This window comes from Peromyscus californicus, unplaced genomic scaffold (assembly GCF_007827085.1).
Source record: "Peromyscus californicus insignis strain IS unplaced genomic scaffold, ASM782708v3 Scaffold_3__1_contigs__length_106647218, whole genome shotgun sequence".
Taxonomy (NCBI): Eukaryota; Metazoa; Chordata; class Mammalia; order Rodentia; family Cricetidae; genus Peromyscus; species Peromyscus californicus.
This window is the reverse complement of record NW_026294551.1, coordinates 22592424-22732432: the sequence shown is the minus strand read 5'-3', so window position 1 is coordinate 22732432 and position 140009 is coordinate 22592424. Positions and strand designations below refer to the sequence as shown.

At 50.9% G+C, this 140009-nt stretch overlaps 8 protein-coding genes across 14 annotated transcripts; all 8 read right to left on the bottom strand.

The window, feature by feature from the left end:
• Positions 1-1842: 1842 nt before the first annotated feature.
• Krt13 (keratin 13) lies at positions 1843-5717 on the bottom strand. Its single transcript, XM_052757070.1, has 8 exons — positions 5247-5717; positions 4203-4285; positions 3866-4022; positions 3533-3694; positions 3291-3416; positions 2978-3198; positions 2210-2235; positions 1843-1919 (listed from the first exon to the last, which is right to left on the bottom strand). The coding sequence occupies exons 1-8, from the start codon at positions 5715-5717 to the stop codon at positions 1843-1845; spliced, it is 1323 nt and encodes a 440-aa protein (XP_052613030.1).
• Positions 5718-16522: 10805 nt separating this feature from the next.
• Positions 16523-20429, bottom strand: Krt15 (keratin 15). Its single transcript, XM_052756674.1, is given in 9 exon segments — positions 16523-16635; positions 17110-17135; positions 17534-17754; positions 17933-18058; positions 18158-18319; positions 18718-18874; positions 18994-19076; positions 19939-20154; positions 20157-20429. Coding segments are annotated over 9 exon segments (1377 nt in total).
• Positions 20430-25774: 5345 nt separating this feature from the next.
• On the bottom strand, positions 25775-30344 carry Krt19 (keratin 19). Its single transcript, XM_052756675.1, is given in 8 exon segments — positions 25775-26058; positions 26185-26256; positions 26258-26311; positions 26423-26584; positions 26877-27033; positions 27249-27331; positions 29839-30186; positions 30188-30344. Coding segments are annotated over 8 exon segments (1212 nt in total). The 5' UTR covers positions 30269-30344; the 3' UTR covers positions 25775-25803.
• A 39563-nt stretch (positions 30345-69907) lies between these two features.
• Positions 69908-76168, bottom strand: Krt9 (keratin 9). Its single transcript, XM_052757071.1, has 8 exons — positions 75563-76168; positions 74285-74367; positions 73999-74155; positions 73582-73743; positions 72838-72963; positions 72503-72726; positions 71447-72156; positions 69908-70219 (listed from the first exon to the last, which is right to left on the bottom strand). The coding sequence occupies exons 1-8, from the start codon at positions 76166-76168 to the stop codon at positions 70200-70202; spliced, it is 2088 nt and encodes a 695-aa protein (XP_052613031.1). The 3' UTR covers positions 69908-70199.
• Positions 76169-86059: 9891 nt separating this feature from the next.
• LOC128121819 (keratin, type I cytoskeletal 14) lies at positions 86060-90303 on the bottom strand. Of its 2 annotated transcripts, none has more exons than XM_052756840.1 (8): positions 89751-90303; positions 88457-88539; positions 87789-87945; positions 87471-87632; positions 87254-87379; positions 86944-87164; positions 86788-86852; positions 86060-86267 (listed from the first exon to the last, which is right to left on the bottom strand). In XM_052756840.1, the coding sequence occupies exons 1-8, from the start codon at positions 90267-90269 to the stop codon at positions 86170-86172; spliced, it is 1431 nt and encodes a 476-aa protein (XP_052612800.1). In that variant the 5' UTR covers positions 90270-90303; the 3' UTR covers positions 86060-86169. The 2 variants fall into 2 exon arrangements, with proteins under 2 accessions (XP_052612800.1, XP_052612799.1); XM_052756839.1 differs by lacking the exon at positions 89751-90303 and adding an exon at positions 88805-88915.
• A 17651-nt stretch (positions 90304-107954) lies between these two features.
• LOC128121881 (keratin, type I cytoskeletal 16) lies at positions 107955-110743 on the bottom strand. Of its 5 annotated transcripts, none has more exons than XM_052756943.1 (9): positions 110446-110743; positions 110213-110415; positions 109666-109748; positions 109399-109555; positions 109151-109312; positions 108933-109058; positions 108419-108639; positions 108276-108325; positions 107955-108134 (listed from the first exon to the last, which is right to left on the bottom strand). In XM_052756943.1, the coding sequence occupies exons 1-9, from the start codon at positions 110741-110743 to the stop codon at positions 108040-108042; spliced, it is 1395 nt and encodes a 464-aa protein (XP_052612903.1). In that variant the 3' UTR covers positions 107955-108039. The 5 variants fall into 5 exon arrangements, with proteins under 5 accessions (XP_052612903.1, XP_052612904.1, XP_052612900.1 ...); XM_052756944.1 differs by having other exon boundaries at positions 108276-108322; positions 110455-110743; XM_052756940.1 differs by having other exon boundaries at positions 110213-110743.
• Positions 110744-117421: 6678 nt separating this feature from the next.
• On the bottom strand, positions 117422-122585 carry LOC128121840 (keratin, type I cytoskeletal 17). 2 transcript variants are annotated; one of them, XM_052756877.1, is made up of 9 exons: positions 122119-122193; positions 121967-122077; positions 120897-120979; positions 120370-120526; positions 119578-119739; positions 118901-119026; positions 118590-118810; positions 118480-118502; positions 117422-117674 (listed from the first exon to the last, which is right to left on the bottom strand). In XM_052756877.1, the coding sequence occupies exons 1-9, from the start codon at positions 122191-122193 to the stop codon at positions 117580-117582; spliced, it is 1053 nt and encodes a 350-aa protein (XP_052612837.1). In that variant the 3' UTR covers positions 117422-117579. The 2 variants fall into 2 exon arrangements, with proteins under 2 accessions (XP_052612837.1, XP_052612836.1); XM_052756876.1 differs by having other exon boundaries at positions 121967-122585.
• A 1858-nt stretch (positions 122586-124443) lies between these two features.
• LOC128121887 (keratin, type I cytoskeletal 42) lies at positions 124444-130936 on the bottom strand. Its single transcript, XM_052756952.1, has 8 exons — positions 130472-130936; positions 128394-128476; positions 128131-128287; positions 126870-127031; positions 126178-126303; positions 125716-125936; positions 124670-124719; positions 124444-124541 (listed from the first exon to the last, which is right to left on the bottom strand). Exons 1-8 carry the CDS (start codon positions 130934-130936, stop codon positions 124444-124446), a joined length of 1362 nt encoding a protein of 453 aa, XP_052612912.1.
• Between the last annotated feature and the right edge of the window lie 9073 nt (positions 130937-140009).

The window sequence follows — 140009 nt, the reverse complement described above, 5'->3', positions numbered from 1 at the left end:
TAGCTAGCCCAGGCCTGCCTGAGTGACTCCTGTGTGCCTAGGCCACCTGCATGTGGCCTGCAAGTGGGAAGAGTCTAAATTACACCAGGGTGGGGTGAGAAACTGCAGAGGAGAGACAGGAGAGTGGGGGAAAGACCAGAGGAAGGGGACAGGTGGCAAGGGTGCCAGAGACCCTCCAACCCTCTAGTTCTGTGACAAAATCCAAATGTCACCTTGGAGGCAGGTCCCCAGTTCATTCCTTCTTCTCTTCTTTCAACAAATACTAGATAAACCCTCTCCAAGATGAAAAGACACAGCCCTACCCCTAGGGCCATACTGTCAAAGTGAGGACAGGTGGGTACAATCCTGGGAGCCCCAGGGGCATGCCACACCATCTGTCTGTCATGGAGAAGGGTCATCCACCTCAATCTGAATTTTAAGAAAAAACTCATAGTCTTGAATAAAACAAAGATGTGCTCTGGAGAGCAAGAGGAAGAGGGTCAGACTGTAGAGGTCTCCTTCAGAACAAGAGCTCTCCAGGTGCCCAACTACATGGCTGCTTCACCAAGAGCATTTTGAGATAGCAGGACCTTGAGGTTCACCAGGGAGGTTCTTGTAGGAGCCAGGTTTGGAAAGAGGCGAGAAGAGGTCAGATCATCTGATCTGTGGGCCTACAAAGGATCCTGGCCTTTCCTTGGTGGCCATGGATATCTCCAGAGGCATCTCTAAGCTATAACACTTTACATTTCAATCCATCACCCCAGCTTGAGTGAAGGACAGAGTCAAATTGGAGGCAGGGAGGCCAGTGAGGATATTGTAGTAACATGTCCTGAAAGTTAGAACCAAGAAAGATATGAGAGCTAAAACACTGTCCATGAGAAGAACTTATGGAAGATGAGGAGAGAGAGAGAGAGAGAGAGAGAGACAGAGACAGAGACAGAGAGAGGGAGAGAGAGAGACCAAGATGATGCTGTCTTGGATTTCCAGGTCCCTGAGAGTGGAACAGGGATGAAACAGTCTAAGAGGGTGGACCTGTAGATCTGTAGCATTTGGAAAGGGATGCCCTGTGCACAATAAGACAGGTGAATCTGAAGCTGAAGAGGCAGATGTAGGGGTCATCAAACATGTGAGTAATTAGGCCCACAGACATGTCCAGGATGGTCCAAGGGGGGAGTAAAGAGCAGAGAGAAAACATGTGTGCAGTTAATTTGTGTAGAATAAGCACGGCCAGAGAAGGCTCTGACTTTAGGCCGGGTCTGCAGAGAAGCCGGGGAGAGCAGGGAGATCAGAGACTGGGCAGCCAGAGACCAGGGCAGGCTGAGGTGCTGAGTGAGTCATGGGCTAATCCACTGGGTGATTTAGAGTTGTAAGACCTTGGGGTGTGCCAAGGAAAACAGAAAACGAAGGGTTTCTCAGGCCAAAATGGAGTTATCAGCCTGGAAGGCAGCCATTTGGGGCTGGGATACCTGTTCTGGGCCTCCATTTCCCCAAGTCCCATCAGTGTCTAAGCTATGTGCTCAGTCCACCTGCACCCACCTCACCCACAACCCAAATCAGGCCTTGGCAGCGGCCACCCTCAGAAACCAGGCCAGAAACAAAAACATTTGCAGAAAAGCAGGAATCTTTATTGAATTATCTGTTCTTTTTAGTAGAGGCGATGAGAAACCAGAATAGGAAGAAAGAGCAGGGAAGGGAAGAGAAGGCCTCCAATCAGGAGAGAAGGGGGCGGGTCCATCCTCGGAGGTTGTCAGAGCCGTGGGTCCTTCGGACAAACGGAACTGGCTTCACATTCTGAGTCTTCTCATCCTACACCGTCAACTCTCCTGTGGCTGCTGAAGGCCAGGGAAGGGACTCCAGGCTGAATTAATACTTGCGGAAATCCAGGCGACCAGAAGTGGAGGGGGAGACGGAGGCGTTGGAGGAAGAAGCAGTGACATTTCCTGAGACGGAGAGAAGACCAAGATGCTCAGGCTGGAGAAAACCCGCCTCAGGCTGAGCCAAGACCCCAGGAAGGCTCACAAGCTCCTAAGTAGTCAAGGGTGTGTGGGTGGGGATTCTATTATTGTCCTCAATGGTCCAAGACAACCCCATGGCTCTGTGGGGCAGAGACATTTATGTAATTGTTTCCACCCAATTCCCTCCATCTTTGTACTTGGGAACCAGCACTGCCTCCCTCCCAGCCCACCACCTCCCAAGTTCAGCAATTCAAACCACTGAGCTGTCTCCTCACCTCCAGCGTTGCTGAAGCCGGTCATCCTGGAAGGGGGAGGGGGGAAACAGCCATGAGCAGAGGGCAAAAGAGGACAGGTGTTTCCTGGTCCTCAGATGTAGGGACTCTGTCACCTTCCAAGAACCTTGACTTGGAATCTTTCCCAACGTTGTCTCCAGCCCGGGACCTTCTTTCCCCGCAAGGTATCTACGAGGTATGCTTGCCTGTCTACCTGTCTTGCCAATTTGTCTGTGTGAAAGCCCTCAAAAGGAGATACTATTGGTCCCAAGATTTGGGGTATCTGGTTCACGAGTTCTCTGTTCCCCACCTTTCTCCTAAGCCCACAGGGATGGCTTAGTCTCTGCACATAGTATGAAAACAGTTCAATCAACACCTTCTCTCTCCTTGGTGCAAAAGCCAAGCAGGCACTCTGTCATGGAGCTATGTGGCCATCCCAAACCACTACCTTGATAGCTTTGTTTGGCTGAACCACAGCCCAACTAACAGCTGTCCTGGATTAAATGTTCCTTCCACATCCCTTTTCCGGTCTATCCACAAACAGAGACCCGAATTGGGATGTTCAAAGGTATTAACCCTGCTAGCCTGCCTCAGTTCCTCAGTCTACCTGGAGAGAGGAGGAGGGGCTCTGACCCCAGCTCTTTTGCCAGACTAAGCTCAAACAGAAGTTCTCCCCTCTCTGACAGGAGGCTGATCTCTAAGACCCTGTCTGCTCTGCCAGCCACTGTTCCTGTGACCACCTTCTCAAGACAGCAGGTACCAGGGACCTACTTGGCATCCTGGCCCTCGAGCAGGCTGCGGTAGGTGGCGATCTCCTGCTCCAGCCTTGTTTTGATGTCCAGCAGCATCTTGTATTCCTGGTTCTGACACTCCATCTCACTGCGGAGGTCACTCAGCTGGGTCTCGATGCTGCTGATGAGCCCCTGGATCTGCTGCAGTTGGAGGGCGTAGCGGCACTCTGTCTCAGCCAAGGTGCTTTCCAAGCCAGCTTTCTGATGGGGCGACAAGGAAGAAGTGATGGGGGGAGCCGGTCCAGAGGGAGACCTAGTAGTGGGGGACACAGGGCACAGGTAGCAGTGGGTACCATGCTCAGCTGGGACTGCAGCTCGATCTCCAGGCCCTGGAGTGTGCGCCTGAGCTCTGTGATCTCTGTCTTGCTGGTCTGGATCATGGCAGCACTGGAGGACACTTCCTTACTCAACTCTGCACTCTGAATGTCAAAGAGAGAGAAGGGGGTGGTGGGGCTTAGCAAGAAGTCCTGACCAAAAGCCGTGCCCCACCCCCCACTCAGCACCACCCAGCTAGGTGGGTTAGGTATTTCAGTACCTGCCTCTGGAACCATTCCTCAGCATCCCTCCGATTCTTCTCGGCCAGGGCTTCATACTGCTCCCTCATCTCAGCCAGCACACGGGTCAGATCAATGCCAGGGGTGGCATCCATCTCCACGTTGACCTGGCCTACTACCTGGTTGCTGAACTCCTTCATCTCCTGTGGGGTAGGAAAGGAAGGTGTGAGAGGCTCCTCCTCCTCCTTATCTCTGAGTGACAGCAGAAGGTTCTGGAAGAGTCTTCAGGACCCCACAGTGGGTGACAGTGTCAGCTTGCTGCAGAGGGCTCTCCTTGCTCACCAGAGGTAGCTCAGCCTGTCATCCCCTCTCACCTCCTCATGGTTCTTCTTCAGGTAGGCCAGCTCCTCATTCAGGCTCTCAATCTGCATCTCCAGGTCAGTCTTAGATAGAGTCAGCTCATCCAGCACCCTGCGCAGGCCATTGATGTCGGCCTCCACACTCTGGCGCAAGGCCAGCTCATTTTCGTACCTGAAATATTTTTAAGAATTAAAGCAAAGCATAAATAGTATTAGACACATCCCACCCCACACACTGAACTCCTCTACGACTCCAAGGCCTTTGCTCCTGAATATCCCGGTGTCCTCCACCAGATGCGCCCTCCTCTAATGGAAGAGTCTGCTGGGATAGACCTGAGGAAAACAGACTCACTTGAGCCTGAAGTCATCTGCAGCCAGCCTGGCGTTGTCGATCTCCAGGATGACCCTGTTGTTGTCTGTGGTGGCTTCCAGAATCTACAAAAAAACAGGTGGAACACTCTGGAGCTGTGCGTAGAAAGCAAAACTCAGCGTCTTAACTGTGCTTGAGTGGAGACAAAGAAAGCGCTCTGTGAAGCGAGAGAGAGGCAAGGCCAGCACCCTCTTCTTTTTCTTGACAATTCCTCATCAAGTCAGGGTGAGAGAGGCCAATGATAGACATTTCAGAGGAAACACCACTCAGGACATCTTCCAGTAGTCACATCTCAGAGCTGCTACCTGTCTAAACCACTGTCTCCAGAGCCTTCCTCTTAAAGCCAGAAGGGGTTCAATGTGACTCCAGATATGTTCTGGCCATGTCCCTGGAGCTGGCCTCCCAGACAAGCAAAGAGGAAACACATCCAGTTGAATCTCTTGCCCAGACATTTACAGTCTAAGCATGAAAGCCTGTCCTGCCTAACTGAGGCTTGATCCAGGCTGGCAGATTTCTGCTCTAACAAGTTGGTGTCAACGGTGTGACAGATGGGCATCACTGAGGGCTTCCAGGCCCTGTACCAGCCTGAGCCTCTGCCTCTACACCCAACTGAGTCATTCTCCACTGAGAATAAGTTTATACATGGTTCTTCCAAAATAAACAGTGAATGAAGATGCCTTTTCTCTGTTGGTTTTAGCCATTCACAGTGACTTTTTAAAAATGTCATGTTTCCAAATAACTCAGTAGGTTAGGTTATAGCAACTGAGTCACAAGTAACAGTTCAGGAAGCCATCAAAAAAAATTGGCAGGAGTAACGACACCAATAAACAAGAAGTATAAGAGGAAGCGTCTGGGTCACAGCATAAGAAAACTTCAATAGTAGGGACTCTTGGTAGTGCGGAGTTAGAATTTTCCCCTGCAAGAATATGAACTCCATCCATGCCTGGTCCTCTGCAATACTGCATGTGCTAGCTCTTGAGGCTCTGCCCTGTACTAAGAAAGCCTTCTTAGCATCAGAGGCCTCACCTTATTCCGGAGCTCCTCTATGGTCTTGTAGTAGGCACTGTAGTCCCGCTCTGGACTAGCTGGGCTCTGCTTCAGGTGCCAGTCACGGATCTTCACCTCCAGATCAGCATTGGCTGCCTCCAGAGCGCGTACCTTTTCCAGGTAGTTGGCTAAGCGGTCGTTGAGATTCTGCATGGTGATTTTCTCATTGCCAGAGATGAGGCCACCATCGCCACCTCCAAAGTCACCAAAGCCACCACCAAAACCCCCACAAAAACCTCCGCCATAGCTACCTCCAAAGCCACCCCCGAAACCACTACCAGCCCCTCCACCAAAGCCACAGCTCATGCCACCTCCGTAGCCTCCAGCTGACCCTCCGGTAACAAACCGGGAAGAACAGGTAGAGATTTTCCGGCCTCCTCCAAGCTGGCAAGAACCGGCCCCGAAACCACCGCCATAGCTGGTGGAGGAACTCTGAAAGCGACAGCTCATGGTGGGAGCTACAGTAAGAGCAGGAGCAGACAGGAGCTGAACTTGACCAAGGCCAAGGAGGACTGTTGTTCTTCCTCGCTGGGCATGCCTTTTATGCGCCTTCCACGGGGGTGGGACACCCTTTCTCCTCCCTTCCCCACCCTCTGACTGGATGCCAACTGTACCTCAGTTCCCACAAACCCAGTTACCTCTGCTCTCCAGGGTGGGTTGTGTCTTTGGGGGTGGCTTTTTTTTTTCCTTTTAATCCTTAACAAAAGGGATGATTCAGAGGGAGCAGTGTTCTGCTTGAGACTATCGTTTTGACAACCCCAAATTCTACTTCCCCTTTCCAGTTAGGAACCTCGGTCCCAGCCCTACCCAGTATTAGAATGGGGACTGAACTGCAATGATCTACCAGAAAGCCTCCTCAGGGGAAGGCCAGGCTACAAAGTGGCCCCATGCTGGGTGGAATCGCCTTAGCCCTCACAACCCTTCTTTCTGCCTCTAAAACATCTGGCTGGAATGTTCTGGAAACCCTTAGCACTTCATCTATGCCAATGCACCCAACATTTCTGATGACAAACTTTGTTGGTCTTGAAGAATAAACCACCTTGAACATGTTTAGCCTGAGAAAGAAATGGTTCCAGGGACTGGAGAGTTGGCTCCATGGCTAAGAATACTTGCTGTTTTGGGCAAGGGCCTGAGTTCAGTTCCCAACACCCGCATGAGAGCTCACAAATGTCTGTAATTCCAGTTCCAGGGGAATCTCATTCCTTCTTCTGGACTCTGTAGGCACCAGGAACACTCATGATACATGACATACATGCAATCAAACACTCATGCCCATGAGATAAAAATAAATAAATCTTGAAAGAAAGAGAGAGAGAGAGAGAGGAAGGAAGGAAGGAAGGAAGGAAGGAAGGAAGGAAGGAAGGAAGGAAGAAGGAAATGGTTCAAAAACAAAATACTAACAAGAGACCCTAGGGGACCCCAGAAAGCAAACACAGTTGAGAAAACTGAGGCATGGGAAGAGGAAGTAACCCCACTAATATGCTCAGAGCCTAAGTACTTTACACTCAATTTCTCTTTTTTTCCTTTAATTTTTCAGTTACATTTAATTATTTTGTGCACTGGGGGAACACATGTACTGCAGTATGCTGTGGAGGTCGGAGGACAACTGTCAGGAGTCAGCTCTCTCCTTCTACCGTGTGTGTCCCAGGAATGAAACTCTGCTGAGCATCTCACCAGCCCTGTGCTCGGTTTCACCCATCTTAGCAGCAGCCCCAGGAGGTAGCGTTTATAATATCCCCCACTTTATACCCAAAAAACTGAATGTTAGAATCAGAACTAAATCCCAAGGCTAGTTCTACCCTAAGACTCATTTTAGATCTATTTTTCACACAATAAAGTTTATAAAGCCTAAGTGTCTAATTGCTTGTCACTTATGCACACTCCTGTACAACCGCTATCCACAACTGAGTACTCGTAAACTCATGGTACCTTTCCTGAGAATCCACCTGCAGCCCACACCCCTAATAAAATCATTCTTCCAACATCTGTCACCAGAGATGAGTCCATAGGTTCTCCACCAGAGGCTACTTGACTCCCCAGAGGACACTTAACAATATCTAGAGTTGTTTGAGTTGTCACAAACCATTGGATGATGGTCCTGATGTGCAAAGGGTAGAGATAGGGGATGTCGCTAAATATCTTGCAATGCTCAGGAAAGCCTCCGCAGCAATGAATTACCATACCCCAAAGGTCTACAGGGTTGAGGTTCAAAAGCTCTGGGTCAGTCCAACACATTAGGTTAATAAGCCATTATTCTGATTGTCTTAGGTCACCTTCCAAATCTGCAAAGGTTCTTGAGTTCCTGAGCAGGGCCCTCTCTCATGATATCTGCTTTAGTTTGTAAGCATTTGACTGAGAGACGCATAGAAGGTCGTGTCTTGGGGCCTAGGGTTAGGTTCTCTTCTGAAGACCCCAGAGTGTGGCTAAGAAGCTTGGGGACTGCACAAAGACACTGGTAGAGGAGGCCTTGCTGGTCCCACTGGAAGAAAAGGTCTTGAAGGGCCCCTCTCAGAACCTGGGATAGGAAAGAAGTTTCCAGGGCTGAAAAGGAAGGACCCCAGCCTGGGCCCACAACCTTCCCACATCAATGGACCACAGCTACTGTGAATGGCCTCTCAGGATCAGGGTTCTGAGCCACAGGAGTATGAGGGCTTGGCAATACCAGGCAGGGGCTGAGGAGAGGTGGCACAGGAGTGAGACCATCCCAGAACTCCCTGTGCTGATTCAGCAACACTAGAAAAGAGAGCCCTGAGTCGAGACATTGTCACCTTCGTGTTCAGAGGAAAGGAAGTGGACCCATGTTCACCCAGAAGGCAGGTGGTCTTGCCAGAGCAAGACCCAGGGTGTACTGGGGTGTTCAAACACCACGATGAGTCCAGGATTTGGGCTGACCCCTGACCCTGCCCAGCCCTCCCATCCCAAGCTGATGGCTCAGCTCTCTCACTGGAAAGGCATGATTCAGCCCAAAGCAAGAGCCCTGGCTCTCTCAGTGAAGGATCAAAACTAACAAAAAGGTGATTAATGAAACCTGCCTGGCCCAAGGTGATGATGCCCCAATCCTCCTGGGTTGACAAGCAGGTTGGGGCCAACGCCTCTAAAGGTAACAATGTCACAGATCCTCCAAAGCCCTGGCAGAGCAAACATGGATGGCCATGACATGCCTCCCCTCACAGGGTCAGGGCACAGCCTCTCCCTCCCAGAAGGGACTCATGGTGTCTTGCTACAAGAATGCCCTCCACCTACACATTGCGACCCCCAGGGCCTGTGGGTACAAACCAGGACCTTCGAGGGGAAACTGAGCAGAGACTCATCTGGGTTCCCAGTCCCCATCTCAGCACTCACGAAAACTCGTGCTCGCTTGTCTGACAGTTTCTCCTTGGCTCTTGGACAAAACAACATGAAACTCCATCCTAAGGTCTCCAGCTGTTTCAAGAGGAGGAGAGAGAAAACCACGTGCATTCACACCCAAGCTTAACACTAATACGTTGTCATTTAGCCTCATGTTAGGAGAGGGTGATTGGTGTTTATTGTTTTATTTCTTTACTTTTGAGACAGAGTCTTATGTCTGTAGCCAAGGACCTTGAACTTCTGATGCTATGTGTCTACTTCCTGAGTACCAGGATCACAGGCATGATCCACCATACCAGATTTATTCCAGGCTAGCAATCAAAACCAGCAGTTCCCACATGCAAACCAAGCTCACCACCTACTCAGCTACATCCCCAGCTCAAGAGAGGAATTTTCAGACGAAGCAGATGAGGTTCAAGAAAGCAAATCACTGGCCCAAGGACACCTTGAAGCCAAATTTTGAATCTGGTTTCTGGTTCTGTCTATCCATACCCAGGGGTGGGGTGCTCAGGTCTTTGAATAGTTCATTCCAGAATAGTGTGATTTATAGAAAAATATGAACATTTAGGGAGTTTTGTCTTGGGTTCCTGGCACAGAATTAAAACCCTTAAATTTTGATCCATGGGGACACTGGGGACACCTTTTGTCCTCATACCTGGTCTCCAGTGTTAGCCATAGACAGTCTCCAATCTCTCAGCTTTTTCTGATAACAGGAGCATCATGGTAAATGGTGCTGGGTGGGCTCATGGAGGGGGGCTGGTCACCTGAATGACTTTCAGTCTTACCTGCCCAGCCCCCATCCTCCAGAAAGAGGAACGCAGCTGGAGGCTGTGTTCATTAATCATGCCTGTGTGATGAAATCTCCACTCAAATGCTAAAGTATGCAGTTCAGACAGCTCACAGTCGACGAACGAGACCATGCCTATGTGCCAGAAGGGTGATGTCCGTCAACTTGATGAGGACAATAATTCCTGTACTGGGGGCCCAGCTAAACCCTCATCTATGTGTTTCTTCACCCGACTGCTCATTTGGGGGCCTTTAGCAACCATCACAATGTTTTCCTGGATTCTGTGAGCTCCTCTACCAAAGAAGGGAGTCTTGGGGATCCATGACTTATAACCAGGTGTAACAAAAGTTGCAGTTAACCTGGGGAATGTGCTGCCTATAATTGTCATCTGAAACAGGGTTTATTCAGTCTTGTGGGCCTGAGCCAGAGCCTTTGGGGTCTGTACTAATTCCAGGGCTGGAGAGACGGCTCAGCCGTTAAAGGCTGGGTCACAGCCTTTGGGGTCTGTGTTAACTCCAGTTGATGTCAGAACTACACTGACTGGTGTGATTTCCAGAGGGCATCACAGAAACTCTTGTTGGGGGGAAAACCCCACACAGCAGGTCACATGCATGCTCTGAGTTAGTGAGATTAGAGGGAAGAAGGAAGTGAACCCCATGGGCATGCAAGGGCCTGAAGCACTAAAGCTAGTCTGAAGTGACTTGGGAATAGTGCGTGCCAAACAGGTATCTCTGAGGAAGGGAGGCTGTCCTCTAGGCCTGGATCAATGGTCTGGAGGGGTCTGCTCCTCAGTAGAGTCCCCTCCCTGGTGGGAGCCTTGGGACCCCTTGGGAGGTGGGTCAGCCATTCCCCACTCAGATTTCACTTAGGTCAAAGTACACACGAGATGTTGAGGGGCTTGGGAGACGACTCGGCAGGTAAAAGCACTTGCTGCCCAAGGCTAAGGACCTGATTTGGGATCATCAGGACTCATGTACAAGACAGACACATAAAGTTCTATTACCATAGTCCTCCTACAGGAAAATGGGACGTGGGGACAGAAGACTCCCAGGAGGCTTGTGGGCCAGCTGCACTGACAGCAGCAGTCACAATCAAAAGGTCCTGCGTTAAACAAAGTAGATAGTGGAGACCAACACCCAAAACTGCCCTCTGACCTCCGCACAGCACCTCCATTCACACACACGTGAATGCTCTCACACATGCGCACCCGCACACAATCAATAAAATAGATACTGTGTTGAACATTCTATCTGCATGATCTTATTTCAGAACAACTCTGCTCTGTATACCATACTCTTATTCCACTGGGGCAACTGAGGTACAGGGAGGCTAACTGCGTTGCCCAAATTCAAAATCTCGGTGGTCAGTTAGGATGTAGCTCTGCTGGTACCATGCTCGCCTAGCATGCATGAAGACCAGGATTTAATAGCCAGCAATGTATAAACCAGGCATGGAGGTGAATGCCTGCAATCTCAGTGCCCGGGAATTCAGAGTTCAGGGTTATCCTTGGCTACACAGTATACTTGAGATCAATCTGGAATATGTAAGAACCCATTTCAGTACAAACAGTCTTCTCCAGGGTCTGCATGTAAATCACTTGAAGTCTTTAAAGTATTCTTCACAATCGATTGGCAATAATAAGCACATTATTTTCCTGAATTCTGTGAGACTGGTAAGGAGGGAGTCATGGAACCCCACAATTTGTTACAAGTCGGGTAGAAGTTGTAGGCAGCCTGGAGACATGCTGCTTACAGTTGCTATCTGAATCAGGGTTCTGTCTTGTGGGACTGAACCCTAACCTGTGAGGTCTTTCCTTTTTCTTTTTTTTTTGTTTTTGTTTTTGTTTTTGTTTTGTTTTGTTTTGTTTTTTGTTTTTTCAAGACAAGGTTTCTCTGTGTAGTTTTGATGCCTGTCCTGGATCTCGCTCTGTAGACCAGGCTGGCCTCGAACTCACCAAGATCCGCCTGGCTCTGCCTCCCAAGCGCTGGGATTAAAGGCGTGCGCCACCACCGCTCTGCTGTGAGGTCTTTTCTAACTATGGCTGTGTCAGAATTGAGCTTATGTCAGATTTCCAGTAAACATCACAGAATTTCTTGTCATGTGATCTCAAAGAGGAGAGGGTCGTTGTTCGCTGCTTTATTATTTTATTTTTGAGACAGAGTGTTTTCATAGCTCAGGCTGCCCTCAAAAACTTCATGTAGTCCTGAATGACCTAAAATAAATTACATAGCCAAGGCTGACCTTGAACTTCTGATCCTTCTACCTCCACATCCTGAGTGCTAGGATTTCAAGTGAGTGTAATCACACCAAGTTTACTCTGTGCTGGGGATCAAACCCAGGGCTTCATGCATGCTAAACAAGCTCACTACCCACTGAGCTACATGTCCAGCCCGGGATTTTTTTTGTTTTGTTTTGTGTTTTTAAGACCTGCTTTTTCAGATGAAGCAGGTGAATTTCAGATAAGCAATTCATTTGCCCTAGGACACCTTGAATTCAAGTTTTGAATCTCAGCTCTTGCTCTGTTTACCATACTTAGTGGTGGGGTACTCAGGTTTCTGAGGGTCAGTTCTTATACCCCATTCAAGCACATATGTTGGCCTTTCCATGCTCAGCCATCACTAGTATCTACTAGGACAGTGGATGGTCCTGCTTCCCATGGTGGCCTATGACATTAATAGCTTGCAGTATCAGCCTTTCCAATGGCTTTGACTGATCTGAGTTCCTAAGCCCAGGGGTTTATGGGAGTACTCACTCAGTGAAGGATTGCAATAAGAACTGTCCCACCTAATACCCTCTTTTCACATTTAGGAAAACTGAGGCCTGGGATAGTAAGAAACAAGAAGAAATGCAAGCTTCTCATGAACCTCACAGTGAAACCATCTCTAAGTTGGTTTCAGCACGTCGTCTTTCCAAGTCTCTGGCCCTCAGCTATTAGCCTTCACCAAATTGCTAATGTGCAGAGCCTTCCCTGGCTTGCACCCAGTCCCCTGGCTTCTATTGCAGTGTCCTGCTTAGACGGGGTCTGTCTTCTCTCTCTTGAGAAGCAGACCTTCCTCCTGACAGTCAACCCAGGCCTTAAGGCAGCTCTCCCTCCTCACAGACACCTGCTTCTTACAGAACTACTCATAAATCACTTCAAACTAGCCTTGGTGCCTCAGGCCCTGGCACGTCCACAGTGCCTAATTCTAACACAGGCTTTATGTCAACACAGGCTTCCCAGGGACTCAGCAGGGTCAGCAAAGACTTTGGATGAGAGGAACCTGAGTTTCAAGCCTCCATTGGCCACCAGCTAGCTGTGTGACCTTAGGAAAGTTGCTCAACCTTCCAAGGCCTGAATGGCCACAACTGAAAAACAGGTATTAGATGAGTGAGCACATACGGCTTATCAAATGCCTGAGATGCAAAGGGCATGGAGCAAGGAGAGAATTTCGTGTGAGGAAATGCAAGCTCATTGTTAGATGGCCGGTCTGAAAATCCTCCTGGGCCTCCACCCTGCACTGACACACAGCTTCGCCTTCCTCCCTCTCTGGTCCCTGCATAGCACACATAGCAACCGAGCAGGTAGCAGGTGCCTCCTATATCACTTCCTCTACCCTATTTGAGGACACAATCCTTGGCCACCTCTCCGAACACGGCTCCTGGTGCAGAGAAGCCTGAGGAGCTGTTTCGGGGAGCCTTTGTCTGTGGGTGCAGGTGATAAGACAAGGCACACAGAAGCAGCATTCAAGGGGCTACCCCAGCTCCCAGTCTCAGGAGCAAAGCTGTCCTGCTGGACCTCTTTCCTCCCATTGCCCTTGCAGGTGACCACCACACTTCCAAGAGACCAGAGGCCATGCAGAGCCATGTATCAGGCAAGATCAGTGAAGGAGAACCAGCTCCATGTACAAGGTCAGCAAATGCTGATGCTCGACCCACACAGAGGGTTCTGCAGAAGGTCCAGTGCCTGGTTCTTCTCCCAGGTTCCAGGTCACCATGTCCAGCCATACTCTTCATTACACAGGTTGGAAAATTGAGGTCCAGAGAAGGAAAAAGACCAGCTTCAGTCCTCTGGGAGATTTGGCAGACGTATCTCATGCCTGCTCTGGGAAGGCCAACCTGAGCTGAAGACACACCCAAGGCCATAACCTCTCTCTGTAGGGATGGGAGGGGGATCATCTGCTGCCTGCTTCCTCGGGTTGGCTGGAACCTAAGCCTGACCTCAGCCCAGGACAGACAGAAGGTGTACCTCTTCTGCTCAGAAACTATTTAAGGGCTCATAGAACATGAGCCATTTCAGGGTACAGGCATCCCCAGGGACAAGGCAGGAGACAAGTTCCAAGAACATCTTGACAGCCCCACTGGGGATCCCAGGAAAGCAGAAATAGGTACTCCAGACCAGCATGGTGGCTCACACCTATAAACCCAATCGTCAGGAAGATCAGGAGTTCTAGGTCATCTCTCCTCTTCTCTCCCTCCTCTCTCTCACACACATGCATACACAATATTTTCACATTTATCTTATTATTTATTTGTGTGTGTATGTGAGCGAGGTTGTCCTCGGTGCACCAATGGAATTCAGAGGACAACCTATAGAGGTTGGCTCTCTCCTACCATGTGGATCCTGGAACTCAAACTTAGGTCATCGGTCTTGGCCGCAAGCCCCTTTTCCTCGCTGAGCCGCATCACCTGTCGGAGAGGCAGCTTCTCCTCCTCCCTAGACTCAAGGTCCAGCTGCAGGAGAAAGCTAGCAGATGGCACCCTCAGTCTGTACCCTCTCTTGCCTTAGTACTGCAGCTTCTGCAGAGGTGGTTGTTGCTTGCTTGCTTGTTTGTTTTGCAAACTGAAGGCAGAAAGATACGGCTTGGTTCAGAAGGTCTGAGGCCTCTCCTTAGGGGCCCGAAGGCCTGTGAGCAGAGCAGGAACAAGGCTACAAGCTTCTGCCACCTGGGCCAAAGGAGACTTGGTACGGAACCTGGTTGTTCTCAGGATGGGGGAAGGCATGGATTGCAGTGAATGTCTTAAATGTCCTTCCATGTGAGCGTAAGCCACGGCATGAGACAAAGGCCTTGCACCAGGACAGTCTTGCTGACAGTATTTCTTTATGACATTTAAACAGGCTGCCTGGAGGTCCCAGTGAACATGTGTCTTTAAAAAGATGTGTCTCAGCATCTGCTACCTCCTGTCATTGGGGGGGAAAGTGAGGATCTAGGATCAGAGGAACTTATCAGGACCCAGTATTCCCATTTCTGGCTTGTGACCTCATTCAAATTAACCTCACATTCCTGGGCCTCCATTTCCTTTTCTGCAACTGACCCAGTCCTTCACAGTGCTGTTGGGACACTTAATGAGATAGTATCATGGGAAGCCCTGCCCATGGCCAGCATGGTGTAGACACTCCTTAAATCCCATTTCCTTCCTTCAGCCTAAGGAAGTCTGGCCTCCCTGTGCTGTCTGGAGACACACTGTCCCTTCAGACTCCTCAGAAGAGCAAGCACTATCTCCGTCAAGGGTCTGTGGAGAAGGGGCTTTGCCCATGGACACAACGCCAACCCTCTCCAGGGGCATGGTGCTTCCCTTAAAGACCAGATAGAGCTTCCCCTAGCCTTCTCCTCCCAGCAGGACTGAAGGCTTCTCCCCCCCATCCCCAGCCCTCACCCAGACCTGACACAGCCCAGCTGAGCCACCCAGCTCTCTCCTCTCCCTCCTCTCATACTCTGTTCAAGGCAATGGGATCTGGGCTCGGAGGATGTAGCCCCGATCAGAGGCAATCAGCAGGGGTGTGTGTGTGTGTGTGTGTGTGTGTGTGTGTGTGTGTGTGTGTGTACACTGCTACTGTAATGGGCCCTGGGGGTGCTGGGAATTGGGGAGCAGGCACAGAAGTCTGGATCAAGAAAGGCAGCGAGGGCTAGAGTTGCTTTTGACCTTGAGAAAATCAAAGAGGGCTTCCTGGAGCCAGTGTCTTTCCCTCTAGGTGACTTATGTGCCCTTTGGAAGGAGATGTCTGCTTCGAAGGGACAAAGTATAGCTTTACAGAGGTACAGAGATGGACTTGGCTGGTCATCCTGAAGGCTAAACATGCCTAGCTAAACAGAAAGGGATGTTCAGTGTGTGAGGTCAGGACAGAAGCCAGGAACGGGGTCTGGCAAGAGGCTGTGAAAGGCCACGGCTTAGGATCCCAGAAGAAGACCTGGTTAATGAGTCATGTAAGTATGAGATGCAGTCCAGCCCTGATGCTTACTGCGCATCCACCAGGCTACCAAGCAAGCCCTTCACCTCTACAGCAGCAGGGTCCTCACCGCTAAGACAGGAAGGACAAGCTCTGACCACCCAGCATGGTGAGTATTGAATCAGACACGGGAATGAGTGTGCCTAGCACAGTGATAACCAAATACTCGTGTGCAGCCGTCACTTGAAAATAATTATTAAACACGTGCCCTATGCTCAAGGTGTCCCAAAGAACCCTAGGGAACCATCCCAGCCCCACTTCCACCCCTCCCTGTTCCCCCATCCCATGTGATGCAGAAAAGTGAGCCACCTTTTGGGGCCACAACACTCTGCACACTCAAGAATGAATGAATACACACTCAAGGCGGTGGTGGCGCGTGCCTTTAATCTCAGCACTCAGGAAGCAGAGGCGGGTGGATCTCTGTGAGTTCAAGGTCAGCCTGGACTACAGATTGAGTTCCGAGACAGCCAGAGCTACACAAAGAAACCCTGTCTTGAAAAAAAAAAAAAAAAGGATTATGTATGATCGTACAAGGAGAAGAAAACAAAACAGAGAGAGGTAAGTGTCAGAATGGTGACCTCCTCGGAACTGGATGCCACCAAGAAATGCTGAACACATGACCAAGGGGCATTTGTGAAAAGAAAAGTGATTCTTTATTGAGGGAACAGACAACCACGCAAAGGTCAGTTGCTTCACGCACCTCTACGCTCAAAAGGAAGCCGGGAAAGCTACAACAGGGAGAGCACGCAGAGCCCGGAACTGGAAAGCAGACAGACTCTCTCTTCATCAGGTCACTCTCTGAAAGCATGGACTGGAGTCTGCTTTTCCAACCTCTCTGGCCTGCACCTCTCTCAGCCCAGGGAGAGCAGGGGACATGGGGGGCGTGGCAAGGGTCTTTTCTCCTGCACCAGACACTTAGATGTCTCTCTTACGGGAAGAAACCACCTTTCCATCGACTGACTCCTCCACACTAATGTGGAAGTTGCTGCTGCTGCTGCTGCCGCCACCACCTCCACCTCCCAGGGAGGCTGCAGAAACAAAAAGCAAGCTTCAGCATGGGGGACTTCCGGAAGCAGGCTTAGACTCTGGGAAGATGGACAGCACCCCTGCAGAGAGCCACTGGCCAGTCCCTCTGGAGCTGCCAGGAGGTCTGATGAACTACTCGTCAGAGGTGAGAGCTGGTAATGTCAGGGATGCCCAGCAGTGAATGATACAGGGGATTTCAAGCTGTGCGTGAACAGGAGTTACAGTGAGTATCACGCCAGCATGAAGGTGAGATCAGGAAGGAAAGCCCTGATCAAAGCCTACTCAGCCTAGAATGTTCTTAGGAAACTTCTAATCTCAATTCCACCTAGAGTCCATGGGAAAGGGGTATATTCTGGAGCAGGAGTACCCTGACTTATTGGGACATCTGTCTCTTCCTCCTTCCTCCCCACTGTAAGTAGAATGGTGCCTCCAATACTCTGCTCCCCACCCCACCGAAGGGCTTTACCCTCTCTTACCTTCCCTGGCACCAATACCAGCCATCCTGAAAGAGAAGGGACAGTGGGCGTTAGCCAAGGAAGAAAGCTCCAATCTCCCTAAGGGAACCCCTGGTGGACACTGAGCGGTCCTCTCCAGCCCCCACACCACACATGACTTTTCTAAGGGCTAGGACATCCTGGTGGTCAGTCCCTCGGGTCTGCCATCCCAAACAGACAGAGCAGGAGCTGTGTCCTGTCCATCATTTACAGGAGAAGCACAGGTCCAGAGAATAGACGTGATACACCCAAAATAACAACCAAACACCAGAACAGACTCCAGACTCCTTAGGTCTCATTCTACTCAACAAAGCAGCTCTCGAGATACCCTGTTTCCCTGTTCTGATGGTCCCGGACACAAGCCCATCCGTCCCCTTCCTTTCTTTCCCTGCACCTGTACACCTACTTAGCATCCTGGCCCTCGAGCAGGTTGCGGTAGGTGGCGATCTCCTGCTCCAGCCGAGTCTTTATGTCCAGCAGCATGTTGTACTCCTGGTTCTGAGCCTCCATCTCACAGCGGAGCTCGCTCAGCTGGGTCTCCAGGCTGCTGATGAGCCCCTGGATCTGCTGCAGTTGTGTGGCATAGCGGCACTCCACCTCTGCCAGAGAGTTCTCCAGCCCAGCTTTCTGGTAAGGCAACAGATCCATAAACCCATCAGGCTAGAAGGCAACCCGCTGAAGATAGAGGGGTAGGGAGGATGAGATGGAGTGCCCGGAATGACCACTGTGTGGGATGGGGGTTGAGGCTTTACCAGCCATGGAAGATGGGTACATGTATCACCCAGGAGGGCCAGAGTGGCCGTACCATGCTGAGCTGGGACTGCAGCTCGATCTCCAGCCCCTGCATGGTGCGTCTCAGGTCTGTGATCTCTGTCTTGCTGGTCTGGATCATTTCTGTGTTGGAGGCCACCTCCTTGTTCAGCTCTTCAGTCTGCAAGTCACACATGAGAAACATGAGCCTCACAGGCCTCCTCAGAGGCCAGTGGAGTGGGGAGGTGGGGGAGAGCAGAGCTGAGGGAGTCACACCCACCTTACTGAAGAACCAAGCCTCTGCATCCCGACGGTTTCTCTCTGCAATGGCCTCATACTGTTCCCTCATCTCGGCCAGCACATGGGTCAGGTCCACCCCAGGTGCTGCATCCATCTCCACATTGACCTGGCCAGCCAGCTGACTGCTGAACTCCTTCATCTCCTACAAAGGGGGGGGGGGGACACCATTTAAAGACAAGGCTATAAAACAGACCTGACATCTGGAGTCTTGGGGGCTAACTGACTCTATCGCTAATTTACAATGTGACCTTAGCACATCACACCACCCTATCTCTGTTCCTCGTTGGATCACATGGACCCCTCAGCTCTGAGGAGCTCTCTTGCTCTGGGTCCTATGAAACAAGGACCTTGAGATAATAAACCCAAACCAATCCTGCAGTTCACACCTGACCTGGCCTTGGGTCCAGATTACCAGAGAATAGTGTCCCTTCTCATCCACGGGGCCCCTGGGGTGCATTTCTGAACCACTAAGCCCTCAGCGGACTGTGACAAAAGAAATACAATCCTGCCCTTCTGCCTCCCACCCTGCCCTGCGGTCACCTCCTCGTGATTCTTCTTCAGGTAGGCCAGCTCCTCATTCAAGTGCTCAATCTGCATCTCCAGGTCGGTCCTAGCCAGGGTCAGCTCATCCAGCACCCGGCGCAGTCCGTTGATGTCGGCCTCCACACTCTGGCGCAGGGCCAGCTCATTCTCATACCTGAGGAGTGGAAAGGAGCCCAAGTCAGAGAAGGTGAGGGGCCCAGGTTTCTGAGTCAGAGGGGAGGAAGGCTGGGTAGAGGGGGTGCTGTAGACAGCGGCGAAGCAGTGGGAACTCACTTGAGCCTGAAGTCATCCGCTGCCAGCCTGGCATTGTCAATCTCCAGGATGACACGTGAGTTGTCAATGTTGGCAGCCATTATCTGCAGGAGACAGAGAGCTGTATTTAAGGGCTGCTGTTTTATGTTCTATGCCCAGGTTCCCCTTTGCCGACCACTCCCCCAACTTCACTCCCTGTGTGCTTTCGTTGTGCTAACCCACTCTACCTTCCTGTGACACCTTCAAGGCATAGAAAACTAAGGGGACAGCATTGCCTGGGATTGCCTGTTGGACATGTCTAGCCAAGGCTGTGCTGCAGTGGATGCAGTCGGCTCTGGCAGGTAAGGACTCTCCAGAGACACACTAAACCAGCCTACTTGGGCACAGCTCACAGTGGCAGCCTCCTGCATGCCTTGACAGGGCCCTTTGTCTCCGAAACATTGCAGCCATTGGGAACTTGGACAGCCGCTAAGGAAAGCGTTTACAGCTAAGGAAAACAGATCTAGTTAGTAAAAGGGAAAGTGAGGGGGTGGCCCAGTCTGTATTGAGTTCCCTGGTCTCCTAAGATCCAACAACGATTTCAGCAATAAAGACATCCTTAAGGGCTGGCATTTAGGACTCAGGAGGCTGCGCCTGAACAGCACTCAGGTCAAAAAGTTAAAGCAATCATTTACAAAAATCCCTGCAACTTTGGTAGGGCAGGGAAAAGGAGTTGCTCTCTTTCGTTGCCCCCCATCTGCAACCCCATGTATCCAAATCAGATTCCCAAGACCACTCCCTCTCCCGGCACTGCCAAGTGGAACAGATGTGTTCCCACCTGTGCCTGGAAAGCAAGTGTATCCCAGCCTTGCTGAGGTTACACAGCAGTAAAGGACTTAGTCTCTTAGTCAGCAGTAATGCTGATGTTACAGATGTGTACGGGGCACCAGCCGCCTGTTTCCCTCTGTCTGACATGTAAGGACTTACTTTGTCCCGGATCTCTTCCATGGTCTTAAAGTAATGGCTATAGTCTCGCTCTGGACTGGCTGGGCTCTGCTTCTGGTACCAGTCTCGGATTTTCACCTCCAGCTCCGTGTTAGCCTGCTCCAGGGCACGAACTTTGTCCAGGTAGGAGGCCAGGCGGTCATTGAGGTTCTGCATGGTGATCTTCTCATTGCCAGAGAGGAGACCTCCATCGCCACCCCGCCAAAGTCACCAAAGCCACCGCCAAAACCCCCACTGAAGGCTCCACCAAAACCACCACCAGCACCACCACCAAAACCACAACTCATACCACTGCCATATCCCCCTCCTGCCCCCGAGGAGACAAACCTAGCAGAAGAAGCAGAGATACTTCGGCTCCCGCCTCCCCCGTAGAGACTCCCTCCACCAAAGCTGCCTCCACCAGCCCGGAGGGAACCCCCTCGGGTAGAGCCACCTCCAAAGGTGGAAGAAGTTTGCAAGAATGTGGTGGCCATGGTCAGGCAGCCTGTGCCTTCTTGTCCTTTTCAAGCAGGAGAGACTCCAGCAGGAGCTTCTGAGCTGGGCTGAAACCAGACTACAGTGCTGTCGACCCTAGCCTGGGACTCTTTATATACCCTTGGGAGGGGGTGGGGGCCTCGCCTCCTCCCCCTGAGTGGAGCCAACTCCTCTGCCTTCCAGACACGCACAGCTGCCTGCACACCTCCACGGGGCTCACTTGTGGGGAGTTTTTCTTTTTTTTTTTTTTTTTTTCCTTAATGCAACAAAAGAGATGATTCAGAGTTAATGGGGTTTTGCTCTAGGCCACAGTTTTAACACTTGGATTACAGGTTCATTTCTCACTCCAGGAAGAAGCAAACCCTGGCCATAGCACAGCTCCTAAGGGTTCTCTCATGCCCCATCCCGTTAGAGCAGCCAGGCCAGCCCTGCCCACCCCACCCCACCCCACTGCTAGCATGTGAGTCTCACTGAGGTCGACAGCTCCCTGCTCTAGCTCCCCGCTGTTTGTCCTATGGTTGCTCTGTCCTCCCTGCTCAGAGGCCCTGTGCGTGCATGAGCCTTCGAGACGTGGAAGTCCCTAGGAATGAGAACACAGGTGGCCACAGGGCAGGCTGAGGAAAGGATCTTGAGTCATGTTCCAACTGAGGTGACCAGAAGAGCCAGTACCTGTCCCCCTTTCCCATCCCTGATGCCTGGGAATGTTCTCTCCTCTCTCCATCCCCTCCACCACTCCAGAAGTCCCTCCTGCCTCTTCAGTCCTGCCCCCCCCCCCGACAGCCCCCCAGCTCATGGTCCTGGCTAGGTCACAAAAGCCCAGAAGGCTCAGGCTGACAGGAGTCTGATTGATAGCCCTGTCACCTGCCAACTGCACATGTCACTGAACCTTCGCTTGCTCCTAAGACGCGTTGGGGCAAACCTCTGCAGATAAGACTCGGGCAAGTTCCAGAAAGCCCCCGCCTTCTCCAGCAAGAGACATGTCCCTGCTTAGCAGGGCCAGATTAACCTCCATTTGCCTTGTCAACTGCTGCCAGCTGGGGAGGGGCTGAGTTAGAGGCTCTGCGTGCCTAAGTACTATGAGGGGGGGGGGGGCACTGGCAAGCAGGTGGAAAGCATCGGAGCTCAGCGCCCAAGGGATCAGTCCCATGTAATACTGAGGCCAAAAAGGACAGCCGCACATTCAGGAGGGTCCTCTGGCACCAGCTCGATAGTCAGATTTCTCTGAGCTGGTGGCACTTGGGCAGTGCCACCCACACTGGAGAGAGCCCAGGGAGGGCTCCTAATGGGGCTGCAACATGGGAAAGTGACTAGGTTTCTGGCATGCCTTGGACCTGTGTTTAAACCCCATTTCTATCAACGACTCCTGTGAATCTCCACACATATCGCTTTCTAAGGCTCAGCTTCTTTGTGGTATAGGACATTCACTTTTTAGGACATGCTGGGACTCAAGGTTTCCATCCTGACTCCCCATCATCCATCTGAGGTAAGTGATGGGTGCAGGTCTGGCATCTGAACCTCCTGAGAACCCGCCAGGGAAAACTCTGTCCTTGAACTGGGAGCATTCTCAGGCTCGGCAGCTCCAGCCAGCCATCAGATGACCGACCCTTCTTTCGGCTGTAACAGGATAATGCCCCATACTTTCATGATTGACAAAGTACCTTTGTATCCACAATCCCCTCTAATCCCATGACACAGAGTACAGCTGTGGCCCAAGGTTCAGAAGGAACGAGATTAAGACTCGAAGGGGTGACGCCGCTGTGAACACAGGTCGGCCCACCTGAAAAGGGGATTACCGGGGACTATGTCAGTCTTTGGACCCCGCCACCCCCACCCACCCACCCAAGCAAGATAAAGAGAACTTTCCTGTTATCTGAACCGGGTTGAAAGGAGAACGACAGGCCTCAGGGAGAGGGCTCCTCACCAGCTTCACCGTAAGCCAGGCATCCTGGGGCTGGCTCCAAACAGTGTAGTATTGTCTTATGGGTGGGAGGATATTGTCTTTTCCTTCCAAAGAAAAATAATCAAACCCAGATCAGTCAGAGCTCATTAAAACCTCTGCAGACATGGCGGCCCCAGCAATTAACACAGAGAACAATTAATCTTCCATCACCCCAGGGTGAGGGAGAACTGGACACCAGCCAGCTCCCCTCTGCACCCTAACTCTCCACTAGCAGCTCTTGGGGAGACTTTCCTTCCACTCGCTGATCCAGGCCAGGAGTGACACCTGCCTTCCTCTCTGTCCTAATTCAAAAGAAAGTTTCGAATCTCGGGGCTGGGGAGATGGTTCAGTCAATAGAGTAGTCCCTGCACAAGCATGAGGACCTGGGTCTGCATGCCCAGTACCCCCAGGCACAGTGCTAGAGGCTTATAGTCCCAGCACAGGGTGGGGGTGGGGTAAGGAGTAGATCACTGGGCTCACTGGCCAGCCGAGCTATTCTAACCCAATCAGTGAGCTCCTGGCTCAGAGAACAACCCTTTCTCAGAAACCAAGATGGAAAGAGACTGGAGAAGAATGCTGGCCTTCACGTGTTTACACGCATGAAAGGAAGGAAGGAAGGAAGGAAGGAAGGAAGGAAGGAAGGAAGGAAGGAAGGAAGGAAAGATGGAAGGCCCTGATCTCAGTCCAAACAGTTACTGTGAGCACATATCTGGGTGAGGTTTGGAAACATCTTCATCAACAGGCTGGATAGATATGTACCTGTTTCTGGCCTTTGCCCACGGTAGCCACACAGGTGTCTCTGGAACAGGCCCTCCCTCCTTGAGATGAGGCCATGCTGCCCATTGGGTCTATCTCAGGTATGACTTGGCCTCTCTGAGCCTGGATCATGGTTCAAAATGGATTGTCGGGAGCCAGCCCCAGCACCCACAGTGAGCACTCAGATGCATATGAGGAAGGAAGCTGCCTAAGCCTTAGCTCCCATATCATGGCTCCCCTGCCCCCTAGGTCGCGATGTTCCAGGGATAGAGCACACAGCCTCTGATCTCACGGTCCCACCTTTCCATTTTTCCCAAGTATATGGCTCTGGGTAATGATTTGGTCTCTTTCCAAACTTTAATCTATGTCAGGAAAATGAAAATAACTCCATACGTAGACATAACCGATGCATAGACAGAGCAAGGTGGCTGATGGGAAATGTGTCATAAACTGGAGTAGCCATGATGAGAGTCATGATGGAAAGACCCAGCTCTACGGTCAACCCCAGATCTCCCCATAAACAGATCCGAGGCTGAAACAGACAAAGCCTTTCCACCCCCGCGCACACACAAAGAAAGGCTTCATCCCACACCCCCAACCTGTGTCCTCCTGTGCTGGTGACCCAGTCACCTGCCACACCTGTGTGGGCCCACACCCCACCCCATAGTCACATTCCAGGGGCCCCTGGGGCAGAGGGAGGGTTTCTGCTGTGACAAGAGAGGCTTTCATAGGCAGGGACAAGGATCTCCAGGCAATCTGAGGCTGGGGGTGCGGCCTGGCCTCTGCCACCAGCTCCAAAACCTGAGAATTTAAGTGATGGAAGGAGATTGAAGGTGTTGTAAGGTAGAGGAGGAGGGCCACAGAGGTGGGGCAGAAAAGGCGCGAGCGGAGCTCTGGGACCACACTCTTATAATCAGCCTTATGATTTGGAGCAAGCTAAGTAAGGTACGGAGACCCACGGGGGAAGGAAGGAAATAGCGCCTTCTTCAGGGTTAGCAGGAATCACAGCACAGTGTGCTTCCTTAAAAGGCCTCAGATGGGATACTGAGTAAGACTAGGGTCCTTTACCTGTCCCCCTCCCCCACGGGCCCCTGCCAGCTGTCGTGAGAGCCAGCAGCCACGGCCTTGTTTTATGGGGGTCCCTTGTTTACCTTGAATTGGCCGCAGCTCTTGGCAGCTGAACTGTAAAGGACAGGGTCACCATACCTACCCCAGGGGCAGAGCTGAACCAGGAAGCTGCAATTTTGTTCCTTTGTGAGCTCAGGGCAGGCTCCAGACAAGCCAGGTTGGGGGCCATGTGGGAGATCTAGGTCCCCGCTGAGACTCATTCCAGGCTCTGGGCCCAGGTAGGAGCTGGTGGGTGTTAAGGGGCTTACGGCAGGGCTGCTGCGTAATGAATGTGTTGGTACCTGCACACCGGCATACATCAGCAAGGGACACCCCTCTCCAGCCTTGCTTTAAACAGCACATCAAAACCCCAAAGCCCTAGTATGTGTTCAGTAACGTGTCAGGACAAAACATCTCGGGAGATCCCTGTCCTGAGCCGTCGGTCACGTGGAACAAGGCTAGGAGAATGGTGTGAACTCCAAGAGACCACCTGGGTCACAGCGGCTTTGATGCTGTGGATAGCTGATTGCGTTGTATAGCTGTGTGCGGCTTCTCTGAACTCATTCCCTGCCGTATAACATGCAGCTCATCCTACCTCTGGGGTTGTTTCTGTTAATGGCACATAGTCGGTGTTCAATCTGCGTTCATACACACATCTCAATCCAAGGGAGTGCAGTGGGAAGAAAGGCAACTCTGCGCCTGTTTCAAAGCCCACTTTGAGGCTGCACAAGCATGAGGACCCGGGTTCGGATGCCCAGCGCCCTCATGAAAAGCTGGTGTGGGGCCACAAGACGATTTTTGTGGGTAAAGGCATGTGCCCACCGAGCCTGACAAACCTGAGTTAGGACCCTAGAACACGTGTGGGTGGGAGGGAGAGAACGGACTCCTAAACGGTGTCTTCTCACCTTCACTCCCACACAGTGGCGTGCTTGTGCATACACACCTAGGCACACTAAGTGAATAAATAAACATAAAAAAGAAAAATAGCCAGGCGTGGCATTGCACATCTGCAATCTCAACACGAGGGGGTGATGACAGAAGATACCTAATGTAAACCTCTGGCCTACACACACACACACACACACACACACACACACACACACACACATACACACACACACACACATACACACACACAACATACACATGCACACACACACACACACACACACACACACACACACACACACCTCACTCTTGCCATGTATTACAGCGGTTACATATGCAACCAACCACTGGACCTCTCTAAGCCCCACTTTACCTCCTTTCTTTACATGGAGACCAGATTGTTGTAAAGAATAAGGTAGATAAACGACCTGTACAAATGTACAAATGGGAACTGCCATCACTGTAGCAGTGTGCTCTCTTGTCCCCACTCTCTATCCTGAGACAGGGTAGATGTGGTTCAAATAAAACAAGGGGCTAAGACAATGACCCATCACTCCGTGGGCTGAAAAAAGCAAAGCACCCTTCTTCCCCTGGAGGACAGTTTTATTGGCAAGTCAAGGGAAGAGCTGGAGTAAATGTATCACCCCAGTCACGCCCCTCCCCAGGGGAGTCTCAGGATCTGCTCAGATGGCCTTGGGGGTGGGTAGGTTGTTGTAGTGGGCTTCCTGTCCCTCCAGCAGGCTGCGGTAAGTGGCGATCTCCTGCTCCAGCCTCGACTTGATGTCCATGAGCAGCTGATACTCCTGGTTCTGGCGCTCGGTGTCAGCACGCACATCGCTCAGCTGGGCTTCGATGCTGCTGATCACACCCTGGATCTGTGACAGCTGGGCTCCATAGCGGGCCTCTGTCTCTGCCAGCGTGCCTTCCAGCGCGGCTTTCTGAAGGGGAGGGATAGGGGACATGACTCAGCAGAGGCAGGTTCCTGAACACCAGCACAATCACCAGCCCAGCCACTCGAGATTGAAAGGGCACAAGTGTGCAGCCCTTGGGGTGGAGATACATACCATGCTGAGCTGGGACTGCAGCTCAATCTCAAGACCCTGGAGGGTACGCCGAAGGTCAGTGACTTCCGTCTTTGCTCATCTGGAGCTGTTCAGTGTGGCCAGCCACCTCCCTGTTCAGCTCCTCGGTCTGTAACAAGACAAGTCAAGGAGAAAATAAGCAACAAGGCATATCTTTGTGTGCGGGACTCAGGGCCTCTCTCCTCGCCACCCCCACAAGATACCATCATCCTCTGCATACCCGAGTGGTGAACCAGGCTTCAGCATCCTTCCGGTTCTTCTCAGCCATGACCTCATATTGACTTCTCATGTCACTCAGGATCTTGGCTAGGTCGATGCCTGGAGCAGAATCCACCTCCACGCTGACCTGGCCACCCACCTGGCTCCTCAGGGCACTAATTTCCTGCAAAGACACCACAGAAGTGGGCATGTCAAGACCTAAGCATGCTGGATCTGGACCAGGTCACTCCCCCAGGCCCTGAGCCAAAGAGGGCTTGTTTGGAGGAGCGGATCTAGGAGCCAGCACTGGAGGGCAGACGTGATGGTCACCATGCCCTGTTGGGGACTGTGAAAGGTATGGTCACAAGCCGGAGCCACACTGATGATGTAAGAAATGAGGTCGTGGTCAGTGAGCCCAAGATAATAATGTCTCTCAGTTCTGGGACACAGGAGACAGGAGGCCCAGCTTGACCTACCTCCTCATGGTTCTTCTTCAGGTAGGCCAGCTCCTCCTTCAGGCTCTCAATCTGCATCTCCAGGTCAGTCCTGCCCAGGGTCAGGTCATCCAGCACCCGGCGCAGGCCATTGATGTCGCCTTCCACACTCTGACGCAAGGCCTGCTCTGTCTCAAACCTTTCCAAGGAAATAGTTACAGTCAGGCTGGTGCTGGCTCTGTGTCTCTGCCAGCTTCCCCGGGGTTTTTAGGAGTCTGTGGGGGGGGTTTGCTTCCATACAGCTCAGGGTAAGGGCAGAGTCTAGGCCTCCACCGCATTGATCACGCTAACGGCCTGGGGTTGCTCCTAACCCCCTACCCCGGCTTCTGAAGCCCCCAAAGCAGGGATACTTACTTGGTTCGGAAGTCGTCTGCAGCCAGGCGGGCATTGTCAATCTGTAGGACAATCCTGGCGTTTTCAATGGTGGCACCAAGAATCTGGAAGGGAAGCAGCCAGCAGCTGACACCAGTTTGGCAAACGGGTGTGACCTATCGACTCTCTTCCCAGATAAATGAATGAATAATTCCCCACTCCCTAGATACTGCCCACCAGCCCCTTCTCTGGGCGGCTTCGGCATGGGTCCACTGCCCCCAGAGGGACACACTGCACAAGAGGTTGAGTGAAAGGAGTCAGGGCAAGAGGCACATCCAGAAGGACACGTCTAAGACTGTGCGGCCAAAACTGAGTGGTCTGAAAGGGGCCTATAAACCTGAAGCAGAGAAGCATTGAAAATCGCTTATCCTGCCGGGCTGTGGTGGCGCACACCTTTAATCCCAGCACTCGAGAGGCAGAGGCAGGCGGATCTCTGTGAGTTCGAGGCCAGCCTGGTCTACAGAGCGAGTTCCAGAACAGCCAGGGCTACACAGAGAAACCCTGTCTCGGACAAATCAAGAAGAAGAGGAAGAAAAAGAAGAAAAATCGTTTACCCCCTGTCTATATCCCGCACTCAAAGCACATTCTGCCTTCCAGGGGGGTGGGGAGGGGATATCTTTCACTGATCATCTACAATGTGCCAGGCACCTCGGGCACCTGACCCTTCACAGTCACTCAGTCTGACTCCCACGTCAGTACCCACCCCTGCACAGAGTTACATATCCTGAGTTTACCCCGTCTGAAGACTCTCTGGTCCGAGGAGTCCATTCAAATCATCCAGCTCACCACTGGTCTAAATACCTGGGCCCAGTGTTTAAAAGACTAGGACAGGACCACTCAGCGGCCTGTCCCCGGGGAGTCGTTGGCATAGTTTTGTTGCTGTTGTTGTTTCATGTTTTGGTTTGGTTTGGTTTGGTTTCCTCCGGTTTGACTTTTGCAGACAGAATCTCACTATGTAGCTCAGCTGGCATTAACCTCATCATCCTCCTGCCTCAGTTTCCCTACCTAATGCTGGGAATATAGGTGTCAGCCACCACACACAGCTACATAGATATTAGGGGGAGGGGGTTGAAGAAAACAGAGGAGAATATAAAGATCAGAGGAGACCATTCACAGCAGAGTGAGAATTGCTTCTAGACATGTCTGCTGTGGGTGTGTGGGAGGGCAAAGGGATAAGGCAGGAGAAAGAAGGTTCAAACTGTCTAGGATTCTAGCTAGCCATTACCGTGTTAAAAAGCACTACTCTCAAAAAGAATAAACAAAAAAAGAAAGTTTTAAAAAACAACCTAAAAAAAAAATCACTCCCTTCGCTGTTTGATTGGCACCTCTAGCGCCTATGCCCAACGCCATGCTGGGTTCACACAGCACTGGAAAAAGCTCTGGAGGAGTACATGTTGGGAGAACTAGTGGGGAGGGAGCTGTTAAATGCCTCCCAGGTCTCTGGTACATTTCGGCTCTTCCCTAGAAGGGAAGACCACACCCCATCCAACAGGCCTGTGGTTCAGACCTTCAGGTTTGCCTTCTCTGTACCTGGTACTCCAGGAGACAGGTCCACATAAGCAGGGGGGTCATCAGCTCTCCCTCCCTCTCATTGGCTAAAATAATTTTTTTTCTTTTCTCTTGTTTTTTCATGCTAGGGTTTTTTGTTTGTTTGGGGCTTTTGCGGGGCGGGTTGTAGAGAGAGACTCATGCAGACACTACTAGCCTCACTTTAACGAGGCAGTTGAGCATGGGCATGACCTCAGCCTCTGGCACAGTAGCTCCCAACCTGTGGGTCAAGACCAAGCATCGTCCAAGACAATCCGAAAACAACAGATATTTATAATACGACTCATAACAGTAGTAAAATTACAGTTATGAAGTAGCAACAAAAAATAATTTTATGGTTGGGGTCACCACAACGTGAGGAACTGTATTAAAGGGTCGCAGCATTAGGAAGGTTGAGAACCACACTGCTATAGCGTCGACTTTCCTCGTGCTTGGATTACATTCCTGAGCTACCACGCCTGACTAGAATTTTTTTCTTTTTTGAGAAGGGGTTTGCTATGCAGCCCCCATCTCTTACAGTCTTCCAATAGCTCCTTGTGAGCCTGGGTGGTCCCCCGGACTGGAGAGGAGTGGGAAGAGGGCCTATGTGAAGACAACCAGACAAGCACTACCCGAGAAAAAGAACACTGAAAACTCCCCAAGAGGGTCGCTGGCTCAGGTGAAACCCAGAGTCCCACGGACTCTTACCCTGCAGCCCCCAGCTGAGGCTACAGCTCGGGGTCTCCCTCTCTGGGCAGCCCACAGCTGTGTGGCTTTGCTGTCCCTTTGGATATTCCTGACCCTCTCTCTCCAAGCAGGGCCCCACCACCTCTGAAGGTCCCACCCACTTACCTGTCCGGCTCGGTTTCTTCCACCCCGCCTCCACTCCAGTTCCAGGGTCCAGCCCAGCCTTTCTGCCCCACCCTGCGGGCTGTCCCACAAAGTTGTAACGGGTTTGGCGGCCTGCGGGCTGCGTTTCCACCGCCTCCCCGCCCTGCCGCCCAACCCCAGCAAGTGCACCTCCCGGGCCCCCGCCGCTGCCCACCTTGTCGCGCAAGTCCTCGATGGTCTTGTAGTAGTGGCTATAATCGCGGGAGGGTCCGGGCCCTTGCTTCTGATACCAGTCGCGGATCTTCACCTCCAGCTCGCCGTTGGCCTGCTCCAGGGCGCGCACTTTGTCCAAGTAGGAGGCCAGGCGGTCGTTGAGGTTCTGCATGGTGATCTTCTCGTTGCCAGCCAGCAGCCCATCGGACACAGCCAGAGTCCCACCAAAACTTCCGCCGTAGCCTCCGCCATAGCTCCCGGAGGACGAGGACACGATGCGGGCGGAGGACACCGACACACCGCGGCCGCCTGAACCCCCGTGGATGCTGGGGGCACGGAAAGCACCCCCCTGACCCAAAGCGCACCGAGCCGCCGCCCAGGCCCCCGAAGGACGAGATGGCTGAGGACTGGCGATAGCTGTAGGAAGTCATGGTGAGGAGGAAGACTGGAGCGAAGCGACAAGGGACACGGGCCTGAGAGCAGATGACCGCAGGAGGAGTGGCAAGGCCCTCCTCACCTGGGGCTTTTTATGCCCCAGGCGTGAGGGGGATGGAGAGGTTGCAGGGGCGGGTATCAGGAATGTCCAAGCTCCTGAGGACAAACATGGGCGCTCTCCCCATTGGTCAATTCCTGGCGACTCTGCTCCTGCCCTCCCCTCCCAGGAGCCAGAGGCCCCAGTCCTCCCTAGAGCTGCCCCACCCCAGCCCACTCCAAAGCTACTGCCAAGACAGCACGTCCCTATTCTGACTCTTCAGCCCCCACTACACAGGCTTCGACAACACTGATTTCCGGAATGGCAGTATCACCTTGGCCCTTTAAGACCTACAAGAATTTGACACCCTCAGGAATCATACCCCTTCGAACCCCCACCTCAGTGACCACTCTGTTCTAGGAGGTTTCTGAGACCTTTGGAATTATGTTAATAAATCCCTCCCCCCCCCCCCCGTGATCACACACACACACACACACACACACACACACACACACACACACACACACCAGATTTCTACACACCACTGGAAATAACAGCCTCTCGGAGTCCCCCTAGTGGCAGAGACCACCTCCCCCAATTCCCCATTAGTTCCCTCTCGACTAACACAGAGTCCTGTTCCTTGACTGTCTGAGACAAAGTTGCCCCACCCTGCTGCAGCCACACAATGCCCTAGGTGACAAGCTGCAGGAAACAGCAGGCCGCCATAGTGGCTTCTCCACAGTACTGTAGGCGCTTAAACCTGACCTCCAGCATGGTTGACCCAGCTCAGAAACAACACTCACCCCCACCGGGACATCTCCACCCCTCCCTCCCCCAGTCTCAAGATGCACTTAACAAGACCTCTATTGAGTTTCTTTAATATTCCCATGATGAGGACTCTGAGTCTGGCAGAGGCTGATCACTTGCCCATAAGGCATTTGGCACCTGCCACCCAGAGGCAGAAATGGAATGGGACCTACCCTCCTTGAGCACTTCTGAAGTGTGCTAAGAGTGTGTTAAAACAGTACAGGCTGAAGGCAGTGGACCTCGGAAACCTCGAACAGAGGTGAAGGAGTGAGCAGACTAAAATCAGCATCACGGAGTGGAGCGTTTCCAGAATGGAAGGAGCCCTTTTCCACACCCGGCCCCCAGTGCAAGAATTCCAGATCTTTCTGAATCTCTTCCTTGGGCCAGGCTCCCTGATACATACTGGGGGGAGGGAGGCACTTCAACAGCATCACTTCCCAAGTTCCTGCCCGCTCCAGCTCACTAGTCCTTAGTAGTGTCCCCATGGTAAGTCTAGTTTTGTCAGAGCTGTCTCTGGCTCAGGACAGAAATCCTGTGCCTCCTGAAAGGGAGGTTAGGGAGACCGGGAGATGGGCCAGCCACTCCCTATCTCCAAGCCTCAGTTAACCCCTGTGAAGTGAAATGTTCAAAGTCAGTCCTCTTTTCTTCATAGTATCAACTGATCTTCTAAATGAGGAATTGTTCCGCTAAAACCCAGCAAACAGTCTTCTGGTCACCGTCTTCTCCAGGAAGGAGGCAGCCACAGTACCTACACACACACACACACACACACACACACACACACACACACACACACAGGACCCTTCCATGACCATGAGTGACTGTAAATTAGGAAATCGGTTGCAGAAGGACTCTAGGGAGCCCAAGGCCACTCAGGAAGCAGGGTGTGACTGAATCTTCATAAAGGTTTTAGTGGCTAGGGTTAGCTGGCCACTGTGAGTCATTCCTTATCTGGCCCTGAGGAGGAGGCCTGATTTCTGGGGGAGGTGAAGGAAGAGATTGGCCAGATAGTTGCTATGCTCTATGCTCCAGCAGCCCCTCTGGTATTCCGGCCTGACCGAGGGGTCTTGGAAAGGGACTTTGTATCCAGAAACAAAGACTAAGATGCACAACAGTGCCAGGACTTGCTGTGTTCTGAGCTCCCTCGGCTTCTCGGGAGGTTTCTGTCCACTCCTGCTGGAGTGACATTACCCTGGGCGCAACCTTACAAAGCCTTTTCAGACCTCTTGGGAGCCTACAACAGTCCAAAGAAAACAAGGTTCTCTGCCTATCTTAAAGATAAGGAAACCACTCCAACAGAGGCAGTAGCTTTGCCAGAGATCCACAGCCAAGATGTCCAGATCCCGACCTCTTGACCCCAGCCCACACAACCTGGGATTCTGAGTGTGGCAGAGGCTCTGCTCAGCCTTCCAAGAATGTGCAGCCCCCAAAGACAGTCAGTCCCAGACTGGCCTGGGATCCTGGTCACTGAGGGCCCAGCCAGAGAGAAGACACTGCTGCCTCTGTCTAGTCTCAGCAAGTGTCTCACCCAGAGCTAAGAGGCTTGTGAAAGGCTTCATCGGAGAGCCTGGCAAACAGTAAACACTCAAATAGCTTCAGTATTATTATTTTATCATACAATGTTATTAGTATTAAATAGTATGTGGTTATCATAATCATGATTACTAGTATTATAGCCTAACTGTTTAATAAGACTTTTTTGTCCAGTGACTCTTAGCAATAGGCCCCAAATGACATGAAAGGCTGATCCAATCCAAGAATGCTCAGAGAAGTAAGAGAAGGTGTCTTAGGTCATGTGCCTACTGAAGAGAGCTGAGATCAACCCCCCAAGTCCTGACGGTCAGTTAGAGACGTTACATCTCCATACGGACGTATTCTAGAAGTTTCTTCCACTTAGCAAAGACTTCTTTGTCTCCCAGGAAAGCTGCTAAAGATAGGGAACTTTCTCAATCCCTGAGAAAATGGGGAAAGATTTGGAGGTTGCTGGGAATGAGAGCACTCAAGTAGAATGGAAGTGTGGGATGATGGAAGTGACAGCCTGGTGACGGTAATAATGGTGACAGCTGGTGATCATTGCCAACCTCTACTGCCCAGGGCCATTCTGCAAGACCCTGCGTACATTATCTCACATAATCTGGGAAATTTTGTATTACTGACCTTATTTTACAGTCAAGAAAACTGGGCCTCAAAAGGCTAGCAACTGCACAAAGCCACATGACTAATCGGTGAACTGAGGCTCCAAGGACAGATCTCTAACCCCTAGAGCCGCAGTCCCAGCCATTATGGCTGTTTCTGATTTTGCTGGACAGAGGTCCAGGTGCATTCCTCCCCTGGCTTGGAGAAAGACTTGTCCAGTTGAAGTCGTCACAGTATCCCCACCAAGGTCCTTCCTCATCCTTTCTGCTCCTGGACAGTCATTTGCTAAGTCACTGGACCGTTGAAGCCCAGCTCCTCCTCAAAGTTCAGCCTGGCGGAAGGGATAGACTCATGCTGGAGAAGAAAAGGGTGGACATGAGGAAAATTTCATGAACTCAGCCGTAGAATAAGTTAGCAGCCCCTTACCTAGGAGACAATCCTCTTCCCCGGAGACCATCGACACTGAGCACTCAAGGTACCTCTCACCCTGTCACTCACTAGACATCCACCAAGCCCCTCATCCACACAAGGCATGTTGCTAGGTTCTGAGATACAGGTGTAAACACAAGCTTTTCCTGTCACTAAGAGTCTGACGTACATAAGGGGTTATAGATAGAGACAGATGAGCTTTGATGAAATGGTGGCCGGTACCTGTGATACTAGCACTCGGGAGATTGAGGCAGGAAGGTTGCTGTTCTGAAGTCAGCCTGGGTTATAATGAGATCTGTCTCAAAAAAAAAAAAAAAAAAAGGAAGGAAGGAAGGAAGGAGAAAAAGAAAAGAAAAAGGGAAAGAGCAGATTGGATTACCCATCTAACTTTACCCCTTCCTAAAGGCCTGAAGAGACAAGAGGGATGCCTAAAGAGAGTAAAAGGCTGCAGAAGATGAGAAATCTTCTCAATTCCAGGAAAGGCACAAATCTACATAGAGAAACCCTGTCTCAAAAAACAAAACAGAGAGAGAGAGAGAGAGAGAGAGAGAGAGAGAGAGAAATCTTCTCAAAAACAGGACGTGTAGTAGTAGGAGAGACTCCAAGACCTAAGGTGTAGGAAGAGAAAAGAGAAGGAAACCCAGAGGAAGTGGGGAATCCAGGGGACCAAATCTCTGGAAGTTTCTATAAGCAGCACCAGGCCCCCATTTAAAACCCCAGCCCCAATAAAGAAGCTGAGTGACCACCTCTCTCCATCCCAGGAAAAAGTTCACTTTTCCCCAGTCAGTGATGAATGCAAAGGGGTGGTTGGTTGGTTGGTTGGTTGGTTGGTTGGTTGGTTGGTTGTTGGTTGTTTGGTTGGTTGTTTTGTTCTGTTTTGAAGACAGGATCTCACGCAGCTCAGACTGGCCTCTACCTCACTGTGTAGCCCCAGATGTTCTTGAACTTCTGAGCCTATTGTGCTTTCCAGGTACTGAGATTTCAGGCAGGCTGAAGAGATGGTTCAGCCATTCAAGGCTAGGCTCCCAACCAAAAGTGGAAGAGAGTATAGGCATACGCCATTACACTTGGTTTTTTCCGGTGCTGGAAATCTAACCCAGGGCCTGGTACACCTTAAGCAATCATTCTAGCCACTGAGCCACATGCCCCGGGGGAAAATTGCAGAATTCCATCTCATCAACGTCAGGAAAGCTGCGGGAGGTGAGTGGCAGCAGTCATTTGACAGGTAACGTCTCGGGCACAAGCCCCCTGGTTGGCTCTTCTTATTTGCCCCCAGAGGATGTCTTGCAATGTATTCAGGAAGAGACACAAAAGGGAGGGTCTTTGAAGCCTTGTGGCAATAACGAAAAAACAGAAACAATTAGAAGTGAGCAGACAGCTAAGTACATAACATCTAGGGAGGGACAGGGGCGGAAATCAAATTGAATGAGTAATGTCAACACACAGCGACTCAGAAAACCCTAAGAACAAGCGACTGGGTATAATAAAAGCAGTGGGAGGCCATGACACATAATATGATAAATGCACCTTGGCATATGGTTGAAAGATGACTGTTTTCTGCAGGTGCATATGAATACAGATGTAAGCATGTTGATAAGACAATGCACAGACTGACTGGAAAGGTTTCTTCGGGGAGACGTTGATTAGAGAGCAGAAGCTGAAATTGATCCATGTGGTTTTCATTTTTGCAAGAATGTGTTTGTGCAGTTAGTTTATTTAAATTAAATGCTGTCTTAGAAACGCTGTAGAACTGACTTTTCGAGCTGGCTGCATTCAGGGCTGAGGAGATGGTTCTGTTGGTAAAGTGTTTGCCATGCAAGCGTGAGAACCCAAGTTAGAGCCTGTGGTGGTTGGAATGAGATGTCTTGTATAGTCTTGGGCATTGGAAGACTTGGCCCCCAGTTCATGGTGCTGTTGGGGAGGGGAGTTTAGGAGGTATGGCCTTGTCGGAGGAAGTACTTCACTGGGGGATGGGGGCAGAGCTTTGAGGTCTGGAAGCCTTGTGCTGTTCCCAGTTTGCTCTCTCTGCTTCACACTTGCAGTTCAAGATGTGAGCCCTCTGCTTCTGCTCCAGATGCCACGTCTGCAGCTTTCTGCTCTGCTTTCCCACCACAAGTGACACTTATCCCTCTGGAACCACAAGCCAAATAAACCCTCCTTACTTTTTTTTTTTCAAGTCAGGGTTTCTCTGTGTAGTTTTGGTGCCTGTCCTGGATCTCACTCTGTAGACCAGGCTGACCTCGAACTCACAGAGATCTGCCTGCCTCTGCCTCCCAAGTGCTGGGATTAAAGGCATGTGCCACCACCGCCTGGCCTAAACTCTCCTTATTATAGGTTTCCTTGACTGTGGTGTTTTAGCACAGCAATAAAAAAGGAACTAACAGATCCAAAGAAGTCACCTTAACCAGTAAAGAAAGAAAGGCATGGTGGTACAGGCTTGTAATCTCCATGCTCGAAGGTAGAGCCAGGTGGATCCCTGGGGTTTGCTGACCAGCCAGTCTAGTCTACTCCATTCTAATGAAGGACCCTGTCTCATAAATAGATAGATGACAGATACATACATACATATGAATACATGCATACGTTCTTCAGCTCCTGAAGAACTGGAGAATGAATGATACCACAGTTGGCTCTGGCTGCTGTACCCATAAGCGCATGTGCACTTGCACACACATACACACATACACAGAAACACTAGAATCGGCTGCATTCAATACAGTACCATCCTGTTCCCTCACCATGTGCATGCGTCTTGATCTAGAAAGAAAGCAGGGCATTTTAGAAGGGGGAGCAGGGTGTTTTATAAAGGGGAGTAGGCATGGGAAAGAGAGGACCCCTGGCCAGCCCTGGGTTTTTGGAGCTGGTTTTAGAGGGCAGGGAACATCTAGATAAAGTCAAAAGGAGTTTGGAAACATCTGATACTAGGTAGGCTCTTCAGCCGCACCCCCCTCCCAGGGACTTTGACCCAGAGGAAGACAACTTCCTCCTGCTCTGATTCTCCAAATGTCAGAAGCAATGGTTGCATTGTCGGGCCCCTCTGGCATTCCCACACTGGGCAGGAAGGCCTCCAGATAGTGCGTCTGAAGCCCACAGGAATGGAGCTGACATGGGTCACAGTGTACCCTGCGTGGACCTGCAGCCAACAGCCATGATGTTGGCACCTGAAAGGCATCCCCCTCAGAGCCTGGACTGAAAAAGTGAGGGATCTTGGGAGGCACTGGAGTGGTCAGTCACCACATGGGCCATCCTGTAGAACTCTCTAGTCAATAGTATTTAGACCCCAAAGCATCAACTCTATGAGGATGTGAGAGCTCAGCTCCCTCCAGCGTGGGAGCTTGGAGTACTGCCCAAGAGGGCACAACCCTTGAGCGATGCAGCAGGAACAGAAAACTCGAGGTGCAGGGGAAACTTACTGACCAGACCAGAACTGACACAGAAGCCTGAATAACGAAAAACCCTGCGAGGGCTGGGGCGATGGCTTAGCAGTTAGGAGCGCCTGTTCTTGCGGAAGACCTGAGCTTGGTTCCCAGCACCCACATGGTGGCTCACAACCATCTGTAACTCCAGTTCCGAGGGGATCTGGTGCCCTCCGTCTTCTGACTCCAAGGGCACCAGGCACACATGTGATACACATACATTACAGGCAAACACACATATAAATTTATTTTTAAAAAAAAATTTAAAGAATAAAGCACTGTGGACAGAAGCGCCACACCCCGGCAGGAGAATGAGGTCCTTCCTCATCAGGAAGAGAAGTTAATCTAACTTGGCCTACTGGGTTACTTGTGTGGGGTGATATTTTCTGGAATAGGGTTCAAAGGAGCAGCTTTTATCTTGAGGCAGTAAATTTGATAATGCCACTCATCCTCTCCGAGAGCAGCCCTTTGAAGGCGAGGCACTGGGTGCCATTAGGGGTTAAATTCTAATTGTTAGCATAAGGCACCAGAAGCCACTGGGTCCGATCCTGAAACAGTTCTGGAGAACAGGGAACTTCGTTTCCCAGCTTGTCTGCCAGGCTCAAGGATCTACCCAGACTGGGTGAGTAGTGCCTGGGAACTCAGGTACTTCCTGCAAGAGAGAACTGGAAGAGGGGGTAGGGCAGGCACTCTGAGTCAGAATGGCCCGTGGTGTTCCTTTAGGAGCCCTGGGGAGAAAAAAGCAGCCTGACCAGAACCAGAGCAAAGGTGGGGGAGGGAGGGAGGGAAGGAGGGAGAGGGAGTCCTATGAATAACAGTCCCTACCCCAGCAAAAGTGAAGGGAGGGAGGGAGAACCACAGGGTACCACATTCTACATCCTGGGAAGGCTAAAGATGACTTAGCTGAGTGAATGTGGACCTGAGGAGGCACAGGCTTCTCTCCACACAAGGTGGGGCCCAGCTCCCCTTGGCTAGGGGTAGCTCAGCCTCCCCCTCCCCTGTTCTATGTGGGCCCTATTTGGAGCCCCTGCCCTGCCCCAGGCCAAGGCCTCTGTGACCTGGAAGGAGGAGGCACGGGGTGTGCCAGACTCACTCAGAAAGAAGGGTATCCCACAGCTGCTCTCTTTGCCTGGAGGTTCTTCTCCCTCCCTGGCCAGCCATCTCCCCTCCCACCAAGGTCTGTCTTGGTGAGGGGGGGGGATGGGGGGGGTAGGTGGCATGCTGCCTTGCTAAGGACAAAAGTTCTAGGTCTCTCATTCAAGAGTTTTGCATTTCAAGATCCTGTGATGCCCCGGAAGTGGATGCTTGGGGCTCTCACTAAGCTCACCTAAAAGGGTGATAGTCCTAACCAGGAACTTCAGTGGACTCCCTTCTCTACAACAAAAGAAATTCATGGCCACCGGGCGCCTTAGTGAGCCTCCAGGGAGCTGCTACTGTGTGTGTGGAGACCCCGGGCTGAGGGAACCACGTACCCAGCTTTCAGGAGAGACCAGGCCTGCAGCCTGTGGCATTCTCCCAGTCCCCCTGCCTCCTCCATTACCTGGGCCACCAGTTCCCTGCGGTTCTGCTCCACGCAGAGGCAACACTTCTGCTGAGATCCTTGGGCTGGCTTCCTCCAGTCCCCACGGCCCCCTGAAAACACCCTGGCCCGTCACAGGCCTCTGGCTCAGATAGAGTGTATCCCCAGGCTGACCTCAGTGCTTAGCGTAGTCAACGGTCATTTGCTGGAGCAGAGGAAGAAAGAGGCCTTTGGAAATTAATATATCGAGTAGCTGTAGACTACCTTCTAGGTGACAGGCACCTTCTAGACCCAGCCGAAGCTTCCTGTCCTGCTGGAACTCATTCCCGTGAAGGAATGCGGGGAGTTAGGGTGAGGGCAGAGGTAGAAGAGGCACTGAGGGTGAAGCCATTGAGAGAGGTCAGGGAGACCTAGGAATAGAGCCTTGTTCTCTCCTCAGGGGAGCCTTGCCTGGAGAGGGACCTTGCAGACTGAGGGTATAGGCAGAGTCCCCATGTGGGAGAGAAGCCAGGTGTGTTAGAGAAACATCTCCAAGACCATGACTGGGGAGTCTGGGAGGTGAGCCAGGACAGGGTGCAAGAGGTGAAGCCAGAGGAGGTCTGGTCTGAGCCCTGGGGCTCTGCAGTCTAATTTAGGAGCTGAATGTTCTTCTTCAGGGAAAGGAATTTTGAGCAGGGGAGCACCAGGGAGCCCTCAGCTACTCTGTGTGGCATTGACTTCGGAGCAGGGGGCAAAAATGAAACCTGGAAACCATGATGTATATATAAAAAGGACTGGAGCTGGTTGTGGGAGACAGGCAAGGCCTGGAGGGGCACTGGCCTGCAGCGGTGATGCCATGGGGACATTGACCTGACATTTGCACTGATTGGAGTATGTGAATTATCTGATTACCACCCCCCCCAGGAAGACAGTTGTGCCCCTGGGGTTCTCCTGGATCTGCTTTGGCAGGGGCTCGGGCAGAGCTAGGTTCCCTTCTCCAGGGACAATGTGCTCTATCTGCCAGTGCCGACGCCAACATCGTCTGTCCAACAGGTATTCACGGGAGGAAAACCCAGTCTGGCTGCAAGTTCGCAAGTTGGGCCATGAAGGAGGTGGTCAGCTTCCCTGAGTCTTTGGTGACAGAGGGTGTGGAGGAGAAGGGACACTCCTAAGGACAGCTGGAAGACACTTCGGTGACTGTAAAGACAGAATGCTGAGCCCCAGGCCTAGCTGCTCCTGGCTGAAGTGAGCTTCAATATAACTCATCACACAGGAACCTGGCCTGCCTGAGCTAGAAGCATCAGACTGCTGGGGGCTGGGACCTGAAGACAAAGGTGTCTCCACCCAGTAAAAGAGCAGCTGGTGCCCTACCCCATGCTGGGCTTGGTGTCAGAGAAGCAGTCTGAACAGGGCACACACAGTACCTTGGAAGGAAGCACACACATCCATAGACATAGGCACACAGAAAATTAACAGACATCAAAATCTCATGGATTCCCAGGAGCTTCTCCTGCCCATCCCAGGCAGTCTTCCCATAGCAGCCTCAGCCCTCACCAGGACAAGGACTAGCTGGGCCAGCACCAAAGACAACAGGGATCCTTCAAGGATCCACATTTCAGTAAGTGTCACCTGGTCTCTGCTGGTTCGGTCCTGCCTAGATGCCGTATCCTCCAGGGGAATGCCCCGGGGTCAGGTATGGGGTGTTCTGCTCCTGGAATTTAGGCAAAGGTTTAGGGGTATGAACCTTCACCAGAGATACTCATTTTGAATCAGTCAGCCACCCCAATGAACGCACAACCTCCCTGCACTTGGGTCCTGGAGCATATAAGCCAAAGACGCTTCCAACAGTCAGACCTGTACCTACCGGGCTCAGGAGGCTGGATCTGAGCCGGGGTGTGTGTGTGTGAGTGTGTGTGTGTGTGTGTGTGTGTGTGTGTGTGTGTGTGTGTGTGTGAAGTGGGAATACATGAGGAAAGGGAGGAAGGGAAGGGAGAGGATTCTGACGGTACCATGCCTGCCAAGCCAGGCCTCCTTATCCTCATCCTCACCTTGATGTTAAGAAATCATTATGTTAAGCATAATGATAAGCAAAGTAATCCAGATCCAAATGGACAAATACCACGTTTTCTCTCATATGTGGATCATAGATGTTCATTTCATACATGTGAGCATATGTGGGGGGGGGGTGTGTCATGAAACTACAAAGTGACCATGAGAGGGGAAAGGAGGTGGCGGGGAGGGGGGAGGGATGGGTCTGGAGTGTGTGTAACACGGAAGCAAAAGTGGAGCTACACACTGACACACATTCATGCTGACACACACGTGCACACTGACACACACTCACTCATGCTGACACACACATGCACACTGACACACACTCACTCATGCTGACACACACGTGCACACTGACACACACTCACTCATGCTGACACACACGTGCACACTGACACACACTCACTCATGCTGACACGTGATCACACTGACAGACACATTGACTTGCTCATATCACACAACGACACATTTAGATCTCACTGTGATGTGTTCAGACACACATATGACACCTGTTCACACACAGTGACACGCATACTCAGAATATACTAATATTCTGACACTCACACTTGCATACACTCTCATACTCACACATGAGCACATATTCACACTCACTGACACATTCATACACATGCTCAAATACTGACATGCTCACACACTTGCTGACATACTTGCTAAAATTAACACGTGGACACATACTGTCACACATACTGAAGCACATGTTCACATCCACTCACCCACTGACAAACAGTAAAAAAAAATCACATGCTCACACACTCATACATTGCCTCACTCATACACCGCCACATGCTCAGAATCAGACACTGAAACTTGTTCTCTCTCTCTCTCTCTCACAACACACACACATACACATACAAACAGACACACACATTAAGACTGACATGTGCATGCACACAACACATACAGTTACATCACACTCTAACATGATAAAACACACATATGCACATGTCAGCATACATTCTGACTCACACATACAGTCACACACACTGATACACATTAGCATGCTCATACGTGCACAATGACACACATATTCACAAACACCAAGACACATGCCTACATTACATACTTATATTTACACAAACACACTCATGAACACCAGCACATAGTCACACACACTCATACAAACTGATATTCTCTTCCACACTGACACACACTCACATATATAAACAGAATCACCAACATACACACACACATTGACCGGCATGTTCACACACTGGCATGCTCATACAAACACTGACATGTTCACTCACTACCTTGCGTTCCCACTCACATACTGACTCAGGAATACACCTGCACCATCACATCTTCACATGAACACACACTCAAACTCATACACTGATGAGAACATCCTCACATCCCCATGCTGGCACACACATATGGATTTACATTTGCACACATGTCACACTCTTGTACACACTCCCATGTTTATACGCATGCTAACATACACACAAATATATCCATGTACACATACACACAGGCATACACACATACAAGGACACACAAACATGAACATATACATACATAAAGGCACATGTACACACTCATAAATACAAATACATGCACTCATACACATTTGCACATGCATGTGAGTGGGCACTTATTTGAACATACATACATACCAATAAACACACATGCATACACAAACACATGTATTCATGCAATATGTGCCCACACATGTATTCACACATATATTCACATGCACACATGCTAATACACATAAAAATGCACAAACACATGTACACACAGACGTATACACAGGTCTGTACATATAGACACAGATACACACACACATACATATGCATAAACATATACCAAGACACTTGCACATGTGTGTATCCACTCACACACAGTTGGATACGCACATACTCACACATAAACACACACATGTGCAAAAGTACACATGTACAGATACACATGCACACTTACACAAGCATATACACACATATACATGCATACATACACATATACACTCCCCTTACACACAAACACGCACACACAAAAAACATTTCTTGTTCATTTTTGCACATCCGGTTTCTGTAACATTTTGCTCCAGTCCACTGTGTCTGCACAACCTTGGGTTTATAGGTCAGAAAACTGTGTGGGAGGGAGCAGGGATGTGGCCTCCCCACGGGTCCTCAGCTGCTTTCTCTGCATCCAGGCTGCTGCCCGCAGGGGATAAGTTCCCATCATGGATATCGGAAACTCAGTGAGGAGAAAGGTCAGGGCTGGAAGCTCCTGACAGAAGCTGGTGACAGGGACAGAGGAGGGAATCTGAGCTGGGAGCCAGGACTGGGTCAGCAGGAAGGGCATGCTGGGTGGAGGAGGACACCCTGAGCACAGAGGGGAGCTTCGGTTGGTGATTCAGGGGGTGACAGCACAGGAGACAGATGACCTGGAGACACGGGCTTGACATGGTGCTCCCTCTCCGTGTACCGACTCCATTTGTGGCTGACACGCACAAGCTTACTGAAATCATCCCGGATCCCCTCCACCGTGGGGACTGAGAAACCAAAGGCCTTTGCGAGCTGAGTGAGGAATAGATGTGGAATTTAAGCTCAGGAGACCTGGCCCTGCACCCTGAGGCCTAACCACTGTGCCGGAAAAGAATGAGGGGTAGCAGAGGCTGCAGACATTGAAGTTCAGGCCGCTGCATTTTATTCCTCCCCCGGAAGGCAGCACATACAGAGCTTTAGGTGCGTCAGCCAGCCAGGTGCCAGCACCCTGAAGCTGGGAACATAAAATCTGTGCCTGCCCTGAGTGCTGTCTGTCCCTTTATCTGTGTCCATGTGAGCCTAACGAAGACTTTTGCTCTGTGTTTTGGTGAACCCACTGAAATCACACAGAGAAGGAAGGAGGGACATTTTACAGAAATCTTTAACAGTTTTACAAGGGATCAAGTCACCGACTCCAACTGACCCAGACACAACTGTTCTACACCATCGCTGCAAACAGATGTATCAGTCTACAGCCATGTCGTCTCTGATGTTTATGGCGGGATTCACTTTGTAAGACTGCTTTCAACCTATTTGCTGTTTCTAGCATTTATTTACCATGACACACATCCGCACGTAAGTTACTCTAGGTCAGGGACATGGAGGAGTGGATAGCTTAAGGTTACAACTATGCATTAACTTAGATCGTAAAAGTTTATTGCATGGAAAACCCAAGGCAAGTAAGATGGGTTGTTACAGGGTTCTCTTAAAGACGGTCTCTTCAGTGACCTCAAGGTGTATCATTAACTTAGCTGTGAGCTCCAGCAAAAGCTCCAGTCTCTTTGAATGTAAGAGATATTTTCATAATATGCACTGTCACAAGTTACGTTTTTTGGTAAATGAGGTTACATATTTAATGATGCTAATTGTATTTGGTTTTTATTTGTTGCTTGGTTTGAGACAGGGTTTCCACTCTGTCACCCAAGTCGATCTCATCCTCCTGCCTCAGCCTCCCAAGTGGTGGGGTTACAGATGTGCAGCACTATACCTGGCCAACAACTCTGAATTTTTAATAAACTCTGAAAGCCACGCAGAGATACCTATGAAGCTTGGGGGAAGCACAGGAAAGATCAGCAATCAAGCAGTCAGAGGTCATGTGACTGTGAGCAGACAAAAGCCACATTAGCAGAGCAAAGCTGGGGGTGTGAACTAAGAGACCTAGCTGCAGACCCAGTTCCCCAGCCCAGGCCCGACCTTCAGCTCCCTTTGACCAGCTACTGAATCATCATACTCTGAAAAGACATGATTTCTTTTTTTGGAAGCTAACAAGTTGTTTTGCTACAGCGTTACAGATGCTCACTGAAGACACAAACCCCCTCAATTTCCAAGCATGGTAGCTCACCTGTAATTCCAGCACTTGGGAAACTGAGGCAGGAGGATTGCCATGAGTTAAAGACTAGCCTAAGCTAGCTAGTGAGTTCCAAGCAAACCTGGACAATAGAATGAGACCCCGTCAAGGCCTCAAGGTGCCTGAGCTTCGTGTTTGCATCAAGCCCTCTTGTCCATCGAGTACTATGAAGACAATGCAAAGTTTGTCCCCGATTGGACGAGATGTAAGCCATGGGTTTTGCAAAACAAAATGAAACAAACCTACACTTTAGGAAATCAAATCTTTTGAAATGAGCCTCGGGCAAAGCTGTCTGCTGTTTAATCCAGGGAGACAAACAATCATTCAACAAAACAAGCAACTTGCTACTAACCCACGTCTTCTTCGGTGCCTCTGATTGCAAGATGTGCAGATATGCAAGGAGGCATGGGTAGAGAGTTGCCTCCCATGGTAGTATCACCTCTCATCTGGCAAGGAAGTTATAAGCCATAAACCAGATAACACTAGTGAGAGTCCACAGGATAAGACAAGGAGGTAAATAACTAGAGGCAAAAATGGAAAGTGAAGAATGTGGAGCCTCTGTCAACATTAAATGTGGAGGGGACAACACAGGAAAATACTCACAACCTTTATCATGGACTGAAGGCTGAAATCCTTAAGCCCAATGAGGTGCCTGCGGACAAGAAAGACACCAGAGACCATAGAGGGAAAGGGGCAAAGAATATGAAGACAGCTCCCACCAAATGATATGCAAACTGCACTTAAATATATGGAAATACCCCGATTCACTGACGAGAAGAGAAATGCAAATTCAGATTGCCAGGAGATCTGACTTCTCATGTCAGACATGGAAAGGATTGTATTGTGCAGGCAGGCGATGCATGCTTGACATCCTGGCACCTGGGAGCGGGAAGAAGGAGTGCTAGTGTTTAGGGCAGTCTGGGCTACATAACAAGACTCAGTTTCAAAAACTTTTAAATAAATAAATAGGTAAAGAAAGCAAAATGTTGATAGCTTATTATTTATTAGGGGTTTGGAGGACTGAACACACATTCCTTGATTGTAAATCAGTATAATTACATAAATAATAATACCCAGTGTGTATCAAAAAAAAAAACTGTCTTGAGAGAAGCTTTCTCTCTCTCTCTTTGTTTTTTGTTTTTTGTTTTTGTTTTTTTCTTTTCTTTTCCGAGACAGGGTTTCTCTGTGTTGCCTTGCCTGTCCTGGGACTCACTCTGTAGACCAGGCTGGCCTTGAGCTTGTAGAGATCCGCCTGTCTCGCCTTCAGAGTGCTGGGATTAAAGGCGTGCGCCATCACTGCCCAGCTGTGTATCAAAATCTTAGATGTTGACTAGAGAGATGGCTCAGCAGTAAAGAACACGTGCCGCTCTTGCAGAGGATCCAAGTTCAGTTCCTGGTAACCACATCAAGAAGTTCACAAGCATGTTAACTTCAGCTCCAGGGGATTTGACACTCTCTTCTGACTTCCAAGAGCAGAGAGACAGAGAGAGAGAGAGAGAGAGAGAGAGAGAGAGAGAGAGAGAGAGAGCACCCAACTCTTTCAAGTTAAGTTTTGAATGTAATGCTTCACATTTATTTGTTGTGGGGATTAGCACGGCACATGTATGCAGATGAGGGGACAGTTTACCAGAGTGGGTTCCCTCCTTCCTTCATGTGGGTCCTACGGATGGAACTCAGGTTGCTGGACTTAGCAACAAGCACCTTTGCCCACGGAGACACAGCCCCTCCCTAAAGGTAGTTTTTGAACCATCCAGATGTGCCTTTGCAAAATGATGCGTGTCCAAGACTATCACTGCAGTGTTGCTCATATCAGAAAAGACTGAGACTGCCTGACCACCACCCACCGTGTGCCGCCCTGTGCCCTGGTGTGCACCACCCACTGTGCACCACCACTCTGCACTGGTGTGCACCACCCACTGTGCACCACCCCTGTGCACTAGTGTGCACCACCCACTGTGCACCACCCCTGTGCCCTGGTGTGCACCACCCACTGTGCACCACCCCTGATCACTGGTGTGCTAGGCGATCGCCAAAGAGCAGTGACAGCTCTATGTGGTGCCAGTGGCAAAGCTGTTCAACGTGTTCTCTGAAATGAGAAAGTAATGCGGCAGAGCAGCACGGTGTCTGTTACCGGTCGTGATGTTTTTGGCGTATTTGTTTATTGTGGGGGGTGGAGGTGTGGGAACACAAGCCACATCACACATGTGAAGTCCAGAGAGCGAGCAACTTACAGGAGCTGGTCCTCTCCTTCCACCACGTGGGTCCTGGGAATCGAGCCTGGGTGGTCAAGCCTAGCGACAAGTGCCGTTACCCCCGAGTCGTCTTGCTGGCCCTGGAGTTGGCTGTCACGCCCGGGTGCTCTAGGGAAGCACAAATGCGCATCTATGTCTGTAGATACACAAGTCTCTTCAGAGGACTACTAAAGAAATTGATAGCCCAGGAATGCTTCAGGGAGGGGCGCTGGGAGACTGGATTCAAAAGACTACTATTCTACTCTATATCCTTTATAGTTTAAGTTTCTGAACTGTATTATACGTGTATGATCACTTCCATAGTTGTAATATGTTTGGAAGAACAATATCAATCAAATCAGATTCGATTTGATCACTCCCCCCCCCCCCCAGGCAGGCTCTCACTCTGCAGCCCAGGCTAGACTTGAACTCTTGATTCTCCTGTCTCGGTCCCCTGGCTTCTGGGATTATTGGCATGTACCACTACACCAGGCTCAAATGTTCCTATGGGATGTGAAGCTGGAGCAGAGCCAGAGGAGTGCACAGTCTCAGCCCCTCTGGATGTAGCGGCTGCAGGGGGGCCCCCTGAGCTGTTCCCTGCTTTTCTCAAAGCCAAGTACAGGCAGCATCGCTCATTTCCACCGTCGGCTCCTGTGCTAGGTAGGCATGCACTCTGAGCCAGTCCCTGTACCAGGTACAGAACACACGGATGAACGGGATGCAGGTCCAGGCCCCAGAGCAGGACAGGCAGAGGTGGGAGAAAGCTGTAGAGAGCTGTAAAAGCAAGGCCACGCCGCACAGCAGTTAAGGTTAATAAGTGAGCTGTGGGAAGGCAGGGACAAGCTTGACCTTTGGAGTGCACCACGCCTGGTTTGAGTGCCACTCATTAGCCGCCCCAGTTGTATAATCTCCCCAAGATTTGGTTTCCTCCCCTCCCTGCAACATGTGGGCAGTGATAAACTCAACACGGCCACAGCCCAGGTTGAGCACACAGACCTCGGAACCAAATGGTCCTGGTGTGAGACAGAGTCACTGTTGACTTAAGACTGTGTCCTGTGAAGCCAGTACTTACACACACACACACACACACACACACACACACACACACACACACACACCATGCAGTCCTTGGAGAAATCCTGACAATGGGTTCTGCCTTCAGATCATGTCCATAATCTAACCACCCTCAGCCATCTCCACTCTGATCGCCAGGGACTCTCTGTCTCTGTCTCTGTCTCTGTCTCTCTCTCAGCTCATCTCTGCCCCAGCCTCTTCTCAAATGGCATGTCACTCCTCTGCCCGGAGCCCTGTGTGTTTCGTGTGCCCATCAGGCTAGAATAGAGACAAACCAGACAGCAGGGGTGGATGTTTCCACAAAGTCTGGTGGGAACCTGCTCTCTCTGCTCCCTGTGCAGCAGGAGGGAGGGAGCTGGGATGGGTTTGAGGAAGGTGTTTCCCACACAAGGAAAGCTACCAGGACGAGCTTGGTGCAGCGAAGAAGCCAAGCCCTCAGTGAATGGGCAAGGAGCAGACGGAGTCCTGAGCGAATGTGTATTATTGACGAGACCTGCAATTCCTCAGGCCCTCGGGAATTGGCAAAGCTTTCCTCGGGTCAACGCGTGAATTTTGACAGGGTGTAGGGAAAGCATCTGCCTCCCCCACACGTTTGCCTGACTCTGCTCACCTACAGACATTGCTGCAGGGACTAGATAACTCCTCCTCCTTGTCCTGTACACAATAACCGCCCCTCCTCCCCCCACCCTACCCCCACAACCCGCACCCGAGGGTCCAGGTCACTTTGTGGTCGGTGCCTTTCATCGGAAGAGCACAGTGCTGCAGGACCCCGGCTTTTCTGTACGTGTGTCTGTCCTTCTTCATTCTCTCATCACCCCTGTCCATTCAACCCCTGAGCTGTGCAGGGCGGAGCAGTCTGGCATGGAAAAAAGAATGTGGGGTGTTCGGATGCCACTGGGGATCAGAACACAGAACGAGGAGATCAATAGAGGCCTGAGACTGGGGAAGGCTGGAGAAAGGAATGGTATCGCCTCTGAGCCTGTCAGCAGCGGTGACACTGGGAGACATTTTGGGGTAGACAGTGACAAGGATCAGAGAGGGATCAGCACTGAATAATGACACTCTGGACACCCAGCACACCAACCCCAGTCAGTCTTGATTTTATGGCTAAAATCACAGCATCTTCAGAAGGTGCCCTTCAGGAGGCTGTGCGCAGGGGAGACCCCACAGGATTCCTTTCTAGCTTCGGAGCTCCCCTGAATTGTCTGTGGCTTGTGTCCCCTTCCTTCTTCAAAGTGCCCTACCTCCACCTGTTTCCATGGCCACAGTTCCTCTCTCAAGCAGAACATGGCGGCTCATGCCTGTAATCCCAGCACTCAGAAGGCTGAGGCAGAAGAATCACCCATGTGTTCCAGGCCAGCCTGGCTGCAGATTAAGACTCCGTCTCAAAAACAAAATGAAACCAACTTCCCTGACCTCAGATGTGTGCTTCCCCTAGCCCTTCCCCTAACCCTCAGGACACACTTGACTCAGGCAAGGTACTGGCCGTGTCAAGTAGGCTTTCTAGCCCTGTTCCCCAAAGCCACGCCTTTCTGCAATCACCCACAGGAGCTGGCATGGGCCACTGATGTCCCCACACCCTATCTTTGCTCAGCTGGCCTTCCCACCTGCAGTGCCCTTCCCCCAGTCATCCACATGTCACCTGTGGCCACCTCCGATGCCATCCGCAGACAAGCAGCCTTCCAAAGATGCACATGTCCTGTGAGCATGCGCCTTCCATGACTGTTTGAGAAGTCAGCATTATACCTTCATCATCCTGCATGGGACAGAAAAGCCCAGAGATTCAGCCAAAGGAGACTTGGGAGAAGGTGATTAAATTTAAACATCCTGAAATAGGAGGTGGATTGTCTGGTTGGGTGCAATGTAGGGACAAGGTCTCATGAGAGTGAGACAGGACTATCAAAGTTAGAGAGAAGAGATGTGATCGTGGAAACAGAGGCAAGGTGATGCACTGTGAAGAATGGCCCTCCAGTCAAGGGAAGAATCCAAACAGCTCCAGAAACTGGACAAACAAGGAAGTGGTGTGTTAGCTATTTTCCCGGTTGCTATGGCAAAATCCCCAACAGAAGCACTCTAGCCAAGAAAACGTTTATTTCCGCTCCAGGTTGGAGGGGACAGTCCACCGGAGCAGGGAAGGAGTGAGCATTAGGCGGATAGTCACATTGCATCCACAGTCAGGAAGCAGAGAGCCAGCTAGCACTTAGCTCAATTGTTGTGGAGTGTCCACTAGACAAGACTACTCAGACACAGTTTTAAACCAATAGAAAGCCTTTATTAGCTGGCTGGGGACAACCCTAGGTGTCGCAATCCCAATGGAGTCCTGAGTCTTCTCGGGATGAGCTTTTATACTCAAAAACTATATCCCAGGTTGGTATAATTCAGTTAACAAGAGCAGTGGTTAGTCAGAAGCGCAACTACAGAAGCCAAAAAGCAAGGTTAGAAATTTAGAGACTTTCCCAGAACTATGGACATTGATGAATTAGGTCTTTGTTTTCGTTTTGGCTGGTGGTGCTGGCTATGTGCCGAGTTTTATGGCCTAAATGGTGTTTTCATCATGGAGTTAATTGTGCTAAGATCTGGGGGCCTACTGAGGTCTGAGGCCTGCTACACGATGCCTTTTTGTTTCTTTCAGTCCTGGACCCCACCCTACCAGATGCTACGGCCCATGTTTAGGACGGGTCCTCTCAGCTTCCATTAAACCTCTCTGGAAACAAGCTCCCAGACACACCAAACACCTTGCCTCCTGGTTGATCCTAAAACCAGTCAAGCTGACAGTTAACCATTGAGATGGATTCTCAGCCCGCCCGCCCTCCCTCCCCACCCCGGCCTCTAGCCATGCAACCCATTTCAGACTTGTAAACCACCACCCACTCACCCCCAGAACTGTGAGACAGCAAGTTTGAAGCGGGCATGGTGGCAGACCTGCAGTCCTAGCACTCAGAAGGTTGGTCTGAGGCAGGGGGATCCTGAATTTGATGGCAATCCAGGATACTAGAGAGACCCACCTCAAAAACAAAGAGATGGTGCGTTTGTGTGGGTTTGAGGTAACTTGTTAAAGCAGCGGCCTGTTACCCAGAGCCTCTTCTCCCAGGTAGCCCCCCTGACCAGGCCCCAGGCTCCCTCCCTCCTCTGAACCCCTACTGTGCTCTACCTGAGCGTCCCTTGGGTGCTGCCCTCTGCTGGCCCTGGCCCTGTCTATGTCTCTGGACAAGATGTGTTCCGTTCACAGCCCACTCAGGTACCCCTAAGCATCCATCTGGTGCCGATGGGACCAAGTGTGTCTACATGAAACCTGGTACACATGCGGCCTGTATCTTAGCAGGGGTAGGGAGCAGCTGTGAGCATCCTCCTCCATCTCCTGCTCACAGGAAGGAAGGAAGCCTTGAGGACCAGGGTTCAGGGAATACAGGAAGAAGAAAGCCGCCAGCCCTTGTCTCAGAGCCCCACACAGCCTCACACGTTGAGATTTCAGGCCACATTTCTTTTTCACCCCACCCCCACCCTATGGGTTAAACAGGGTAGAGCAAGGCCTGGCCAGTGGGTGTGGCTGGCAGGGTGCCAAGCCCTTCCCCAAGGCTGCCTCCCCACCTGGTTTTCTGTACCCGGTGCCGCCAGGCAGCGGAGTCTCCTCACTCCTTCCGCATCCCACCAAGCTGAACTGGGGGAGTGACTCATCCCACACCCCACCTGCCCACCCTATCCCTCAACCTGCCAGGCCTCGGTCCCTCTAAGCTCCATCCCTGCACTGCCCCGATTCCTGGCCATCTGAGGAATGCTTTAACGAGGCCCAGCCCCACTCCGGTCCAGGACACGGCCTCTCCTAACCTCTCTGCCTGCCTCAGGGAGTAACAATAGGTTCTGACTGTCCCAACCCAATCTCCAGGGATGAGCCCACATGTAAAAACCTGGCTACCCTGCCCCCCCACATCGCTGTCTCTTTACGGCCACTATGTACTTGCCCTACAACAGCCTTGCAAGGGAAATGATTACCACCCATTTTACAGATGAGGAAACAGAGGCTCATGTGTTTGTAGCGCTGACTCTTTAGAGCCCCTACCTTCCACTACCTTCACATACTCCCTAAGGAAACTCAGGAGAATCGTAAGGGGGAAGACGGCATTTAGAGTCCAAAGCCCTACGGTATAGTCCGTGTCACTTACCGGGGGCCTGGTCTTGGGACCTGTGTATGGTAGTGATATGCACTTTGGAGGCCAACCTCTGCTCCAGATAGAGGCAGCTGCTAGGCTGTCCACAAGCTAACTGAGGTGACCCACCCAGCAAGTGCTTGGGCCAAGCTACACTTCTCTCTGGGCCTCCAATACCAGCTAAGGGGAACAGGTCTGGGTTCTCGTCCCTGTGCAGACTGAGAAACGTTTGCAGAGAGGGTGTGAGCCTGGTGCAAGGGCAGCCAGCTGATAAAACACAGGCCCTTTTTTATCCTCAGGCTGCAAAGCTTTCTGGTCTTCCCAGATGCGGCCAGCGCTGGAACCAACTCAGCTCCACAGCACCCCCTGGAGGTCACAGGAGACCTGACACTCAGCGGCCCGTCGAACCTCGGCCTCCCCCAGCTTCTTTTTCTGCCCTGCTGACCCAGACTTATGCTGACCAGAGGACTCATGAGAGCAAGCCTGTCTGGGCACAGCAGAACCCACACTCCAGACTGCTCCCTGGCCTCCCTACAGCAGCAAAGAGGACTGAACTGATGGTATTACGAGAGGAAGAACCCAGGAGGGCCAGAAGTCCAAAGTTCCACCTGTGCAGCCCTGGGCTTATGTCTCTTCTTCTCCAGTCAACAGAAGTATGGGGGGGTGGGGGGGAGTGCTGTCTTCCAAGAAAGAGCGCTTCCCTCCCCGCTGTAAAACTAGTTTACCTGACAGTGTCCTGGTGTGTAATATATCCACAAGGAGGCGCTGCAGCCATAGCTGTGAGGCAGCCAACGCAGGAGCATGTTCACGCCAGCCTCTGGCCTGCCCCAGGTTGCCTCCAGGACAGCCGGCCCTCCTGCCGAGGAGTAGCTACCCCTGCTAGAGACATCATATAGTCAACAGCATATTCAAAACTACAGTACTGTCACATCTCGTTTCTACTGGGAGTGGAGTTCAGTGCCACCCTTGGGTAGCAAAACTGTAGCCACCTTGGACAGACTAGGCACACATATCCAGTGAGATCCAGAAGCATGTCTAACCCCCTCCACATAAGGTTTGAAACAGGTACCTAAAGCAAATCCCGCAGGGACTCAAATCCAGGCCCTGCCTGTCCCAACTAGCTGTTAGCCCTTCAACAAGTGGCTGAAACTCTCCAAGCCTCAGCCTCTCCCTGGAGCGCCTGACAGGAGGGGCATTCTGGAACAGGGGTTAACTCTAATTTAGGGGCCTCCATCCAACACAACCCTTTTCTGGTGTCATCCTACTGAGACAGGAAACGTGGGCACGGGCAGGAAGGCCTCAGGACTCTGAGACGTGAAAGTTGACGTTGGCATCCACAGCCTGAAGGCGGAAGCCCCTGGGTCCACAGCTCCACTATGACTTTTAGTGACCGTTCACCCTCTTGTCTCTGGGCCTGTGTGACCTCACCTCCTCTCCCACCTCCACCAGCTCCTTCACTTTTCTCCAGTCTTACCAGCCTTCCTTAGCCCCCTCCCCTGGCCGTCCCCCCAAGTCTAGATTGGTGACCCTGTTCCACGCTCCTCAGCTTGGTTATCTTCCCCCATCACAGCCTATGCTCGCTGGACATGGTTTCTGTGTCACCGGCAGGTGGCATGGGGTGCCCTTGGGGACAGGATCTATGTGCTGAGTAGTTGTTGAACATGTGAGTCACCTGGAAGGGCACTGTAGTGTAACCGTCCGAGAACAGTGGCTCTAAGCCAGTCTCTTTTCCCAGTCCTCTTAGCTCTGTCAACCTGACTGCGCCTCCTGCATTTAATGGGCTTTATTTCTTGTTTGTTCCCAGAATCCTCCTGAGTTTGCCAAACTTTTCCTCTGGAAATTCCAGAGTAGCAACCAATTTCCTCCGGAAGTTTCAGGGTAGCAACTGGGTCCTTGCTGTGCTTGTTGCAAAGGGGAATGCTCCAGCTCTGGGGTGCAACATGCGTGACTGGGAGGACATCAGAGAAAACCCAGGCTGATGGTCTAGCCTGGGCACATGGGACAATAACATAGTTCTTATCTGATCATTTGCTGGAAGGAAAGAGATGCTGAGGATTTGGGGCGGCAGAGAAGAGGCCTCCCCCAACCCTGTTTTTCATGCTGAGTTTCTAGGACAAGTCAAGACACAGTGTCTTCCCTTGCTGCACACTGCCATGGGTAAGAGCTTCTCAGGAACTGTGAATGATCTTGTGACCTTCTTTTTGGGGGACCCTGAGCAGCCTAGAAATTCCCCACCCAACTAAGCAAAAGGAGTCAAGATACCCTGGTTGCCCCAACAACATCCTTCGGAAGCCATCATTCCCCAGATGGATGCAGTAGTATACCCTCTGTTCAGATTAGTCTGGGAACCTCTGGGTACTGTTTCCTCTTCTTGGGAAACCGAAGCCTTTTGAGAGTCCTATAAACAAGAAAAGAATTGTTCATTTACTTCATATTTCCTACTAGATCTGTTCAAGAATTTCGGGGTGTGTGTGTGTGTGTGTGTGTGTGTGTGTGTGTGTGTGTGTGTGTGTGTGTGATGCATATGTCTACAAGTGTGCTCACTTGCGCATGAGCATGTGGAGACCAAAAGTCAATACAAAGTGTCTTCCTCGGCTGTTCCTTGTTTTCTTTTTTCTTTTTTTCCTTTTTTAATATTTTTTTTTCGGTTTTTTGAGACAGGGTTTCTCTGTGTAGCTTTGCGCCTTTCCTGGAACTCACTTGGTAGTCCAGGCTGGCCTCGAACTCACAGAGATCCGCCTGGCTCTGCCTCCCAAGTGCTGGGATTAAAGGCGTGCGCCACCACCGCCCGGCCTTTTTTTAATATTTTTATTGATTCTTTGGGAATTTCATATCATGCACCCCAATCACACTCATTTCCCAGTCCTTCGATGTCCACCCTCCATCCTTGTGACCTCCCCCCAAAAAAACTAAAACATTAAAATTTAAATTTAAAAAAAAAGAAAAAACAAGTCCAATTTGTGTTTTCTACATACTCACTGGAGCATGGTCAAACTCCCAGTGGCCTTGCCCCTTAAATAGAACTGAGTGGTTCCCCTCCTGCACCCCAACCGGAAGCCATCAAATGTGGAGAGCTAACCTCAGGACCTTTATCACACGTCTTAAGAGTCCTCTTCAACAGCTTCCTGCTTTGGCTGTTACTCTGGGGGGCGGTAAGGGTTGTCACAGGAGCCATCCATGTCCCTCTTTTCCGAACTGTGCATCTGCAATCACAGATATCACTGCAAAAGTAGCTTCCAGCTATTTACAGTCAGCGGGATCGCGGATCATGGGCTTCCACATGTTTTCAGGTGACAACACAGACCATGAGCAGGGCCCCCAGCTGCAGCAGTACCACAGACCCACACAAGGCCCTTGGAGGGGACATCAACTTGGCCTCAGGTGGCAGTGCAGGTCACTCACATCAATATGACCTCCAGAGGCAACACGGCCTCCAGACGTCAACATGGCTGCAGGCGGCAGCCCAGACCACGGATATCCGAATGGCCTTCGACGGTAACACAGGCCATGGACATCAGTGCAGACCCCGGCTGCAGTAGGACCACCACGGACCCAGACATGGCCCTCAGCGGCAGCATAGGACCAGACATGTACCCTACCCTCTTTTCTTGAGTCAGGGGTTCTCACTAAACCTGGAGCTCACTGATTGGGATACACTGTCACTTTACTCACTGAGACATCTCCTCAGCCCCTGCTTATTTTATTTTTTAGATGAGAAATGCTTTTACATTTATAATCTAAGTACCTCTTAAAATATTTACATTTCACAGTAAGAAGGATAGCAAAACACAAGACCATATACAAGTTTAAGCATTCAAGTTTCTGAGGAGCCAAAAAAAGGAAGAGGAAAATGGTGGCCAGTCACAAAGCTCAAGTGTATGGTAACTGATGCCTCAATGAGCTGGGCCTGGTGGAGCACACCTTTAGTCCCAAGCACTCAGGGGGCCAGCCTAGTCTACATAGCAAGTTCTAAAACAGCCAGAGCCACATAGTGAGACCTTGTCTCAAAAAGAAGAAAAAGAAGAAGCAGTTGTTAAGTAAATGCCTCGATGAATTCAAATAGAAACAATAATTGTACTCCCCCCTGGACTTCTAATTCCAAAAGATTCTGCTTGGTTCAGTTGTTTTAAGATTTTTTTTAAGTGTGTGTGTGTGTGTGTGTGTGTGTGTGTGTGTGTGTGTGTGTGTGTTTATGTACACCACCTGCATGCAGGACCCATGGAGGCCAGACAAGGGCCTCGGATCCCCTGGAACTGGAGTTACAACCAAGCGAGTGCTGGGAACTGAACCTGGGTCTTCTGCAAGAGAAGCGAGTGTTCTTACCCATCTCGCCAGCCCTCAGAGCTATTTCTTCATTAACACCCAAAGGTGTTACGCCAAAAAATCCACAGGCCCAAGAAATTCAGGAAGGGGCTCAGACCATTATGAAAGGGATTCTTCAGTCATCTCCCTCCGCCACCCATTGTTTACACGTTAAACATAGCTATTTGCTACGGTTTTAAATTGCCTTTGTTTTCTTGGTATTTACCCAAGATTTCTATTAGAACTGATGGAAGCACCTTTGGAAAATTCCAGTGCATGTTATGTCATGTGGTGGGGGGGGGGGCAAAGGGAGGGTGGCAGGAAAGAACTTGGTTTTATTCATACTTGTGTCTGAGAAAAGAGAGAAAAGCCCCAAGGGTGATGGGGGCTTGTGACAGCCGAGCTGGAAGAGATAATTCCAGGATGCTGTGTGTCCAGACTGGAGAGAGAGCTCAGTTGGTCAAGTCTTTGCTTTGCATATACAGGGACCAGAGCTCAACCCTCAGAACCCACATTTAAAGAAGGAGGTGGGCGAGGAGAAGAGGAGGAGGAAGAGAATGGGAAAGAAGGAGGAGGAGGAAGAGAGAAGGAAGAGGATGAGAAAGGAGGAGGAGGAGGAGAGGAGGAAGCGTGGCCAGGTGTAGTGGCTCACGACCTAGTAAACTTGGCGAATCCCAGGCCAGTGAGAGACCCTGTCCCCAAGAGTTGGGCAGCACCATGGATTTTCCGTGGCTCAGAAGTCAGTGAGGACAGCACACCCCAGCACCCTCATTTCATCTGTCTCCTTTCTGTTCCATAAACAATTAGAATCTCTGGCAAGGAAACCGAAGCCCAGAGATGAGAAGTAACTGGGGTGAGGACTCCCCATTCCCACAGCAGCTGCCTACTTCCCAAGAAGGGAATTTCCAACTCGCTCCTGTTCAGGGGGAGATATCTACCCGTGTCCAGTAGGTGTCCTGTGGTTGTCTTAGAATGAGTAAAATAAGGGTGGGCCCGGGAGGCAGATCAAACCAGATCCTTTGCTGGCTGTGAAGTCGGTTGTTATGACAGCAATGAACTTTCTGTCCTAGACAGAAGAGGTGCCGCTGCAGTGGTGAGGAGGCTGGGGTGAAGGCAAAGAACACTGGCCACAGTGATGACCACAGTTGGCATCCATGTACCACACTCCTTGGTGGAGAAGGGAACCCAGTTGAGGCACAGTGCTTAGCTGCAGGGGGGCTCCCAAAGATGGGGTGGGATCAGCATACACAAGGCACTTGACACCCGCAGCCCTGGGGTTCCTCAGAGAAAACAGTGCTGGAAGTGTGACAGGCCATGTTCCCAGCCCTGGCACTAATTCCCTACATCAGAACAGAGCCATCCTCCACTAGGGTGGTCCACAGCAAAGATGGCTGGTAGTTACACAGACTGTCTTAGCTAGGGTTCCTATCGCTGTGAAGAGACATCACGACCACGGCAAGTCTTTTTAAGGAAAACATTTAGTTGAGGTGGCTTGCTTACAGTTTAGAGGTTTAGTCCATTATCATCATGGCGGGAACCAAGGCAGCAGCTTACAGGCAGACATAGGGCTAGAGAAGGAGCTGAGAGTTCTTAACATCTTGACTGATAGGCAACAGGAGGAAATGGTCTATGTCACTGGGTGTGGCTTGAGCATATGAGACTGCCAAGCCCACCTCTACAGTGACACCTACTCCAGCAAAGCCACACCTCCTAACAGTGCCACGCCCTTTGGGGGCCATTTTCTTTCAAACCACCACAGACAGCGAGCAATGTTTAGCCAATGGGGTCTTGCCCTCCACCACAGACAAAGACAAAAGGGGATGTAGAGATGGCATATGCTTGTCTATGGCCTTCAGGATGTTCAGGCTATCAGCCTGTCCTCCCGCCCTCTCCAGGCCACCCCTTAGCTCTCACTAGCTGCTCCCCACTCTCTACTCAATTAGCACTAAGAAGCAGGTTCCGACTCTTCATCGGCCCTCCAGGCCTGTTTACCACTGATACCAGAAATCTGATCTTAGGAAGAGTGAAAAGTTGTTAAAAGACCAAAGAATCCATGCTAAGAGGGTGAACTTGGAGCCATGTCAACCCGACTGAGGGGTTACTTGGGTAAATCACATTCTGCCTCCTCTGAGCCTAATCAGTAAATGACAGCATTGCGCACCTGAGGTGGTTTGCAGGAAGCCTTCCTGACCACTATGGCTGATTCAGGAGAGCCTGTCCCATCTCACAGCCCTTCCCCTCCATCTCCAAAGGCACCTGCTATGAGACTCAGCACCCACTAGCCACACAGCTGCCTCCAGCGCTGGGCTGTGAGTTTATGAGAGTGAAGAAGAACCCACCTCTTCAGGTCATAATTCTCTGTCCAAGCCCTGACGGAGGAGACACCCCACAAGGGTTTTGTTACTGTTATCGTTGTCATTGTCATTGTTTTTGAGACAGGGTCTCTGGTATCCCAGGCTGGACTTAAACTCACTATGTGGAAGAAGATATCCTTGAACTTCTGATTCTTCAATCTCTGGCTTCTCGGTGCTGGGATCTCAGGCATGCACTATCATTCTTGTTTGGGCATGAGGTTCGGAGACAGCAGCAGAGCCTGAGGCTATGAGAGCTCGCCGAGCCAGGCAGAGCCATAACAAGTAGGAGAGTCCAAAGGGAGGAGACTCGGAGATCAAAGCCCCGGAGATTTATGGGTGTCAGAATAACAGGAGCGGGGAGTCCTGAGGGTTTTCAGCAATCTAGCTGTTACCTTCATTCCTCTGCTGTTCAAGCAGTCACCCACTCTCACTCCAGCACTGACAGGCCCAGGGCCTAACACATCCATCTGTGCAAGGTCATATACACATACACAAGAGAAGAATAATTTTAAAAGAAAATATGAACAGTATCATGAGGTTTCTATGAGAACACAATGAGGGGACAGGTGTGCAGTACTTAGCAGAGTACCCTGTACATCATACACATAGTAGGTACTCAATAAATGTCAGTCCCTGCCCCTTCCTCTTATACATAGTTGATCTTAACCTTGGTCGCACAGCTTGTCCAAAAAGAACCTTCATCTAAAGTCCTCTCCAAGATGGAAGCCATCCGTGAGCCTTCTAGACGGAGCACAGGCTTGTGGCCAGACTCTCCAAGCCCAACACATTGCATAAGCCAGCAAGCCAGGTACTAATGTCCTGGAGTAGGAGGTACCCAGTGAAATCTGTTCTGGCAAGAGTGACTGCGAGACAGACACACAGCTTCCACAGAGGCAGTGCCAGGGGTTCAGTGATGGCATGCAGTGGGACATGCTATCGAATCCACGCCTGCAGCTGGTGCCAAAAATTGGCTTCCTCAGGACTGTTGCCTTCCGGCCCTGTTCTCTGAGAATTCTTCCAGAAGGCTCTAGGACTCGCCTAATGTCACTTAGTGACCTCGATTGAGGGTGTGGCTCCTGACCTTGCAAGGGAAAATGTTGATGGGTACAGAATTCAGGGATGGGTGTGGCTGATGATGAAAGAGTCTTTGGGATCCGGACTTGGGTGTCTAACAGACTATGTTCCTCACATCCAAAGCTGGCTCCCCATTTTCCATACCGGTGTCTCCCACTCTAATCTTCCTTCTCGGAAGACCACAGCTACTCTGAGACTCCCGGATATCCTTGGGTTTTGCCTTCAGATCATGTCCATAATCTAACCAAGCCCAGCCATCTCCACTCTGATCACCAGGGACTCTCTCTCTCTCTCTCTCTCTCTCTCTCTCTCTCTCTCTCTCTCTCTCTCAGCTCATTTCTGCCCCAGCCTCTTCTCAAATGGCACGTCACTCTTCTGCTCGGAGCCTTGTGTGTTAGTCATGCTCATCAACAGCAGCTGCCATAAAGACCTCAACATCCCTTTGTTTTCCCATGGTGAGCATCTGCTTCCTGATCACGTAGATGCTGATGTGGCTATTCCTGGCTGGGCAGCTCTCCTGAAGGTCCCTGTTCAAGCAGCACACTCACAGGCAGGCTCCTCACCTCACATCTCAGAGCTGTCTGCCTTCGTCTGTCTGTTCTGAGCTTCCCTGAGAGCCAAGTTCAAGTTCTCTAGACAGCTCTCCAAGGTGATCTCTCCCACTCTGACCTCATCAGCTCCCACTGAGTTTCTCTCTTCCACTGCTCTGGCTACTGGGACAGTGTTAGTCTCCCTTGAATACATCAAGTACACCCTCACCTTAGGGCTTTCTACCCTATGTATGCCGGTAGAAATCCCTGACCACATACATACCTGCCTACTCAGCTCTAATCTCACTTAGACTTCACCTTCGAAATGAGCCTGATCTTGGCCACTTATTTACCACCGCACTCCTCCAGCCTCCTTCCACAGCACACCTGTCCCCTTCCCACTGCCCACTTCTATATGCACCTATCACTTCAACTACATACATTCATGTATGTGTGTATGTCTATACGTGTGTGTATAGATACAGATGATATTGATATAGATAGAGGAGCCACTTTCTTACTGTACTGGTTTGCTATTTCCAGGACACAAGCAATGGTTTAAAAAATAAACACAGCTGGATGGTGGTAGCGGCGGCAGCACACGTCTTTAATCTCAGCACTCAGGAGGCAGAGGCAGGCGGATTTCTGAGTTTGAGGCCAGCCTGGTCTACAGAGTGAGTTCCAGGACAGCCAGGGTTACACAGTGAAACCTTGTCTCAAAAAAAAAACCAAAAAAATACATAAATAAATACATAAATAACACAACTATTGGATTGGTACTGAAAAAAATCACATTTTTGCATTTCTGAATATTAAACGAAAATAACACTGCTTAAAACAAAGGTATTACCAACATTTGTTGATTCTTATACTGAATGACTTGGCCAAATAGAAAGTGACAGATATACCCACATGTAACTATTTTATACCGATTGTAAATTATCTCACAAAATAACTGTATTATTTTTATTTACTGCAAGTACAGTTTCCCCTCCCTTACCTATAATATAATTTTCATAATGGCAGCCTTTTTGCCTCTTTCGGTCAGTTGGTGATGTCTTCCCAGCACTGAGAATGGAGGCCGGCATGGAAAGAGCTTAGTGAATATTTATCTGCTAAGAGTTGCTGAAGGAGGGTTGGGTATACAGTTCAGTTGATGGAGTGTTTGCTTAGCAGGCATGAGACCCTGGGTTTGATCCTTTCAACACCATATAAACTATTACGTTGATACACACCCACAATCTCAAGCGCTTGGGAGGTGGTGGCAGGAGGATCAGAAGTTCAAGGTCACGCTTATCTACCTGGGGAGATTGAGGTCAACCTCAGCTACATGAGACCATGCGCAACCGCCCCAACACACAAAAAAAAGAATTGAATGAATAGCATGAGAATCAGATTAGTCTCGATGTCTCTTAAAGCGGTGAAAATGCAGCTGTGATTGAGTAGGGGATGGCTGGTTCCTCCTGACTACATCTGCAGACCTAGAGAAGAAGCTGTGCACTCAAAGACCCGAGCTACCGACTTTACAAGCAGAGGAACACATACTTTCCACAATTAGTCCAGAATTTTTTTAATTTCTTGAGGTGGTTCACCAGGTAAAGACATCTGCAGCCAAACACAATGACCTAAGTTCCATCCCTGGGACTTACATGGTAGAAGGGTAGGACCAACTCCCACAGGTTACCCTCTGACTTCCACATGTGTGCCATGGCAGCACACACACATACACACACACACACACACACACACACACACACACACACACACACACACACACACACGCTAAACAAATAAATAAATATGTAGTTTGTGTTTATTTCTTGTAGTTACAAAGCTGAAGTAGCTAATAAACTCAAATTTGAATTTCCTAAGTCACATCAGTTAATGTTTGAGCCACAACGTTCTCTTACAGAAAACATAAACCAAGCCAGGCGCAGAGCCTGTAAGCTCAGCTACTCAGGAAGCTGAGGCAGGGGAATTGCAAACTCAAGGCCAGCCTGCGAAAATTAGCAAAATCTTGCCTCAAATTTTAAGAAGTAAAATGAGGGAAGACAGCTCAGTGATAGAGTGCCTACCGGGCACTTTTGAAACCCTGAATTCAACCCCTAGTACAGGAAGGGAAAAAAGTTAGACCATGGATTGGGAAGGATGAGGCCACAAATGGAGAATACTCTCTGGAACATTTCCCATATCTTAGGGAAATTAATTGACTCACAGTACCCCAAGCTCCAAATTATTCCCAAGATCCACCCTGAAATTGTCTGGAAAAATTATAACTAAGCCAGATCCTACATGCCTGGAGGAGGAGGCCAATTTCAAAGTCCAAGTATGGAGAGGAAGGCTTGTACAACACGGCAACTTCAAGACGCCCTTGGAGAGATCCAACCAGCAGAGTGTGAAGGCTGGCTTTGGCGATGGATTTTTGAACGAGCTGAATTAATCAGTACAGAGACATGGAGACCAGATGATCAGCTTCCAACCTGGGAGTGGAAGTGAAGGTCCAAACGATTGCTCAGCTGAGTGACAGGAATCCAGAGAACCCTTGTGATCATGAAGAGGCAGGGTTCTGCGTACTTGGGAAGCTGGGACACTGAGTGAAATTTTCATACAGAACCCTGCTCTCATTCCCTAACAGTGAAAGCCCAGAAGACACCATCCAGACCAGTGCTTCTCAACCTTGCTAACTCTGCGACCCTTTCACACAGCTCCTCTTGTTGTGGTGACCCCCCAACCATAAAATCATTTTCATTGCTACCTCGTAATGTTGCTACTGTTATGAATCATAATGTAAACATCAGACATGCAGGATATCTGATGTTCTACCCCCCACAAAGGGGTCGAGACCCATAGGTTGAGAACTGCTGATCCAGACTCTGGCTGTGAAAAATACACAGGCAGCTGGGTGTGACCGCGCATGTCTGTAATCCCAGCATTTTGGAGGTGAAGGCAGCAGAATCTGGAGTTCAAGGTCACCCTCAACTCAGAGCACGTTGGAAGCCAGCCTGGGCTACATGAGACCCTATGGGAAAAAAGGAAGGAAAAGAAATACACAGAAAAGGGCTTGGGACATCTTCAGAAAGCTGAGGTGGAGCACTGGGGGGGACCCCACTGTGGGGGGGACCCCAAGCTCCCTGCTCAAACTTGCTAGGTGTCACCTTGTACAAAAGATACCACTTTCCTCCCACCTGCGTAGATCCCGAGGTCTTGTCTATTTCTGAGCTTCTGTATCCATGAGTGCCCTGTCTCCTTCACTAGCCCCTCCCCCAGGGACCTGACCCAGCCTGTGACAAGTTGCATATGCTCTCTTTCCACGGGACAAAGGCATGCCTCGGTCCATCTGTGTCTTCGTATATTTCCTACACAGGATGGGGTCTGGGTAGGAAAGAAATGGACTGTCTTCAATTCTTCTCCTCTTCTTCCAACAAAAGATTCTGACAAAGGCAACATGAGGGAGAGAAGCATCATTTTAACTCATAGTTCAAGGTGCAATCCATCCTGCGGGTAAGTCAAGGCAGCTTGAAAAGGCTGGTCATGTGACATCCACAATGGGGGGGGTGGACAGAGAGGGATGAATATAAGCTGATACTTGGTTCCTGCCTTAGTCACTGTTTTATTGCTGTGAAGGGACACCGGGACCATGACAATTCTCACAAAAGAAAGCATTTAATTGGGGCTTGCTTACAGTTTCAGAGGTTTAGTCCACTGTCATCATGGTGGGGAGCATGGCCTCATGCCAGCAGGCACTGGAACAGTAGCTGAGAGCTACATCCTCATCCATAGACAGAGAGAGAGAGAGAGAGAGAGAGAGAGAGAGAGAGAGAGAGAGAGAGAGAGAGAGAGAGAGAAAGGAGGAGGAGGGGAGGGGGAGGGAGAAAGAGGGAGGGAGGGAGGGAGGGAGGGAGACTGGACTTGGCATGGGCTTTTGAAACATCAAAGCCCACCCCCAGTGACACACTTCCTACTCCAACAAGGTCACACCTAATCCTCCTCAAGTAGTGCCGCTTCCTGATGACGAAGCATTCAAATATATGAGCCTGTGGGGGCCGTTCTCACTCAAACCCCCACAGTTCTCTTTTCACACGGCCCGGGATTCCCTGACCGGCCCGGGATTCCCTGACCGTGGAATAACACCGCCCACAGTGGGGGAGTCTTCCATCTGTAATAGTGTGGTGATATTTTATTTGTACTGAAATGTGATTTTATTTGTATGTTAATAAATAAAGTTGACTAGGGGTCACGTAACTAGTTAGCACACCAGAGTTTCTTGCTGAGGGGAAAGAGAGCAGCGACAGTGAAGGGTAAGAAAGGGTTTTTAGCTCTTCACTACTGCTCTGACCTCTTGGGCTTTTAACTCTGAATTTGGCTCTGTGTTTCTTATTTAATAAGACTGTTCATCTACATATTAGTAATTTTCTGTTGTTGTGATAAAACACATCATGACCATAAAACTTTCAGCCTGTGGAAGAAAGCGTTTATCCGGGCTTAAAGTACCAGAGGGAGAGTCCATAGGGCAAAGGGAGGCTGGATCAGAAAGCTAACTGAGAGATCACATCTTCAATGGCAGAGTGGAAGCAGAGAGAACAAACCAGAAGCTGAGTCAGGCTATGACCGCTCATACTCCATCCAGGCCCCACCCCCTGGCGGTTCCCTAACCTCCCTAGAGAGCACCATCAGCTGGGGACCAAGTGTTCAAGCACCCAACCTATGGGGACCATTCTCATTCAAAACATCTCACTACCTTAGTTAACACAGTCAAGATACTTGGCCAAAGGAATCCCCAGAGGCCCATCTCCAGATGGTTCTGTCATGCTGTCTGTTAACACCAACCATCACAGAGTCTGTATTTGTATTTCTTCCTACCAAATCCTTCAAACTCGGGGACTTAAGGAAAGTCTTAATTATTACTCAGCAGAATCTACCACAGTTCTACTTGAGTCTCTGCAGGGTAGCAAAAGGCCAAAGTCAAGGTGAGTTCCCACCTAGGGACTGAGGTCAAATCTACTTCCAAATGCTTTCTTGTTTTTGGAAGATGTCAGTTCTTTGCAGCTGGGGGAGCCTAAAAGTCCCTTCCTGATGAAGGCCTTCAGCAGGAGCTCCTCTGTATTTCTTACCAGACAGCCCCTTCAATCTTCAACCACCATTGAAATCTCATGATTCAGGGCTGACAAGATGGCTCAGTGGGTAAAGATGCTTGCCTCCAGTCCTGACCATCTGAGTTTAGTGCCTGGGACCCACGTGGTGGACAGAATCAACTCTTCCAAGTTGTTCCCTCACACACACACACACACACACACACACACACACACACACACACACACACACACGTTAGTAAATGTCATAAAGAATGTTTTAAAGTTTCATTCTTCAAATTATGACTTCTATGACTATTTGTTTACTCTTTATTATTGGTGTGTGTGTGTGTGTGTGTGTGTGTGTGTGTGTGTGTGTGTGTGTACATGGGCACATGTGTCCAGCACATGTGGGGAGGTCAGAAGACAACTGGATTGGTTCTCTCCTTCTACCATGTGAGTTTCAGAAATTGAACTCAGGTCACCACACTTCCATGCAAAAGCTTTTACCCACTGAACCATCTCTCCAGGACCGCCTTGTTTGTGTTCGGTCAGACCCATCCAAAAAAATCTCTATTTCAAAAGAGCAGCATGTTTGACATCTTACTTAACAAAATCCATTTGGAGCCGTACATAGGCTCATGTTTAAATAGGAGGAAGTACGGGTACACTAAAGCCAAGGATCATGGGGAGATCATTTTAGGATTCCACCTTATATAAGAATTATTCAAGGGCTGGAGAGATGGCTCTGAGGTTAAAAGCACTGAATGCTCTTCCAGAGGTCCCGAGTTCAATTCCCAGCACCCACATGGTGGCTCACAACCATCTGCAATGAGATCTGGCACCCTCTTCTGTATACATAATAAATAAATAAAACTTTAAAAAAAAAAAGAATTATTCAAGGGCCGGGCGGTGGTGGTGCACGCCTTTAATCCCAGCACTCGGGAGGCAGAGCCAGGCGGATCTCTGTGAGTTTGAGGCCAGCCTGGTCTACAGAGTGAGTTCCAGGACAGGCTCCAAAGCTACACAGAGAAACCCAGTCTCGAAAAACAAAACAAAAAACACACAAAAAAAAAAATACAAAACAACAACAACAACAAAAAGAATTATTCCTGGTCCCCTTGAATTAGGCAGGCCTGAGACCACAGTGAGATCTGCATGTGTGACTTCCAGGTGCAGATGTGGAAATGAAGCGGCTTCTCTCTGACTCAAGGTAAGTCTTCAGATTCTAGAGGCACCACAAAAAGAGTTCAGCTGCCCTGAAGTTGCCCCTCCACCGGAGGGATCCCACGGAGAATCGTCACAGGGACAGAGACCCACTAAGGAGTCTTGGAGTCACAGTGACACAGGGGAGCTGACAGGAGCGGTCCCTGCTCAGCCCTGTCAAGGCTGTACGTGCTCGAGCCCTATGTTTTCCTAAGCCTTGGCCAAGTATGTCCAACCTGTGGCCCGTGGGACCACACGCACCCCAGGATAGCAAGGAACAGGGCTCAACACAACCTGTGGCCCATGGGACCACACACACCCCAGGATAGCAAGGAACAGGGCTCAACACACAATGGCAAGCTTCCTTAAAACATGAGACAATTTTGGCAATTTTTTTTTCTTTGTAACTAAATTGTTTGGTTCTCTAAAATGAAGTTTATAGACAATAAAGTCAATCCATAATATAAAAAGGTTGAGCACTAGACTAGGGAAATAGTTCAGTCGGTAAAAATTTTTGCCTCAGAAGCATAAGGGTCTGAATCTGTCTCCAGTTTGGCATGGTGGCCCACATTTGTAAACCCAGCCCTGGAGAGGGAGAGATAGCTAGATCCCTGACAGACCCGACTGGGGCATCAAGAGAAAGAAGAAGAGAAAGAAAGACATGAACACATAGAAGAGCTCATCAGACAGACTGAAATCTCAGCCCGAGAAACCTCAGCACCCAAGAAGCTCAGCACACTTACTATGAAGACTTGAACGGGGAGGCAGGGTTATTCCATCAGCTGAAGGAGGCAGGGCAATTATACACAGATAAAAGAGGAGGCAGAATTTCTGGTAGACCACTGGAGCAAGGGGAGAGGTTTAGCTCATCTCAGCAGTCTTTGGGATGTAAATATCTGGAAGGAGAACACTATGGTGGACATTTTCTGGAAACACTATCAGCATCTTCACATGGATCAGAAGAGAAGGCTTTGCCATTTCCCTCAGAGCCTCACCTCTGGGGAGGTGGGAGGGGAGAGGCTTTGCCATTTCCCTCTAGGTCTGAGACAAGGATCCTTGACATGGTCCATGCCCATGTCAACAACACACATTCACTCAGGACTTCAACTCAGGCCTTCCTCTGCTTCCACGGCCCTGGGACTTACAGGCTACCAGTCCCAAAGCAGGTGGACAGTGTTCCTACACAGAACATCCAAGGTTGTCCTCTGGCCTCCACATGCACACTCACACTCTTGTCTATGCGCAAACACATGAACGCATAAGCATTTTCATCTTTTAAAAGGCTGGACACACATTTAAGCTTTGATGTGATGCACTAGTTCCCATCACTCTGACAAAGAACCTGAGATAACTTCAAAGCAGAAAAGACTTACTTTGGCTCAGTGATTCTGGTCTCTGCCAGCTTGGCCCCAGACCCTTGGGCCTGTAGACAGTAAATTATGACAAGAGCATAGTGGAGGACACTGCTCACCTCAAGGTGGTCAGAAAGCAAAAAGAAAGACAGGTCAGGGTACCAATATCCCCCTTCAAAGACACGCACTCAATGAGCTCTTCCTTCTAGTATACGCCATCTTCTAAAGCACTGGTTCTCAACCTGTGGGTCATGACCCCCAGGGATCACATAGCAGATATTCTGCATACCAGATATTTACATTATGATTCATAACAGTAGCAAATTTAGAGTTATAAAGTAGCAATGAAAATAATTTTATGATTGGGATCACCACAACATGAGGAACTGTCGCAGCATCCGGTAGGTTGAGAACCACTGTTCTGAAGCTCCCACTACCTCCTAACAGTTAGGTTATCTGGGGATGGGCTTCAACACAAAAGGCTTTGGGAGACATTTCAAATCCAAACCATTACAAGTGGCTTGATATTCAGCCATAGTGCCTGAAGAATTGCCTAAAGGGGAGGTCTGTCCCTAGCTTGTGAAGGAGGTTTGACCATCAGACCCAATCAGGGTCCTCGGGACTCTTGTGGGATGTTCTTTACTCTTCCTTGGAGTACCTTGTTTATACCTATATTTCACCATTTGTGAAATCTCCTGTTGCACAAGCCACACCATTTTTGTCTTGTTTCACTCCATAGTTAACATGCGACCTCCCAATAGAGCACAGTAGATTGCTTGCCCAAAATGGTCTCCATTATTGCTGTCTATATACACATATCTTTCATCATGCGACTTTTCAGCTCTTTTCAGTCTCAAGAGGAGTCTGTTGCCATTGCTCTCAAATCTACATTAGGTTGTGACTTGCTTTGGCCAACACCACACAACCAAAGTGACTTCTCCTCTAAGGACCTTGCATGACTGCCATTTGCCTTGGGACAAGGAACTGGCTGGAAGCTGAGAATCACCCATTCACCCATCACGACCCCAGCCAGCTCCCAGGCAATCCCAGAGACAGAGCTACCTAGTTGCCTTGTAGCTGGCCACAGATACATAAAGTAAAATAGAACTGCTCCATCTAAATCGCCAACTGCAGAATCACAAGGCAAATAAATGGTCATTTAAGGAACTTCATTCTGAGTTGCTTTATTCTTAATGCAAGTGCCAACTCTTTTCAAAAATAAATTCAGTTAGTTCTCCCCGACCCCTTGAGATGCTGTTTACATTAGGTTTTTGTTCCTGTGACTTAAGGCCTAACATAAAGAACTTAAGGTCAGTCTGAACGAGCCTATAAATCCCAGCTACCCAGGAGGCTGAATCAGGAAGATCACAAGTTCAAGGCCTGCCTGGGCTCCAGAGAGCTGGGGCTGTAGCTCAATAGTAGAGTGCTTATGTAGCCTGAGCAAAGCAGGTCCAGTCTCCAGGAGAACAACATGAAGAGGGGGCTGGAGAGATTGCTCAGTGGTTAAGGGCATTTACCACTCTTGCAGCAGACGTAGATTCAGTTCTCAACACCCATATCAGGTGGCTATCCGCCGCCTCTAATTCCAGTTCCAGAGGATCTGACACCCTCTGGTCTCCACAGGAACCTGCAGGCATGTGGTACACATAACTCAACTGGGCACATAACATACACATAAATAAAAATAATGAATCTTTATAAAAACAAAGAAAAGAAAACATAAAAGGAGGAAAGAGTTTAGGGAGCATGTGGTAGCTCAAATCATGGCACAAAGGTGTAGTAGGGAGACAGACAGACTGTATGTGACATAGAGAGACTGTATTGCTAGTTGTACATCTCCCTTTTTTTTTATTCCGTCCATGGGCTCAACCTACAGGATGGTGTCACCCATATTCAACATGGATCTTCATCCCCTTAGTTAATTATCTCTGGAGATGTACTCACAGACACACCCAAAGGAGTATTACTACCTCCCAAGAGATTACCAATAATCCAATCAAGTTCACAACCAAGATCAAAACATCCCACTACTTAAACTCAGAGGACAAACACTTCAGAGTCCAAGTTTAATTTGCAATAGGAGAACTTTATTAGGAAGTCAGGATAAGGAAGGGAGTGGGGCCACCCCCAGGACACACGGAAGAATTAAGTTCTCCCCAGCCATGAAGCCTCCCCAGCAAGGAACACAGCCAATAGATGTCCAGAGGCACAATGCCAACTCCATCCAGTTCCAAACAGGGACCCCGGCTTGTTGCCGGCTCGTCTTGATGTCGGGATACAGAAAGCGTGCTTCATGTAGGTTCTGCCCTCCTGGGGCAGTCTCAGCTGGGGCTGGGTGGGGAAAGTTGACCAGGGCTCTAGTATCGCATATGGTAGGCTGTGGGAGGGGAGAGAGACAGCAATAAGAAGAGAGGCTTTGGGTAGAGATCTAAAAAGATGAAGAAACTAGGAGCAAGAAGCCTGGATCTCATAGAGCTGGAGAACCCCGAGCTGGAAGGACTGTGGCCCCATGCAATTCCCAGTCTCTCCTGCAGCAACTCAGAGGATGGAGAGCCCATGGACTGGCCCCTTCACCACCCCACAGCCTTGTCAGTAAATTCAGTAAGATAACCCCAACCTCATCCCTAGATGCACATCCATGCCCCTGTAGAGCAACTGGACATGCAAAATGCACAAGACACCTTGTAAAGGAGCAGTTCCCTGATACCAACAGGCTTCTCTAAGCTATACAATGCAGGGTTGTTATCCAGACATTTACTATAACATCATACTGGATTTTTTTAAAGATGAAACCCTAGCTTAAAGCTCAATGGTTTTACTTATCTATTTACATCGGTATTTTGCCTCCAAGGATGTATGTGCACCGTCTGTGCGCCTGGTGCTCTCAGAAGTCAGAAAAAGCTATGGGATCCCCTGGAACTAGAGTTCTAGATGGTTGTGAACCACCATGGGTACTGAGAATCGAACTCAGGTCCTCTACAAAAGCAGCAAATGCTCTTAACTGCTGAGCCATCTCTCCAACCCAGATATTGAATTTTTACGGCATTAAATTCAATTTGTACATAGAAATTATTCCACGACCTGGAGACCACCTCACCTGCATAAGTCCTTTTCAGAGGCAGGTGATGGCACCAGTGATGGACTCCCTTCAACGGGTTGTACTCACTGACAATTGACTAAGACCTCTGAATCTCTTTGCCCATGTGTTGATCCAGGCCTCCCATCTACTGATGGTTGAAGGTACTGGCCATGGAGCCCCACAGTGCTGCACCCATCATTTGGAAAGTACATGGTTATGAGAAAATAACTTGCTCCTTCTGGACCTCATTTTCCATAAGTAAAACCTATCTATAGGCTGCAATAGCATGACAGTGTACAGTTTTCAATCCATGTCCTCTAATTACTGAGACTCAGGCCATGTGCAGATTTAATTTCATCCAATGGTCAGTTAAGAACCAAGTAAGGGTCTATACTAGTTTACTAGAGACTTTCCTAAAATCCACTCCTGTTCAGAACCTGCAGTTCCCCCCAAAGAAGTCCAAAGATACACACACACAAAAAAAGCATAGTTGCCTAGGTGCACAAGAATTCAATAATTCCTTACCAGGTGAATCATCATCACAGTCAGCAGATTTTGAGGAAGGCTGGGACTGAGATGGCCTTCTGTCTCCTCCGCCATAGCTGCCTCCACTTCCTCCTCCTGAACTGCTTCCTCCACCATGGCTGCCTCCACTGCCTCCCTTGGAGCCACCTCCTCTACTTTGGCCACCTCCACTTCCTCCCCTGGATCCACTTCCTCCACCATAACTTCCTCCACTTCCTCCCCCAGAACTGCTTCCTCCACCATAACTTCCTCCACTTCCTCCCCCAGAACTGCTTCCTCCACCATAGCTTCCTCCACTGCCTCCCCCAGAACTGCTTCCTCCTCCGTAGCTACCTCCACTTCCTCCACCATGGCTGCCTCCACTTTTTCCACCCTGGCTGCCTCCACTTTCTCCTCCATGGCTGCCCCCACTTCCTCCACCACGGCTGCCTCCACTTCCTCCCCCACTTCCTCCTCCATAGCTGCCTCCACTTCCTCCTCCACTTCCTCCTCCATAGCTGCCTCCACTTCCTCCTCCATAGCTGCCTCCACTTCCTCCTCCATGGCTGCCCCCACTTCCTCCACCACGGCTGCCTCCACTTCCTCCTCCACTTCCTCCTCCATAGCTGCCTCCACTTCCTCCTCCACTTCCTCCTCCATAGCTGCCTCCACTTCCTCTTCGCCTTCCTTTGCCACTTCCAAAGCCAATTTGTCCAGCTCCAGAAGATTCACTGAGGATAAAGGAAAATACATAGGTACATATACAAGAATGAACCTGGACAGAATCAAGACTCAAGTGTGAACTGAGGCATCCCAGCTGAGAGGGAAGAGTACCCTCCCCTCCCTGGAGCAGAAGTAGCCCCTCTCTCTCATTGTTACCATTCTCCTTTCCAACACTCAAAAGTCCTGAGTGCTCCCCCGAAACACACACATGGGATGAAGTCCTCAGTCCATCAGACCCGTGCATACAAGAACTTATCTAGCAGCTTCTATTAAGAAGGCTAGAAATGGGACCAGAAGCCCAGGGACTCCTATGACATTCCACAGTGTGGAGTCTACAGACTCCTGAGGACCTACAAGTCTTGTTGGCCGCCTTCAAGGAGGCTTCGGTAAGTCTGAATTTCTTTCTCCAGCCGTGTCTTGATGCTCAGCAGAATGCCATATTCCTGGTTCTGACACTCGGTTTCTTCCCGGACCTCAGCAAGCTGAGCCTCCACCTGACTGATCTGTTCCTGAATCTGTTGCAGCTGGCCACAGTAGCGGTTCCTTGTGTCTTCCAAAGCCTTCTCTAAGGCCGATTTCTAGGGAGCAAGAGGAGACTTTAGAATGTTCCGATCCTGGCCCATCCTGAGGATTCTATAAAGCCATCCCGTGCCCTGCCCCGGCAGCGAATCTGGAACAGGACTACCAACCGTGCTAAGCTGAGTCTGCAGCTCAATTTCCGACTCCTGGATGCTGTGCCGGAGCTGAGACACCTCCTTCATGTTGCTCTCCATCTCTTGGCCACTGTTGGTCACCTCTTGTTCAATCTGGGTCATCTGCAAACCAAAGGCTCAGTTAGGAACAGGTGGAGCCAAGATCTTCTGTGGAAAAAGACTGTGCCTCACTCACCAGGATCTTCACCTTTAAAACCAAGGCTGAGACCAAGCCAAGGATAAGCCACTGGATTCTGGGTGCCACCAGCCAGGTTGCCCAATCCTCTAGACATCATATTCCTTTTCAGCAAGGCTTCAAGGCCCTTCATACTATGTCCCAGAACTATCTTATAATCTTATTTCCTTGCATACATGCAGAATGGCATGCCTTTCTCTACCAAGCTCTGTGCCAAACTTTGGAGACCCAGGGAGGAAGGGAGCAGGCATGGAACTCAGTGTGAAGTCATGGAACTGTGAAAGAGGCTATGTGTCTCTACTAGAGGCTTCCATCACATAGGATTATAGTGAGTTGCCCATGCTCTAGACAACCAGTCCATGGTTGCATCTGTGTGTGACAAATGAAAAAGGATGTGTGGCATCCATTGGAGGATGGTTAGCTAGGTAGAGCTATGCTGAGACATGAAGAGGTAGAAGGATGAGGGATGAGAAAAGGGGGAAAGGATGTGGAAGGACACCCGGAAGGAGGGTTAGAAAACAGAATAGGCAACCCACTCTGCTCACCTTGGACTCATAGTGTTGCTCAATGTCCTGCCGGTTCTTAGAAATGAGATGCTCATACTCCTCACGCATGTTATTGAGGACCTGGGTGAGATCTGTGCCAGGGGCAACATTTATCTCCACACTAACATCTCCATCATTCTTACCAGTCAGCATCCTCATTTCCTGCCAGGGAAGAAGAGCACATGAGGATGGAGTGGGATCCTTCTTGCCATCTTTCAACCCTCTCCCACAAGTCCTCTCAGAGTGCAAAAGAACACCATTGTGAAATCAAAGCATGACTGCCACTGAAGGCCATGCTGTGAGGAGCTGGGAGGGTGAAGGAGAGAGATCTCGCAGTCAGTGCTCCACAGCACCCCCTGCTACCTCCAGCTTTCTGCTCCCCCTTGCACCCACTAAGCCAACGAAGCATTAACCTACCTCCTGGTGATTCTTCTTAACAGCATTCAGCTCATCCTCCAGAGTATCAAGCTGTATCTCCAGATCAGATTTCTCCATCTTCAGACCTTCCAACACCTTCTGCAGGCCATTGATATCAGCCTCCACCCCTTGCCGCAAGGTCTGCTCCATCTCAAACCTGCAGGCCAGCCACAGGTAGAGAATGATCAAGAGGGGACCAGTTCTACTGGGACTGCCAGAGCTCTGCAACTTGGGTCCAAGGAAGTGGGAACAACAGTAGAGGGAGGAGAAGGAGGGCAAGACTCACTTAATTCTGAAGTCATCCATAGTCATGCGAGTGTTGTCCATGTCCAGGAGTGTTTTGTTGTTCCTCGTTGTGAGGTCTACAATCTGAAAGAGAAGATTGCATGAATGGGCCATGCTTCCTTGATATGACCAACTTCAGAGAGAAGAAAGGGCCAGACATAGCCAGCAGAGGGGATAATCCCATCCATGGTGTCCAGGAAGCAAGAGGACTTTTCCATCAACGTGTATGTTGCATGGCCCCCACACCGGATGTGCACAGTGTGGTCTTCACTCATTCATCAAATATTTGAAGATCTTCTGAAAAGGCAGTGTAGGGTCTAGGACAAATCCCAAGGAACCCACCATTGCCCACAGAGTCCAAATTATCCCAAAAAGTCATGAAAAGTTGAGATGGCTTTGGCCCTCCTGGGAAAGCAGGAAAAGCCTGGGAAAGGAGATGACATCTGAACCAGGTTCTGAAGGACAGCTAAGATTGCATGTGATTAGATGGATGAAAGAGATCTGCAGCTGAAGAAAGAGCACATTCAGAAACCCAGAGATGTAAGAGCAGGAGGAGTGAGTGAGAACAGCAAGGACCCCAACTGTGGACTCCTTTAGGTGGAGGCTGAGTGTGGGCTACCTCTGTGGCTACTCGGCACAACACAGGGTAGTCACCCACTTAAGTCAGTGGATGAATAAGTGGATGTGCAGATGGTTGGATGGATGGATGGATGGATGGATGGATGGATGGATGGATGGATGGATGGGTGAGTGGGTGGGTGGGTGGGTGGGTGGGTGGGTGGATGGATGGATGGATGGATGGATGGATGGGTGGATGGATGGATGAATGAACGGCTGGATAGATGGGTATCATCCTCACAATCAGAGGTTCTCTCCATCTTTGATCAATCAGCCTGCATATCTGAGTCGTGAGGACCTGAAAAGATTAAGAAGGGCCCCTCAGAGCCCAAGATGAATGGAAAAGGAATGATAAGGCTAACTTAAAACCAGGTCGAAAGGAAGCTCCAGTCAGGTCCCAGCCCCGCTAGTATTAATCCAAGCTTCCTCCCTGATCTGTCCAAACTCAAAATGAAATACCAGAGTTCAAATCCAAGCACAAGTCCCTAAGATCTTAGAAACCAAGCACAAGTTTGTTTGCGATGAAAGTGTAGTTTTAAAAGGTGATTCCCTGGTATGGCTTTGCTTGGATTCTAGCCTCTTACCTTTTTGTGAGAGAGGTTGAGAAAGGGAGAGAAGGAAGGAGAGAGAGACAGAGACGAGATTTGATCCTTGTGCATACCCTGTCCTTCAGGTCTTCAATAGTGTTGTAGAAATGAGAGTAATCCTTCTGGAAGATTCTGGACCCCTTCTTTGAATACCATTCCTGGATCTGTTTCTCCAGGGAGGTGTTGTCCTGCTCCAGTTCCTGTACTTTATCCATGTAGGAGGCCAGACGGGAATTGAGATTCTGCATGACGACCTTCTCATTGGTATTCAGAATACCACCTTCGCCACCTCCAGACCCACCACCAAAGCCACCTCCAGACCCACCACCAAAGCCACCTCCAGACCCACCACCAAAGCCACCTCCAGACCCACCACCAAAGCCACCGCCAGAGCCACCACCAAAGCCCTGAGAGCCTCCCCCAAACATACCGCCAGAACTCCCTGCACTAAAGCCCCCTCTGGATCCTCCACCATAGCTGCCACCACCTCCACTGCCACAGGCCGAAAGGCCACCCCCGCCAAAGCCACTGGAAGAGCTAAAGCGGCCCCCTCCTCCACCAGCCCTGGAGGAGCGACTGAAAGAAGATCGCATGCTGCCCCCGCTGCCTCCTCCGCCACCGCCGCAGCTGCTGCTGCTGCTGCGACTCCAGAAAGATGAGGCCATCTGTCTGCAACTCATGATGCTGCCTCCTGGAATCTATAGGCAGGAAGCGGTCTCAGGGTTGCTGGGTACTGAGCCATCCCTGGAGCTGCCTACTTATACCCCCTGCTAAAGGTGGCACGCCTGGGTGTGCCCTCACTCTGTGCCAGCTTCCCCCCCTCATGGACTCAGAGAAGGTCTAGGGTATGGGAGCAGCAGGGAAGCCCCAGGCTCTGCGTCCCTCAGTGACTGCCCGTCAGCAGCCCAGCCTCTCTCCATTGTGTGGGGTAATTTGATGATATTAGGCTGTCAAGGGCACCATAAATCAGCCCTGTTGCTGAGGGGGTGACCTATATCCTACCGTCTGGTGTCTGACTGACCTTGACAACAGGTCTGAGACAGCCTTCTCAGTACCTAAGGTCAAAACTCACTCTCTAAACTCGCTCTGCCCACACCTGGTGGTCATCACTGTGGGTTGAGCTGCGACCCTGGTACAGAAGTTACCGTGAAGGCTAGGGAAAGTGCAGACCCTGCCCACAGGGAGTTGCCAGGATAAGCAGAAAGCCAGCACCTGCCCTGGTGAAGCCCCTATCAGATGGGAAAGCCAGTTGTCAGCATCCTTTAGGCTGACAGGAGAAACAGGGCTCTTGCTCTTAGGACATGCCAGCTTGCTGAGAGGGTGCTGTGGCCAAAAGATGGGGACAGGTGCACAGCTGTGCATCCTCCAGGGTTCTGGAACAGCGTGTAGCATTTGTACAGAAGACTATGAGAAGATTATGGCAAACCCAATAAATACAGCCCGTCACTGTTGAACAGCTTCACAGCAGGAGTGTGTGTGTGTGTGTGTGTGTGTGTGTGTGTGTGTGTGTGTGTGTGTGATGCGTGTGTATACACAAGTGTATATACACATGTGAAGGGCCAGAGTTGTCGAGTGTCTTCCTCTGTTGCTTCCCACCTTATTTTTGGAGGCAGGGTCTCTCACTAACCCTGGAGCTCATTGATTCATCAAAACCACCTGGCCAACAAGCCCCAGGGATCCTTCTCCTCAGCACTGTATTACAGTGCATCCATGTAGGATTGCACTGCTATGCCCAGCTTTCTGCCTAGGTGCTGGCAATCAAACTCAGGTCCTTGTCCTTGCATGGCAAGCAGCTTACCCACTGAGGCATCTCCTCAGCCTCTGAACTGATTCTTTTGCAGAGCCCCTGCAGTGAGTACAGACTTTCCCTTGGTTGGGTGCCTGTCATATGCTCAGCCCTGGGGGTGGCAGGATACCAGGATGTGGCTTTCCCTTGCTCCTGGTAGAACCCCATGTTTATTCTGATCACCAGTGCCAAAAGAGATTGGAAAAGAGGCTATGGGCTCTGCTGTCAGATCAGAGATCTGGGCACAGCCCAGACTCTGCTCCCAGGCTATCTGATAACTTGTTTTCCTACGCTGGGCCCCTGTTCTCTCCTCCAAAATGTGGTTTGCCCATCCCAGGAAAGGAGGCATGAGAGCAGCTCAAGAAATACCAGACTGCTTCTGACCATCCAACCCCTCCCTTGGCTCTGAGATATCAGTTTCTTTTTTTTCTTTTTCTTTTCTTTTCTTTTTTTTTTTTTTGAGATATCACTTTCTAACAGCTCTCCTTGCTCCTAACATGCCCCTTGACCTCTTTTAAATCTTTGAACCATTAGTTAATCAATGTGTGTGTTATGATGGGGGAGATGCACCTGCCTTGGTACACAAGTCAAGAGAACCTTATAGAGTGGGTTCTCTTCTTCCACCTTCACTCTGGTTCTGAGGTTCAAGCTCAGATCTCCAGGTTTGTGTAGCAAGTGCCCTCAACCCACTGAGCCATCTTGTCAGCCCCCTCGGCCTCTTGAGCTGCCCCTGAGAGGACCCTTCTAATATGTCTCCTCTGACATCGCTGTACTCTTAAGACAAGATCCATGCTCCTGGAATTCATGGTCAACCTCCAGTCCTGGTATCCTTGTCCTGTTTCTCCCCTGTTCCCCAAACCACCTCTCAAGTCATAAAATGCTCCCGAAACAACCCTCAAACTCCTGCAGTGCCTTTCCCGCTGAAATATTCTTTCATATCTTCTCTGTTCAGGCCACTGGCAAACCTGTGTGCCTCCTCTTCCAGGAAGCCTCCCTGAGCAAACCTGTGTGCCTCCTCTTCCTGAGCACTCCCCCTATGAACTCCCACCTAGTCTTTTGTCCAGTGCTGAGTCCCCACCTTGCATCTTAGGGCCTCTACACCAGCAGCAGCACCTACTGCAGCAAGGATTCCTCTCCTTCCGGACCTCAGCAGGGGCTTCTCTAAGCCTGTACCTGCTCATCTTGCACATGCCCCAGTGCCCTGACCCCAAGCCTGCTCCAAGTAAGAGCCCAATAAAACAGAATGAAAGAGAAAGAACCAGTTATTTCAGACAGATGCCCAGGGCTGGAAGAGAACTGAAGATAGGAAGAAAGTTCACGAAGGTCGACGAGGGCCTGAAGCCTTGGAGGTGTGGCTGAAGGGTAACAAGGCTTTTCCTAGCAAGGGTCTGGAAGAGGGTCTCTGGATGGTAGGTATATAAAGAGTAGCATATGAGAGATGCTTCTGGGTGATGCCTGGGGACTATGTCCAATAACGGGGTGGAGCAGTCCAGGAGCTGGGGCACTAGAATTGCAAGTTGGAGACCAGCCTAGGATTCATAGCAAGATCCTGTCAAGACAACAACAAAAACACTGATCATGTGGTAAGAAAAGCATTCCCCTTTCTATTTTCCAGTCTCCTGGTTCTTGAGAAAAGAAATCTCAATCAACACCACAGTCCCCTTAGCAGTTTCCACACCTGTCAGTCATTCTAGCCAAGCAAATCAAGCCCACTCTGGCTCAGAACCTGCAGGAAGCAACAGCGTCTAGTTAGACCTGTCTGCCTCGTTGCCTTCTGTGAATGACAATTGATTCTCACTTTCCTCTTTTTCTGTAGTAATACAGGATTTCTGCTACAAATATGCTTGCTGAAATGGGAGGTGAGCTAGTTTACCAAAATGAGTGAAGTAAATATTTAAATGGATGATACAGAACATGTTGATTAAAATAGACAATGAAGTAGGTAGAACTGAATGTTAATAGCATTTTTTTTGCAAGCCTAACACTTGAGAAACTCTTAGACCAAGGCTAGTGGGGAGTCTGATCACTGTCCTCATGATGGTTCTAAACCTCTGCTCACATTCCTGGCAGGCTCCACTGGAAACACCCAAGGCCTGTCCTCAATGTGATCCTAGGCCCAGACCCACTCTGGTGTCCTTTCTCCCAGCTTTGCCGCAGGCACACTAACATAACCAGTCTCAGATGGACAGAAACTCCAAGTCCCAGGGCTTGAGCTGGAGAAGGACAGGTTGGGCCAAGTTGGGGTGAGCAGCTTCAGAGAGAGAAGCTCTTCTGTGACCCTGTTCTTAGCAGATGCGTTCTGTTAGGTTTGATTTGGCTTGGTACAGCTTGCCTTGGCTTGGTTTGGTTTTGTCATAGGGTCTAACTAGTATGTATAGCTGGCCTTGAGTTCATGATTCTCCTACTTCAGACTCCAAAGTTCTGGGATTACTGGCTTCTTCTTGCTTTTCCCTGAAGGTTACACCTATCTGGACCATGCTCTGCCTGGATCCAGGAATCCTTAAGCAGTCCCTCCCATCTGAGTTCAAAGTGGGCACAGGCCTTTCCCCTGCATCTGGGCCATCTCTGTAAGTGGCTCCTATGCCTCTACCCCTGAGATGGAGTCCTCCCCACTGAGCATCCCAGGACAGCGAAGTGAAGGTATCACTGGCTTGCCAGTGAGGCAAGGCTGGGCCCCCATCAACCTCACTCTCCCCACCCTTGTGGCCTCGACCTCAGTTTCCCCATGGGAAGTCCTTGCATGCTGAGTTTCCAGGATGTAAACACATTGCAAGATGGAGGAATCCCAGTATGAAAGCCCAGTTGTCTGTGTGTATGCATTCCCTCCCTCCCTCGTCCCTTCATCTGCTCTCCTTCCTAGTCTCCCTCCTCCCACTGCCTCCCCCCCCCCCCACACTCTGCATCTACCCTACTCTCCTCATCTACTCTTCTTCCTATTCTTCCTTCTCCCACTGCCTCCCCTCTGTGGTGGTATTTTACTTGTACTGAAATGCGATTTTAATTGTATGTTAATAAATAAAGTTGCCCAGGGGTCAGAGCTATTAGAGCCATAGCAAGTGCGTGGCGGTGGTGGCGCACGCCTTTAGTCCCAGCACTCAGGAGGCAGAGCCAGGCGGATCTCTGTGAGTTCGAGGCCAACCTGGACTACCAAGTGAGTTCCAGGAAAGGCACAAAGCTAAACAGAGAAACCCTGTCTTGGAAAAAAAAAACAAAAAAACTATGGTATTGAGATTAAAGGCGTGTGCCACCGCCGCCACGCACTTGCTATGGCTCTAATAGCTCTGACCCCTGGGCAACTTTATTTATTAACATACAATTAAAATCGCATTTCAGTACAAGTAAAATACCACCACACCCCTCTCCCCCCCATCTACCCTCCTCTTCATATCCACCTTCCTTCCCATCCTTTCTCCTCCCTGTTCTCCTTCTCCTCTCCACATCTGGATCTACTTCCAACCCAAAGAGGAGCCAACCATGCTGGATAACTCCTGTGAGCCAGACATACATTGGTGTTACAGTTTTACACCATCTTCTCCCTTCTTCCAGTTCTGCCTGGCATGGGAAAGGTAGTGTCAGGGATGAGGAAGTTGACCATCCTAGACTGAGGGAGAGACTTCTCCCTAGCTGTGTGACACGGCCCATTTTTTTCACCCTCTTGGGGCTCAGGGTCAGCCCTCCAAACCCCATTCCCACACCTCCTGACAATGAACAAGGAGTAGATGTCATGTAGCTCAGGCTACCCTACCCTGGGTCCCCATAAAAACAAATTCTGTCTCTATAGCCCTTGTTCAGACTGCAGCTAATACTAGAAAATTCCAACACATCTTGGAATATTATCCTGACTGTGAGTGGCACTAAGTATGTTTTTTTGCCTTCCTCTCGGACCATCTGGATGACCTGGATTCAACCCTCTTGCTTACTGTTTGCCCATCCCTTTAGTCAATTGGGCCCCCACCCCAGTCTCCCAAATACAGTCCCTGCCCTCAGAGCATAGATGGAGCTGAACAGAAGGACTGTGAGAACCAAAGTGACAGAAAGGGGAACCCTGAATGGGTTCTACCTGCAAGGTCTCAGGGAACAGGTTCCCTACTAGAGGTATGGGGACTTAGGATGAGGCAAGGCCAGCCCGGCTCCGGCTAGAGAAGCCTCCTGCTTGCCTGTATCCCGTCACCCAACCCTCTGGCCCCATTTGCTCCCCACCACTGTGTGTCCTTGAGCTCAGGTGGGGCCAGAAGGTCCTGAGTCATCATGAGGCTGGATGCTGGCCGGAGGAACACAAGCATGACTCACAGCTCCTCTCCTGGCTCGTGGGCTCACCCCTCCGTGAACCACCGATGCACGTGGGCACGTCGGGTTGGTGCACAGCTGGAGGTGCCTGCATATATCTGTCAACAGTGACTCTTTCATGCTGAATAGTCACCTGCCACCACCCCACCTAGCTAGACCCCTACCAGACTAAGGCACCCCAAGGCTAAAACCAGCGTCTCCCATCTATGTAAGGAACACTGCTTCCCCTCCCCCGTGAACCAGCTTCCCCATGGGAAGTTTTGGATGCATCCGTCCTTGAGCACCTACTGTGTTCTACACATTGCGTGAAGAGCTGAGGCTAAAAAGATGAGCAAGCCCCAGTCCATCAGGCACCTGCCCCACAAGCATAAGAACCTGAGTTCGGATCCCACGCAAAAAAAAAAAAAAGCTAGGTTTGGCAGTGTGGGGAACAGCTGTGGAAGAAACCCAACCTTGACCCCTGGCCTACACGTGTATACACATGCAAGTGCAGCCTCACACACATGTGGACACATATAACACACACACACACACACACACACACACACAGAGAGAGAGAGAGAGAGAGAGAGAGAGAGAGAGAGAGAGAGAGAACCAATGATAAGCAAGCCTTGTCTCCTTGAGCAACCATAGAACAGAACAGACTCCTCCAGTCAATACAAAACTCAAAAGTGAAGTAAATGTTATTGATGGCCAAATGGGAAGTATGTACCAAAGTCTGCTGTGTGGTCTGAGGGATCAGGAGCAGTCACCTGAGAGCCGCCAGAGTGAGGGGTGAGCAGCAACAGGGATCAATCAAGAACAGATGAAACTCACTCTGAGAGAGGGATCAAATGCCCTGGTGTGGAACAAGTAAAGTCATCACAAATCAGACATCCAGCATGGCTGAAGGGCGGCACGCTTCATCAGGGAAAGGATTTGGGAAGATAAAAATGCTTACAACTTCATGTGAGGCTTAGATGAGTTCCTGAATAACTGCTGAGCTGAGACCCAGCACACTGGAAGACATGATCCTGACTCTCAGGGACAGTGGGCATGCCTCTGCCCTTCCTCTTGGACCATCTGGATGACGTGGGTGTCGATTATCTTCCTGGTTACCAAGTCATCCTTCTAGTCTACAGGGTCCCCACTTAAGATCAAGAGCCTGTGTCAAGTAGGTATCGTAGGTGTTGCTGAGGACACATAGTCCCTCCCTCAAGGAACCTGAGGGCTGGATGTAGCCGGGTTCAAACCGTATGACTTGGAGCAGGATGGTCTCCCTTAGAAGAGGAGATAGGACAGATGATCTCCATCCACCTAGTACAGCCCCATTCTGCATTCAGAGTAGGTGGAGAAAGTAGCTCCTCCCAAATTACATTAAAGGGGTGTGGCGCCACAGCCCTCATCGGGCTAGCCCCAGGACTCTGAGAAGCAACCTTCTTGCTTCCACTAGGCGGTGCTATTGAGTCACTTTTCTGGTCGGTTTCACTGGTGGGGGCAGAGCCCAGGTCTCCAGTGGATGCTGTAGCCTTTTAGCCCTGTGAATAAGAGAGCTAGTCATCAGTAGAAATCAGCTGTTGCCTCTACCCTTTCCCACTGAACGTGGTGGCAAAAATCAGGAGAGCAGGGTGTCCACGTGAGACCCCAGAACTGCTGTGATGCCTGCCCTTTGTTCCTGGGGCCCTTGGAATCCAAGCCCACCACTTAACTTTCCCCACTCCCCGATTCTGAGCTTGCTTATAGCCAAGTGACCTCAAGCAAGTCTGTCTTTTCCCTGTGTTCCTTCCAAGAAGCAGTGGCAGTGATCCAATCAAGGACAGAGGGTGTCCCCCAGCACACTAGAGCCTACGGAACTCATACATCCATATTCCTGTAAAGCGGGTTCCTTTGGAGGATAAACTCAAATATCACAGGAAGCGTAATGACTAAAGATCCATAAGCAATCTGTAGCATTCTGGGCTTCCATCTCCACTAGTGAGTGTGGATGTGTTTTGCTCTCTGCCCAACCCAGATCACCCTTCAAGTGTGAGCCATCCCCTATAATCTATGTCATACTTGACAGAAAGTTCATTGCTCTGACAGGCATCCTGACGTCTGGGGCTCGACATCCATACAAGTCTCATGAAACCCCTTTCTACATGGTTTCCCACCACTCAAAGGCCTGGGAACCATTCTTTCCCCATCTCTAAAGTAGCTCTCTCACCTTTCCTCCCCTCTAAGGTCCCAGTCCTTCAGCTCCAGGATGTACACCTTCAGATAAGGTTCATCCCAGCTGAGCCTTGCAGGATGCCAAGACTCAGACCAAACGTTATCAAAAGTTTCAATGTCGGGCTGGAGAGATGGCTCAGAGGTTAAGAGCACTGCTTGCTCTCCCAAAGGTCCTGAGTTCAATTCCCAGCAACCACATGGTGGCTCACAACCATCTGTAATGAGATCTGGCACCCTCTTCTGGCCTGCAGGGATATGTGCAGACAGAACACTGTATACATAATAAATAAATAAATCTTAAAAAAAAAAAAGTTTCAATGTCACAGGCCAGTCCTGACTTTGCTGGCATTGTAGGTAGGGACAAAGGACACCAACAATACTTCCTTTTATTAATAATGCCTCCTCTTGAACTACCACAGACAGAACACTATACACCAAGCTCCACGCTAAGCTCATTGGCTCCATGAAATCATTTAATTCATCAGCATTGTGCAGTGAAGGTATTTATCCTCCATCTTGTGAAAGAGGAATGTGGATTCAGTATCCTGACCCAATTCTCCAAGGCTGGTGAAGATAGGATTCTCAGGTCCAAGGTTTTAGCCCCTTTGTCCAAACTGTCTTTCTTCATTCCCACCCCTACATTCAACTCTACTCAGTCAAACGAACAAGCTGTTGAGATGGATACAGAGCCAGACAACTTTTTTCCTAGCCGGGGGCAGTGAGCCCTCCCCACCCCTGGCATCTCTGCCACTCACCCAGATGATGCTCCTCCCCTTTCTACTCCTTAGTCATCCACAAGAGAAAGCAAAAGTCACTCCTCCACCAAGGGGTGGCTCCTTATGCCCTCACTACAGAGCCCAGTCTGGCTTTAAACTCACAATAGTCCTCCTGGATCCACATCCCTAGTGCTAGGTTACATGTGTGACCCATCAGACTCGGAGGTCAGCCTGGATCTTAAGGTGTATTTACTTGTTAGATTTGTATGTCAGCAACAAGACACAGGGTCCATCATTCTTCTTGCACAATGAGGAAACTGAGAGCCAGGCTCTCTGAGGTCACTAATCCAGAGCAGGGTCAAGGTTAGAAACCACTTGGCCTATTCTGGAAGCCTCTGGAAATGTGCTTGTCATGAATGGTACCCAGCATTGCTAACACAGCTGTGCCTTGAGCCCACGGACTCCAGGCGCCGTGCTGGACAATGTTCTTACAGGTTGTGTTTCCAGCCAACATCCCCAAGACCAGGAGACAGGCTATCATCATTTCCATTTTACAGATGTGGAAACTGAGGCTTGGAAAGGGGTCATCTACTTCCTCTAAATCAGAGGTTCTCAAACTGTGGGTCAAGACCCCTGTGGGGGTTGAATGATCCTTTTACAGGGGTCACATATCAGATATCCTGCATATCAGATATTTACATTACAATTCATAATAGTAGTAAAATTATAGTTATGAAAATAATTTTATGGTTGGGGGTCACCACAACATGAGTCACAGCATTAGGAAGGTTGAGAATCACCTCTCTGAACTGACTTAGACTCAATTCTAGACTGACTCAGACCAGGGACAACCAACAGAGCATGAGTTCTTACCTTAACTTCACAAAGTTTGGGAGGACTAGTGAATCCCATAACAATGCACACAAAGATGAACACTTATTTGGAAACAGGATATATAAAGAAAATTTGTAAGTTCCAATACAGAGTCATCTTAAAGGATCACAAAATCATTAGGAATCCTTAACCAAAGGCCAGTGAGATGGCTTAGCAGGCAGAAGCACTACTCAAACCGACAACCTGAGTTCGATTCCCCAGAACCCACCTCAGAAGAAGAGAACCAACTCCCCAAAATTGTCCTCCAACCTCCACATACACACTCTGACACAGGTACATCTGCACTCGCACACATATCGTGCACACACAATGATGATGATGATGATGATGATGATGATGATGATGATAAGTTTATAATTTTATTTTAAAGAATTCACCTAGTACACTGCCTGGCACCTAAAGGCATTCCATATCTGGTGAATGTGTGGACCAATGAATGAATGAAGAAATATGCCTCTGCCCTAAGAGATCTCATGACCTGGTACACACAGCCATCTATATCTTCTGAGGTGGTGAGAGCCAACCTGGGATCTGAGCCAAGTCCGCCCCCGGGCCCTTTCTCCCAGTCCCAGAGGCCAGAGCCAGGTGCTTGCCTAAGCTCCAAAGGAACACTACCCACATTCCTCCCACCCCCACTCCTGACAATGACCAGGGAGACAGTGATTGTGCAACTCAGAAAAGAAGCTTTATTGATTGCCAGGAGGGATGAGGGTCATGTAAAGGGTGAAGTGTGTGGGGACAGTAGAGGGGTTCTCTCAGCAGTGTCTGTGTCCACACAGCGGCCTCTAAGCCTGAGCAGTGGCTAGCAGCCTCAGTTCTTGGTGCGCAGGACCTGCTCGTGGGTGGAGACCACCTTGCCGTCATGCACATCCATGACCTTGGTGCGGACCTGGCGATTGGTGGAGGTCACTGGGGAATGGGAGAGAGAAGGCGTTAGCGGAGGTGGACAGATGAAGTGAAGTGTTCTGAAGTGGCGAGAAGCCAAGGAGCTGAGGGGTAAACTGTCCCCTGATGCCCTCTGTCCTGATTTCCACCTCACACACTGCTGCCAGGGCACCCTGTTGTCGTGTACAGTCTGTGTCCTTAGACTGGAGCACTCAACCGGTGCTGTCCAACTAAACCCAGATGCATTAGAAGGTCCAACTAAACTCAAATGGATTAGATGGGCCATCTAGGGTGCTGTCCGTGGTGCTGATTTCCATTATCGTGGCGTCTACCCAGACACCCATTGGAGAAACAAGGTGAAGGTCACCAGTCCTAGTCCTGAGGAGAGTTAGGAAATGGCTCTTTCTATCTGAAGAGACTCATATGGGGATACTGAGTAAGAACATTTAGCTTAAGCCCCAAGAAAGTCCTAATCTCGGTCCTAGATCTGCTGGAAGATCTGAAGGTTCTCCAGAGCCCAGGCACAATGGAAGGAGAGTCTTACCGTCTCTTGATGACTGAGAACCAGAGGAGAACTGGGAAGATGAGGAGAACTGGGTGGATGAGAGGCTGTAAAAACAGAATAGCATAGAATGTTAGACATTTGGGAGACATTTCTGAAAAGAAGGGGCATGGACTAGAGGGTGGATCAGGCACTCACTGGGCATCCTCGCCCTCCAGCAGGCGACGGTAGGTGGCAATCTCCTGCTCCAGTCGGGTCTTCACATCCAGCAAGATCTTGTACTCCTGGTTCTGCTGCTCCATCTCACAGCGCAGCTGAGCCAACTGCTCCTCCACACTGCTGATCATCTCCTGGATCTGGGCCAACTGCATGCAGTAGCGGCCTTTGGTCTCCTCCAGATTATTCTCCAGAGATGCTTTCTGTGAAGGAGAGAAATGGGGTGGTGGATCACTGGGAATGGCCATGCCCCTTCAATGAGTCCAACCTCTGTGTGCAATAGCATCCCTACCATGCTGAGCTGGGACTGCAGCTCGATCTCCAGGTTCTGCATGGTGCGTCGGAGCTCAGAGATCTCACTCTTACCGCTCTGCACCAGCTCGCTGTTGGTGGCCACCTCGCGGTTCAGCTCCTCGGTCTGTGGAAAAAGAGAACACCATTTGCACCAAAAGAAAAAAAAACCTGGAAGGCAGGTGATCTGCATCCCTTCCTCTCAAAATGACACCCACCTTGGTGAAGAACCACTCCTCGGCGTCCTTACGGTTCTTCTCCGCCATCTTCTCATACTGGTCTCGCATCTCATTCAGGATGCGGCTCAGGTCCACACCAGGTGCTGCATCCATCTCCACATTGACATCTCCACCCACCTGGCCTTTCATGGAGGCCATCTCCTGCAGAGGCAGAAAAGGTCCCATAGTCAGAAGCCTCATGGCTGACAGGGCTTTCTAGCAAGAGGTGATACTGGCCTGAACACTGCCTCCCCATCTGCCATTCTATTACTCCTGTACATCCACCCTTTTAAGCTGGCTTTTCTGTTTAGCTCTCACCTCCTCGTGGTTCTTCTTCAGGTAGGCCAGCTCCTCCTTGAGGCTCTCAATCTGCATCTCTAGGTCAGCTCTGGCCAGGGTCAGCTCATCCAGCACCCGACGCAGGCCATTGATATCAGCCTCCACACTCATGCGAAGGCTCAGCTCTGTCTCATACCTGGAATGAGGCAAGAGAAAAGGAATGAGCTATCCATCCCAGCCACACTGAAAGCTTTGTTCTCTTCCTATGTGTATTATTCCCAGAGTTGGCACCCAGGGGTGTTGTGGAGAGTCAGTATTAGACACAGTCCCATTGAGTGCTTAGGTCTGAACATTCCTACAGTCCAGGGAATAAGGATCATCATTAGGCATTCACCTGAAAAAGGCACCTCCAGCCAATAAGGCTCAAGGCCTCCAAATATGACAGCCTACTGCATTTTAGGGACAGGTGGGAGGAGTTCAAGCACCTCTCCCTAAAGTGATGGCTCTCACATCTGGCTGTGGATCAGAATCACCTAGGTTACAAATAACTGAACTGAACTCCCAGGGTGGAGTCCAACAGTCTTGTATTTTTACAAGCACCCCAAGGGGTTCTCCTGGCACCATCCCACTCTGGTTAGGAAGCACTGATCCAAAATGCCCCACCCTGCAGACGTTGGAAGCTCTGAGCCACCACACTGCACACTCACTTGGTGCGGAAGTCATCAGCGGCCAGCCGGGCATTGTCGATCTGCAGGAGGACATTGGCATTGTCCACAGTGGCTGCAAGGATCTGTAGAATGGAAAAGCCACGGGTCGTTTGTTAAACAGATATCTGCAGGCAGATGTCACTGCCGCCTGCACTGACTGGCCTTTCTCCCTTGCTCTTGCCTGGCTCTTGTTCTTCTCAGCCCATGTTCACCACAGCAGCCTGAGAGACAACCTCACGTAGCCATTTTCAACGCAGGACTTTGACTCCTGGTCAACAGAGGAGCTGTGCATAGGTCAGGCCCCAGGCTCAAAAGCCCTAGAATTCAGGTCTTATTACTATCACTCACCTGTAAAACCTAAGATGGGTCCTGGTGTTTCAAAGTCTCCCTAAGGCTCCCTACATACCCTCCATCTTCTGGATCCTCCTCTCCAAACAGGACAACCCTATCAGCTCTCTGCGCGCGCGCACACACACACACACACATTCCTTTCTAAGCCCATGGGGCATGGACCTCAGGTGGGACTTTCCCAAGAGACAAAACCCAACTTGCCCAGGGGATTAGAAAAAAAGGAAACTGGAGAAGAAAAGCAGACAGATGGATCCCTGAGCCTGGCTGGAGTTCCTGCCAGGGACTTGTCTAATTTCCATAATTTATGCGAGGCACTAGAGCCATGCGGGTTAAATAGGAGCAGGAAGAAGGGTTCTGAAAGCATAACCCCACCAGGCTCTCTCTGGTTCAGGGTAAATAGATGGGCCGTGATGAGTTGTGGCTGTGGGTTTTCTATGTCTGTCTGGCTACAGGGAAAGGCCAGCTGGAGCGAAAGCTCTTGGGCGGCGGCGGCGGCAGCCTCAGCCCAGACTAACAAACTAATGAGCAGTTTGAGTGTCTAGCTCGGCGGGTCCCGTTACAGCCTCACTCCTCCCTTCTGCTGGAGAGATAACTGCCTCCTACAGCAGAAAGTGGGCCACCAGCACTCTAGTCTCAGCTCTGCCCTCCTCTGTTGTGTGATCTTTAGCAAGTCACAGCACCTCTTAAAGCTTTGGCTTCTTCCCCTGCAAAACATTGAGGGCCGGAACCGTTGGTCTCATGTGGACTAAGAATTGGAGCTGAGAAAAGCATGAAGAAAAGCCAGGAAGGGACACCATCTTCTCACTGGCCAGCCCTAGTGGGGATGTTCAGGGCCACAGAGAGAGGGATCTGGGACTGGAGGCTGTCCTGCCTAGGAGTCTAAAGATGACCTGAAGCATTGGAGGAAATCTGAATGGCAGGTCCTGCTGCCCATTTGACCCACCTTGCTCTTCAGGTCCTCGATGGTCTTGAAGTAAGGGCTGTAGTCTTTGATCTCAGTGGGCCGCTGCCTCTGGTACCAGTCACGGATCTTCACCTCCAGGTCAGTGTTGGCCTCCTCCAGGGCTCGCACCTTGTCCAGGTAGCTGGCCAGCCGGTCATTGAGGTTCTGCATGGTCACTTTCTCACTGCCCACCAGGAGCCCATCTCCACCACCGAAGCTACCACCAAGACCACCACCAAAACCACCACCAAAGCTGCCACCACCGAAGCCACCACCAAAGCCACTACCCAGGCCACCCCCAAAGCTGCTGCTGCTGAAGCCCCCACCATAGCCACCCCCCATGCCACAGGCTCCCCCAGAGGAGAAGCGAGAGGAGCTGACTGACAGGCCCCCATAGGTGCTGGGAGCCCGGCAGGATCCTCCAGTCAGGACGGAGGAGATGCGGCTAGAGCCACCACCGATGCCACAGGAGCCCTTCATGGAGCTGGAGGAGGTGAACTGGCGGCTGCAGGTGGTCATAGTTTTGGGAGAGGTGAGCAAGTGAGCAAGTGAGTCTGCAGAGAGAAGAGAGTGCTACTCAGGTAAGTCAGAAACGGATGATAGTGCTTTATAGTCAGGAGTAGGGGGCGGGCCTGATGCTTTCCATTCCCCTTGGCTTTCATCACTCACAGGCCAGCGCCAACTCCCCAGCAGCTCCCTCCTCTCCTCTGCCTCATCATGTCTGTCATATTTTACTGGAAACTCATTGTTTGAAGTGTTTGGGGCTTTCTCGTCCCGCCAGGCATGATTCATCAGGGGAGGGGTGGGCCTGCAGGCTACATTTTCCCATGAGGCCCTGGGAGCCACAGCCCTTAGGAACCCGCGCTCTGGGCTCAACCAGAATGACAGAGTAGGGCCTTACCACACTGTAAACCTGCTTACCTGTTAGTCCCCATTAAATGGGGGGGGAGGTCTTTATTACACATAGAGAAAGCCCACCGTAGCAAGAAACAGGCATCTAGCTGGAGAGGCACCAGAATGGCCACCCTCAGCACTACCTGCTAAGGACTGGCCATGATAAAGGGTCTGTCACAGCTTCAGCCATCCAGGTGGCTCAGACTCCAGGCGGTTCCCCTCAGCCCTAGGTACAGATCCTAATATCCACCACGCACCTGCACACAGACCAGTGACATTATCTATTAAGTCACCAAAGGTCTCACGGACACAGCCAGAGACATTGAAGAAGAGCCTAGAGTCAGGTACAACCCAGGACATGACGCTTCTCAGAGCCTCAGTTTGCTCTTCTGAAGAGTGGGAGCAAAGAGCACCCACCCACTATTTCTGGGGCAGACAGCTCTGGGGGGTCCAACGAGACAATGATGTTGAAGGTTTTTGTCAACTTTGTGTGGCATGGAGTCTGGCCGGAAGGTTAGTGCTTATTTTGGTCTCAAAGCATATGAGGCCACATGCCTGGGATAAGCCAAACTTCTTTGTTTCTAGCCTCAGATGTCAGGAGAGCTGAGGCAGAGAGGCAGAGGGCTGGCTCAGACACCCTCACTCAATCCCCTGTGGAGCTCACCCCAGACATGTATCAGGGAGAAATGCAGGCGCCTGGGAATGGGGTGGGACTGAGTCAAAGAGATGGCCAAAGTGGACATGGGGTCCCTGACTCCTGAGTCCCTGAAGGACAGGGGTCATCTCCAAAAGACCAGTTAGTTCTGCTTCAGAGGTTTGTATATCAAGCTATCCCGTATCTAACATGCTTAACAAACTCCCAAAACACCCACTTCCTGCCCCCCACACCCTCCTGCCAGCCCCTCAGCCCCATGGACCCCAGCAGGCATGTTGGGAGGAATGCGGTCCTGTCTGGGACTGCTTGGCATGTCCTATCTTCCCAGACAGGCCCCAACAGCCCCCGCTGAGGCTCCTACACTCTTCTTAGTATCACCTGCTCCCAGAAGGGAAGCAGCACCTCAGACAGCCAACCCCACCTGACCCTGCCTGCCACCAAAGCAGAAGTCAACACCCTCCCCACCACAGGGCTTAAGATAGCTCAGAAGACAATGCTAAGGCAGACTATTGAGGCTGAGGGCTCCCCCAAATCTGCCTCTCTAAGGACTAGCAAGGATATGAGCAACCTGGAGCCCCACCCGGCTCCACCCACCCCTGACAGACACTTCTAATCTCTTTGCAGAGAATATTCTCCACAACGGTGACCCAGCCCTTCAAGCTCCCCAGCATGAGACAGAGAGGATTTGGACTGAAGGATGACGGATACTTCTGTCGGAAACTGTGTTGCTGTTGGGTGCAGTAAGAGGTAGGGGTCTCCTTCCTGGAGAAAAAGACAGAATCCAGGGAGGTCCACGGAGAAGAGCTGGGTGCAGAGCCCAACCCTAGCTTCTTTAGTGACCTGGGACTGTTGACCAAGAAAAGCTGTCCCCCCTCACCCCCCGTCAGTCGGTGGGACTCCAAGGAGCCTCCCTGCCAGTGCTCTCCCCCCACCCCCTACCTCTTCCTGTCCTCTTCTTCCCCTACCCCTCTACTCCTCCAGTTTCTCCTCCTTCTGCTCTTCCTCCTCCTCCTCTGGTTCTCATCTATACCCTGCTCCTCTTCCTCTCCCACCCCGCTCCTCCATCTTATCCAAACATAGAGATAGCCGGGAATGAATGTCGGATAAACACACACAGTCTAAGAGGGAACCCTTGCCAGCCCTCCCACCCCAGGCTCTGGTCCCCCCAGGCAGAATACATCAAGGTCAACAGATACAGACTCCATGGCCAAAGGGCTGCCAAAGGCCCAGCCAGTTGGGGTATGGGCACCAGACAGTCCTCTCCTGTCCCCATGGTAATGATGATGATGGCATTTTCAGGACGTGCAGTCTCCGAGGCAGCAAAGGTTAATGAGTTGGAATGGGTGTCAAATAGGCACCTCTGTCTGCTGGGACCTGGTGTACCCCTACCTCCTGTAAGCATGTTCTCTGTGAGCACCGTGTCTGCCCCCTCCCTCCAGCCCGCCCGGGAACAGGGAAGAAAGGAGGGGCTGAGGCAGCCAGCCCTCTGTGGTTAGTGAGTCTTCTACACCTCCCTGCGGTAGGGAGACCCATGCCAATCCAAACAGGTGAAGGGACTGGGCCAAGCAGCCCCCACACTGCCTCATTGTGTGCTGAGGCCTGGGTGGAGCTAAGGGATTACATCTTCATGGAGGAGGAGCCAGGGCTAAGAAAGGAGGCACAAGCCTTGCCCTAGAAGCCCACAGTCTAGAGAGAGAGATACTGGAAGAGACCGTCCCTACCTTTGGAAGTCTTTGGCCTGGAAGAAAAAGAAAAGGCCTTCAAAGTTGCGTAATACAAGAGCAAGCCTGAGAGAACCAGATACCACCCGCCCATTTCTCAGGGCTGTGTGTCCCAAGTCATCACAGCCTCAGCAGCTTCCACAATGAATGCCTATTCCCCCCACCCCACCCCCGTTCTGGAAACCACATGCCCCCAGAGAAGATGGAGGGACCACACTCCCTCTGAAGATCTCGGGAAGGCTCCTTCCTAACTCCACCAGGCGTCTCCTGGAGTCCCTGGGTTCGTGGCAACGAAACTCCAAGCTCTCCCTTTTTCTCCCCACAGCCTTACTGTGCGTCCGGCCCTCTTGTTCTGTCTCTCACAGTTGCACTTATCGGATCGAGTGGCCCCCCAATCCAGTGTGACGTCATCTCAGGCCTTACCTCGTCTGTCCCTGCAGAGACCCTACTTGACTTTTGGAGGACACCACTCAAACCCTGTGTTAGCAGACTGGGTGCCGGTAGCCAGCTGTGGAGAAGGCAGGGAAAACTTGGCAGAGATAATTAAGGTAAGAGGTGGGCAGGGCCAGTCTGGAGGTTTCTGGAGAGAGTAGCTTTGAGCTGTACATGTTAGGGTGCTGGGAGCAGGGCAGTAGGGAGATGCGGGCTTCTCAGTACTGCTCCAGGCTTCCCACTAACCCCTCCTTTAGCTCCTTCACAAACACACAGCTGCTCTGAGATAGAGCCGTTTTATTTTTATTTCTTTTGTTTTTTTATTTTTATTTTGGTTTTGGGTTGTTTTGTTTGTTTGTTTGTTTTCTTCTGGTTTTGTTTCGTTTGTGATAAGGTCTCCCCACGTAGCCCAAGTTGACCCCAAATTTGTAATTTCTGCTTCTATTTCTTACATCCCAGTGCTGGGATTATAATCCCTTATCACCATGCCTGGCTATTTTTATTTTTTTTTATTTTAAAATAATTTTAGATTCTCGGGAGTTTTCAAAAAGATATAAAACTTGATCAGGCTTGGTAGTGCATGCCTGTAATTCTAGTTCTTGGGAGGTGGAGGCAGGGGAATTACCCTCAAGGCCACTGTCAGCCACACAGCAAGTTTGAGGCTAGCCTGGGCTACATAAGACTCCATCTCTTTAACAATAATAATAACACATTTTAAAATTGCAAAACAGAGTTCAGAGAATACACTCGTACCCTTCAGCCAGTTTCCCTTGATGTGAACCCCTCCCGTAAGCACTGTACAGCTTTCAAAGAAGTAAGTTACAATGTCATTAGTCAAGCACAGGCATTCCTGGAATTTTGCTGGTTTTTCCAACAGTGTTCCCTCTCTGCTACAGACTATATATTGTGGATTTCATGACACATTCACTCATTTTGTCCCCGGAGCCTCCTCGGGTCTAGGGCAGCTCCTCCACCTTCCCTGTCTTCCATGACCTGGACACCTTTTGAACAGTACTGATTGGCTCTCTAGTAGAATCTCTCTGTTCCTGTTTCCCTGCTTTCTCATGACCAGACGGGTGCATTTGCCAAGAAACCCACACAGATGTTGCGGCATCCTTCCAAGCACCGCATTAGGTCGGAGGACAGATAGATACCTTGCTGTGTCTTGTTGCTGCTGAGTTGATGGTGTAAACGGGCCAGGAAAATTTCTATTTTAACTTAATAAACATTGTGAAGGAGAGACCTAGAGGCTGCACACGAGTCTGATTTCCCTTCATCTTTGACCTCTAGCGTACGGTTCTGTCTTATTACCCCTTGAGCTCAAGAATCTGACTTGTTCTGGACTCCCTAAAGAGCTGTGGCTCCAGAACAGGCCTGGGGGAGGCAGGAGTCCACACCTAGAGAAAATACTCTTTGGTTCCCTCCTCTACCCCAAGTCAGACTGGGCGTCCTGGAATCATCTTACTGCCCAGTCTAGAACATTCCCATGCCGGCTTCCTTTAGAGAAATTCTACGTATTTCTCCTTTGTTATGTGGAAGACAGGAGTAGGGGAGTAGATTGGGGGTGGTAGAGCTGTTGGTATTGGGGGTTTTATTTGACTGCCTGTTTGCTTGTGACAGGCTCTAACTATGTAGCCAGGCTGGCTTTGAAGTCACAGTCATCCTCCAGCCTCAGCTTCTTAGTTCTGGGATTATAGACAACCACCATGTCTGGTCCAAGCATTTTCCTCATTCTGTTTTCTCTTGACCCCGTCCAGCCCTGTGGGAAAGAAATAGACAGTAAGGTCCTCCCCAGACACAGGTGTAAAATATGGTCCCTAGTCCCGAAGTTGGCCTTCCCTATTTTTCCTGATAAAAGGACCTTCCTTCTCTTCCAGGCCCCTAAGCCCCACCACCCCCTCGCTGCCAAGCCTCAGAGAGAGGTCTCCTAGCACTCAGGGCTCTCATTTGCAGGGAAGCTGGGACCCAAGCAGCCTCTACTGCAGAGGACAGGGGTGGCTAAAACATTTTGTCCAGAACAGACTAGCAGGCAGGGAAGTAGGCAGGGAGCCAACCAGAAGCCTAGAGTAACTCCCCCAAAGCCGAGAGTCCACTTTCCTCCAGCAAGCTCTGCCATTGGCTGGTTGCTGGTATCCCAGGTCAGCCTGGCCATCTGAGTCATGTGTCCTTATAAGAACTTGGCCTGACTCAGCAAATATGCTGGGTCAAGCACGTTGGCGCCTGAAGCCTGTCCAGGCTGCCTAACTATGCTACAAAACCTCTGAGACAGAGACTGCCCCACACTAAAGATGAAGATTGGGGGTGTGAGGACATCTCAACTTCTGCAGCAAGGGAGCTGCCTCATATGGTCCAACTCCTGCTTAGCCTGGATTCAAACCCCATTTGTCAAGGGCAGGTTTTCTTCTACTAGAAGGTCCCTCCCCAAGAGACCTCAGCCTAGACTCTAGACCAACCTCTTAAGTTTACCAATGGGAATATAAGGCTCAGAGGGCTAAAGGGATGTGTATAAAGACACACAGAAGATCCCACTTCAAAAGTGAAAACGTTTAACAATGCCACCAGGGTCTGGGAGAGGTAGGGTAAGAATATATACAGAGTGCTCAGTCTGCACCCCAGGATCATATCAAGGTTAAGAACATAGGTGGTCAGATGACTAAGATCCAACAATAAATCTGGTTACTAACCACCCACTGGTTTCTACCACAGGGAACATGCACCTTTCATTCTCTAACCCATTACCCGTGATGCTCCACTGTGAACCAAGCCTCCAACAGGCCAGGCTCATTGCAGGCACCTACATCCCCATCCAACTCCCAGCCTCTGTCTTAATTTCTACACCTGTCCTGTCTCCCTTTCCAACTCCCTCACTCTCCTTTGGACCCAACCTCTGCTCCATCTGGCTTTAAGATATGATTTCTACTCGCATTGAGCAGATGCTCAATAAAGGACAGATGGACAGAGGGACGGAGGGTGAGGTATCAAGGAGGAAGAGAAGAAAAGGGGGTATAGAAAAAAGTGGATAGGTAAGATGGATGATAATAAATAAGTGGTCAAATGGATGAATGGATGGTCAGATGGGTAGATGGATGGAGGGTGGGCAGATGGATGCATAAATGCAACGAAGCAGAAATGGAAGGATGAGATGGGGGATCCAGGTGATTGGCTCGGTGTTACAATGCTTGCATAGTATGCTTAAGGCTCTGGGTTTGATCGGGTGGGGGCAGGGAGCACAAGAATAAGTAAATGAGTGAAAGTAGGATGGATGGATGGATGGATGGATGGATGGATGGATGGATGATGGATGGATGGATGATGGATGGATGGATAGATGGATAGATGGATGGATGGATGATGGATGGATGATGGATGGATGGATGGATGGATGGATGGATGGATGGATGGATAAATGGACAGATGAACAGGCAGAATAGACAAGAGCAGTGGGTGAGCAGATGAGTGAAGGAAGGCAGTCTGGCCAGTCCAGGGCAGGGGGAAGTGAGGGTCGTTTGCTGATGCTTGGGGATCGGCAGGATACCAAACCATCAGAACACGTGAAGAATGACGTCTCATTTGCTCAGGAAAGCACCTAAGCTGAGCAAAGGAGACAAGAAACCCGCCCGATGGAAACTACATGCAGCTAAGCCTGGTTGCAGCTCTCAGCTCAGAGCTGGGCCTGCCTGATGAAACTGAGAGCAGAGACTGGGGATGAAGAAGGTGGTGAGACTCTCAGTCTCCATCCAGACGATACTGGGACTCCTCGGGGCTCTAGGAAGTGGTGTCATTGCGCTGTTGACCAAGACTGCCACGGTGTCCTCATGGAACATACCTGGCGGGACAAGTAGAAAGGAAAATGTAGAGGACTTGCCACTATCCAAGGAATGGTGTTGGCTCAGCCCTCTCTCCCAAGAGGGCTCATCAGTTCAGACCACCTGGCTTTCCCCCAGTTTCAGCCTTGCTACTATCTCTGTGACCTGAGTCCTCCTACAGCTCACTTCAATGCCTTAGAGGCTGCAAAAGTGCTTCACCTGGTAGGTACTTAGCATATTAATTCACTGTGGTTACTCTGGTCTCATGGGGGAGCCCCATTCTTTGCCATTGGGGCAGAATGGTGGTAGAGAATGAACAAGCTTTATTCAGCAGGCTGAATGGAGGCCAGAGTCGGGAGGCTTCCAGGTCGGGTAGGTGGCACACGGAAGGCTTCTGGAAAAGAGAACGTTGACTCAGGGTCAGAAAGCAGGAAAAGCTCTGGAGGGTGGAGCCGGGAGGGCATTTTCAGTCAGGGGTGGGGCTGTGGGAACTCCACCACCACAAGGTGAGTTGCTAGAGAGTCAGCAGCAGGGTCAGAATGGCTGTGTCAGGAGTCCTCAGCCACCAGGACTGGGGACAGAGAGACAGAAGCTCAGCAGTTTTACCTCAAGGGTAAAGAGTAAAGGAGTCTTTTCCACCAGGCAGGAATTTGAGAGCAGATCCAAAGTCTTGCAGTCCATCTGCTTCCCAAGACTGAAGGAAGCTCCTTAGGACTGTGAGGGGGAGTAGGGTTTCCACAGTCAGAAAGACTGGGGTTCAAGGCTGGGTGCTAAAGGTCAGTTTGGGGGAAGCCCAAACCAAGGTACCTGAATCTGTGAATTTTAATAAAGTCAGTTGTATGTCAGAAAAATGTTTAACAACCAGTTACCCAGGAAAGAAAGGAAACTACACTTTGATCATACATTTATGGTAAATTGTATTACTGGAAGAGGTGGGTGGATGCTGTTGCTGTTTTCTACCAGCTCATGTTGCCACACCTTCCCAAACTCCTGCAACCTGTGATTGTGGTTACCAAACAGTTCTCCTTTGGGCTAGCTTAGAGGTAAAACTACTCTTAGGGTCTCTCTCTGAAAAGCTAGCACTCACAAGACTTCCTTGTACTAGGTCTCATTCCTCGCCCCTTCTCATCCTAGAGTCACAGCAGAAGACAGGCAGGAGGAACCCAGCCCAGGCAGATCAGCTTATAGGAGGTTTTCATTCCCATCACCTGGAACCCAACTAAGCCTGCAAGCATTCTTGTGACCGTCGGAGCAGACAAGGCAAACAGTAGCCATCGTTTAGTCCTTGGTGAGTTCCAGCGCCCAGCCCCCACCACCTTGCCTGGAGGAGGAGTGGGAAAGAGACAATCAACCAAGGCGAGACTGTTGAGAAAGAGTTCAGCCACCTCGGGCACTGCCCACCCCCACACATGGAGGCACCTGAAGCAGGAGGACAAAGAGCACCTTACCTGTGTGATGCTGTAAGGATCTTTCCTTAAGGCCAGGGTGGCACCTAATTTATCACTGTAGCCCCACACTCTACACCTGTCCTAGCCCAGTACACCCCCTGCCGGGAGCCGGAGTCACCGGTCTGCTCCTACAAACCTAACTTCTCTGCAAGCCTAATCAAATCAAGCCAGGCCAGGGGTCAGTTCGCCTACCAGTCATGAACTCTAGGGTAAGTTGCTCAACCTCTTTGAGCCTCAGTTTCCCCACCTGTAAAAAAAAAAGGGGGGGATGAATCAGGCTGGTGAGCTGGCAGGGAGGCTTGATAGTGGTAACAGGGAGGAGGTGCTTGCTCTGGCTCATTGTTAGAAAGCAGATATCTATCTGCAGCCTTGCTGCAAGAATCAAATGAGGCAATAACGGGTTGGGCCATCGAGAAACCGTCAAAAAGGAGCGGGAATCGGTGAATAAGCTGGAGGGTTTTGCCCACCTGTTGCAGCCTTGTATCCTTATGTGAGCCTCTTTAGGTTATAATACCTGACGTGTACCGGTGAGAAGACAGACTCAGAGAGGTGCCGGATCCACCACATCCTCGCTTGCCTCAGTCTCCCCCACTGCTCCACAGCAGCTCCTGCGAGGTCTACATTCCTGGTTCAGCTTTATTCTCTTCCTTGGGCCCTCATTTTTGGGTTGTAGAGTCATACTGAGCACAACACAAACTAAAAAATCTACTCCATTGACAAGGCAGGAGCCGGAGAGATGGCTCAGCAGTTAGGAGCCCTTGTTGCTCTTGTGAAGATCCAAGTTCAGTTCCCAGCACCCGCTCGACAGCTCACAACTGCCTGTATCTAGAGTTCCAAGGGATTCGACAGCCTCTTCTGTCCTCTGCTAGCACATACGTGTACTCAGGTGCACACACATGCATATGCATAAATTTAAAAAAATATATTTTTAGATTGGCAAGCCAGAATATTAGTTCAGGCAAACTTTTTTTGGTTGGGTTTTTGTTTGGTTGGATAATTGGTTTGGTTTGGTTTGGTTTGGTTTGGTGTTTTTCTTCTGAGGTACTAGGGCCTGAACCAGAGCCTTCTGTATGCTAAGCAAGCATTGCAATTACAGGCATTACAACCAGTGTTTGATTGGTTTTGGGAACCAAAGTCTAATTGTGTAGCCCAAAGTGGCTAACAAACCTCACTAATACAGAGAGAGAGAGAGAGAGAGAGAGAGAGAGAGAGAGAGAGAGAGAGAGAGAGAGTCTGATTTAGTATGGAGTATTAAGCAATAGCCCTGGACAAATGTCAGATGGCAAGGGAAGATTCCTATAAGCACTGTGGAGAGGGATACACTCTGGAGAGAGATACGCTCTGTGAAAAGCCCCTGTAGTGTGTTGACTTTAACTGTGTGAAATAAACAATAACTGACACCTCACTTACATAGCTGCATATCGTATGTGATTTATGAACTACTAAAGAACGGAAAGACACACACAAGACCATTAGTGCAGATTAACACGGGAATGGGATAGGAGGCTGATGTGAGTGGAGGGGCCGGTGGAGAGGAAGACGTGGTCCAAGCGAGACAGGAAGAGGGGAAAGTAAACACGTTTTCTACATATGCATAAAATCTTGCATGTGAATATAGAGTACAGAAATTTAACAGAGCCTGGAATGGAGCTTGTTGTAGAATCCAGAGTGTTCAAAGCTCTAGCTAGGTTCCATCACACACACACACACACACACACACACACACACACCATAGAAAAGAAAAAGAAATTAAACAAAAAAATTGAAAACTAAAGAATTAGCTAATGAAGCAGAATGATGCATTCCATGATCTTAAAACTCAAGAGGTGGAAGCAGGAAGATCAGTGCAAGGTCATCCTCAGCTGAGCAAAGTGGCTAGCCTCAGCTCCATGACTCCCTGTCTCCAAAAATACTAAAAATAGAAAGAAAAAAAAGCATCAATTGCTTGAAGACCACATCAGTTTCCTAATTTAAACAAGACTGTGAGGATGGACGTGATGGCTCAGGCCTGTAATCCCAGCATTTGAGAGGCAGAAGTAGGAGAATCTTGAGTTTATGGCCAGTTCAAAAAACCCGAAGACTGGGTATAATGCTTGCTTAGTGTGCATGGGGCTCTCAGTTCAATGCCCAGTACCTCCAAAAATAAAACAAAAACACCAAACCAAACCAACGAGCCAGCCAAACAACTTTGGGCTCAAGTGATCCTCCTGCCTCAGTCTCCTGAGTAGCGGGGATGACAGCTGTGCCACGGCTCCAGGCTCCTAAGTCCTTTTGCACCGATTCTTTTTTTCTATTAACGTGACATTCAATGAAGCCCCTGAGCAACTTGAAAATCATCTTCTGTACATATTCATAGATAATGGAAAATAGTCTGGGGGAATTTAAAACTCTGGGCATCAAGCAGCAGATAAGTGATTTTCTTTTTTATATTTTCTATTTTGTCATAGAGAAAAGCAGGAGAGGAAAGGTGATTCCACTTTATGTGTGAAATGTTATAGTTGGAGGAAGAAGAAGGACCCTTGAGGCCAGATGTGTTAACAAGAAGCGGAAGCAGAAGGGGAGTCTCCAGAGCAGCTGCTGCCGTCTTTGCCTGTCATCCCTGCATCTGCACAAGATCCCCATGAGAAACCTTCAACTACTGGGGGAAGGGACGCCGAGCTGCTACAGCTGTCTCCATAGCAACCCAGATAACACATCAGAGGAAGGGCCAGGTCAAGAACTCCATCCCCGCAGGACTCAAAGAGCACCTGTCTTCTACAACACCAGTATCTCCTCATGGAGGCTGCCCTGTGCCCATGTGATGGCTGTGCCCTCCAGAAACTCCTCTGAGAAGGTTCCATGAAAGCCTGAGAGAACAGACTTCTAAACCACAGCCCCATGGCTTCACCCCACCCATTGTCACTGAGCCATCCTTACTTGCTAGATACAGTCTAAGGCGGCTGTTGACTAGCAAAACACCAAGCTTTGCCTCTGTTTGTCTTTAGAGAGCGTCAGAGGTCTTAAGCCACAGCAGTAGGCGGTCTAGCGTAAGAAATTGCTTCTCTCAGACACTGGGAAGAAACACTGAACTTTTTATAGCTCTTGGAAACAAAAGACCCAAAGAAAGTAACCCTCACACACTCACCACTCATTAATTTGCGCCAGCAGAGAAGAGTTGCGAGCTATCATTAACTCTTTGTCTTAGCAATTATCTAAAACAGTGTTTCACAAACGTTGACACTAACTCAGGCGTAAGGAATCCGAGGGTGTGTTTAAACAGACAAGTGACAACGTACATCGTGAGTATTCAGTCTCCTCATCCAGGCCCAGGAGCTCAAGAAGCAGCTAGGGCTGATTTAGGACTTGAATCGGCAGGCATTTCCAGGTGGAAAAACAGGTTCCCTTGTCTAAAGGAAGCTTCTAGAATCAAGGCCCCATTTCTGCTTAAAATTGCTGGGTATCATTTGTGTGTGTGTGGTTTCTTCTTTGAGACAGGCTGGCCTCAAATCACATAGCCAAAAGCAACCTTGAATTTCTGGTCCTCTTGCCTCTACTGCTTGAGTGCTGGGATTACAGAGGTGAGCCCTGATTTATGTGTTACTGGGGGACTGAACCCAGGGTTCTGTGTATGCTAAGCAAGCACTCTACCAAGTAGACCATATCCCCAGCCTTTACTGTCCATTAAAAAACAACTGTTTTATGTCTGCAAAACACAGCAATGGACAGGGAAAATTCCAGCTCTTCAAGGAGTTTTATTAACTGCCAAGCCCCAAGAATACTTCATCCCCCACCCCCTCTCGATTATTTTAGGCCTTGTTGTGATTTGAATACTGTCCATACCACCTCTCTCCCCGAGGAACTCGGGCAGGAGCTCAACTCCTGCAGTTATATGGCAATGGTATTAGGAAGGTGGACACTTAAACTCAACTACAGTATTTGTAGGTGGGCATCTTTGCAAAATGACCAGACTTAAATAAGGTCATTATTGAATTTTGGTGGCTATAGAAGAAAAAGAAGAGAGACAAGATACACAGACATAAATACAGGGACTCCTGTGTGTCCTACCAAGAGAAGTTCTGTGCCACTTGGGGATTCTACCTGCAAGAAGGTCACACCAGAGGTTAAGTCAATAGGACTCAGAACCAACGGAACCCTAAAAACATAAGCCAAAATAATAACCTTTATGAAGTTACCAGGCATCACATAGTTCATTATAATAATGCAAAACTAGCTAATGCAAACCTTGGTTTCCCTGTCTATGTAGTGGGAGTCCTTCTCACGAACTTCCCGAGGGTCCAGTGATCAGAATCAAACTGTCTGAGGACAGGGGTACTGGCCACTCTTTACAACAGCTCCCGCACCCAGGTAAGGTGTGATCCAGAGCCTGTGTTCTGACATCTCGTTCTGAACAGTTCCTGAGCATGTGCGCCAGGCCAGGAGCTGTTCAACAGCCCACGTCTGTGTCTCTGTGGAAGGGTCCCTGCATGACATCAGCTCTGAAAGAGACAGATGAATCGCTGGATTAAGGAAGTGCTCGGAAGACAATGCTCAAAGTTGGCGCGGGCATGTCTTGAAAATGACACTCCCGTTCCCTGCTGGCAAATAGGTAGATTGGCACAATGCCTCTTGAAATCAATTTGGCAATACAAATCAAGAACCTCGAAACATTTCTATCTGCTCATTTAGTAATTACATTTCCGAGAACTAGCCTCAGGGGATGATCCAAAAGTATTTAGTTATGAAAGTGTTATGTAGAAGGATGTTCTCTGCGGTGCTCTTCCTGTGACAACAGCAGCCAAAAATGGATAAAGTTTTTAGTAATACAGGAACATGTTTCATTTATAATATTAATAAAGTTGACGCCAGGGATGTCACTGTGTCTTAGACTGCTTGCTTAGCATTCTTAGGCTCTCGAAGTAGATACACAGCACCATGGGAAAAAAAGTTGAATGCAAAATGGATTCAGTGGATTGTGGCTGTAATTAGAACATACATAAGTGTTTTCATATGCGTGTAAAAATAAGAAACTTGTTACCGGTAGTTGCTTCGGGGTACTGGGGTTTAGGGTTCAGTATGACTCATAGGTTCACCCTTTAATCTGGAAGACAGGGTTGGTGACCATAAAGAGAGAGATGTGTTTGCTGAACAATTAACAAAAATTATTTATTGTAAAATAATGAATCAGGCTCAGCAACCTTGAAAGGTGAATATGGTCCCACCACGCAAAGCAGGGATTTCACATTAAAATGACAAACTAAATACATGGTTTAGTTTCGCCTCCTAAGCACTGCTAGGATGACTGTAATTGGATAAAATCCATGAGGACAAAAAGTAAGAGTAAAATCCAAAGGACAAAGGGGCTTACAGTAGTGAAGTGTCAGAATCTGGACAAGGAAAATGGAGTGTCCACCCAGGCAGAGAGCAAGAACAAAGCAGATCACACATCAGAACACCAGAAGGCCACTGCCAGTGAAGACCTGGGACATCTCTGAAAATGAGGTAAGAATGAGCTAGAAACAGGAGGCTGGCAGGCAGCTGCAGTGGTGCATTCACGCAATCCTAGTATTCAGGAGGCTGAGGCAGGAGGATCCCAAGTTCAAACCAGCCTAGGTTGCATGGTGAGACCCTATCTCAAGAAAACAGCAGGAGGGGTGAAAAGTCTTTTTTTTTTTTTTTTTTAATTTAAACTTATCTTATGTGCATTGGTGTGAAGGTGTCAGATCCCCTGGAGCTGGAGTTACAAAGAGTTATGAGCTGCCATGTGGATGTTGGTAATTGAACCCAGGTCCTCTGGGAAATCAGCCAGTGCTTTTAACCTCTGAGCCATCTCTCCAGGCCTGGGTTAGAGGTCTTAAGCAGTAGGGAAGTCTCCATAGGTCCTCTTTCCCTCCTCACATCTGATAGCTACCGACTACTCTAGCTTTGGACCAGAGGAATCTGGAAGTCAACTCAAAAAAAAAAAAGAAAGAAAGAAAGAAAAGAGAAGAAAAACACTCCCCAGTGGGTGGGAACCAAAAGCAACAACCGGGGCCAAGAACCAGAGTAACACACTGAAATGATCAGTTAAAACATCACAGATTGACAGACTGGGACCTTCCCATCCCCCTGCTCCCACATGTCTCCCAGAAAGCTGGTAGGTAGCTTTTACAACCTACACAGGAAATTAGAGACATCCTTTCCAAAGAAGTTCCATCTTAAGGGAAATTGACTCTAGATACAACATCCGGGCACTTCAGTGAAACAGCTTATCCCCGTCAGATCCATCCACGGTAAGATGGTCTAGAAGACAAGCCCTCTGCTGGACGCACACTCCAATCAGCGCCTTGTAATCTTTCCCTCAAATGAGACCAAAAGGAGTTTGAGAAGAGTTTCCTGTGTGAAAGATGGAGTTGAAACAAAAAAGTATTGAGGCACTTGGAAGAAAGCTAGAAAATAAAAGAACTGGAGTTGTCTAAGCCATAACTAACAGGCCCAAAGGGACAAAACATCTTAAGTCAAGAACTAAAGGCTACTAACAGTGGGTGGTGGTGGCACATGCCTTTAATTCCAGCACAGGGCAGAGGCAGGCCTGGTGTCCAGAGAGAGTTCCAGGACAGTCAGGGCTACACAAAGAAAAATTGTCTTGAAAAGACAAGCCTGTCTTGAAAAATTTTTTTAAAAAAAGCCTACTGACAAAATATCCAGAGCTATAGAATATCAAAAACATTGCAGTTTTTTTAAACTTTAAATAATATATTTTGTTGACAAAAATAAGAATTTTTTTCAAAAAGTAACAAAAAAGACAAATTAAATTGAAAATAGGATGAGATACTCATGAAAAGAAAAGGGTTCCAGAAAGAGAGGAAGTAGGGAAAGGAAGCTATAAAAATAAGGGAATTTTCCAGAACTTTAGAACTTAAGTTCCCATGCTAGAAGTAAGAACTCATACCCAATCCAATGGGAGAAGACACAGCTGTATCAAGGCATTACATGTGATAGTCCATTCCATTAGGGAGAAAAAGCACTATGATGTTTCCAGTAAAGAGAGTGGGAACAGAACAGGACAAAGGATCTACAACCAAAGTGGTTTGAGACTTTTTAATAGCAACACCGAGAGCCAATGATGACAATGAAAACCCTCAGATGCAGAGGAAAAACAGTGCCTGACCTAGACTCCTATACCCAACCAAACTATCTAGACTCCTATACCCAACCAAACTGTCAAGAGTGAGAGTAAACAAAAGATCTTTCCAGACATGAGAAGTTCAACAACAACAACACAGCTAACCCATATGAATCCCTTCTTGAAAAACAGCTGGAATATGTGATTCCCTAAAATAGTTGAGGGAGAGAGAGCACGCTCATATAGTAGACAGGAACAGGAAGACAGAAGACCCCAGAAGATATCTTCAATATGAAATTGATAGAAATCCCAGGGTGTCAACACATTAAGAGGATATATCCACTCAACAGTAAACCAGGGAAAAAGTGAATGACATATACATAGAAAACTTAAACAAATTGGGTTAAAAAATGTTTATTCCAAGGAAATTTACTACACTATAAAAAATGTTTTGACTATGAATAGTATATAGTCACAAGAATGTATATATTTAACCAAAATTATGAATCTGTTCAGAAAATGGAGAAGTCAATATCTTATAAGAACTACATTATCATCCTTCAGATAGAGGAGGAAGCATTTGGTTACAAAGTGAAGCTAAGTCATCAAGAAATGGAAGTAGAAGATTGGCATTTAAAAATAAAGAAGACAATACCAAAAAGAGAGAGCTGAGGTTGAAAGTGGGATGTTAGAAATTTCTTCATGGTTTATTAAAATGCAAAATCCCACACACAAATATTAAAAGAACAAAAGGGGAACCTGAACCGAATCACAAGCCACCACCAACCCCACCGTCACTCATTTCCTCTCCCTCTGCCTTTTCTCTTGGTCACATCCATTCCCCCATGAAAACCCCATCTTGGACCAAAATGCTCCTCTCAATTGGCTAGTGAGCCAGTGACAGAATTCCCATAACAATGGGAGGTAGGAAAGGAGATAGGAGCCAGCTGGGGAATGGTTCTTCTTCGCACAAGTGGAACACACACACACACACACACACACACACACACACACACACACACACACACACACATTATGCTATTATACATACATAACTCTTTCCTCTTAAATTCTGGAAGACAGCCAGGGAAAAAGAACAGTTCCTGAGAGGTGTGGACCATGCAATTAGGAAGAGTTGACTCATGAGAGCAGCACAGGGAAGGGCTGAGTGAGTGCAAGGAGGAACCGACACCGGCCCTTGAGTAAGAGGGTGCTGATCTCTGTTTTCCTGACTCTGACCAAACTCCTGAGAGAAGAGATGTCTGGTAGAAACTGGAGATGGGAGAGACAGATGGAAAGAGACCTATACCCAGTTCCTGGGAGAGAGGGGAAAGGCTGCAGAAATGGTGTTAGCGCTGGAGATGAGTGAAGATGGGGAGCAGGTGTTTCCCATGGGATTCAACAGCATTCAAATGAAGGAATGGTTAAGGTGAGGAGAAAGGACAGGCTAGGAGAAGAGAGATTTTGTTCATGGCCATGACCCCATCCCAAGGCTCTGCCTTCCCTTCGATACCAAAATCACTCTGTGTGTGTGTGTGTGTGTGTGTGTGTGTGTGTGTGTGTGTGTGTACACTCACACGCGTGCACTCACAAGCACATACGTAATGCTTGCTTGTGTGTAGAAGAGCTGTTCCCAAGCACAACTCTGAAGTTCAGAGATCAACAAACTTGGGAGTCTTTGGGGAGAAATACCTGAACAGGTGGAGTGGTGTTAACGGAAAGGCAGAAGACCTGGGGTGGAACTTTAAATGCCACATCCTGTATCTTTAATGCAAATACGCTAACTTCCCTGAATCCCAGGAGTTTTTAACCCCAAAATGTCCCTAACTACACCTGCCTTGCAGGGGCCCTAAAAGAGGAGAGTTATAGACCCTCTGTAGAAGGCCTCACACAATGGCCATCAACACTCATGAGTATCTTCCCACCTTGTGTGGCCCACTCCCCCACCATCCACCCCCCTGATGACATGGAGAACTTCTGGAAGATCTTCTGAAACACAGTCAGTTCTCTACATCTCTTTAAGTGTGGGAACCCCAGAGGAGTTCCTGGGAGGCCCCTTCAACTCCTCTCCCATCAGTTTAAACATGGAGATCACACACAAGTTTTGCATCAACCAGAAAGTCAGCTTTATTAGCCCACCACCAGCAGAGGGGAAGGGAGACAGCTGGGGGCCGCGCTAAGGAAACAGGGTCCTGGCTCAGGCCTCCAGGATGTGAGGCTGGTACAGGCCAGGAGGCTCTGAGTGAAGCAGATTAGTTCCTGGAACTCTGGCTTTGGCTCTGGCTGAAGCTGGATGAGCCTTGCTCCTTCAGAATGGACCGAGGCTGGCGAGAGGATGAGGAGAAGGCTGCAAAAGAGAAGGGGGAAAGTGTGGTGGGCTCTGGGAGCTAAGTAAGCTGCCAGGCAGGGGAAGGGAGGCCCAGGGCTCTGGGAGGAGGGGTTTGGCCCTTATACCACAGAGTCAGGCTGTGGACCCCAAGTGCCTTACCTTCTCGGGAAGAATAGGACTGGCCAGATGAGTGCTGTGAGGAGGAACTGCTGGGATGGGGGAGGGAAGGAAACGGGAGTGTTAGATGTGCTGGGAGTAGCAGGGGACAGAGTGCTATGAACAGGGTCTAAGGGCCAACTCACTAGACATCCTCGCCATCCAGCAGACGGCGGTAGGTGGCGATCTCCTGCTCCAGCCGGGTCTTCACATCCAACAAGATGTTGTACTCCTGGCTCTGCTGCTCCATCTCACAGCGCAGCTGAGCCAGCTGCTCCTCCACACTGCTGATCAAGCCCTGGATCTGGGCCAGCTGCATGCAGTACCTGCCCTTGGTCTCTTCTAGGCTGTTCTCCAAGGATGCTTTCTGTGAGGGAAGGAAAGGGAGGAGGGTTGGTGGTGCTGGTCGCTTTGTCTCTGCACTTCTGTCTGGGCACACTTTTGGATAGACACATGGATCTTGACCCCAGCTGGGGGTAATCGGAAGAGACAAATTGGAGAAGTGTTTTCCCAACATTCCGGTCTCAATGTCTCCATCTCTGTAATGGGTACCACGATGCTTCCAGTCTCATCCCCACGAAAAAAAAAAAAGTGGAACTGGATGGTGACCCTCTTGAGGGATGGTGACTGGGGACTGCACTGGGGCGGGGTCCTTCATACCATGCTGAGCTGGGACTGCAGTTCGATCTCCAAGCTCTGGAACACTCTGCGGAGCTCAGACACCTCACTGCGGCCACTCTGTATCAGCTCACTGTTAGAGGCCACTTCTTTGTTCAGCTCTTCAGTCTGAGACAGGAGAGAGGAGGAGGTGTGAGACTCTCTAAAGCCTCCCTGCCCAGGCGGCCTAGGGGAGTGAGCACAGGTGAGGTAAGTCCCACCTTGCTCAGGAACCAGGCCTCCGCATCTCTGCGGTTCTTCTCCGCCATCTGCTCGTACTGGTCTCGCATCTCATTCAGGATGCGGCTCAGGTCCACACCAGGGGCTGCGTCCATCTCCACGTTGACATCCCCACCAGTCTGACCCCTCAAGGCAAGCATCTCCTGGGAAAGATCACAAGAGGGTGGTCACCTCTCCTGGGAACCTCACCAAACCAGCCTTTCATCCCCAAACCTAGCAGCAGCCTCACCTCCTCATGGTTCTTCTTCAGGTAGGCCAGCTCCTCCTTCAGGCTCTCAATCTGCATCTCCAGGTCAGTCCTGGCCAGGGTCAGCTCATCCAGCACCCGGCGCAGGCCGTTGATGTCGGCCTCCACGGTCTGGCGCAGGGCCAGCTCATGCTCATACCTGAGAGGACAGAGATCAGAGCTGCAGATGGACAGCCCTACTCTTTTGTCCTTGCCCTCTGCCCTCTGCCCTCTACCCTCTGCCCTCTGCCTAGCATGATGGCTGCTCACTTGGTCCTAAAGTCGTCAGCTGCCAGCCTGGCATTGTCGATTTGCAAAACGGGCTGTGCATTCTCCAGAGTGGCCGCAATGATCTAAAATGAGAACAAAAAGATAGGAGGTCTGGTCAGCCAGCCAGGGACCCTCTGCTCAAGGGAAAAGGACAGAGGCGGGCAAAGGAGTCTCCCCAAATCCAGTGATCACCTGGCTGGCAGGTCAGCTCCTACAGCTTCCGCAGACAACTGGTTACTTCTCTACCCAACTCGGGATACGCAGGGTGCAGTTCTATCTACCGCCACCCCTATCCCGGGCCCAGAGTTAAGGAGCTGAACATTCAGCACAAAGTAGCCTCCAAAGCATTAAGAGTCAAGCAAGGTCTTAGTTCCAGCCGAGGCAGGGATGTTCGAAAGAGATCCTCTCCCACTTCTCTAGGTGACTCTGACCATTAGCCTCCAACAGTCTTTAGTCTTCTTGCCTATGTATCAGACTCTGTGGAAGTGGTTTCCTAAAGTCCACTGAAGTTCTGGCCGCTCAACATGTCATCCCCAGAACCACCCACCTTGCTCTTGAGGTCCTCGATGGTCTTGAAGTAAGGGCTGTAGTCTTTGATCTCAGTGGGCCGCTGCCTCTGGTACCAGTCACGGATCTTCACCTCCAGGTCCGTGTTGGCCTCCTCCAGGGCTCGCACCTTGTCCAGGTAGCTGGCCAGCCGGTCATTGAGGTTCTGCATGGTCACTTTCTCACTGCCCACCAGGAGCCCATCTCCACCACCAATGCCACCACCAAGACCACCACCAAAACCACCACCAAAGCTGCCACCACCGAAGCCACCACCAATGCCACCACCAATACCGCCACCGAAGCCACCCCCAAAGCTGCTGCTGCTGAAGCCCCCACCATAGCCACCCCCCACGCCACAGGCTCCCCCAGAGGAGAAGCGAGAGGAGCTGACTGACAGGCCCCCATAGGTGCTGGGAGCCCGGCAGGATCCTCCAGTCAGGATGGAGGAGATGCGGCTAGAGCCACCACCGATGCCACAGGAGCCCTTCATGGAGCTGGAGGAGGCGAACTGGCGGCTGCAGGTGGTCATAGTTTTGGGAGAGGTGAGCAAGTGAGCAAGTGAGCAGAGGGTAGAAAGAACAGCTCAGGGAGACGTGGATGCTGTGGGTGCCTCAGACACCAGGTTCCTTTATATGCACCCGGGGAAGGCGGGGCCCTCCGACTGCTGACTCTAGGTTCCCCTCTGGATTTCGTCACTCAGTCCCGTCCAACTCCCCACTCTGGATTATTCAGCCCAGGGTGGACTCTCCCCTCCATGTGCTGGCTCAGAGTTTCCACCCAGTTCTGGGGGTGTGGGGCCGAGAGAAAAACACACAAATCAGAGCTAGTACTGACTCAGGCCGTGTGGCCAGGAATCGGGCTTCTGTTCCTGGAGCCTGAGGGGACGGCAACAGTGAGGCCTCCATGCAGGCTGTTTTGAGGCAGCTGCGTCCTCAGGCAGTGAGTCAACCTCTCAAGCTTCCCTGCCCTACAGTGAGAACCTCAGGTGTCAGGAGCCCCATTGATACACTCCCAGACTGTCTTGGGATGCTGTCGTGGGATTTCACGTGCCATGCTGGAGAGCTGGGTTGCTCGCTGTGGAACCTGAAGTCCTTCACCTCCCCTCTCTGTGCTGGCTTTCCCTCCACAAGGACAAGTCTGGGCTGGGTAGCTGCAGTCCTTTCTAGTTCTAAAAATCAAAGGATTCCTCTCCCATGGCACCTAATTTGGATCTGGAGGCTGCCTGTGAGACACCAAGATGTCCACAGTGGCGTACACCATGGCAACCATACCCTATGCAACCACACACTCACCCTGCCTCTCACTCACTGCCCAGTACAGGAGGATCTTGTCACCCCTCTGAACCTGCAGGACACAGCTGTCATGAAGAAGCATGCCTGGAGGACCCTACCCCAATGGCCAGCCTCTTCAACCTTCTTTACAGCCTAGCTGCCTTTGGAATCCACCTCCAGATCCTGGCCCCTAATGTAAGACCCTGCACCTAGAGAGCATTCACTCCCAGCTACAACTCTTCCATGCCACCTCCTGCCCTCACCTGCTCAGGGCCTCCCCTGTGGTCTGCAGTGGACTGCAGTAGGGGGGAATTCCATCCTGCTCCTAACTCTGTTTGTCTGCCCCTGCCTCTACCTCCACTGCACCCCACCGTGGACCTCAGAGTCCCCATGTGGAAACCATCTTGCCCAGGAGCTACCCAGCAGCTTTCTGGTGGCCACAGTTCCAGGCTGGGCTTGGTGGCTTTGTTCATCCAGTGTGCACAGGGCTGTCTCGTTCCTTGTACTGCTCAGTGATACTGTCACACTTGTTACACAGTTCCAAGAGGCAGGCCAGAGGTGGCTGTCATTCCCACCACTAATCTACAGATGAAGGCGTGAGAACACGGGCAACTCAGGGGGCTCCCAGAGCATCAGCCCCTGCAGACTCTCCACCATCGAGAGCCTCTCTCTCTCTCTCTCTCTCTCTCTCTCTCTCTCTCTCTCTCTCTCTCTCTCTCTCTCTCTCGGCACCTCTCGGTTCACATCTTTTTCTCGATCCTTGAATGAACCTTGTAGGTGAGGAGGACTAGGGAGGAAAGAGGTGGGAGTCAACCATTGCCACTCGCCTTATAGCCACCAAGTCAGACAGGCTCCCATGAGCTGTGCAGGCAAGGGGCAAGTAAGTCAGTAAGTCCAATTTTCACCTGCCTCCCCATAGCGCTTAGTAGGAGTTCTGGCCACGGTGGTCTGAAAGGACCCAACAACAGTCTTCTGGATACCACGGGCAATGCCCATGGCACTGGACTCTGCTCTTGCCCTGTCATCCTTCTCTTGAAGTGACAGGAGCCCAAAGAGTCTTGCCTGAGGCTGAGCTCAGCGAGGGCAGGAAATTGGGGTTTTTACTACGACAACTCATTGTAGCCTGTTGGCCGCCCAACCAGAGGTTAAAATACTCGGTGGAGGTCTCCCGTTATCTCTGGTCTGTAGTAGTCTCCAGTCTTGGGCTTCGGGAAAGGAAGAATTCAAATGGGACGCATCAGTAGATCAAGCAGTAAAGGGTTTAATTAGAGCAAGCAAGGAAGAAAGAACACACTCTTCAGACAAGGGGGCGCGGGGCTGAGCGGCAGCGGCCTCCACACTGGCAGGCATGGGGCTTATATTTTCTGCTCCACACTGTCACCTGCCATGTCCCTCTCCCAGGGTGCACATTTCTAGAAAGGGGGTGTGCTTTTCTTAGAGGCCCACTTTGTCTGGAATTTAGTCTAAGTCTATGTATATTATATAAGAATACACTTAAAGGGTTTAAGCACCCCTAAAGCTGACCGGGGTAAAGAGGAGCAGACTACATCATACGATCTCCTGGAAACTAACTCTTGGAGTTGCTTTAATATAATCTGACTGGCAGGGCCCACCATCACCCATTATATCTGTTTTGGGGGCCCTGAGCTAGCCTGTCTGGATTCAGCTGCCACCATTATCTTTACACCCTTTTTTAAGGCCTTGGGCTGGCCCACCCATGTTCCTTCTCTTCTCTCTTTGGGAAGCCTGCTCAGTCAGACCTCCTGGAGCAAACTTCCTGCCCAATGAGAGCAAAGCTGAAGTGCGTGTTTGGAGGAGCAGACCTGCAAGAGAGAACCCAATACTGCTCACCCAACCCCAAACTTTGGCAAAAGGATCTCAAAATCTTGGGGGAACCAGTCTGTTGATGTCTGGATGGGCCTGGAATTCATGTCCAACCACAGACCCATCTCCCTTAAGATGGGAAATGGGCATCATGGTGACCAAAGGCCAACAAAACCCACCTACAGAAGGTGAAATGTTTGCCCAAGGTTTAACAGCATGAAAGGAAACAGAGACTTGAACCCAAGCTAAGGTTCATACCAACTCTCTCTCTCCTTCTCTCTATCCTCTCTGTCTCTCTCTCCGTCTCTCTGTCTCTCTCTGTCTCTCTGTCTCTCTCTCTCTCTCTCTCTCTCTCTCTCTCTCTCACACACACACACACACACACACACACACACACACACACACACATACACACACACACACACACACACACACACAGAGCACTCTTGTGGTATAAAGTCCTGTGATGCTTGACTCCCAGGCCATACCGACCACAGGAGATATTTGGAGAAGTGAGACTCCCTGGGATTCAACTGTAAAGGAAGAGGTTGTCCTGCTGTTCCTGGCCCTCTGAAGGGTCTTGGCAGGGCAAGGTTGTGACTGGGCCACAGGCGGTCGGAGATAGCAGAGGAGTGAGGGACACTTCCTCTGTGCTAGTGACGCATATTAACCCCAAAGTTGCCAGTACCTGGACCATTAAGCTACAGGTAATAGTCACCGAGTCCAGTAAAGCTGGCACCCCTCCAGGCAATGAACTCCTCCGCCATCTCTGCCTTTCGCCCCACCCCTTCTCAGGTATGAAGTCATATCACACTTGAATTGGCCAGGAAATATCATCGGCCAATGCCACACCTCAACTCACAGTGGTTCCCAAACCCAACAGATCATCAGACTCTCTACACAGACTCCTTGCCTGCGCCAACCCCTGCTTCAACATTGCCCAGGACAAGCCTGGTCTTGGAGCTCTTTTACAAGCTCCCCAAGGGATTCCCATGCTGGAAAAGGAGGAGGCAGCTCTGGGAGCTTGGAGGTGAGGGGGTCCAGGGAGCCTGATATGACAGAAGGGCAGTTGCAGAGCCCCCAGCCCCTGGTGGACACATGGTGAGCCACAACAGAGCAGCCTGGAGTCAGGACAAGCTGCTCAATCTCCGGGAGCTTCAGCTTCCTTCTCTGGGATGTGAGGATAACACTGCTGTCTCACAGGCATGTTAGAGTAGAGATGAAATAAAGCAAGTACCTGGTAGACTACTAAGCACCGCTGCGGTTATTCAATAGGGTCTACAAAGCACCCACTATGTGCCAGGCACTGACTAGATGAACAAGAAGAAAGGCCCTCCAAATGTACAGGCTGGTGAGAAAACTCGGTAAGGACAGTTCTAGTGCTGTGTGTTTGGATCTTGGTGTTATACAATCATAAAAGGAGACAGAGCAAGGTCCTCAGGGATGAACAAATGTCCATTCCTGGTTCTGTGACTAGTCCTGGGTCAGAAGGAATCTACATGGGTCAGGCCCTTCCTACTCCCTCTCCCTCCTTCATGGCTGATGTCTGCTGCTGCCAAAGGCTCTCACACCAGTTATGAACAAGGAGTCCTTGAGGGAGCCTAAGGTTCTATGTAGCCGGGATGTGGGCGAGGGGCAGAACCACCTTGGTTCTTGGTTCTCTCAACTCCTCATGAGACCCACACTGCATGAGGGTCGAGTATACTGTCAGGCCCACCCCTGTGCCCTGTTCAGCAGCGTTCAGGGTAAAGCTCCTTTGAAGTCTCTTGAGTCCCTGCAGACCAGACATTGTCCCTTCTTCCCCTTGACGGAGCGCAGAACTAGGCACAGGCTCTTCTGTGAACAGTGCTGCTCACCACATCCATCTCTCTGCAGAAACCTAGTGGAAGTTAGCGTGGTGGAAGAAGAATATCGGGCCTGCCTACCGATGACATGGGACTGTGTCTATCACAGGAAGGGAGAGCTGGGGCAGTCACATGCCTGTAGCTTCCACCAGAAAGATGGGATTTGGAGATGTGGGCAGACTGGGTATGGATAAACAGTGAACCCTCCACGGAGTCTTGCCGCTCGGTCCCCAATCCAGGCTCCAGCACTCATCCCCAGTCGCCTGGACTTGTCTGAGATGCCCGGGGACAAAGCCACTAAAGTTCTTTACACAGCCCCCTAGTGAGCCACTCAGTGTGGCCATCTGACCTCATGATGTCCCCCACAGAAGACACCACCTGCTCACTCAGGGGAGGACCACAGTCCAGGACTGTCTCCTGTCCTCCCCACACCGACTCCTCCTCAGACCAGTAAGAGCGAATCCTCAGGAGGGGAAAAGCCCTTCCTGCTTCATAGCTGAGGGAAGGTAGGAGGTGGAGCCATGTCCTCTTCCCAGAACAGAGTAGTGTCCACTCCCGCTCTCCCCTTGTCCTTTCCTGATATGTCAGGCTTCGGGAGAACAGCTGAGTCACGGCCTGTCAGAGCCTCAGTGTCTCTATCCACGCAATGGGGCACCTCTCCCCGCGTTCTCCCTGCTTCCTGGGACTGTGATTCAGGTAAATGAGCTCACTCTCCAGAGTGAGCCATCCTGTCCCAGGCTGGTTCTTCTGGTTAGGGCCGGATGTACATCAGGGGCTGGGGGAATGTGCTTCTCTCCTGCCCCCCATCCAAGCTATACCTGCTGGCAGGCAGCTGAGAAGCGCCAGCTTGATGGCACAGAGCCTGGGCAGCTTTGAGTCTCCCGGATGCTGCCGCAGCCCGAAGAGGAAACTCAGGCTCCCACGCCAGCCTCAGCACCACTCTCCCATCTCTCATGCCATGCTGTGCCCTCCAAGGTCTAGGAAGGGTCCGTGACCTACCCAAAGTCCTCACCCTCCAGCAGCTGGGACTCTTGCCACTGTCCGCAGATGTCCAGCCTCCTCTGACCCCAAGCTCCCACCACATCAGGGACTCTGACCCCTCCAGTGCCTTTGCCCTCAGGTTCTTCTCTCTCCACCTGGCACCGGGAGAGAGAAGATATCTCTGGGTGCTGGTTCAAGATTCCCCCCTCCCAAACCCCTGTAGTAAATTTAGACAAGGAACCCTATTTTAACGTGTTCTGCCACCCCCAGTCCTTGAAGAAAACCAGGAAAGCAGCTGCCTTGGTCAGTGGCTTCCAGGTTTTATTCAAAAGAAGATGTCTAGGTACCAAGGATGTCCCTGACTCTGCTGCTCACAACTGCCACCAGAATGAATCTGGTCTGGCACTCAGGGGGCCCTAGGTACAGGTGTGGCAGGAACTGCCCCACCTCCGTTTCCCCAGGATTCCACCTCCCTCCGTCACCTGCACTCCAGGAGTGGAATCAAGCCTACCGATCACCAGGGAGAGGGTCAATGCTCCCTGCTATGGCCCTCCACAGGGCCCCAGCTCACCCCATCCTTAGCTGACTGCTCTACCCGTGAGGAGACATTAAAACAAAGAGTCCATTCTTCCTCCTGTCCCTGCTAGGAACCTGCGTTTTTCAAGAAGCAGAGGCCTCCCACACATCACCAAAATAAGGCCATGAAAGCTCCTCTTGTGCGTTCATGAGACTCCTGAAGGAACCTGAACCCTTAGCCCACCTACTCTACCCACATGGGTAGGTATGCCTCTCCCCATCCTGGCCCACCTCCTCTCTCAGGGAGGAGCCAGGGATTGGATGAGTCATCCCTGGGGAATCAAGCTCCTGTACCTGAGATCTTCCGGTCCATTTGTGGGTGAGACATGAGACTGCTCGGAAGGAAGGGACTATGTGACTGCCCGAGGTCATGGACTGCATACAGGACAAGAGAAGGCTACCTGGGGCCTCCCATGATGCACTGACTCTATTCCAAGGCTGGCTTGGCCTGAACCATCCATCCCACCAAGGGGAGATGACTTCAGGAGATGCAAAGTAGGCTCAGCTCTCTTTATCGAGTCTAAGTTGACCAATGACCTTTATCTGCAAGAATAATGATGGGTATCCACAGATTGCTTCTCCTGTACCCTACACACACACACACACACACACACACACACACACACACACACACACACACACACACACACACCAGTCCATCCAGTGTCACCATGGTCATTTCAGTGTTCAGAACAAAGGACACAGTTCACACCAGATCAACAGGCTTTAATGGCACCAAGCAGGGGAATGCCAAGAAGAGGCTGAAGCAGGAGACTGATGCTGAAGAAGGCTACAGGCTACCAAGCAGAGAGGGATGCTGCCTCTCTCTGGCTAGCCTCAAGGAGCTGGCCAGAAGGAGCTGAGAGTCCTTAGCGGGTGGTCTGGTGGACCTGCTCCCGGGATGAGATGACCTTGCCATCCTGGACCTCTTCCACAATGGTGCGCACCTGGCGGGTGGTCACGGCTACAAGAGAAGCAGACACTCGGGCTGTGGGCAAGTGAAAAAGCTACTCTCGGCCCTCAGTGCCCTGCGTGGAAGCCAATGGCCTACCCCAGATACTGCAGAGTCTCTGTTCTCTTCTCAACAACACTGTGCATACACCCCTTCTGGCTTCATTTGCCTCCTTTCCACCCCACACTCTGTGGTCACTCAGACAGGCTATTTGATTCTGACCCACTTTGTCCTTCAAGAGAGTGGCTATGTACTCAGTACACTGAGTACTGTATAAAATGAGTCCTATATCCACTCCTTTGTAGTCTCCAGGGCTTGGGCTATGTTCCCATCTCCTCCACCACATGGAGATGCCCAAGACAAAACCCAGGTGCTCATCATCTCTGTTAGACTAGAAGCCTCAGAATGAAGATGATATCCCTCCCCTCCCCCCCCCCCGGGAGACTGAGATCTGGAGGACAAGGACAATAGCTCTACCTCCCACCAAGCTCAAGTCCCCAGAGACAAAACTGCTCTGGCCCACCTATAGGGTATCAGAAACAAAGATGTTCTCTCCATCGGATAACATCTACTCATCACACTGCTGTCTCCAGGGTAACCAATCCTCTCTCCATGCCCTCATCAGACCAGTCTTTCTCCTTTGATCTTTCCTGTGAGCATCAGTTCTGAGCCCTAGCAGGTTCATTCCTCCTATGCCTACTGAGGATTCGCCATCATTCCCTGAAACTCCTTAGGGACCCTGGCTCAGCAATGTGTTAGTGGCTTTCCTGCCCCCATGCATCCCCCTACCCCAGCCTTCAGTCACCAAGATCCTTACGTTCTTTTGGCTTGTACGTCAGGCTGAAAAAAAAAACAATGGAGAAATTAGATGAAGTCTGAGAGTCCCTTCCTCATCCCTAAGGCCCTAACCCCTCGGCCTCTACTCACTGGGCATCCTCTCCCTCCAGCAGGCGACGGTAGGTGGCGATCTCCTGCTCCAGCCGGGTCTTCACGTCCAGGAGGATCTTGTACTCCTGGTTCTGCTGCTCCATCTCACAGCGCAGCTGAGCCAGCTGCTCCTCCACGCTGCCGATCAGCCCCTGGATCTGAGACAGCTGCACGCAGTAGCGGTTCTCTGTCTCGGCCAGGCTGCCCTCCAGGGATGCTTTCTGCAGGAGAGCAGGAGATGGTCAGTGAGACTGGCAGAGCTGCCTCCCAGGGGCTGGACCCATTCCTGTGCATAGCAGCAGCATCCCTACCATGCTGAGCTGGGACTGCAGCTCGATCTCCAGGGCCTGCATGGTGCGTCGGAGCTCAGAGATCTCGCTCTTGCCGCTCTGCACCAGCTCGCTGTTGGTGGCCACCTCACGGTTCAGCTCCTCGGTCTACAGACAGGACACAGGAACAGTGTATGAGCCTGGACCATTCCCCAAGTCAGATGCTTCATGTCCCCCCACATGCTCAGCCCAGAGGCCAGACAGGCACTTGGATCTATTCACAAGCCACCCCTTAGTGGCTATAGCTACCTTCCTGACCCCCCCCCCCAGCCTGTATCAGTCTTGTCCCCAAGCTCCCCACTTCCCAAGCCCTGAAACATGCTCACTGAAACATTATGGTTAATCTCTACAAGTAGGAGGCAACAGAACAAGACATTTAAGAGCCAGCCAGGACATGTAGCCCAGCTCCTGGTACTGATCTCTGGCTTCTTAAGTGAAGGTGGAAATTCCCAAGGTCTTTACCCTTCTCCCTTGATTCCACATGGCACCTCCCACTCATCCCCCAGATGACTGACTAGATTACACCAGCTCTGTTGATGCAATGCCCTCCTGACTCTGTAGAGTCTGCAGAGTCGGACCAGGGTAGGGCATCCCTAAGATGACATGCTGCTGTTGGGGCTCAGGCCCCTGCGGCCTGTCGGGACTGCAACAGCTCTCACCTTGCTGAAGAACCAGTCTTCCGCATCTTTGCGGTTCTTCTCCGCCATCTTCTCGTACTGATCACGCATCTCTGACAGGATGCGGCTCAGGTCCACACCAGGAGCTGCGTCCATCTCCACATTGATTTCACCGCCCACCTGGCCTCTCAGAGCGTTCATCTCCTATGAGAGGAGGGGATGAAGGTGTGATCTGCTGGGCCAGTGTTGGTCCTACATTCCCAAGCCTTCTTAGCCCACATCTAGGTCTGACCCGCTTCTCCAAGACCTTTTGATCTACCCAGCCTCTTCCCTCTGACCGTCCTATGGATCTGTGTGTGTGTGTGTGTGTGTGTGTGTGTGTGTGTGTGTGTGTGTGTGTGTGTGTATTCATTCTGCATGGACTCTACCCCTACCATCAGACTGTGTCTCCCCAATTAGACTAAGGGCTCTTCAGGGACATCTGATTCTAGGTCTTTGGCCCCCAAAACTTTCCTTCCAGTCTCCAAATGCCTGTGTGGAGCCTAGGTTCAAGAGTTGGAACTAACACAAGCATTTGAGCATCTCCCTCCTCTGCTGTCATTGTGAGCAAGGCAAGGACAGGAGAGAAGACCTCTATGAGGCCTGGGAGGTCCCTAAGGTGCAAGGATGCACAGAAGCCCTGGACCACAGGAACCAAGGCTCGACAGAAACGGCAACCCTACAGGATGACTAAACCCAACAAGACCTCTCTCCCACGCCCTCAACCGCAACCCAGCCCCAGGGCTCAGCCACCCACTCCTCGTCTGCTCTGACCTGCTGACCCTGCCCCCTCACCTCCTCGTGGTTCTTCTTCAGGTAGGCCAGCTCCTCCTTGAGATTCTCGATCTGCATCTCCAAGTCTGCTCTGGCCAGGGTCAGCTCATCCAGCACACGGCGCAGGCCATTGATGTCAGCCTCCACGCTCATGCGCAGGGCCTGCTCCGTCTCAAACCTGCAGTGAGAGAGAACCAGAGACTTCCAGCCAGGCTACTCTAACACACAGGTCCTTGTCCTGTGTCATCCCTGCCTTCCCTGTGCCCAGAGCTGGAAGGATGTTTGAGGGAGAATCAGAGAGTGGAATGGAAGTCAGTTACAACCCTGAGGGACCACCACAAGGCCAGACCCCCATGCCCATGGGCTTCCTGACTCTCCTCTGCCCTCTCCTCTCCCAACCCTCTTCAGAAATTGCTGTCTTTGCTCATCCAACTAAAAGGTCAGCTCCCAGCTCCCAGGACCTCTCACTCCTGTCTTCTGGGAAGTCAGGATGAGGAAAGGTACCCCAGATTCCCCCCTCAGCTTCTAACCCTCTAATTGGGACTCACTTGGTGCGGAAGTCATCAGCTGCCAGACGGGCATTGTCAATCTGAAGCAGGATGCTGGCATTATCCACAGTGGCCACAAGGATCTGGAAAGATGGCGAACCATTAGGTCGTTGAGTTTAGGGGAGCTCAACCCAGGCCCATGTTTTGAGCCAGGCTTCCTGACTGGAGGCCCAGATTCACTGCCTTCAGAGAAAACGCTTCTTCCTGCCAGCCACTGCCTACGTGGTGTTGCCCTTGTTGGCAGAGGTGGGCAAATGGGAGTCCAATGATCTGAAACCTGACCCTAGTGCTTGTCTGCTCACACAGACCCTCCTCACATGCCAGTCTCAGCCTGAGACCTGAAGAGGCCTCCGGCTGGATGGGGGACAGAGCAAGAGAATGTTGGGATAGCCTCAGGACAAAAGCTGTCCCTGAACCCCAGAAAACATGGAGAGACTGTGAGGAACCCCCTATTTTCCTATACCCCAGAAGGCATCACTGTGAGTCTCCCTAAAGAGGTGGCTAGAGGAGCCCGAGCCAGTGGTAATTCTACACCGGAAATCACTAGCCCTGGTAAATCTGGGCTCTGGTCCTCAGCCCTACCTTGGAGATTGGTGAGCCACCACTTGAGGGACAAAGAGAACACAGGAAAGCCAAAGAAGCCAGAAAAGAAAAATCCCCTAAAACATTCCCCATGAGAGTCTCGTGCCCCACCCCCCCTCCTGCTTCCTCTCTTGGGATTGCTACGGAGCTCGCTCTCAGACCCCACCATCGAAAACCCTCCTCACTGGGACACTCACAAATCCAGCTCCACTCTGTGGAACCAGTCCTCCACCTACACCCTCGTGGCCTAGACATCATTGACACGAGGCCTCAGGACTGCCCGTGGAGGAAAGAGACACTCCAAAGGAGCCCCGTGATGCCAGCTTGTGCCCAGCCCAGCCAGTTGCCCCACAAAGGGAGGATGTGGGTCACACAAGCTCCTAGAAGCCAAACCAGAGCCTGGCTGCCCTGTGGCAGCCCCCATGGACCCCAGGCCTTGACGAGGGCGGGAGGTGGGTGGTTTAGGACCCTCCTGCCAGCACCCCTACCTTGTTCTTCAGATCCTCGATGGTGTGGTAGTAGGAGCTGTAGTCACGGGCCGGCCCCGGGGCCTGCTTCTGGTACCAGTCTCGGATCTTCACCTCCAGCTCCGTGTTGGCCTCCTCCAGGGCACGCACCTTGTCCAGGTAGGAGGCCAGGCGGTCATTGAGGTTCTGCATGGTGGCCTTCTCGCCTCCGGCCAGCAGCCCATCAACACCCCCGAAGCTGCCTCCATAGCCACTGCCAGTGCCAAAGCTGTAGCAGCTGGAGTAGCTATTGCTCCCGAGGGCACTGCCCAGGCCACTAGCGGACCCCAGCCTGCAGGAGCCGGCACCCAGGCTGCCAGACAGTCGGCAGGAGGTGCGGGATGAACCGCCCCCGAGGCCAGAGGAGCCCTTGATGGAGCTGGAGGAAGTGAACTGGCGGATGGTGGTGGTCATGGTGGCAGCGGGCAGCGGATGTGGAGCTGGAGGGCTTGGGACGAAGAGAGGCGCCAAGGTGCGTGCCGCGCTGGGGCTCGCCCGCTTCCTTTATAGGGCAGCCAGTGGGCGTAGCGATTACAACAGCTTCTCTGCTGTTTCCATTCCCCTGGGTTTTCATCACCACTGGCCACCCGCCAGCTCCCAGGTGGCGGCTACGGGCCCCCTCCCCTCCCACCACCGGGGCTCTGCCTCATTTCACCAAATCCTGTGCTGGGTGTCATGATCGAGTGTGTGTGTCTGTCTCTGGTCTCAGGCCTGTCACCTGTGATTCAGGCAGGCCCTCCAGCTACGCTTTCCCATGACCTAATACGGACAAGAGGAGCTGACGACGTCACCTCCACTCAGCCCTCCCAGGCAGCTGCCACCCCAGCTTGATGGGAAAAATGAAGTGGGGAGTTAGGGCAGCTCCACACACACCTAAGGTGCCTTCCCTTCTCAACACGCCACCCCACACATGCGAAAAGCCTGGGTCTGGGAACTGGGCATGGGTCAGAAAGACTGGTTACCCATCCTGACTTGAGATCTGGGTTTAAACCCACCATGCCCCCACCACACAACACAGAAACTACCTCAAGACTCCAGTTGCCAACCCAGGCAGGAAACTGGAGCTTAGCGAGGAATGCAATATCCAAACAGGCCCAGCTCACTCAAGGAGTGGGCTGGCCTCCTGCTCTTCGCTTAGCTCCAGCACCCCCAACACTCCTCTAAGCAACCCCAACATCCAGGGACACATCCTGGGATGAGGCTCCCCCTGGCCAGTTTTCTGAATCGGTTCCCATTCCTGGGTCCCCTAGGAAGCCTAGACTTCTCTTCTAGACCTTTCCTGTCTTCCTTCGTACAGTACAACTTCCAGGACCAGGTGGGCGGAATAGAGGTCAGCTACAGCTCAGGAGGAAGCAGAGCTATGTATGGGAAGGATGCCTTATTAAAGGAAATCTGTGGAACCCTGAAGGGTTTGTCTCCTTCCATATTCCTTACCCTCTTCTCTATCCTGAGAGATCTCAGAGGAGGATGGGACAACTCAGGTCCCAGCCAGGAGAAAAACTAAAAGATCTTCCTTCGAAATACTCTTACCCCACCCTACCCCTGCCGGGTTCCCCACGACAAAGACCACAACATGGTTCCCCAGGGTGGGCCACAGGACCCACACCATGGCTCCATCTAGCCCTACCCACTATCCTAAGCCCAGCCCTAGGTCCTAGGGTCCTGGGAGGCCTGCTGGGCGGAATGTGGTCGTGTTTCAGACTGCCAATGGGTTCCTCCTCCCAGACAGGTCTAGACAACCCCCATCAGCAGCTGGGAGAGATTTCCCCAATAGCCCAGGAGCTGCCAAGCCACCAAAGCAAACAGGATGCCCCCCACACTCACACAGCACGGCTGCCCCACCCCACACACACCCCCGGGGAGCCAGGTAGAGCCGGTCTGGCTTCTTGGGCTGTCTCTGAGACTGCCAGGCTGCCACCCCCTCATCCATCAAGGCCCTCGACCACTCTGGGAAAGTCACCTTTCCCAGCCAGACCCCTGAACCTTTGTTTTAATGCAGATGTCCTCTAACAGGTGTGGTACCCAGAAAGTCTGCAGGCCCTCCCAGGGACCAGCACCGGAGACAGCCCCAGAGGCAGATTCTTAGAAACAGGATGCTCCATGCCTCCACCCTCAATCCTTCCTCCTCCTCCCCTCTTGACTTCCAAGGCACCCCGGGCCTGGATGGAGTGGGCAGAGCAAGTAGGCATGCGACAAGTGATACCAGACGCTTAGTATCCCCAGCCCCTCAGCCCACGCTGCCCGAGCTGAAGACGGGACAAATGAGAAGTTCAAGACCAGGCTTCTCCATGACTTTATTAGCAGCTCCTGTGGTAAACCCAAGGGGCGCCTCTGTAAAGGGCAGCACAAGGCAGATGCAGAAGATAATGGATAGCTCACGGGAGCTCAGGCATGGCAGTAGATGCAGGGAGCTGCAGCCTCAGCCCCTGAGGCTGGGCTGTCACGTGCAGAAAGGGTCCTCAGTGGGTGGAGCGGTGCACCTGCTCTCGGGAGGAGACCACCTTGCCATCCTGGACTTCTTCCACGATGGTGCGCACCTGGCGGCTGGTCACCATGGCTGGAGATGGCAGGGGTTGAGGGGGCACAGGGAGCCTCAGGCAGGAGCCCCTACCAAACCTGCCACCTGGCCTCTAGCACCCTTAATCTCCCCCAGCATCCCATACACAAGACAGGACAGACTCTTACCTTCTCGGGAAGGTTGGGAGGCCAAGGAGGAGGAGTATTGAGTAGCCAGGCTGCGGGGAGAGGAGACCCGTCAGCCCAGAGGTATCACAAGCCAGCAGGGCCCTGGGAGCACTGCTGGGAAGGATCAGCAGCTGGGGAGACCCCAAAAGCATGAGAGGGATCCCACAAATTGGGAAATCATGGCTAGGAGTTCACAGAGAACAACACAAACCTAAGATCAAATGTCATAGGCTCCTCAAAGCAGGAGGGAGAAGAGAAGTAGCCCAGGGCATGTTGTGGCTATATTGTGGCTACTAAACCAGGGTTTACAAGGAGACACTGCACAAGTGGATTTTCCATATCCTGAAGGGCCCAATAAGACTCCATTTAAAGCAAGAGAGTGACTAGACTGTAGATAAAGTTGACCATTATTGGGAAACAAATGTGTATGACTAAGCATGTAGACCCCAGGACACTCTTGGCTTCCTATGGAGACTTTGATCAACGTTTCCAGCTCCAAATCAAGGTGTCACTTGCCCTGCACCTCACCTTGTCCTGGCTAATGATGTCACCAACCACAGCTGACCAGTCATCCAAACCAGAAACCCAGGGTCATTGCTTCTGACTCCTCCACATACCCCCTCAGCATTTATTGAGTAAAAACTCTGAGCCATGCTCACGCACACACACTCAGGCATCCCATCCTGCTGTCTACACAGCCCCCATCCCTAGCTCTCCAGACTCTTGTCAGCTGGCCAGACACCCTGTCCTAGCCTCCTGATGTCTCCCCGCTTCCACTCCAGCCCATGGCTCCCTCTACAGCCAAAGCAAATATTCCCAAAGATCTAAGCGACCGTTCTTCTGCTCAGCGTCACTCTGTGGCTCCCCATGGCCCACAAGACCTGGCCTACATGCTGTCTGTGGACATTTGATAACCATCCTCATGGTCAGGACCACTCCCTTTCTGTTTCACCCCTGCATACCTCCACATTCACATCTAACTGTTGACATTCCTGGGACAAAGCAGTGTCCAGCCCAGCCTGGAAGATGCCTAGACCCCCACTCACTGGGCGTCCTCTCCCTCCAGCAGGCGGCGGTAAGTGGTGATCTCCTGCTCCAGCCGGGTCTTCACATCCAGCAGCACCTGGTACTCATGGTTCTGCCTTTCCATGTCACAGCGTAGCTCACACAGCTGCTGTTCCACACTGCTAATGAGACCCTGCAGCTGTGCCAGCTGTGCCCCATAGCGTGCCTCTGTCTCCGCCAGGCTGTTCTCCAGTGATGCTTTCTGTGGCCCAAGGGACAGATAGACAGTGAGACAAGAGCTGGGCCCTTCCCCCACAGACACCCAGAAAGCGGTCCCACCTGGGTGACTTATGTGTGTTTCCAAGACAGTTGGGCAATAACTAGGGCAGAGGGGCCCATGGGATGGGCCGAACGGGTTGTTTCTGGTTCTCCCAGTGGGGGTTCTATGTGGCAAGGCTCAGCAGAAGTGACAAGAACCAGGTAGGACAGGGATGGTGGCCCACCATGCTGAGCTGGGACTGCAGCTCAATCTCCAGGTTCTGGACAGAACGGCGGAGCTCCGTGATCTCCGTCCGGCTGCTCTGCAGGGCCTCCGTGTTAGTGGCCACCTCACGGTTCAGCTCCTCCGTCTGGAAGGCAGGGTAAGCATAGGGGCTAAAGGAGGCTTTCAGAAGGGGACAGAGAATAGAGGCTATCCCTCAGCCCTATCCTCCCAGAGCTACCCCTCCCTGGCCTCAGAGGAGCTCATAGGCACCTGCATCCAGAGCCCCTCTGTGCCCACAAGGAATGAGTGCAGTGGATCTAGCTCCTGCAAAGGACCTTGCTGAACCACAACACCTCAAAGCAGGCACTGGAGATTATTGATGGGCTAGTGACTGTCCCCAGAACCCACAGATGTTCATTCAGTAGGTGTTTATCCAAGGCTTGACCTACATATCCAAGCACACACAGGCGGCAAACACCTGTGGTGGGTGGAGCCTGATCCAGGTTGGGTGGTCTGGATCAGTTCCCCAGGCCACAGCCATACAGGAAGAGCCTCGTGTGTCTGAGCTTCTCCCAGGCCTCACATTTACTCTAAAGGCTGAGCACTGGTCCAAAGTGGTTTCCAAAGAGTCTGAGAGTGACCCAGGCCATGCTGACAGGTAGCATGTGCAGCCGCCACCCATGAGCACACCTGCCCCACACGGCCACCCACCTTGGTGAAGAACCAGTCCTCAGCATCCTTCCGGTTCTTCTCCGCCATCTTCTCGTACTGGTCTCGCATCTCATTCAGGATGCGGCTCAGGTCCACACCCGGGGCCGCGTCCATCTCCACGCTGACGTCCCCGCCCACCTGGCCACGAAGGGCATTCATTTCCTGGGCAGAAAGGACAGCAGGAGATCACCCAAGGCCACTCTGGGAAGAGATCCTGGTCCTCAGGGAAACAAGCAGACAGCCAGGCCAGCAACTCCCCCTGGAAAGCTGCAGACAGACGACGTGCCTTGTACTCAAAGGGCTGTGGATTCCATCGGTCTCCCCCCACCCCCGACACATGATGGCACGAGGGTGCCTACAGCCTACTCTCCAGTTTGTGTGAAATAAGAGAAAGATAGTTCTCCGGTGAGGGGGAAGGGAAGAGAAGGCAACCTCACCATACACCCTGACCCCTGGCCTTGTCGCTTAGCCACCAACCCTACAGCATAAGCAAGGGGTTAACCAGCCTATGGCAGCACCGGTCCAAGCCAGACCCTGTTAATCAACGCCGGTCTGGTGGAGAGAAGCAATTTTTCACTTGACCTTAAAGTTAAGGGAAGCCCTTTCCGGGGTGCCCTGCACTTGGGAATCAGGCTCCCCCAGCCCAGGACAGGCAGTGTGAGCTGGAAAGGAAGCCACCAAGGCAGAACTAGATGGCTGCTTGAGTCCAAGTGGGGTCTTAGACTTCCAGCCTTGAACTGCGCTCTGGGGGCATAAAACTCAGACTAGAAAAAGGAGTCAGGGTGTGGGGAGTAGCGGAGATGTGGGGTCAGACCTACAGGTGGATGGGTACAAATCAGACAGGCACAAGGTCAAGTCACCGTGCAGTGCTGGACATGTCTCGAACCCTCTCTGAGCCTCCATCTCTACAGTGCCAAAGGAGGAGAGCAAGAGCCTCTTTCTCCCAACCATGTTGTCAGCAACTGCAGTAACTCAGTTTTAATGCTGGGTAAATGTGCCTTGTTATAATTAATTATAATAATTAGCACTGTGTGTTAGCCTGATTCACTCATTAGTGAGTTAACTGTCCCCGCAGTCAGCCAAGCCTGCAGGGATGAGCGGAAAAAGTCTCCTTGGAGGAATGGCTCGTTGAGGGTCAGCACCAGGCTAGGGACCCACTGGTGATGAGGACTGGACCTAGTACACAGACAAGGGCCCATCAGAAGTTCTGTGGCCCCAGCTCCACAGCCAGCTCCTCCAATGTCTCCAAAGCTGGCCTCACCTCCTCATGGTTCTTCTTCAGGTAGGCCAGCTCCTCCTTGAGGCTCTCAATCTGCATCTCCAGGTCGGCTCTGGATAGGGTCAACTCATCCAGCACCCTGCGCAGGCCATTGATGTCGGCCTCCACGCTCATACGCAAGTTCAGCTCTGTCTCGTACCTGCAGGGTTGGAGGTTGGGGGCATGATCCACACACCATGTTTGTGCTGTGTGCAGAGCAGAACCCACCACCAGCAACCCAGGACAGCCAGGAGGCACAGACTCACTTGGTACGGAAGTCATCGGCCGCCAGGCGAGCATTGTCGATCTGCAGCACGATGCTGGCATTGTCAATTGTGGCTGCCAGGATCTGGAGGTGATGGTGAGCTCCGTGAGCAAGTACCCACCACAGAGCCTCAGAAGGCTCTGCTGTACCCTACTTGCACGCAGCCTTGCATAGGAAAGGCAATGAGGGTCCCCAGCTGTGGTTTCAGGAGCTACCAAGCCCTCCAAGTTCTCACCGAGTGACGGGACATGACACCGTGACACAGAGAAACAGGCATCCATCTGGCATCATGGGGTCTAAGATGCCTGGGCCTTACCCCAAACTAATTCACTTCCAGGCTCAGCCCTACCTGCTCCAGAAAACCCTGTCAACCCCCCTCCCCCATCTCCCTCACAGCACTCTTCATCTCTGAGACAACCTTATCCCTTAGCCTTGTACACTTTTTATTAGATTTTTCCCCCACTACACTCAGAGCAGCCTGGGAACAAGGCCATACCTGTCTGGTTCTCTTTGGACTCCCCAGGCCCGGGCACAGTGCCTGACCCAGAGTCAGCCCCCAAGGGTATATTTGTCTAATTAATTATGTGACTAATTAATTGATTGATGAGGTTATGACCGGCCCCTCCTCAAAGCCAGGACAGAGCCCAAGAAGATACAGGAAGTTCATTTATTATTACTACTGTTGTTGATATTGTTGGAAATGCCCAAGGCTGGTCCCAAGTAAGAGTCATGGGGTTGGGGAAAAGAAGAGTACAGAAAAAAAAAAACTCACCTGGTGACAGGAGCTAGGTGGAAATTGTCATAGTTTAAGGCTGACCCAGGAAGAAGATGTCCTATAGGAACCATCCGATGTCTAGGGCCACCTCAGCCCCCTCCAAGACCCCACTCCAGGCTCTAAGTTCCATGCAGTGACCTGGCCAGGCTGAGCCTAAGGGTCAGGTCGCTTCCCTTCTTCTGCCTCACCATCTGTCGCCTGCAGCGACCTGGCCCCACCTGTATACCCAGGAAGCCTAACCACAACATTCAGAGTAGGGTATGGAAATCCAGGGCGGGGGGTGGGGGGGCTCTGCTTGGAGGATGAGGTGCTGGCTAACCCCAAAACACAGAACACTGACTCACCAGGACTCCCCTGGGTTCCCCGCTGCCCCAACAAGGCCTGGTATCTGATCTGGCACAGCCAGGAGCTGTTTCCAAGGAAGATTACAGGAATCCCCTGCCAGGTGGAGGACCTGGGCAGGAGCAGACAAAGGCCCTCACTGGGCTGCTGTAGGGCTGGCTTTCTACCCCAGAGCCTGGATTGGCCTCACAGCTGCCTGGGATCAGACTGGGGCCAGCCTGTCTCTCAATGACCCTCAATTCCTGCCTTTCACTAGGACCCTCCCAGAGCATGTTTGTGTTAAGACCTGAGCAGCCACATTTACAGAATGCCAAAGTCATTGTGAGGAGAAGAAGAGATGAGGTCCACTTCAGTCAGGATAGCTTCCAGTCTGAGTTGAAAAACAGACCCCAAAGGAGCCACCAGAGAGGGAGAGAGACCCACAACTAATGCAGCTTGAGAACACCCAGACCTGGAAGTCAGCATAAGAAACAGGGCATAGACTGAACATGGAAGTGTTGAAGGAACACCAAGATTCTGGAGTAGAAGACAAGCCATCCATCAAGGAGGGCTATCTGGAGACGGGTGAGGTTGCAGAAGAGGATGGTACCTAGCCCCGTGTCTCAGCATCCATGCCAGATGTCACCCACCTCCCAGACCCTTTCTCAGGCTATTCTCTATAGCTGCAATGCCTGCAGCTGCCTTCAGTGTCCTGAAGCTGCCCCATCCTTCCTCCATCACCCACCCCAGAAAAACTCCCTGGGAAGAGAAGAGTTCTCCTCCATCCCTTTGGAGAGTTCCCAAAGAATACACAGCCCAGGATACCCTACAGGCTCAGGGTTATTCCCAGAGATGTGAGAAAGGGAGAGATGAATGGCCAATGGATGGAGGTCTATGGTGGAGAGGATGATTTCTGCTATGGGGATGGAGTGAGTCTGATCAGGACCTTGGGCAGACAGCAGAAGGTAGGTAGGGGATCCCACCTTGTTCCGCAGGTCCTCTATGGTCTTGAAGTAGGGGCTGTAGTCACGAGCGGGTCCAGGGCCCTGCTTCTTGTACCAGTCACGGATCTTCACCTCCAGGTCAGTGTTGGCCTCCTCCAGGGCATGCACCCGGTCCAGGTAGGTGGCCAGCCGGTCATTGAGGTTCTGCATGGTCTCCTTCTCATTGCCCCCTAGAAGGGCATCGGACACACCAAAACTAGAGCCGAAGCCCCCGCCCAGGCTGCAGGTGTAGCCAGCACCATAGCCACTTCCCAAGCCTGCCGAGAAGCGGGAGGATGTGACCGACATATTGCCACAGCTGCCACCTCCCAAGAGGCTGGGAGCCCGGCAGGCACCCCCAACACGGACAGAGGACATCCGGGAGAACCCGCCGCCACCAGGAGCACAAAGGCCCTTCACGGAGCTGGAGGTTGAAAATTGGCGGATGCTGGTAGTGGAAGCCATGGTATCTGCAGGTCAAGTAACAGGGTCAGGAGTGGATGGAGACCGTGGGCTACCCTTTATAGCCAGGCTGAAGGAAGACTGTGCCCCTGGTCCTTGAAGTCCAAGCCAAAACCCCAGCCTTGTAATTTGCCTCTGTTCCAGCCAGCCACCCAGGGCCTGAGGCTTGGGCTTGACCTGTATAACACATCCCTGTATCCTGAGGCCCCCTCCTGTGTCTGTCCAGCCTGGGCATCAGTGACCTCTTAGTGGTCCATTGTTCTGTTTCAGAACAAAGATAGTATTAGAGCTGTAGCCCCAGGGCAGGGTGATCCTCCATCCTCAACCTCAATTAGGCAGCTGAGCTCATTCCTTGGGGGGAGTGGGGAGTCCAAAGAATCTAGCCCAGGAGCAGGGGAGGGCCTCAAACAAGGCTCCACAGGCCCGGGAGCCAGGGAGCTGATCTGGCCCCCCACCTGGCATTCCAAGATCTCAGGGAGAAAGACATGGCTAGCCTCTCCTGGGACTGTACTGTCTGGTACAGATAGTCCTGGTAGGGCCCCTCAGTCTAAGTTGGGGGACCCCCAGCTCTCTTGAAACTATTCTAAGCCTTCAAGGTAAGATACAGCCTCAGACTTGAGGATCCACTGACTAAGAAAGAAGAGACATGGCCACTGGCCAAAGGGAGCTTTAGACCCCAGATTTTCAGGAAGCCAATAAAGGTATCTCTGTTTCTTCATCTATAAAAGGAAATCAGGTCGACAAGATGGCTCAGCAGGTAAAGGCACATGCTGTACAAGCTTGATGCTGAGTTCCATCCCCAGGAGCCACATTAAGGCAGGAAGAACCAACTCCACAAAGTTGTCCTCTGGCCTCCACATGCACACCATGGTATGTGCGCACACACACACACACACACACACACACACACACACATAATAATTCATCATCATCATCTTCATCGTTGCTACCTCCCAAGGTCTTTTGACATAGGCTGTAACAAAATGGAAAGGGGTGTAGAGGCTGGAGACAGGGCCTGAGACCAGAGAGTGAGGATGTCACCCCTGCTCATTTGCCCCACAACTGAAGAAAGCCAACCCAGAGGGTTCCCAGAGATAGCACCAGGTAAGCCCACAGAAAAGCAGGACTGTTGCCAGGGTGACCCAGTCCTGGGAGTCAGCAGCCTCCCCTGCAGGGGAGCGGTACGGTCCCACAGCCTGGCAGCCGCTCCACCCAACAAGGAGATTACAGGCCTAATCTCTGCGGCGCTAATGATTTAGGCGCTGCCAGGACACTGGCGTCTGAGCAAAGACTGTCTGAATGTGGAGCCTCCAGGGGTGGCCAAGGCCCCAGGCTCAGGCAGAGACTGAGGCATAGGGGTGGCCTGGGCTCCTTGCCCACACTCAGGGACAGGGAGGGAACTGGGTTTCCCGTATGTCACAGAACTCCTGGAAAGAGGCAAGACTGCTACAAGGACTTCTTGCTTAGAAGGGGTGGCTCTCACGGGAAGATACCCCTCACCTGAGGCACCAGGGGAGGAGCTGTAAGAACCATCTGGGAGACAAGGGTAGGGCACTGGCTTCATCCTGTTTCTGCCTGGTCTGTGAAGCTATAGGTAGGGGAAGCACAGAGCCAAACTAAGAGAGGAATGTCAGGTGGCCACAGGGTTAGACATCAAGAAGGACTTCCCGGCAATCTAGACTGTCTAGGTGTTGGAAAGGAACCCCACAGAACCTGCATTCACCTGAGTGGGCCAGAAGCAGGTTCTACTCCAGCCACCCTCCTGGAGAAAGGCCTACAGTAGAGGCCTTTCCTCATCCTGGCCAGAGTCACTCTCCCAAGAGCCCCCTTGGAGCTGACTGTCCCCCCTGTGCCTGTCACTCTCTGGATCACTCTGGGAGGTGGCCTGCCAAGCTACAGGTGACTTTGCCCATCAGACCTCTCCCCTCAACCCCCCAGCCTTCCTGCTCCTCTGCTCCCCTCGGCTGTGGGGCAGTGGGGAGGAGGTCACCCTATCCTTCCGACCTGGACTCCAGCCCCGAGCCCACCCAGCCTTCAGGTTTCTCAGAGCCTGGCTGAGATCACCATCTCTCCATATACCCTCCAAGACCGTGGGAGGAAGGAATGATCCCCCAGTTTCTACCTCCAGTGACCTCAGACATCAGCTTCAAATGCCCAGTTAGAGAAACAGAGTCTGCTAGGTCTCTCTCTCCCTCCAAAAGCCCCAACCGAAGCCCACCACCGCCACCGCCACACCAACTGCCAACTGGCACCATGGCATCCCTTATCCCTGATAGCGGGCTTCGGGCCACTCTTTTCTAGGCCATGTCTGTTTCTTGGTTTCTGTTCTAATTGCACCGTGCAGAGCGGCCTCACATACAGACTAGCTAGCCTTCCCTACCCAGCTAACGGGCAAAATCAAGACAGCACAAGCTGGATACCGGCCTGTTGTTTCAGCTACTTCAGAAGCAGAGGCAGGAGAATAGCAAACGCATGGCCTCCCCTAGGCTGCAGAGTGAGCATAGCCAGTCTGGGCGACTCAGTGAGACAGACTCACAATCAAAAATAAAAACCAGGGAGACTAGAAGGAAGGTTCAGTGGGTAAAAGCATTTATCCCCAAGCAGGATGGCCTGCCTGAGTTCAGTTCCGAGGACCCACATGATAGAGAGCCAACTCCTGCAGGCCATCCTCTGACCTCCAGGCGCTGTGGTAGGCTTGAACCACTCACACATACTCTCATACACACACACACACACACACACACACACACACGCACACACACACACACACACACACACACACAAAGTTAATGGATTTTGTTTATTTTCTTTTGGATTTTTGGTGGTGTTTGCTTTTAGTTTTTTATTTTGAATTGTTTGCTTGTTTGTTTTGTTTTGTTTTGTTTTTGAGACAGGGTCTCTCTACGTAGTCCTGACTGTCCTGTAACTCAGTATGTAGACCAGGCTGGCCTCTAACTCACGAAGATTCCCCCTGCCTCTGCCTCCCACGTTCTGGGATTTAAAGGAATGTGCCATCATGCATGGCATAAATGTAAGCTTCAAGAGATAAAATAAGGGGCTGGAGAGATGGCTTAGCAGTTTAGAGAACTTGTTGCTTTTGCAGAGGACCTGAGTTCAATTCCCAGCACCTACAAAATGGCTCACTGCTGCCTGTAACTCTAGTTCCGGGGTATCCGATCCCTCTTCTGACCTCTGAAGGACCAGCCACATACGCAGTACACAGACAATTCAGGGAAAACATTCATGCACATAAAACTAAAAAAAAAATCTAAAACTTAAAAGAAAAACTAAATGCCAAAGGGGCTTTGGGTATGGCTCAGAGAAAGAACACTTGTCTAGCAACGTAAAAGGTCCCGTCCACGTAAGACAAAATAAGGACAGCACAAGATGGCTCTGGGTCCCAGGAAGTTCTCCACAGCTCTTTGCAATGCATGGCCATCCCTGGCCAGAGGTGAGAAGGCCTGGACCTTCTTCCTCAGCTCCTCACCACAACACTGTGAGGAGCTGAGGCAGCAGAGTGGCAGTGGCCGGTCAACCTGGTGAGAACATGAGCAGCTCCCACTCTCCCTGCTAGGGGAGGAGGCCCATCCAGGCATCTAAAGGCCATAGAAGTCCTCTGGCCCCGTGAATCTCCTGCCTGGGCTTGCCTTCCGCCCCAGCAGGGAGAGGCCCTTGCTGCCCCCGCAGCTGTTGACAGCTGGGCCCACACTGAAGCTGAGCAGGAAAGAGGACGAGATCCAAGGGGTTCCTTGACACCAGACTGGGGTTGCTGGAGCCAAGCCCAGGTGCAGACAGAGGCAAGAGGAAGTCCCAGGGGGCAATGGGAGACCTCTGGATGTTCCCCAGAACCCAAGCTGGACTACCACCCAAGACTCCCAGCCTCCTTCCAAAGATTGCTGAAAAGCCAGCAGGCTCCAGAGTGAGCTGCGGTGGGCTAGCCTCAGACTTGAGCGCAGGAGTCAGGAGAAGGCTCACTCCTTACATTGGGCCTGCTCACCTCCACGCCGTTAATGGCAAGCTCTGGATAGAGCTGACATGTAACAAATGCATATCGATGTTGGCAGAGGTCATGCCACATCTGCCCAGCTGATCTTGGCTCCTGTAGGCCCCCAAGGTCAGTCCCAGGATGAGGGATTGTATGTATAATCCATCTTATATTAGATCAAGGCTTGTATGTAATAAGTGCTTGTAGAATTGTTAACGTGACTGGGGTGGAGGGAACCTCCCCTGACCAAGGATAAAGGTTAGAATCAGGTGGTTGGGAGCGAGAAAAGCTCTGTCTAGTTTGTTTCTTACTGGAGCCTTGGAAGATGAGAAAAAGACCCTAGAAGTCATCACCTCACACTCAGACAGGCCCTTGCCTGTAGGGTCCACCTGCTCCTTCCAACACAACCCAGACACTGAGACCCTCTCACATGGAGGCACCTTGTCAGTTGTTGGATGGGCTGGTCCAGCCAGGCACTCACAGGTTCCCCACCCTCACCCACCCCTGGCCAGGCACCCCTCAGAATACATCCTTCCAGCCAGCCAGCCTCACCTGCCAGCCCCGCCCTCAAGTGGAATCCTCTTCTTCCTCCTTCTGTTTCCAGGCTCAGTACCGAGGCCCAGCCCCACCCAGATCCACCCACTAATGATTTGTGTCCTGCTCCAGAGGCAACCACACCCTCCACCTCCTTAGGGCCCACGACATGCCATGTGCCATGTGTCTCCTCCCAGTTTGGAGAAACAGGGTCCCCTGATGCCTCTGAACACCCTAAAGTCACTGGGGGATCCCTCCAAGGGGAGCCGACTCTGCCTCTTCCCCACTGCCCCAACCCACCACCATCCCTCTCTAACCAGTTTCCAGGAATTATGTTGGGTGATCCAAAATGACACAGATGACCAGGGACACCCATATGTCCTTTTATTTTTTGAGGTTATAATACAATTACATCATTTCCTCCTCCCTCCCTCCAAATCCTCCCTTTACCCCTTACTCTCTTTCCAACTCACAGCCTCTACTTTTCATTAATTGTTACGTGCATATATGTATATGTGTATTTATGTATATTCCTAAATAGATAAATACAACCTGCTTGGGCTGCATAACGTTACTTGTATGTGTGTTTTCAGGGCTCATCACTTGGTATTGGATAGCCAATTGATGTGCTCTTCCCTGGGAAAGACTATTTCTCCCACTCTTAATGTGGACTATTGGGGTCCTGGCCCTCGATAGTCCTCTCCCAGGGTCCAGGAAGAATTTACAACCAGCTGATAATTTTTTTTCTTTTTTCTTTTTTTTTTTTTTTTTTTCAGAGCTGAGGACCGAACCCAGGGCCTTGCGCTTGCTAGGCAAGCGCTCTACCACTGAGCTAAATCCCCAGCCCCATCCAGGTGATAATTTAATCTTTGAATATAACTAGTTCTTCGCCTAGGACTGAGGTTTCATGGCCCCCCTCCTTGTACCCCCCAAGCCCCCATCAACACAAGCATATCTATTGATACCCTTTTTCAGCTCATGTTTAGGCATCGATGTTAGTGAGACTTTCTGGGTGGAGCTTCTGACATTCCTAGGAGACAGTCTCACAGCGAACTCCCTGTTCCTCTGGCTCCTACAGTTTTTCTGCCCTCTCTTCTACAACGTTCCCTGAGCTGTAGGTGCCGGAGTTATGTTGTAGATGTGTTCATTGGGACTAGGCTCCACAACCCTGCATTTTAATTGGCTGTGGTTTCTGTAATGACCTTCCTCTGGTGCAAAGAGAAGTTTCCTTGATGATGGATGAGCTTATTTGCTCTTGCTAGCTCCTTGGGCCTCATGATCTGGTTTCGTCCAGGGCTGGTGTGTCAGGTGCTTCTACGCCCAGGTGGACACCAGCTCGGGGTAGCAGCCCTTGACCCTCTGCTGACACCCCAGCCCACCTCACTATGACTCACCAGCCTCACTGACAGAGAAAGCAGGAAGGGAAGGCTGGAATGACCCCAAGGACCTTGGAAGGGCTCTGAGGGAAGACCTGGAAACAGGGGACAGAGGATGAGGACAGGGGAGATGAATCCGGAAGACCACAGGGCCGGCAAGTTGTGAATCTTGGCTGCGCTGGGATGAGGGGTATAAAGATGAGAAAGGGGGAAAGCCATCCTGGTTGACTTTGGCTGGAGTGTTCAACAATGGAGATCAGCAGGTAGCCATATGCCAAAAGCAGAGTCACTTCAGAGAAACAGTGAGAAGGTGCAAAGTGCCAGAAAACACACACACACACACACACACACACACACACACACACACACACACACACACACACACACACTTAGGCTTTGGCCTGTATCCAGAAGAGAGAGATAGAAAGAGAGAAAAAGGTATACTTTTCTGAACTAGCACTCAGAGCTGTCTGGCCCTGGCTCCACAAGCCACTGCCCCATCCATTCTTTTAAGGGCTTGGTGAGAACAAGACATCCTTCCGTAGCAGCATCCTAGGCTTATGTGACACACTGCCTCCCTCTCCCCCAACTCCTACCCCTCAAGCCCTGAAACCCAGCTGCCTTCCCCAGTTCTTCAGCTCAAAGCTCTGGGTCTCGTCATCAGTGTGCCTCGGGCATGTGCTTTCTCTAGCAAGGCTCTGAGGAACAGCAGTTCCTCATCAGCCTCACACCCCCAAGACCAGACATCGCCTGATCTACAGTCCTGACTGGATGAGGCATGAAATAGGCTCTGAACCCCAAGTCTGAGAACCTGATGTCCAGTCTGGACTTGATGTGACCTCAGAGAAGTCATTCTTTCTGCCTCAGTTTCCCTCTTGTGCAGAACAAGAAGGCTAGGCTTGTCTGACCCATTACCCATGAGGACATGATGAACATGTAAGGGTAGGCACACTACATCGATGAGACTTCCATGGATCAAGAGCCATGGAAGGTAAGCGGCCTTGTCTGTGAACCCCAAACAGAACCTGGGGATCTATGCCTTATAAAGCAAAAGGGGGCCCTGCAGATGGGGCTCTGGTGTCATCGCTAAGGTCCTGGAGGTCCTGGGAGGCAGAGCCAGGCAGCGCAGATCCAGAAGCAGGTGTCAGTGATTCAGGGACTTGAGTGGAGGACCCCAGCAGCCCACTGAAGCTGGAAAAGGCAAGGACCAGATTCTTCCAGGGCCCTCTGAGAAAGACAGCCCTCGTGACACCTCGATTTGGGCTTCTATCTTCCAGTCCTGAAAGGGAGCAATAGTGTGTCTGTAAGCTCCTGAGGCGATCACTTGTCTTAGCAGCAAAAAGAAACTAATACACTCCTTAAGCCCATTCTAGTCCTTCTAACCATTCTCACTAGTTCTAGATTTGTTAAGGAGATCTGTCCCTCTTCAACACCGGTAATCCTTTACAGCCAAAACACGGCTTCCAGTCCCACCATCTAACTCGGCACTCTGTACACGGCAAGTGCCCAGCTGGTGCTGGCCTGGGAGCTGAATGGATACAGGCAGTGAGAGCCCCAAGTTAGACTTCAGTCAGCACCCATTCACTGCACTCATTGTGTGGCAGACAGTGGGCTGGGTGCTCAGAACGCAATCCTGAGTCAGCCCAGCCCTGCCCTTCACGAGAGCCAGCAGAGAGCGAGAGACAGACGCGCATTTCATCGGAGCACAATAGCACTGTGCCCTGACAAAGGTATGTGTGGACAAGCACCTTGGCAGGATGAGGAAGGAGCCAGTCACTCATTCTGAGGCACTGAGCAGTTTCTGAGGGAGGGACACTGAGAGGCTGGGTTTCAAAGCCAGGGCCGAAGCAATGAGCCAGGGAGAGGTGGGGACATGCCCGGTGTGTTTGGGGAATACCTGAAGGCCGGAAGCTGGATCAGCACCTCAGAATGATGCAACCAGAGTGCAGGGGAACGGAGCTTATTAGGAGACGCAGCTTGACTTCTATTGGCTAAGCTCATGCTCAGCACTGGGTGCTGTCCCTGATGCTGGGAATACGGTCGTGACGTAAAAGACGGCTTCTCTATCCTCATGGAGCAATCAGTCTGGTGGAAAGGCTGGGTGATCAACAGACCGGAGAATGATGTGTTCTCCAAGGCTGAGGAAGCCCTCTTCCACAGCTAAGGGGAGTTGGGAAAGGAGCCCCCCGCTATGCACAGGGAAGAACATTCCAGATGCAAAGGCCCTTCAGAGAGCAGAAAAATGGCCCAAGTAGGGAAAAGTCAGGCTGAGCCACCAGATGGGGGCCAGAATCCTGGTGCCCTAGAGCAATGGTTCTCAACCTTCCTAATGCTGCGACCCTCTAGTACAGACCCCAACCATGAAATTATTTCCTTGCTCCTTCATAACTGTAATTCTGCTACTGTTATGAATCATCATGGAAATATCTGATATGCAAGATATCTGATATGCAACCCCCAAAGGAGTGAAGACCCACAGGTTGAGACCCACTGCCTTGGGGTTGTAGGGTGGTACCTATGGGGTGGTCAAGCCTGAGAACCAGGATCCACAGTCTGCTAGACCAGGCAAGGTGCATCTGCTGACAGCTCTGGTTCGCTTTTTCCACAGACGTGATGGTATAGGAGACCCTACGTCGAGACGTGTTCCCAGCTTCTTCACTTGGACACGGGCTACTTCTAGGAAGAGCTTCCTGGAATCCCTTTGGGGAATCTCTGGGCCCACAGAGCATGTGAGAAGTGACTGGAGCAAAGGCTGAGAAGGAACCCACAAGGAAGGGATGCTTGCTTAGCTTGTATCCGGGCATTGCTGTGTTTGGGCTTGTTTGTTCATTTGTTCACACACCTGCTTGCCTGCTTACTTGCAGGGTTGGGAACCAAACCCAGAGCCTGGTACACACTAAGCATGCTTTCCCCTGCTTAGCCAAGTTCCCAGACTTTTCTTATTCTTGATATGTCTATGTGCATGGACATTTATTAAAGGCAGGTTCTCACAGAGCCCAGGCTGGCTTCAAACTTCCTATGTATAGAAGGACAGCCTTGAACTTGTGACCCTCCTGCCTTCCCAGTGCTGGGATTACAGGCACTGGTTCATATAGTCCTGGGAATCAAACCCAGAGCTTCGTCCATGCTGACAAGCAGTCTACTACCTCCCCAGGCCTTATGAGTTTTAAGTCCACAGGAA

Bases quoted from the DNA above. Each gene is read 5' to 3' on its own strand.
- Krt13 (XM_052757070.1), bottom strand. From the start codon at position 5,717: ATGAGCTGTCGCTTTCAGAGTTCCTCCACCAGCTATGGCGGTGGTTTC. The intron at 3,417-3,532 runs GTACTGAAATAC...TTTGACATTCAG, and splicing joins AGGAATGGTTCCAGAGGCAG to AGTGCAGAGTTGAGTAAGGA. The intron at 2,236-2,977 runs GTAGGTCCCTGG...TCCCCCTTCCAG, and splicing joins CTCGAGGGCCAGGATGCCAA to GATGACCGGCTTCAGCAACG.
- Krt9 (XM_052757071.1), bottom strand. From the start codon at position 76,168: ATGAGTTGCAGACAGATGGCCTCATCTTTCTGGAGTCGCAGCAGCAGC. The intron at 74,368-75,562 runs GTATGCACAAGG...CTTCTCTTTCAG, and splicing joins TTGAAGACCTGAAGGACAGG to ATTGTAGACCTCACAACGAG. The intron at 72,157-72,502 runs GTAGGTCCTCAG...CTTTATCCTCAG, and splicing joins GAAGGCGGCCAACAAGACTT to TGAATCTTCTGGAGCTGGAC.
- LOC128121819 (XM_052756840.1), bottom strand. From the start codon at position 90,269: ATGACCACCTGCAGCCGCCAGTTCACCTCCTCCAGCTCCATGAAGGGC. The intron at 87,165-87,253 runs GTAGGGATGCTA...TCTCCTTCACAG, and splicing joins TGCAGTCCCAGCTCAGCATG to AAAGCATCTCTGGAGAATAA. The intron at 86,268-86,787 runs GTAAGACTCTCC...CCCATTCCCCAG, and splicing joins TTCTCAGTCATCAAGAGACG to TGACCTCCACCAATCGCCAG.
- LOC128121881 (XM_052756940.1), bottom strand. From the start codon at position 110,743: ATGACCACCTGCAGCCGCCAGTTCGCCTCCTCCAGCTCCATGAAGGGC. The intron at 109,749-110,212 runs GTGGGTGGTTCT...TTCTCATTTTAG, and splicing joins TCGAGGACCTCAAGAGCAAG to ATCATTGCGGCCACTCTGGA. The intron at 109,059-109,150 runs GTGGGACTTACC...CTCCTGTCTCAG, and splicing joins AGGCCTGGTTCCTGAGCAAG to ACTGAAGAGCTGAACAAAGA.
- LOC128121840 (XM_052756876.1), bottom strand. From the start codon at position 122,398: ATGACCACCACCATCCGCCAGTTCACTTCCTCCAGCTCCATCAAGGGC. The intron at 119,740-120,369 runs GTGAGGGGGCAG...CTCCTCTCATAG, and splicing joins TGAAGAAGAACCACGAGGAG to GAGATGAACGCTCTGAGAGG. The intron at 117,675-118,479 runs GTAAGGATCTTG...CTTCTCTTGTAG, and splicing joins GACGTACAAGCCAAAAGAAC to CCGTGACCACCCGCCAGGTG.
- LOC128121887 (XM_052756952.1), bottom strand. From the start codon at position 130,936: ATGGCTTCCACTACCAGCATCCGCCAATTTTCAACCTCCAGCTCCGTG. The intron at 128,477-130,471 runs GTGGGATCCCCT...CATCACCTCCAG, and splicing joins TAGAGGACCTGCGGAACAAG to ATCCTGGCAGCCACAATTGA. The intron at 127,032-128,130 runs GTGAGGCCAGCT...CTTTCTGCCCAG, and splicing joins TGAAGAAGAACCATGAGGAG to GAAATGAATGCCCTTCGTGG.